Source organism: Mobula birostris, chromosome 3, assembly GCF_030028105.1.
Source record: "Mobula birostris isolate sMobBir1 chromosome 3, sMobBir1.hap1, whole genome shotgun sequence".
In the NCBI taxonomy this organism is placed as follows: Eukaryota; Metazoa; Chordata; class Chondrichthyes; order Myliobatiformes; family Myliobatidae; genus Mobula; species Mobula birostris.
In genome coordinates, this window is record NC_092372.1 from 197,168,442 (window position 1) to 197,297,456 (window position 129,015).

Sequence of the window (129,015 nt, forward strand, 5' to 3'; positions counted from 1 at the left end):
ATGCTAACATTACATTTGCCTTCCTCACCACCGACTCTACCTGCAAGTTAAACATAGAAACATAGAAAATAGGTGGAGTAGGCCATTCCGCCCTTCGAGCCTGTACCGCCATTTATTATGATCATGGCTGATCATCCAACTCAGAACCCTGCACCAGCCTTCCCTCCATACCCCCTGATCCCTTTAGCCACAAGGGCCATATCTAACTCCCTCTTAAATATAGCCAATGAACTGGCCTCAACTGTTTCCTGTGGCAGAGAATTCCACAGATTCAGCCCTCACTCTGTGAAGAAGTTTTTCCTAATCTCAGTCCTAAAAGGCTTCCCCCTTATCCTCAAACTGTGACCCCTCGTTCTGGACTTCCCCAACATCGGGAACAATCTTCCTGCATCTAGCCTGTCCAATCCCTTTAGGATTTTATACATTTCAATCAGATCCCCCCTCAATCTTCTAAATTCCAACGAGTCCAGTCTTTCTTCATATGAAAGTCCTGCCATCCCAGGAATCAATCTGGTGAACCTTCCTTGTACTCCCTCTATGGCAAGGATGTCTTTCCTCAGATTAGGGGACCAAAACTGCACACAATACTCCAGGTGTGGTCTCACCAAGGCCTTGTACAACTGCAGTAGTACCTCCCTGCTCCTGTACTCGAATCCTCTCGCTATAAATGCCAGCATACCATTCGCCTTTTTCACTACCTGCTGTACCTACATGCCCACTTTCAATGACTGGTGCATAATGACACCCAGGTCTCGTTGCACCTCCCCTTTTCCTAATCGGCCACCATTCAGATAATAATCTGTTTTCCTATTTTTGCCATCAAAGTGGATAACTTCACATTTATCCACATTAAATTGCATCTGCCATGAATTTGCCCACTCACCCAACCTATTCAAGTCACCCTGCATCCTCTTAGCATCCTCCTCACAGCTAACACTGCCATCCAGCTTCGTGTCATCCACAAACTTGGAGATGCTGCATTTAATTCCCTCATCCAAGTCATTAATATATATTGTAAACAACTGGGGTCCCAGCACTGAGCCTTGCGGTACCCCACTAGTCACTGCCTGCCATTCTGAAAAGGTCCCGTTTATTCCCACTCTTTGCTTCCTGTCTGCTAACTAATTCTCTATCCACATCAATACCTTACCCCCAATACCGTGTGCTTTAAGTTTGCACACTAATCTCCTGTGTGGGACCCTGTCAAAAGCCTTTTGAAAATCCAAATATACCACATCCACTGGTTCTCCCCTATCCACTCTACTAGTTACATCCTCAAAAAATTCTATGAGATTCGTCAGACATGATTTTCCTTTCACAAATCCATGCTGACTTTGTCCGATCATTTCACCGCTTTCCAAATGTGCTGTTATCACATCTTTGATAACTGACTCCAGCAGTTTCCCCACCACCGACGTTAGGCTAACCGGTCTATAATTCCCTGGCTTCTCTCTCCCTCCTTTTTTAAAAAGTTGGGTTACATTAGCCACCCTCCAATCCTCAGGAACCAGTCCAGAATCTAACGAGTTTTGAAAAATTATCACTAATGCATCCACTATTTCTTGGGCTACTTCCTTAAGCACTCTGGGATGCAGACCGTCTGGCCCTGGGGATTTATCTGCCTTTAATCCCTTCAATTTACCTAACACCACTTCCCTACTAACATGTATTTCGCTCAGTTCCTCCATCTCACTGGACCCTCTGTCCCCTACTATTTCTGGAAGATTATTTATGTCCTCCTTAGTGAAGACAGAACCAAAGTAATTATTCAATTGGTCTGCCATGTCCTTGCTCCCCATAATCAATTCACCTGCTTCTGTCTGTAGGGGACCTACATTTGTCTTTACCAGTCTTTTCCTTTTTACATATCTATAAAAGCTTTTACAGTCAGTTTTTATGTTCCCTGCCAGTTTTCTCTCATAATCTTTTTTCCCCTTCCTAATTAAGCCCTTTGTCCTCCTCTGCTGGACTCGGAATTTCTCCCAGTCCTCAGGTGAGCCACTTTTTCTGGCTAATTTGTATGCTTCTTCTTTGGAATTGATACTATCCCTAATTTCTCTTGTCAGCCACTGGTGCACTACCTTCTTTGATTTATTCTTTTGCCAAACTGGGATGAACAATTGTTGTAGTTCATCCATGCAATCTTTAAATGTTTGCCATTGCATATCCACCGTCAATCCTTTAAGTGTCATTTGCCAGTCTATCTTAGCTAATTCACTTCTCATACCTTCAAAGTTACCCTTCTTTAAGTTCAGAACCTTTGTTTCTGAATTAACTATGTCACTCTCCATCTTAATGAAGAATTCCACCATATTATGGTCACTCTTACCCAAGGGGCCTCTCACGACAAGATTGCAAATTAACCCTTCCTCATTGCGCAAAACCCAGTCTAGAGTAGCCTGCTCTCTAGTTGGTCCTTTAGGTTCTTCTGCACAAGGACTCCCAAGTCCCTTTGTATCTCAGATTCTTGGATTTTCCAGTCCTCTGGCACCATGCCAGAGTCCAGTGATTTTTGAAAGCTCATTACTAATGGCTCCACATTCTCTACCGCTAGCTCTCTCAAAACCCTAGGGTGTAGTTCATCTGGTCTGGCTGACTTATGTACTTTAGGTCTTTCAGCTTTTTGAGCACCTTTTCCCTTGTAATAGTAACTGCACTCACTTCTCTTCTCTCACACCCTTCAACATCTGGCACAATGTCAGAGTCTTCCACAGTGAAAACTGATGCAAAATAATTAGTTCATCTGCCATCCCTTTGGCCCCCATTATTTCTCCAGCCTCATTTTCTAATGGTCCAATCTTATCTCTTCTGTTTTTTTTACGTCTGAAAAACTTCTACTATCCACTTTGATATTGTTTGCTAGCTTGATTTCATGTTTCATCTTTTCTTTCCTGATGATTCTTTTAGTTGCTCTCCCAATCCTCTGTCTGCCCACTAGGTTTTGCTTTGTTGTCTGCCCTCTCATTTGCTTATACATTAGCTTTGACTTCCCTTGTCAGCCACAGTTGTCCTATTTTGCCTTTTCAGTATTTCTTCATTTTTGGATTACTTCTATCCTGCACCTTCTTCATTTTCCCCAGAAACTCACGCCTTTGCTGCTCTGCTGCCATCCCTGCCAGCATCTCATTGCAATTTACTTTGGTCAACTGCTCTTTCATACCACTGTAAGTTCCTTTACTCCACTGAAATACTGTTATGTCAGACTTTACTTTCTCCCTATCAAATTTCAAGTCGAACTCGGTCACATATTGTGATCACTACCTCCTCAGGTCCTTTCACTTTAAGCTCCCTAATCACCTTCGGTTCATTACATAGCACCCAATCCAGTATAGCTGATCCCCATTTAGGCTCAATGACAAACTGATCTAAAAAGCCATCTCGTAGGCATTCAACAAAATCAAGTCATTTCCAACCTAATTTTCTCAATCGACCTACACGTTGAAATCTCTCATGACTGTCAAAAGGGCAATGTTATGACATGCCTTTTCTATTTCCTGTTGCAATACTGTTGGGAGGCCTGTATATAACTGCCATCAGGATCCTTCTATCCTTGCAGTTTCTTAACACAACCCACAAGGATTCAACATCTTCTGATCTTATGTCACATCTCTACTGATTTGATGCCATTCTTTACCAGCTAAGCCACACCACCCCTTCTGCCTACCTTCTTATTCCTCCAATAGAAAGTATAACCTTGGACATTTAGCTCGCAACTACAACCATCCTTTAGCCACGATTCAGTGATGGCCACAATAACATACCTAACAATCTGTAATAGTACAACAAGATCACCCACCTTCTCTCTTATAAAGATATAACACTGAAAACTGTATTTGCTCCCCTTTTTGATTCTGCATCTCTCAGGCAGATACTCACCCTGCTTGCTGCAATTATGTCCTATCACCTGCCTGTTCTTCCTGACAGTCTGACTGTATGTTATCTTAGCTTTTTTACCATCCGTCCTATCCCAAGTCACTTCACTCTGGTTCCCACCTCCCTGCCAAATTAGTTTAAACCCTCCCCAACAGCTCTGCCCACAAAAATATTGGTTCCACTTGGGTTCAGGTGCAACCCATCACTTTTGAACAGGTCATACCTTCCCCAGAAGAGATCGCAATGATCCAAGAAACTGAAGCCCTGCCCACTGTACCAGCTTCTCAGCCACGCACAAATCTGCCAAATCATCCTGTATCTACGCTCACTAGTGTGTGGCACAGGCAGCAATCCAGAAATTACTACCTGCTTTTCAGCTTTCTACCCAACTATCTAAATTCTCTTTTCAGGACCTCTTTGCTTTTACTTCCTATGTCATTGGTGTCAATATGTACCAAGACATCTGGCTGCTCTCCCTCCCTCTCCAAAATGTTGTGGATGCGATCCGAGACGAGAAGTCCCTGACCCTGGCACCTGGAAGGCAACATATTATTCAGGGTGTCCCATTCACGTCCACAGCATCTCTTCTCTGTTCCCCTGACTACCGAGTCCCCTACCACTACCGCTCTCCTTTTCTCTCTCTTTCCCTTCTGCACCAAGGACCTATGCTCAGTGCCAATAACCCAATCTCCGTGGTATTCCCCTGGGAGGTCAACCCCACAACAGTATCCAAAACGGTATACTTATTATTGAGAGGAATGGCCACAAGGGTGCTCTTCAACTTCTTGCTGTAACGTTATCCATCTAAAGTTTTCTCTTACCATAATTGACTTGTCGGCTGGGCATTTCCAAGATTGCTTTAATTTGTGTTCCATACAATAGTTCTGTCCTGCATTTCACAGCTTCCACATACCATTTTGTTTTCTCCCTCTCAATTTCATTAACCTTCCAATCAATTGATTTAATAAGGTCATATCACCATAGTAATCCTAACCCATCTCTCCCTTTCACTGTGTACTAAAATTAAATTTTCCAGTTCCCAATAAAAGGTATTTGAATGAAATGTTAACTGTTTCCTTTTCCACAGATGCTGTCTCGACCTGCTGAATGTTTCCAGTATTTTCTGTTTCAGTGGTTGAATGGCTTCAGGTTGATTACCACTAAAAAATACACTATGATTCTTGATAAAGGAAAAGCAATGAAAAGAAAAATGAACCAACCAAAAATGTAAAATTTGTTGTTTCTGAAATTTCACATCAAATTGTCTGAATAATTACAGAGATGTTAATGAGGGTGACAACAGTTTCATAGAAACATAGAAAACCTACAGCACAATACAGGCCCTTCAGCCCACAAAGTTGTGCCAAACATGTCCCTACCTTAGAAATTACTAAGCTTACCCATAGCCCTCTATTTTTCTAAGCTCCATGTACCTATCCAGAAGTCTCATAAAAGACCCTATCATATCCGCCTCCACCACCGTTGACGGCAGCCCAATCCACACACTCACCACTCTCTAACGTAAAAAACTTATTCCTGGCATTTCCTCTATACCTACTCCCCAGCACCTTAAACCTGTGTCTTCTTGTGACAACCATTTCAGCCCTGGGAAAAAGCCTCTGACTATCCACATGATCAATGCCTCTCATCAAAGATGAATTTTCTGGGGGCTTCAGCATAATATATCTACAGTGCACCTTCTTTGTAGCTACACTGTATTAAACTACACTGAATAACTTCCAAGAAACAAAGACAAATAAAAAGCCATAAATATGCATTAGGAGCAACAGGAGCTCAAGAGATACCACTATGCTTTACTTAGCGCCATCAAGGTGGCAAAATGACAACTTAGGAACAAAATCCAGTCACAATTCTGTGACAATGACATACGCAGTGCATGGCAAGGACTGCACACCATCGCTGACTTCAAGAGGAAACACAGCAGTACAGCCAAAGTTGCCCATCTTGCTCCCGGATAAGCTGAATGTTTTTTACACTCCATCTGAGGCTGATACGACTGAACCCCTGAGGACAGCTACCTACGAGACCTGACGCTTGGTCACCTCCAAGCCTGAGGTTCATCGAACATTCCAACATGTCAAGAGCCGCAAAGCAGCTGGCATCCCAGAGCAGGTCCTCAAAGTGTGTGTGGAACAGCTGGCTGGTGCGTTCACGGACATTTTTAATCTCTCCCTCTCCCAGTGTGTAGTGCCCTCCTGTTTAAAATCATCTGTCATTGGTCCTGTATCTGAGAAAACCAAGGTAGCATGCCTGAACTATTGGCGCCTTGTCGCACTCATCTCAATTATAAACAAATGCTTTGAGGGGCTGGTTAAGGATTACATCTGCAGCTTGCTACCGTCCAAACTGGACCCCCTAAAATTCACCTACCAATGGAACCAGTCCAGCGATGACACCAGAGCCGCAGCACTACACTCACTCACTTGGGAGAAGAGGGATTCATACGTTAGAACGGTTTTCCTATAATTCAGCATTCAACACATAATTCCCTCCAGGCTTGACAGGAAGCTCAAAGACCACAGCCTGCACCCCACCTTGTGCAGCTGGATCCCAGATTTCCTACCGGATTGCTGACGATGGTAAGGATGGGCTCCCTCACCTCTCCCTCTCTGAACCTCAATACAGATGCCTCCCAGGGTTGTGTCCCGAGTCCCCTCCTCTACCCTCTTTATATCCACGATTGTGTTGCCACACATAGCTCCAATTTACTGATCAAATTCACAGATGACACGACATTGTCATCTTGCAGTGACGAGACAGCCTACAGAGGAGAGGTTAACACCCTGACACAGTACAGCCAAGATAACAACCTCTCCCTCAATGTCCAAAAAACAAAGGAGCTGATCATGGATTACAGGAAGAACAGAGACAGGTTTGCCCCAGTCAACATCAATATGACTGCAGTAGAGAGGGTGAGTAGTTTCATGTTCCTCAGTATACACATCACCAAAGATCTCACCTGGACTGTACACACCAGCTATGTGGCAAAAAAAAGCACAACCGCATCTCTTCCTCTCCAGGCGACCGAAGTAGTTTGGCATGAGCCCCCAAATCCTCAAGACCTTCTACAGAGGCACCATTGCGAGCATCCTGACTGTCTGTGTCAACACCTGGAGTGGGAACTGCACCAAACCTGGATTGCTGGGCATTGCAGAGAGTGGTACAGACAGCCCAGCACATTTGTGGACATGCACTTCCTTCCACTGAGGACACCTACAGCAGCAAGTGCATAAAAAAGGCCTGGAAGATCATCAGGGACACCAGTCACCCCCCCCCCCCCCCGCCAACCATAAACAGCATAAACTGCTTCAGCTGCTTCCGACTGACAAGCAGTACTGCAGCATTAAAGCCAGGACCAAAAGGCTACAGGACAACTTCTTTCTACAAGCCATTAGACTTATAAATTCACATGTCTGTACATTGCAACAGTCATAATGCAAAGATTTTTACTCCTTCACGTTGTGGGATGGGTGTAAGGTTTAAATAAATTCAATTTCAAATTCATGTCTGCTTGGTTGGATTGTAGCAACAGAGCCAGGGAGGTGATAGCGTTCCCATAGCATTGCTACACTTCATCATGTCCAATTAAGGCTGACAACTGATACTTCACTTGTGAGTCTGTTGGGGTCATCTATTGCATCTGGTGCTCCCGGTGCGGCCTCCTCTACATCGGTGAAACCCGATGCAGATTGGGGGACCGCTTCGTCGAGCACCTCCGCTCCGTCCGCCACAACAGACAGGATCTTCCGGTTACCACCCATTTCAACTCTGCTTCACATTCCCATTTGGATATGCCCATACATGGCCTCCTCTACTGCCATGATGAGGCTAAACTCAGGTTGGAGGAGCAACACCCCATATACCATCTAGGTAGTCTCCAGCCCCTTGGTATGAATATGGAATTCTCCAGCTTCCGGTAATTCCCTCCCCCTTCCTTCCCCTATCCTAGTTTCACTCTGCCCCCTCCCCCAGCTGCTTACTACCTCCCTCATGGTTCCACCTCCTTCTACTACCCATTATGTTTTCTCCTATTCCTTCACCTTTCCTGCCTATCCCCTCCCTGCTTCCCCTCCCCCACCCCTTTATCTTTCCCCTTACTGGTTTTTCACCTGGAACCTACCAGCCTTCTCCTTCCCACCCTCTCCCCACCTCCTTTATAGGGCCTTTGCCCCTTCCCTCTTCAGTCCTGACAAAGGGTTCTGGCCCGAAACGTTGACTGATCATTTCCACGGATGCTGCCCAACCTGCTGAGTTCCTCCAGCGTGTTGTGAGTGTTACACAGAACTGTTTCAAGTTACTTGAGTATTGCTGCAACAGCATCAATCCAAACCAATATTCAATACTTGTTGAAGGTCGAGTCACTCAATGATTAGATGGTGAGGCTCTCAATCTCCATCCTGCTCTCTCAGACACATTACATTTCATTGGGTTGTGTTCCGAATACAGCTGAACACTCAGGACACACCAATACTTCTTGCATGATTGCATTGAAGGTGAAAGGGTCAAGGAGAGAAGTTAGATCATTTAGAGAGGGGACCTGAACTTGCAATGACCAATTTTCAGCAACAAAAAAAGGCTTTTCTGAATTGAATACAACTCCAATTAGAGTTTTCACGTTCCATTCTTATTGGGTCCCTAAAGGATACTCTAAATCAAATCCTGCTTTCTCATTGAGAATGGGTATCCTTGCCCTCCTCCACCAGAAACTCTTATGTCCAGTTTTTGTTTAGGACTAAGTTGTACTGGTGTCATTCAAACTGAGCAACAGACAGCATACCACTTGAAGACATCCCCAGCCATCCTTCCACAATATTGTTTGTTACTCAGTCATCAAACTCACAAACTGCTAAACTTAAACTTCACTTCCAAATCCTTGGACTTGAATTCCTGAACAAAATTGCTTTTAAACCCCCTCTCAATTTTGGTGTTATAGTGAGAGGAACTAGTCCACAAAGCTAAAAGTTCCAAGTTTATTAATAACAAGTTTCCTGTGGCTAAGTACACATCCCAACAATGCTAGCTCAGGTATTGTTCCCAAGTCTGCTTTTAAAGTACTCATCCCTTGAGTGACATGTTTAAGGCAAATGCATAACCAACGAGACCCCTTCAGCTCCACCAGTTGCATTTTATGCAAATTCTTTTTCAAACACACAAGTTAACAAAGGGGTAACTTGTGTCCTCCAAGAAAAATAAGAGTCTTGCTAAGCCCATTCTTATGTCGGTCACTGCTTTAGCTGAAATTACATGCGAGTGGTTTATACATTTTGCCCTGGTGACAGGTGTATGGACCAATACTTCTGAACAATTCTTTGCCCTTGAACGATAATCTGTTTATCAGATAACTGTTAAAGTGATGCATTGCCTAGTTTATCATTAGTCAAAGTACTGAATACAAAACAAAGTAAACAGGATAGTGATTATAAAATCACAATCAAACAGAACAAGATTTCCCTAAAATACAAGTTGAGTACCCCTGATCCAAAATTCCAAAATTCAAAAACCGAAACTTCGAGCGCAGAAATGATGTTGCAAATGGAAAATTCTGCAAGGTGCTCAGAAGTTTCCCAAGAGATCTACAGGTGTCTGCACATGACAGACAGCTCTGATAAGTGACTTCACTTATGTAATGAACAGAAATTAATGACAAATAGTAAAACACTGCCTGGAGCAAAAAATGAAGACCTTGATCGTGTATTGAAAGAATGGATTCATCAACGGAGTGAACATATTCTACTTCACAGTATGCTGATCATGAAAGAAGCAAAGATCTATCACAACAAACTGAACATTGAAGGTCATTGTGAATATTCAGCAGGCACAGAATTAAATTTGTTAAACATTAAATTTTTAATGGCGGATACAATAAGGTCTTCTAAAAGACTCCTGGATAGGTACATTAAGTTTAGAAAAATAGAGGGCTATGGTTAACTCTGGGTAATTTTTAAAGTGAGTACATGCTCAGCACAACATTGTGGGCTGAAGGGCCTGTATTGTTTTTGTAGGTTTTCTATGTTTCTATGGTTTTAACGCGTCTGGTGATCAACACAGCAGAGAAACTTAGTGATGACAAACAAGAGAAAATCTGCAGATGCTGGAAATCCAAGCAACACACACAAAATGCTGAAGGAACTCAGCAGGCCAGGCAGCATCTATGGAAAAAAGTACAGTTGACGTTTCAGGCCAAAATTCTTCGGCAGGACTGGAGAAAAAAAGTTGAGGAGTAGATTTAAAAGGTGGGGGGAGGGGAGAGACAAACACACCAGGCGACAGGTGAAACTTGAAAGTGGAGGGATGAAGCAAAGACCGAGGAAGTTGTTTGGTGAAAGAGACAGCAGGCAATGGAAGAAAGAAGAAGTGGAGGGGTGGTGGAGGAGTACCAGCAATTGGCGATGGGCAGGCAAGGAGATAACATGAGAGAGGGACAAGGGGATGGGAAATGGTGAAGGGAGGGGGGTTGGAGGCATTACCGGAAGTTTGAGGAATCGATGTTCATGCCATCGGATTGGAGGCTCCCCAAACAGAATACAAGGTTCCTCCAACCTAAGTGCAGCCTTATCCCGACAGTGAAGGAGGTCATGGATGGGCGTCTCGAAATGGGAATGGGAAGTGGAATTAAAATGGGTGGCCACTGGGAGATCCCACTTGATCTGGCGGACAGAGCGTGGATGCTCGGCGAAGCGGTCTCCCAATCTATGTCAGGTCTCACCGATATACAAGAGGCCACACCAGGAGCAATGAACACAGCATATGACCCCCAGCAAACTCACAGGTAAAGTGTCACCTCACCTGGAAGGACTGTTTGGGGCCCTGAATGGCAGTGAGGGAGGTGGTGTAGGGGCAGGTGAAGCACTTGTTCCTCTTGCAACGATAAGTGCCAGGAGGGAGATCAGTGGGGAAGGACAAATGAACAAGGGAGTCGCACAGGGAGCGATCCCTGTGGAAAGCAGAAAGTGGGGGGGGGGGGAGGGAAAGAGGTGTTTGGTGGTAGGATCCAGTTGAGGGTAGCATAAGTTTCAGAGAATTATGTGCTGGACGTGGAGACTGGTGGGGTGGTAGGTGAGGACAAGAGGAACCCTATCCTTGGTAGTGTAGCCGGAGGATGGGGTAAGAGCAGACGTGCATGAAATGGAAGAGATGTGGTTGAGGGCAGCATTGACGGTGGACAAAGGGAAGCCCCTTTGAAAAAGGAGAACATCTCCTTTGTTCTAGAGTAAAAAGCCTCATCCTGACAGCAGATGCAGCAGAGATGGAGGAATTGAGAGAAGGGGATGGCGTTTTTACAACTAACAGGGTGGAACGAGGTCCAGATAGTTGTGAGAGTCTGTTGGTTTAGAATAGACATCGGTGGATAAGCTGTCTCCGCAGATAGAGACAGTGAGATCGAGGAAGGAAAGGGCCGGAAATGGGCCAGGTGAATTTGAGGGCTGGGTGGAAGTTGGAGGCAAAGTGGATGAAATCAGCGAGTTCAGCATGAGTGCAGGAATTTCACTGATGAGTTTGCGAAGATCGTCGCAGATGAAAATCTAACACCAGAACAAGTCTATAATTCCAATTGTTTTTATACCTTACATTAAACCTAAAAAAAAACCTAAAGTACTGAAGACTTTTAATCGAAACATGGCATCATAGATGGAGACTGAAAGCCTGCTATTGTCTGCTGTTCAACAACTGTTTCAGGTATTCTCCCAATGTTGTGCTCCTTTTGTTACCCTGCACATATTATTGTTTCATTATATTAATGGTATGTAATAATTTTTACTTTTTTTAATATAATTTTTATTGAATTTTCAAAAAGAATACATGAAAAGATAATTTTTACTTTATTGAACAAACACCGTTTACCAGTAGCACATAAATTCAGAGTCAGAATTTATGACGGTCTCAAGCTGTCTTATTACATATTCCAAAAATCCAAAATCCAAAACACTTCCAACCCAAAGTGTTTTGGACAAAGGGTATTCAACATTTACATCACACCACAAACAGGAGAAAATATCCAGATGTTGTAAATCCAAGCAACACACAGGAAACGCTGGAGGAACTCAGCAGGCCAGACAGCATTTATTGAATAAAGAACAGTCAACATCTCGACCTGTAACACTGACCGCACTTTTTTCCCATAGATGCTGTCTGGCATGCTGAGTTCCTCCAGCATTTGTGTTACTTATATATCAAACCAACTATGTTTCAGCTACCAGCTTGGCTTACAAAAAACTCAAAATATGATTTATTTTCAGAAATTTGGCACTGAAACATTACTTCCACAGAAAATAAAATTAATTAAAATTCTGCGTTATCCGATCAGACGACCTGAGGTCAGAAACTTTAAGTTCCTCGTTTTAGAGGAACTGTCCTGGACCCAGCACCTTAGTACAATTATGAAGAAAGCTCGGCAGTGCCTCTACTTCCTTCAGAGATTTGGCATGACATCTATAACAATAACTAACTTTTATAGTTGTGTGGTGGAGAGTGTATTGACTGATTGCATCACAGCCTGGTATGGAAACACAAAAGTCCCTTGAATGGAAAATCCTACAAAAAGCAGTGGATACAGCCCAGTCCATCACGGTTAACACGCTCCCCACCCCTGAACACTTCTACATGGAAAATTGTCACAGGAAAGCAGCACCCACCACCAGGGACCCTCACCACCCAAGTCATGCACTCTTCTCACTGCTGCCATCAGGATGATGGAACAGGAGCCTCTAGACTCACACCACCAAGTTCATGAATAGTTGTTACTCTCAGCCATCAAGCTCTTGAACCAAGGGGGATAACTTCACTCAAATTTACTTGACCCATCATTGAATTATTCCCACAACCTATGGCCTCACTTTCAAGAACTTTTCACGTCATATTCTTGACATTTATTGCTTATTTATTATTACTTCTTTCCTTTCTTTTTGTATTTGCACAGTTTGTTTTCTTCTGCACAATGCTTGTCTGCTGTGCTGGGTACAGTCTTCCATTGATATTATGGCTATTGGATTTATTGACTATCCCTGCAGAAAATGAATCTCGAGGTTGTACATGGTGATACATTTGTACCTTGATCATTTATTTTGAACTTTGAAAAATCTCAAATGAAAAGATTAAACAAAATTCTTCAAAGAATAACTCTGGAAAGTCAAGGTATCGGTTTACGAGCATTGCATTTTTGTCCCAACAAAGCCAAAGAATACGCCTCATCTCTTCAGTGATGGCCAGATGTATATTTTGCCAAGCCCATTTTGTTACTCGTCCTTCATTGTTACTCATGCTTAAAGGCCAATTTATACTTATGCGTCAAATGGACGCTGTAACCTACGCAAATGGCCTATGTGCATTGTGAGCATTTATACTTGTGCGTTAGTGTGTCTGCGTCACTCTGCAATTCCGGCACGTCGCGCATGCACACATACCTGCCCGTGCAAGGCTTCATGGTCATGGTAGTCTTTCTTGGGGTAAACAAGTTTAAAGCCAGCGTCGTTTTTCGTAAAAGCGAAATGTGTCCTCCATAATTTTGGAGGTCTGTAAAGGTTTATGGAAAGCATTGCGGCCAGAGTTCCTTCCCTGCCCTTCAGTCACCCACTGGGAAGCCTACGGCGTCGATTTGACGCAGAAGTACAAATCAACCTTAAGCAATCTAAAGTAATGGCCTTGAGTGAACTTCTAGCTACATGGGACAGCAAATGGGAGGGAAAGAGTTAAGTCTCTAAATGCAATCTTGCAGTACAACCTGGTCTTCATTAGCAACCAGCTCTATTTACACTGCTCAGGAGGTCTGCTCTCTCACAGAACTCCAACTGTATATACTGTACATACATGAATTGAAAGCATCTTCCTCATAAGTATTGTTTTCCTGCTCACACTGCGTGCCCTAAACACTGTTTATTGAAATGTTTTAACTCCTGCATAATGAACGGCTAATTTCTTTACGCAACAAATACAGTTGAATGAATGTACAAATTTAACCCACCAACAACATGGACACGAAGTGCCAAGTAGCCTCCCACTGTGCAGTACTTTTGATGATTATATAACCAGACATAGAATATGATTTGCAACAACCTCACCACAAAATGGCACTGAATAAGCTTTTTGGAATGACAGTCCTCAATGATCACTAAACTCTATATAGCCTGTGATAAAAAGCCAACAAGTGACTCACAGAAAGTGAAGATAAAAGATCTGAAGAGGAAATCAGTTTCCTTCCCTGTAGCAATCAACAATATACACGACCAAATCTTAAGTTATCTGAGAAAAAATAAGACAGTATACCACCGCAAAAGAATTTCCTCTCTTGCATGTAATTTTCCAATTAAGCTATATCTAATACAAGCCAATTTAATTCAACTAGTTATTTTTAACACATCATGCACTGTAATGGATCTGAGATCATGATTTGTGAAGATAAAAGCAACATTTTTTTTTAAACAGGCAAGATATTTGCCTTGTAGTTTCGGTATTAATCATTTTAAAATAATATATGAAAGAAATAGAAAAGCCACACCTCTTAAAATACATTGTCTGAAGAAATAAGACCTCAAAGATGAAAGGGGCACTAATTATGTAAAAAAGGAGGGACAAAAATTAGTTGACTCTCTTGAAGACCACCAGACTTCATTCTCCAATGCTACATCCCGATTTGAATCACTGTTCAAATCCACCATTAAAATGATTCAGAAATATGCTCAGTTTGGAACACTGTGCTTATTCAAAAGATTCTTGGTTACAGCTTAAATTGAAACTATATTGATTTTTAATTGGTAAATTGTATCGTTTCAGTAACACCATAATGACATACGAGAAGTAGACTATTCAGCCCATTGTTTGCTCCACCGTTCAATCATGGCTGGTTTATTTTCCCTCTCAATCCCAATCTCCTGCCTTCTCCCTGTAACTTTTGACATCATTACTAATAATAAATGTATCCATCTCTGCTTTAAATATACCCAATGACTTGGCGTTCACAGACATCTGTGGAAATGAATTCTACAATTCATCACTCTTTGGCTAAAATGTCCCCTTAGTTCTGTTCTAAGGGGATGTCCTCCTATTCTGGGCTATGCCCTCTGGTCCTCGGCACTCCTGGAAACATCCTTTCCATGTACAGTATCAAGGCCTTTCAAAATTTGATACATTTTAGTGAGATCCCACCTGAATCTTCTGAACTCCACTGAGTGCAGACTCAGCACCGTCAAATGCTCCTCACAGGTTGATCCTTTCATTCACAAGATCACTCTCGTAAACCTTCACTGAACCCTCTCCAATGCTGCACATCCTTACTTACAAATGGGGCCCAAAACTGTTCAGAATACAGTACTCCAAACGTAGTCTGACCAATGCCTTACAAGGTCTCAGCTTTACATTCTTGCTTTGTTATAAATTCTCTCTAAATGAATGCAAACATTGCATTCACCTTCCTTACTACTGACTCAACCTGCATGTTAATCTTTAGGGAAAGCTGAACTTCATTGTCCGCAAACCTATTAATTCTTCATCCAAATCACTGACGTATAACATGAAAGGAAATAGTCCCACACCAACCCCTGCAAAACACCACTGGTTACCAGCAACCAGCCAGAAGGCAGCCCCTTGATTCCCACTTTTTGCCCTTTGCCAGTCAGTCAATCTTGTGTAACACCACGGACCATTTTATTTGGCAGCCTCATGTGTGGCACCTTGAAAAGGCCTTCTGACAATCCAAGTATACAACATCCACTGACTCTCCTTTGTCTATCCTCAAAGAATTCCAACAGATTTGCCAGGCAACATTTCCCCTTAAGGAAACCATGCTGACTTTGGCCTATTTTGTTGCGTGCCTCCAAGTAGCCTGAAAATTCATCATTGATAATGGACTTCAATATCTTCTCAACCATTGAAATCAAGCTAACTGACCTACAATTTCCTGTCCTTTGCCTCCCTCCCACCTTAAACAGTGGAGTGACATTTGCAATTTTCCAGTCCTCCAGAACCATTCCAGAATCTCGTGATTCTTGAAAGATTACTGCTAGTGTCTGCACAACCTCTGCAGCTACCATGCTCAGAACCCTGAAGTGTAGTCCATCTTGGTAAGGTGACTCATCTAGCTTCAGGCTTTTTAGCTTCCCAACCACCTTCTCCTACTTCTACACCACTTCTGCTTCAACACTCTTGAATTCCTGGCATACAGTATTCCTAGTATTTTCCACAGCAAAGACTGATGTAAAATACTGAAGTATTTGTCCCCTCTTTCTTTGTTCCCCATTACTACTTCTCTGGCATAATTTTCTAGTGGTCAGATGTCCACTCTTGCCTCTTTCATTCGTTATACATCCAAAAAAAAATATTATTGGTTAGTTTACCTTCTTATTTCATCTTTTCTCTCCTTATTGTTCTTTTTGTCTTCTGTTGGTTTTTAAAAGCTTCCCAATCTTCCAGCTTCCCACTAATTTTTGCTATATTGTATGCAATCCTTTGCTTTTATACAATCTTTGACCTCACTTGTCAGCCACAGTTGCCTCATCCTCCCTTTAGAACACTACTTCTTCTTTGGGATGTCTTCTGAATTACTCCCAGAAACTCCAGCCATTGCTGCTCTATCACCTATAATAGTGTTCCATTACAATCAGATCTGTCCAGCTCCTCACTCAGGCCTCTGTAATTCCTTTGCTCAACTGTAATACCAATAATAATCCAATTTTAACTTCTCCATCTCAAATGCAGGGCGAATTCCATATTAGGATCACTGCCTCTTAAGGGGTCCTTTTCTTAAGTTCCTTAATCCAATGTAGTTCACTTCACAACACCCAAACCAGAATTGCCCTTCACCTAGTGGGTGCAACCAGAAACTCTTCTAAAAAGCCATCCTGTAGGCATTCTACAAATTCCTTACCTTGAGATCCATTATCAACCTGATTTCCCCAATCCACCAGCATATTGAAATGTTCCAAGACAATCATAACATTGCCTTTTTTATATGTCTTTTCTATCTTCTGTTGTAACTTGTATATCACATTCTGACTACAGTTCCGAAGCCTACAGATAACTCCATCAGGGTCTTCTTCCCTTGCAGTTTTTTTAAACTCCACTCAATTACTCGAGATCTTCTTATGCTACTTCACTTCTTTCTAAGGATTTAACACGCAAATCCTTCTGCAAGTCTATGGACTTACATTTTGATAGCATGAATGAAGAAATCAAGCATTTCGATTGTGTTGTGCAGTAGACGGATGGATGGGGTGAGTATCAAAATACATTACAGTTTAATGAGGCTTTCAGGACATTTAATCAGTATGGATAGACCACTGGATTGAAATTAAACATGTTTACTGGAAGCAATTGAACAGATGGTTTAACTAACTTTTGTTGTTCTATAATTATGTGCCTGAGAAATTCCATGCAACTGGAGCAAAATAAAGCGAAGTATCCATATTGTCAACAACCTGTTAACCTTTCAAACATTAAAAGGAAGTATTTTTCCACCAATCATTGTGATTTAAAACACGATTCTGGCTACTGCAATGTCAACTAGGTGAAAATGAGTACAAGAATTACCCAGTTAGCATGTTCTCCATCCAATCAAGATAATAGCTGTGGCAAAACAAGAGACAGAAACCAATTTTGGCATCAGTTTGTGCTAATCACTATGTTTTCACCCCCAAGGACCAAAAAGTGACCCCAATGAATGGAACTGCTCTATTTCATCCTATGCATCTACAATGACAGGGAATCAAATTAATATGCCCAGTTATTTTGCCTTATAGCTTTCCCTCTGGACTGGAATACAACTCCGAACAGTTGGTGTATTGTGTAAAGTGGACATTGATTATGTGTAATATGTATTGATGGATATTAGGAGACAAATATAACGTATGTGCGTTGGAACCAACTAATTGCTAACAAATTAACTTACCAGTAGAGAAATCAACTCGGAAGAAGACTACGTTTTGAAGGAACTAAAATATAATTCTGGGGCACAGATGTGTTAGAACAGTGGTCCATTCATTACAGGGTCAAATAATTTTTCAGGGGAAGTATACATGTAAAAAATCAACTGGTTTGAGGAAGCCAGGATACACTAAAGCACAAAGAAGACACAAACGAAGATAACCCTCCAAATGTTTCACATCCTAGAATTAAACGCAAAGTTACTAGTGACTGTAAAGTATGAAAATCTAGCAGGTGAAGACCGCAGTTTGAAATTGCCATGAATCAATATTGCAGAGCTGCAATTTCAAACATAATTAATATCAAAACAATGTACTAAGCAATATATTTTGAACAAGGGTTCAGGTATAATATAGTCATACATTGCAAGTAAACCTAATCTGTTAAGATGAATTATGTATTCTTTGCAGAGAAGCTGGGTTTCGAAGTTAAAATCATTTTGTAAAATCAAAGCTGAGCCTCAGATCCAAACGCTAATCATCAATTCCAAAAAAAATTACTGAAGATCTGCCTAACAAGTTAAAAATACCACTACAATGACAAGAACAGCTTGCTGTGTCTTTAGCCATTTAATCCAAAATAACAAACTGCTACACCCCAAATCACAAAAGATTGAAAATGTAAGTAGTGTGGTCATTTATGTGCTCATGCAAAAAAAAATGCGCTACTTTAACACAATATACACTTCATTATCTCCTTTGCTCCTTATCTAAATAACTTAGGCGACGTCCACACTAGACCGGATAATCCGTAACCGAAGCTTTTTCCTCTTTGTTTTGACCCTCCGTCCACACTGAAACGGTGTTTTCCTCCCCCGAAAACGGAGCTTTTCTAAAACGCCCTCCAGAATGTGTAAATTTGAAAACACCAATTGTACAGAGTATTGTGGACGGGGTAACCAGAGATTTCTAAACACGCTGTCAATACGAGCCGGAACAGATGGCGGCAGCGCAGCATTTCATTGTTTTCTTGAACGCAATCCTCCACACAACCTAACAATTTCAGAACAGACGGCAACGAGACTGAAGCCAGAATAGTTAGAAATGTACTCACCAAATACTTTGACCCATAGCTTACTGAATAAATAAGTATACTCACTTCACCCTGTTTTCTGTCCTTGCTTGTATGAAGGTGGTTTACCTATTTATACAAGTACTTCTCTGACAATAGATGTGTAACAGCCTAATGTAACATTGTATGGAAATACAAGATAACACTGATGCAGACATGTTTTATACATTTAACAAGGTGCTTTATTAATGCAACAGAGTTAGTTAGTTTTTCAATGTTCGTCATCAGCTGGGTCATACTGTCCGTGAACTCCCTGTTGGTTGCCTCCATACACTCCAGTATTTGTTTTTTTTAAATTGTAAATCCTCCTGCACGAGAGCCAACAGCTGCCCATCGTTTGGCAATTTCCTTTAAAGTTTTTCTAGTCTGTAACTGCACAAACGCACACTTTCACAGCAAGATTCGACACCAAACATGTCGCTTGTTTTCTGTAGATGTGTCCTGCACATGCCCAGTTGGAGGGGATTCGCCCAAATACCTGTTTTAATGTGGACGGAGGTATTTTCAAAAATGCTTGGTGTGGACACCTATCGTTTTTACATGAAACCAGCATTTTCAAAATTATCCGGTCTAGTGTGGACATAGCCTTAGTCTTAGGTTAATTTTCTTCTAAGCGTGTACTCGAGCAAGGCACTCCACCTTTGAGTAGTTTCTCTGAAAATGTTGGTACTGATAATGTTGGTAGATGAGGTGACATCTACCCAAGTGGGCCTTGGAAAATAATGGCCACACATGTACACATTGGATATCATATTGAGTGTTCAGTTTTTCAAATTTTTTAAACATTCATCTAACTTTCACTTAAGTGAGGACACTGAATTAATGTTAAAATTATTTTCTGGCAAGGCATTCAGCAGTTTAAACATCTTGAAGAGAATAGCAATGCGGTTAGATGGAATGTCAGAGGGGTGCAGCAACACTAGCACACAGTCAACCTGACAGGTCTTCTTTCAAAAGAATGCAGCAATGTAAAGTCATTCCAACCCCCATTACTAAGTACTATTTCATGCAAACCATTCACCAAAGAAAATTGGCTTTAACTATTTACACATCCAAACTATAAAATATTATACCCTCATGCAACCTTTTGTTCCATTGAAACAATTTCTAACAGTTTCTAACTTGAATGCATTCCAGTAAATCTAAGCAGAATTTGTTTCCTTGATCAAATTATTTCATTTCATATAGTAAGAAAGTACGCTCACTGTATTCAGCGCCCATCAGTTACTGAAAACTCAATCTTCCCTTTGGGACAGTTCTGGGTTGTCCTGGATAAGATTTCAAATCGGCATTATTAAATGTGATTTACTTTCAACAACATAGAAATCCATTTGGTCCAGCAGATCCATTCCACAACTTCCATTGTCCGTCTCCTTTCTGTGTGGCCCTGCAGCTTACTCACTCTCGCATGGTCACTTAGATACACTCAGCTGTAATTAACAATAGCTGTCATTTTCAGGTGGGAAAATCTGTATAAATGAAATCTCAATAATGAGGTCACCAATAGTGTCCAAAATGCTTCATCAACATCACCACCACAAAGTCTACACTTCACTATTTTGTGAGATTTTGTTGTGCACAAAACTGCCACCATTCCCAACTTGTCAAAGGTGGCTGTACTGCAAAAGTAATAATATTGGAAAAATGTTTTGGAGTCATCCCAGGAGACCTGTATTTATGTAGAGATTACATTTTAACAAGCTCCTTCCTTCCAAGCCAATATTAAGCACAATTTATCATCTTATTGCATTTATTTTCATTACCTTTACATATAAACCCTACCAATCAATTTGTCCATCAATTAAAAATCTAGATTTAAAACCTGTTTTCTACCTGAACAGCAATCAATAATTTTTCAATGTTCGTTGACCACATTAAACATAGCTTTTGTTATTTCACACCAAATCTTGAAGGATAATTAAAAAATCACAAATACAACGAGTTTCTGCAGATGCTGGAAATCTTGAACAACACACAGAATGCTGGAAGGACACAGCAAAATGCTCTGTTGCACGTTGCAAATAGGAATTGAGTTCTTTGATATTAAAATATAAGTTAGTTAACTACTCCATGAGGAAAATCTTAAATTCACAAAATAACTGAAGTAGTCATGTACTGCCAAATCATATTGGGTGACAAATTAAGGTGGTGTTGGTACATTTAAAAAACAATCGAAATAAACACTTTTTGGGCCAATTATTTTTAAAACTTTTGACATTTCTTGCACAGAGGAAATATTTTAAATGTCTAGTATAGTCTAGAATCGCTGCCTTCCTACACACAGTGACAAAATTAAGTACAATTTACATCCACGAATAATAACACATAATTGCTTGCTAATTAGCTTTTTTGACTGATAAACAGTGACAAAGATGTACATCAAACTGCAACTTTTATCTGATTATAGGCTGCTCTGGATCAGGGTTACTGATTAAGTCTTAGACCATTCAGAAAGCAATTTAATTCTTCCCATTAATAATTCAGCCAAACCCAAACCTCAACTTCCTCATCCAACAAAGAACTTGAGTGGTCAACATAAAAAATTCCTCCTCTCTCCATCTCATGCCACTCTCCCTCAAAAAAACACAAGATTGCTGCCAATGGTAAAGCAAAAGCATTGCCCCAATGAAAAAACATTATTTCATCAAATGATTCTTTTTAAATGCACATCATGGCAATATCAAATTACAACGTTTCAAAGTGTTTCAAAATAATCGAATGGGTCATGAAAATTGTGCAACCTTTGTCTCAGCTTTGCTTCAGCTCATCATACAGTCACAGTGACACCAAAATGAACAGATATTGATTATTACTATGGATAAAAGTGCATTTCATTTTTAAGAAATATCAACAACGTTTAAGTCTCGCAACTGCAACAAGAGTTACGGTCTGTTAATGGACCTGAAAATGATGTGTATACATGTTTATTCTCTTCATACTTTTTAATAACAAAGTGGACCCCGGCCTACAACGTTTGCAGCAGCACACATTCCGTGTTGCTAATCAACTAACTAATACGATGAATGTAAATTACCCATCGATACCAGTTAAAATTAAAACACGTTAAGGGCTTCATTTTGTTGCTAACCAAGTATAAACCTTCCGTTTTATTATTTTACTTAACTCTTGAAAATGTGGCCCTGGATTCCTAAGAAGCAAGGTTGGGAGGTCCAGCTAATCTAATCGTCTCAGTGACAAGCTTCCTTCGAAATGTGGGGGAAAAAGACATTCGTTCCTGTCGGTAACCACAATGGGCATCGCACAATTTGATTTAACTCACAATTACGATTGAACTATAGGATTAATAATTCGCCTGAAAATGTTCAAGCCAGAAACTCTTGTCAAAACACTTGGCAGGCACTTTCCGCGGCCTCCATTCCCAGGAAAGCCTCGGGCTGGAGTTGAGTCAGCCTCACTGCGATTCCCAATTCTCAAACCACACTGCTCACCTCTTAGCACTGTATACTTTAAAAAAAAGACTCGCAAAGGCAGAGTTGAAGGGGGCAAACGGAAAACCATTCGTGAGACAAAGTTACCCAAAACTTTACGTCTCAAACTTGGCTGGGAGAGGTGACGGGGGGGGGATGGGGAGGAAATTTGAAATCTCCAGTTTATACTTTTCCCCCCTCTAATTCTCCACTCGCCCTTAAACGGTGAAACCTTGTATCCAGCCTGACTATCAAGGAGCGCCATGTTGCTCCCGGCTGCTTCTTGGCTACATGAAGGAACCCGCCCGTGCGGCCGCTCGCTACATTGTGTCGAAGCCGGATCCGAGCCTCCCCGTCCGGCCGCACGGCCGCCTCTCTCCTCCCGCACTCACCTTGGCGATGGCTCGGCGATACCTGGTGACGGCTTGCTGAATGAGGCTGTGCACGGTGATGGCTCCATCTCCGCAAGGGACAACCACCCTGGTTCTCGCGAAGCAGACGGTCACTTTCATTCCCCCCTTTCCAGAGAAACGTATCTATAAATAATATCTATATCTGTAAGGTCGCTTCGGTCCGTAAATCCAAGTCCCCCAGAAAGATAAGCAACGAGAACGATCTTCCCTTGCTTTCGCGGGCGCACAGCCTGTGTTTAGTCCACTCTGGCCCTCCGCGTATGCAGTGAAGCGGGGTCCATGGTGAGTATGCAAGCAGGGCTGCGCTCGGCGCTTCTGCCTGCCCGTCTGCGGCCACCTGTTCCTATTTGTGGGAACCAAGCGCAGAGCTCCCACACAGGGCGAGCCTGAGCCCAGGGAGCGGACAGGGCGCCACCCAGTGTCTCCACACTCTGGCCGTTCCCTGTACTGCCACCCTCCCAAAGCCAAACAAATGAAAGCGATGCATTTATTGCCAGCCCCCAAATCTGTACGGAAGACAATCCGCACTCCGGAGACATATTCAACGAGGTTGCACTCTCGGGGGCAGATTTTACAAAATTAACTTGGCCAGATTTAATATTACGATATGCCTGAAGTACGTGCTGGATGGTTTCAGAAACAAGATGTTTCTTTTCAGTATCCTGGCCCAGTGGGAAATAAAATGAGCAGTTGATTGTTACTATCCGGTGACCAATGGAAAAGATATTCTGCGGTTTAGAGTCATACAGCGCGGCAACGTGCCTTTCGGCATCACCTTCACTAATATCCTATTCTACTTCCCGCATTTCCCTCAACTGACTCCAGATTCTGCCACTCGTCTTCACACTGGATTCAATATGTTACGTTGTCAACCGTAAAAAGCAATTCATGTTCCAAGAGTCCAAAATTTTAAGATATATCCAAGTTTCTAAACCAGTGTGGAGCAACCTGACAGAAGGACTAAGGAATAAGAATAGAAGGATACAATTTATGATTTAGTAAAGGAAACAAAAGTGAAAAATTGCAAAGGGGTAAGGCCAATTTTATTCAACTGAGAAGTTATGCAAAATATACTTATGTGTTGAGGCAGAGTATGAGGGCAGGGCTCATCATGAATATTTTGTCCACACAGGAGACTGCAGATGCTGGAATCTGGAACAACACACAAAAAGCTGAAGCAACTATTGAATCAGGCAGCATCTAAGGAGGGAATGGACAATCCATCGTATCTCAAAGCTGAATTTACTAAGTAGAAGAAAGTCAGAGACAGAAATGCCCAAGGCACAGAGCTCAGAGATGTATCTGAGAAGCACAACTGGAAGGGCTTCCGTGCAAGTGCTGCAAGGTGGGATTAGGTTCAGTTGTCCTTTTATGACTATCACACACATGACAGGCCAAATGGCTCCCTTTTATATCTTGACCATTAGATAATTCTTAGAATATCTGACTAACAACCCACCCATTTCTAGCTATCTTCTCAAGGGGGAAATGATTTCTTCCCCCTCAGTATTTTAAAATAACATCATTTTAAAACAAATAATTGTCATATGCTTTAGAGAGATCCTCAGTTGCTGACCTCTTCTGTTTCATTTTCAAACAATTATTTTTAATTGCCAAGTTACCCAAACAGCACATTCCACGTAAGCAAATGGATTTAAAGTTATTATCAGGCAATTTGATTGTTTTCTGTGTCTACTGTTAACTAAGCATCAACATTCTTCTCTTCGACGATGATTCAAACTTGAACAAGACAATTCCAATTTTGGAATATAAACAAGAGAAAACCTGCAGATGCTGGAAATCAAAGTAATACACACAAAATGCTTGAGGAACTCAGCAGGCCAGGCAGCATCTATGGAAATGAGTTGATGTCTTGGGCTGACATAAATAATCTTCCGGAAGTAGGGGACCGAGGGTCTAGTGAGATGGAGGAACTGAAGGAAATACATGTTAGTAGGGAAGTGCTGTTAGGTAAATTGAAGGGATTAAAGGCAGATAAATCCCCAGGGCCAGATGGTCTGCATCCCAGAGTGCTTAAGGAAGTAGCCCCAGAAATTGTGGATGCATTAGTGATAATTTTTCAAAACTCTTTAGATTCTGGATTAGTTCCTGAGGATTGGAGGGTGGCTAATGTAACCCCGCTTTTTAAAAAAGGATGGAGAGAGAAACCGGGGAATTATAGACCATTAGCCTGACATCAGTGGTAGGGAAAATGCTAGAGTCAGTTATCAAAAATGTGATAACAGCACATCTGGAAAGCGGTGAAATCATCGGACAAAGTCAGCATGGATTTGTGAAAGGAAAATCATGTCTGACAAATCTCACAGAATTTTTTGAGGATGTAACTAGTAGAGTGGATAGAGGAGAACCAGTGGATGTGGTATATTTGGATTTTCAAAAGGATTTTGACGAGGTCCCACAGAGGGACCTGTGCAAACTTAAAGCACATGGTATTGGGGGTATGGTACTGATGTGGATAGAGGATTGGTTGGCAGACAGGAAGCAAAGGGTGGGAATAAACGGGACCTTTTCAGAATGGCAGGCAGTGACTAGTGGGGTACCACAAGGCTCAGTGCTGGGACCCCAGTTGTTCACAATATATATTAATGACTTAGACAAGGGAATTAAATGCAGCATTTCCAAGTTTGCAGATGACATGAAGCAGGGCGGCAGTGTTAGCTGTGAGGAGGATGCTAAGAGGATGCAGGGTGACTTGGATAGATTAGGTGAGTGGGCAAATTCATGGCAGATGCAATTTAATGTGGATAAATGTGAGGTTATCCACTTTGGTGGCAAGAACAGGAAAACAGATTATTATCTGAATGGTGGCCGATTAGGTAAAGGGGAGGTGCAACGAGACCTGGGTGTCATTGTACACCAGTCATTGAAAATGGGCATGCAGGTACAGCAGGCAGTGAAAAAGGTGAATGGTATGCTGGCATTCATAGCAAGAGGATTCGAGTACAGGAGCAGGGAGGTACTACTGCAGTTGTACAAGGCCTTGGTGAGACAACACCTGGAGTATTGTGTGCAGTTTTGGTCCCCTAATCTGAGGAAAGACATTCTTGCCATAGAGGGAGTACAAAGAAGGTTCGCCAGATTAATTCCTGGGATGGCAGGACTTTCATATGATGAAAGATTGGATCAACTAGGCTTATACTCACTGGAATTTAGAAGATTGGGGGGGGGGATCTTATTGAAACATAAAAAATTCTAAAAGGATTGGACAGGCTAGATGCAGGAAGATTGTTCCCGATGTTCGGGAAGTCCAGAACGAGGGGTCACAGTTTGAGGATAAAGGGGAAGCCTTTTAGGACCGAGGTGAGGAAAAACTTCTTCACACAGAGAGTGGTGAATCTGTGGAATTCTCTGCCACAGGAAACAGTTGAGGCCAGTTCATTGGCTATATTTAAGAGGGAGTTAGATATGGCCCTTGTGGCTAAAGGGATCAGGGGGTATGGAGAGAAGGCAGGTACAGGGTTCTGAACTGGATCATCAGCCACGATCATACTGAATGGCAGTGCAGGCACGAAGGGCCGAATGGCCTACTCCTGCACCTATTTTCTATGTTTCTATGAGACACTTCATTGGGACCAGAAAAAATATATGAGAAGTCAGCGTAAGAAGGTGGGGGGAGGGGAGGGAGAAATACAAAGTAGCAGCTGATAAGCGAAACTGAGAGAGGGGGAAAGGTGAAGAACAGAGATGGGAAGTCAGTTGATGAAATGGATAAAGGATTGGAGGAAGGGGGACTCTCATCTGTCGTTGTGTTTGGTGCAGATATTGTGGACTAAAGGGTCTGTTCATGCGCTGTGAGAGAATGTAAGAGATCTTGGATGGAGTTGGTCTGAAGAAAATTTAAGGAATAGGAAAAGGTTCGGACAGGATTATTTTAAAATTTGAGAGAATATCCATCTTAGAGGAAATGTAAGTCAAGATGATGATGAAGAATGACTATGATAGTGTATGTGTGTTTATAATTTCGTGAGCTTGAGGAGGTTGTAAGGTGCGGGTCAGTAAATGGACAGAAATAGAGTTAGATTATAGAGGCAACAGGTGCTACATTGGCGCCAAAAGCATGAGTACACTTGTGGCTGCCCCCAGCACATTGAAAACGATGCATTTCACTGTATATATGACAGATAAAGCTCCTCCTTAATCTTCAAACTAAATTAAGTCTCTTCTGCCTGTATATGATCCACATTCTTGCATTCCCTGTTGGTCATGTATCCATCTAAGCCACTGCTATTACATCTCCTTCCATAACTACCCCTGGAAACTTCTTCCGGGCACCCACCACTCTCTGTGTGAAAACTTGCCTGACGCTTCTCCTTTTAAACTTTCCCCCCTCACCTTAAATGCATGCCCTCTCCTACATGGCTTTTCTACCCTGGGAAGAAGGCTTTTACTGTCTACCCTATCTATCCTCCTCATAATTTTATACACTCCTGCCAGGTCTTCCTCAACCTCTGATGCTCCAGAGAAAAGAAGCCAAAGGTTTTCTAACCTCTCCTTATTGCGCATACGCACTAATCCAATCAGTATCCTGGTAAATCCCTTCTAAGTCATTTCCAAAGACTTTATATCCTTTCTGTCATGAGGCAACTGGAATTGCACACAACACTCCAATTTCTTTTTGCAGCCAGATTCTGACTCTCCAACATTGCTGATCCAAATCCAGCTGCCCTCCCTCCCAAATCTCTCTTCCTCCCTAACTTCATTTTCTCCTTGAAGATATCTTGTAACATCTTCTTTGACCAAGGTTTTGGTACTCTTTCCCAATGTAGATGACTAAGAATGAAAACAGAGTTGCAGATATGGGTTAAAGGGACTTCAGTAAGGCCCTTGACAAGGTCCTGCATAGGAGGCTAGATGTTGTTGTTTCTTTTTTGCGCCTTGTGATGCATTGAGCAGCATTTTTGCCATTTCATTGGCATTTGTCTGTTTTTAATGAGGCCAAGTTGCTCATTCGAAGCTCAACTCAGCACAAATGGAAAGTGTGCAAGGGGCCAGCCAGATTCAAACCCATGACCATTCACCTCGAAGTCTGGTGCTGATGCCACTACACCACCAGCTGCCATGGTAGGCTGGTCCAGAATGTTAATGCACAAGGGATCTGAGGTGTGTTGACAAACTGGATCCAAAACGGGTTGGGTGATGAGAAGTAGAGGATAGAGATGGATGGGTGTTTTTGAGGAGATGTGGTATTTTACTCTCACAATTACAAATTTCTACAGGTGGACTGGTTGCATCAATGCCTGGTATGGGGCCTCCAGTGGACTGGATTACAAGAGGCTGCAGAGGGTTATACACTCAACTAACTTCATCACAAGCACAACCCTAACATCATTGAAGACATCTTCAAGAGACTGTGCTTCAAGAAGGAGGCATCCATCATTAAAGACCTTCACCATCTGGGATGTGCCCTCTTCTCACTACTACCATTGGGGAGAAATTACTAGAGCCTGAAGACCCATATTCAACAATATTCAACAGAGGGAGAAAAGGGAGAGAAAGAGAAAGAATGTGTGTATATAAATAAATAACGGATGAGGTACGAGGGGGAGGTGGGGCATTAGCGGAAGTTAGAGAAGTCAATGTTCATGCCATCAGGTTGGAGGCTACCCAGACGGAATATAAGGTGTTGTTCCTCCAACCTGAATGTGGCTTCATCTTTACAGTAGAGGAGGTCGTGGATAGAAATATCAGAATGGGAATGGGACGTGGAATTAAAATGTGTGGCCACTGGGAGATCCTGCTTTCTCTGTCGGACAGAGCGTAGGTCTGTCCCTACGGCCCTCTGTCCCTCTGACTATACCCCTTGCCCATCCTCTGGGTTTCCCCCCTCCCCCTTTTCCTTCTCCCTAGGCCTCCTGTCCCATGATCCTTTCATAACCCTTTTGCCAATCACCTGTCCAGCTCTTGGCTCCATCCCTCCCCCTCCTGTCTTCTCCTATCATTTTGGATCTCCCCCTCCCGCTCCCCCTCCCCCTTTCAAATCTCTTTCTATCTCTTCTTTCAGTTAGTCCTGACGAAGGGTCTCGGCCCAAAACGTTGACTGTACCTCTTCCTAGAGATGCTGCCTGGCCTGCTGTGTTCACCAGCAACTTTGATGTGTGTTGCTTGAATTTCCAGCATCTGCAGAATTCCTCGTGTTTGCGTTCAACAATTTAGAAATAGTTTCTTCCCCTCCACTATCAATTACTGAGCAGTCCATGAAACCATGAACACTGCCTCATTAATCCTTTTAATTTTTGCATAGTTTATCTATTTGAGTAGTGGATAGAGTATTACTGTCAAAAACATGTTTTCATTGTCCATCATATTACCACTCATCAATGCTTCTAATGCTCCAAACACAGATCCCAATCTTCACAACTCAAGCCCTCTGTTGCATCACTAGATACCCAACCATTTCCCTACCGCCACTAATCTGTGACAGCCAATCAGATCCAAATTATGTTTGCTGGGCCTCTCTGTTCTCTGGAATGGAATGAAAAGACTTATTTTATTGGCTGTGGTGTGCATACAGAATAAACAGCATCGCCAGCTCTGGTACCTTGGATGCTTTTGAAACTGTAGAAGGGTAGAGAACAGGTCCTGTGACCAAAATGATTGTTTGCATCTCAGACAACAAAAATATTCCAATCTTCTACAATGGTCCATCAAAATTCTCATCTATAGCTATGAAACACTTTGCAACAAAAAAAAACTTAATTGAAAGTTTACTGTGAACTTGTTTAATTGATACTTTCACCTGAAAACGGAAGATTATTTTTTTAAGCAACACGCATCAAAGTTGCTGGTGAACGCAGATTATTTTTTTACTGTTGCCCTGACATGTTATCCTTTCAGCTGGAGGCAACCTTACAGCCTGAACATGTATGTGAGCACACAGTATATCTGCACTGACCAATACGATACAGGCTCTGACAAACAAGGAGCAAAACTTCTGCTTTCTTATTTGCTGTTTAGAGATTTAAAGGGACACACTTGACCTCAGGAGACTAAGCGGGACACCCTCCAGCAAGGCTATAAGCTGCACATACAGTTTCTTAAGTTCAGAGAGAGCATTTTTTTTGTGCCGCTTAACAATCAGGATGCTTATTCCATGGATGCCTCATTCTTACCCTAGAAGGTGGTGTGGCTATTGGTGGTTACTCAGGTGTGTTGAGGAATTTGGGGCAGAAAGGAAAGAACTGTTCATTACTGAAGAGGTGACTCACAGAGCATCTTCAGATATATCTGGGCCTCTTTGATGAACAATATATTCACAGACTTGGGTTTTCCAAGACTATCATCACTGAAATATGTGACATTCTGTGAAAGACCTCTCAGCTATAGTCTCGTGCCTGGTATGCTCTTGCCACACATTTTTGAAAATTACTTGGTTACAAGTATAACAGTAAACTTAAGTGTATTTTCAAGCTAAACTTTCAATTACATTAACTTATATTTTAGAAGTGCATCAAATTGAAAAAGTGAGGAAAATGTCCCATTTTATACTTTCGTAAATTGAAGATACATAAATATTTAAACACTATTTACATAACTGCTAAGGGCTGAATATACAAATTAAATGCTAAACAGTTGCTTTGGAAATAAGTTGCCAAAAGTTGACTCAGAACATTTTCCAATAACAAGCCAACTCATTTCAGCCATTTCGTGGAAAAAGTTGGTTATGAGCAGCCAATTGTCAAGTTGCAAAGATTGTGGATTTTGTTAAACAGTCAAAGTCAAAGTCTATATTTTTTAAAGCAGTCCTCTGTTAACAAACACTCCAGAGTTGTAGTTCCTTTATCAGAAATGCTAAAATCTTTCCATAACTCAAACCAAAGGCAATTATTTGAGATTCGTTTTGACCTCATAACAACTCAAATAACATTTCTTGTTGCTTCCAACCCTGACTGGACATTACCACTGAGATTTCACACACAAGCACATACTGTCAAAGACCTTCTTCATAGTCCACCATTGATTACTCCATGTCTGTCTTAATGTTTGGTATGATCTGACTTCTAAATAAATAGCAATTTTCTTTTCCATAAACCAATTGGATGTTTCTTCGTACACAGTGCCTTCTTTTTAACCATATGTAATCTTCTTATAACTGAGGACAAATGTGAAAAAAAAACATTTTGTGACCTCTGTAATTGTTCACGGGTTATTTGCAGCAACAGTGAATCAATAACTTCTTGAGACCCCAAGCCATTTTTGGTGAATTTACAATGCAAATGATCCCAGACTCCAAACGAAACCGTCAGCCTTCACCACAATTTTGCGAAGAGATATAATGAACGCAGACAAAAGAGATTCTGCAAGTGCTGGGAATCTTGACTAACACACTCAAAATGAGGAACTCAGCAAGTCAGGCGGCATCTATAGAGGGGAATAAATAGTCAGCATTTTAGACCAATACCTTTCATCAGGACTGGAAAGAAAGGGGCAGAAGCCAGAATAAGAATGTGTGGGGTCAGCAGAGGGGCGAAGGAATAGAAGCTGATAGATGAGTCCAGGTGAGGGGCAAAGCAGAGGGAGGGTATGAAGTTAGAAGCTGGGAGGGGATGGGTGGAAGTGGTAAACGGCTAAAAAAGATGAAATCTAAATGGAAAGGACAGTGGCCATGGAAAAAATGGAAGAGAAGAGGAGCCAGAGGGAGGTAATGAGCAGGTGAGAAAAAGAGAAGGGAAACCAGAACACAGCACTGAGTTAATCCTGAATGGCACCTTTCTGATTTTTTTAACTTCCAAGATCATTACCTCAAAGATGTGAATCTTCTTTCTGTTCTTCTTCTCAGGCAGTCCTTGGGGAACAGGGTTGACTTGACTTGTTTAGGTTTTGTGGTTCTGAACTGACTGACGAAGCCAGTGTAGACACTGAAGACTCTGCCACAGGTGGGCCATGAGTGGGCTGACTGAGTGGACAGGATTGGGGGCAGTAGTTTATGAGGTGGTACTCTCCTTCCACCACTGACTCTGCTTCATACATCCACATCACAACAATGCATCGACCATAAGACACAGGAACAGAATTAGGCCATTCAGCCCCATCAAGTCTGCTTTACCATTCCACCATGGCTGATCCTGGATCCCACTCAACCCCATACACATGCCTTCTTGCCATATCCTTTGATGCCCTGACCGATCCAGAAACCATCAACTTCCGCCATAAATATACCCATGGACTTGGCCTCCACCACAGTCTGTGGCAGAGAATTCCACAGATTCACTACCCTCTGGCAAAAAATTTCCTCCTTACTTCTGTTCTAAAAGTTCTCAAGATTCTCATTACCATCTTGGCTTCTCCTTCTCCACTTTGCGTCATCGTGGGCCACAGATTCATAAGAATCAGTGATGTTGCTGTTACAAGACAATTGAGCAAAATAGCAGAGGTATAAATATGAAAAGAATGGACCTTTGACCTCATAATTGATCTTATTATGGCTTTGAGCCTTATTGATTTACTGTACTTCATCTGGAACTGTAACGCTTTATTCTGCATTCTGCTGTTGGTTTTCCCTCGTATTACCTCAATACACTGTTAGAACTTCAATCAAAGCAGTGGATTCAGCCCATTAAGATGCTAACATTCAATCATGTCTGATTTATCTTCCCTCTCAAACCCATTCTCTTGCCTTCTCTCCACATCCTTTGATGTCCTGACTTACCAAGAATTATCAATCTCTGTTTTAAATGCATCCACTGATTTGGCGGTCGTCATGAAATGATCTTCATGGGTAACATACAAAGGGAAAAAAGTAACTTTCCTTCAGTACATGAGAGAAATATAAATCAATTCAATTCAGTTCTTGCTGATGTCCGCCTTTCCTAAGAGGACTGCAGTTGGACTTAATCTGGATGATCTTGGTTCTAGAGTGTGGTAACTAACAGATGAAAAGTTTTCCATTGCTTCTGAACACTAACACCATTCTAATGGGAACTTTGTTTGTAGTTAGGTGCAACACTGCAATGAGAAAAATTGTGAAAAATTTCATGGCAATGACGCAGCTTAATTTGACAAGGATCTTCACCAGATGGCTCTGGGATAGATTGTGTTGCAAAGTAAAGAACAAGGCCACTCTACCAATAGATGGACAGAGTCCTTCAAAGTTCAAAGTAAAATTTATTATCAGAGTATATACATGTCACCACGTACAACCCTGAGATTGTTTTTCTGCCCTCCTTGTTCATTTCAGGGAGCAGCACTCCATCTACTCGGAGGAGGCAGTGTGGAACATACTGGATGAAGACATTCCTCGTTGCAGATGAGGGGGGGCTCAGTAGTTACCGCAACTGCATAATTAGAGTTGGACGCAATAATTATACCAGTGCCTAAGAAGAATAATGTGAGCTGCCTGAATGACTATCACCCAGTAGCACTCACATCGACAGTGATAAAATGCTTTGTGAGGTTGGTCATGACTAGACTGAATTTCTGCCTCAGCAAGGACCTGGACCCATTGCTATTTGCCTATCGCCACTGTTACGTGCCCACGGGTTTCTTTTACTGTGAGTGTCACTTTGAGACACCTGGATGAGGCGGGACTATGATATCAGTATAACAAGCTGCGACAGACCACTGAGATTTTCAGTGGTAAGGAGAGAGAGAGAGAAGAGGACTGTGGACTGCAAACTGCCAGTAGGAGCTTGCTGTAAAATTGGTAAAGTCTGATACTTTCCCATGCCCAAAAGATTGGATTGCTCAACAGGATACCATGCATTGGATGTGGGACTGTCACTTCGTATAATCCACACGTGGATGTCTGTTGGAATATCCTGTGGGACCACTATTGTTGACCCTTACCTGGATTCGTGGGTGTTATGTGGTAACCACTTGGAAGAAGGGATATTCCGTGACTGTCACCTGGTGATATTTCTATATGGATTTTGGAACGACTTGACGGCTAAGCTCTTCGGCGACTATTATTTCATTAACCCAGCGTGGAACCTTTGGAATTTCTTTGTAATTGCTTTCTCTCTGCATTTTAATGTGGATTTACAAATCTCCACGCTCACTCATTTGTTCCCTGGATTACTGGACCTTTTCTACTTTGCCATCTTAAGACTTTAAGAACTGTTCCTAAACTTGACTCTTTGGGAACCACACACACACACACACACACACACATGCATAACACTGTTAACTTCTGTTTATTTTGTTTAATTTTCTATATTTTGAGTAGACACAAACAAAAGTAGTGGCTTTAACATTAAAACCTGGCTCAATTTGTGATCTATTGCTGCTGGTACGTAACACCATAATAGGTCAACAACAGATGCAATCTCAATGGCTCTTCACATGGCCTTAGACCACCTGGACAACATAAACACCTATGTCAGGATGCTGTTCATCGACTATAGCTCAGTATTTAACACCATCATTCCCACAATCCTCATTGAGAAGTTACAGGACTTGGGCCTCTGTACCTCCCTCTGCAATTGGATACTCAACTTCCTAACCGGAAGACCTCAGTCTGTATGGATTAGTGATAACATATCCTCCTCACTGACGATCAACACTGGCACACCTCAGGGGTGTGTGCTTAGCCCACTTCTCTGCTCCCTCTACACTCATGACTGTGTGGCTAGACAGAGCTCAAATACTATCTATAAATTTTCTGATAATACAACCATTGTTGGTAGAATCTCAGTTGGAGACAAAAGGGCGTACAGGAGTGAGATATGCCAACTAGTGGAGTGGTGTTGCAGCAACAACCTGGCACTCAACGTTGGTAAGACAAAAGAGCTGATTGTGGACTTCAGGAAGGGTAAGATAAAGGAACACATGCCAATTCTCATAGCGGGATCAGAAGTGGAGAGAGTGAGCAGTTTCAAGTTCCTGGGTGTCAAGATCTCTGAGAACCTAATCTGGTCCCAACATTTTAATGCAGCTACAAAGAAAGCGAGGCAGCATCTATATTTCATTTGGAGTTTGAGGAGATTTGGTATGTCGACAAAAACACTCAAAAACTATAGAAGTACCATGGAGAGCATTCTGAGCAGTTTGAGGATAAGGGGGAAGCCTTTTAGGACTGAGATTAGGAAAAACTTCTTCACACAGAGAGTGGTGAATCTGTGGAATTCTCTGTCACAGGAAACAGTTGAGGCCAGTTCATTGGCTATATTTAAGAGGGAGTTAGATATGGCCCTTGTGGCTACGGGGATCAGGGGGTATGGAGGGAAGGCTGGTGCAGGGTTCTGAGTTGGATGATCAGCCATGATCATAATAAATGGCGGTGCAGGCTCGAAGGGCCGAATGGCCTACTCCTGCACCTATTTTCTATGTTTCTATGACAGGCTGCATCACTGTCTGGTATGGAGGGGCTACTGCACAGGACCGAAAGAAGCTGCAGAGGGTTGTAGGTATAGTTGACTCCATCTTGGGTACCAGCCTACAAGGTACCCAGGATATCTTCATGGAGCAGTGCCACTGAAAGGCAGTCTCCATTACTAAGGACCTCCAGCACCCAGGGCATGCTGTTTTTTCACTGTTACCATCAGGTAGGAGGTACAGAAACCTGAAGGCACACAGTCAGTGATTCAGGAACAGCTTCTTCCCCTCTGCCATCCGATTCCTAAATGGACATTAATCCAGTGAACACTACCTCACTTTTTAAGTAAATATTATTTCTGTTTTTGTATGAGTTTTACTCTATTCATTATATGTATACTGTAATTTATTTATGTATTCATTTTTATTATTTTTTTTCTTCGTCGACGGGGGTGGTGATTGATAAGTTCGTGGCCTAAGGTAGAAGGAGATGAGTTATTAACTTCAAACTTTCTGCATCATCACTTGAAGAGTTGAACTGCACGTGCATATAACGAGAATGTTTTGGACCTCCAGGTGGTCCACAGCAGGGGTGATTGATAAGTTTGTGACCTTAGGTAGAAGGCGATGAGTTGTACAGCTCTTGTTGCATGTGTGTGCAGTTCAACTCTTTGAGCGAAAATGCAGAAAGTTTGAAGTAAGTAACGCATCTCCTTCTACCTTAGGCCACGAACTTATCAATCACCCCTGCCGTGGACCACTTTCTGGAGGTCCAAGACGCCGACTTCTACAAAGAAGGGATCCATACGCTCCACGACCACTGGACTAAGTGTGTAAATGTAGGAAAAATAAATGTGCTAGGTTTTCTAAAATTGACTCCTTCTACCCTAGGGCACAAACTTATCAATCACCCCTTGTATATTATATATTGCATTGAACTGCTGCTGCTAAGTTAACAAATTTCACGAAACATGCCGGTGATAATAAACCTGATTTTCAGAGAGAGGGATATGCCATTTTTTCCAAAGTAAATATACAAAAAGATAGGTCTGGTGTGCAGGTTGAGATTCTAAATTGGAGAAAGGCCAATTTTTATGGCATCAGAAAGTATCTGGTAAGCGTAGATTGGGATAGGCTGTTTTCTGGCAAAAGTGTACTTGGTAAGTGGGAGGCCTTCAAAAAGTGAAATTTTGAGAGTACAAAGCTTGTATTTGCCTGTCAGAATAAAAGGTAAAGATAACAAATGTAGGAAACCTTGGTTTTCAAGAGATATAGAGGCCTTGGCTAAGAAAAAAAAGATGCATAGCAGGTATAGGCAGGTAGGAATAAATGGAGTGTAAGGAATGCTAGAGCACACTTAAGAAAGAAATCAAGATTGCTAAAAACAGGCACAAGGATGCCCTAGCAGAAAAGGTGAAAGAAAATCCTCAGGGATTCTACAGCTATGTTCAGAGCAAAGGAACTGCAAGGAACAAAATTGGTCCTTTGCAAGATCAGAGTAGTAATCCATATGTGAAGACAAAAGAGGTGGGCAAGACCTTAAATGAATTTTTAGCACCTGCATTTACTCAGGAAATGGACACAAGTCTACAGAAGTGAGGGAAAGCATCGACTTTCAGGATCCTATACAGATTACAGAGGAGGAGGTGTTTGCTGTCCTGAGGGAAATTAGGGTGGATAAATCCCTAGGGTGTGGTAAGGTGTTCCCTCAGACCCTGTGGGAGGCAACTGCAGAAATTGCAGCAGCCCGAGCTGAAATATTTAAATCGTCCTCAGTGACAGGTGAAGTACCAGAGGATTGGAGGATAGCCAGTGTTGTTCTGCTCTTTAAAAAAGGCTCTAAACGTGAACCAGGAAATTATAAGCCAGTGAGTCTGACATCAGGAGTGGGAAAGTTATTGGAAGGTATTCTAAGGGAATGGATATATAAATACCTGGATAGATATGGATTGATTCAGGATAGCCAACATGTGTGGTAGGTCGTGTTGAACCAATCTAATAGAGTTTTTTGAGGAAGTTACCAGGGAAGTAGATGAAGGCAGGCAGTGGATGTTGTCTACATAGACTGTAGCAAGGCATTTAATAAGATCCCGCATGGGAGGCTGCTCAGGAAGGTTCAGTCGTTTGGCAATCAATGTGAGGTAGTAAAATGGATTTGACATTGGCTTTGTGGGAGAAGCCAGAGAGAGGTAGTAGATGATTGCCTCTCTGAATGGTTGCCTGTGACTAATAGAGTGTTGCAGGGACCGGTGCTGGGTCCGCAGGGATCTATATCAATGATCTGGATGATAATGTTGTTAACATGATCTGCCAGTTTGTGGATGACACCAAGACTGGGGATGTAGTGGACAGCAATGAAGGCTATCATGGCTTGCAGTGGGATCTGGGTCAGCTAGAAAACTGGCAGATGGAATTTAACGCAGACAAGTGCAAAGTGCTGCACTTCGGTAGAACCAACCAAGGTAGGCCCTACACGGTGAACGGTAGGGCACTGAGGAGTGCAATAGAACAAAGAGATCTGGGAATACAGGTCCATAACTCATTGAAAGTGGTGACACAGATAGACAAGGTCGTAAAGAAAGCTTTTGGCACATTGGTCTTCATAAGTCGAAGTATTGAATACAGGAGATGGGTTGTTATATTGAAGTTGTATAAGATATTGGTGAGGCCTCATTTGGAGTACTGTGTACAGTTTTGGTCACCTACCTACAGGAATGATGTAAATAAAGTTGAAAGAATACAGAGAAAATTTACTTAGTCTGGAGGACCTAAGTTATAAGGAAAGATTGAATAGGTTAGGACTTTATTCCTTGGAACATAGAAGATTGAGAGGAGATTTGATAGAGGCATGCAAAATTGTGAGGGGTATAGATAGGGTAAATGCAAGCAGATTTTTCCCACAAAAGTTGGAACCAGAGGCCATGGGTTAAAACTGAAAGGTGAAAAATTTGAGGGAAACACAAGGGGAAAGTTCTTCACTCAGAGGGTTGTGAGAGTGTGGAGTGAGCTGCCCACATAAGTGGTGCATGCGAGCTTGATGTCACAGTTTAAGAGAAGTTTGGACAGGTAAATGTTTAGTAGGGGTATGGAGGGTTACGGTCCTGGCACAGGCCGATAGGAGTAGGCAGTTTAAATGGTTCGGCACAGTCTAGATATGCTGAAGGGCCTGTTTTTGTGCTGTACTTTTTCTATGTAGCCGAAATTGTGGGTTGTAATTTGTGCCATGTATACAGCTAGAGCAAAGCTGAAAATATTTGACAATTGTTCTGCCATATACATTTTTCAGGGTGCGACATGCCACAAAACAAAAAAAAAAGTTAAATGTTAAATTATTGATACGGGATAATGCGCATAAATACCTAAATACCAGCATGTATTTACAATGTAAACAGCATTATAAAAATGAGGAATTCTGGCAAATGCTGGAAATCCAAAGCAACACACATAAAATGCTGGAGGAGAACAACTGGTCAGGCAGCATCTATGGAACTGAATAAACAGTTGATGTTTCAGGCTGAAACTCTTCCTCAAGACCGGGAAGGAAGGGGGAGGTTGCCATAAAAAAAAGGTGGGGGAGGGGAAGGAGTATAGGAAGAAGGTGATATGTGAACACAAGTGGGTAGAAAAGGTAAAAGGCTGGAGAGGAAGTAATCTGACAGAAGAGAAGAGTGGAACATAGGAGAAAGAGAAGGACAAGAGAATCTGGGGGAGGTAATCAGCAGGTGAGAAGAGATAAGAGGCCAGTGTGGTGAATTACAGAACAGGGGAGGGAATTTTTTTTCCCCAGAAGGAGAAATCAACACTCATGCCATTAGGTTGGAGGCTACCTAGACAGAATGTAAGGTACTGCTCCTCCACCTTGAGTGTGGTGTCACCATGGCACAAGATGAGACCATGGATTGACATATCAGAACAGGAATAGGAATTGGAATTAAAATGTTGGACCACTGGGAATTTCCACTTTTGGTGGATGGAGCCAGGATGTTTGACAAAGTGGTCCCCCGACTTACAACAGGTCTCACCAATGCAGAGGAGGCCGCATTGGACACAATAGATGACCCCAGCAGATTTGCAGGTGAAGCTTTGCCTCGCCTGGAAGGACTTTGTGGGGCACTGAATGGAGGTGAGGGAGGAAGTCAATGGGCATCCGTGGCACTTTGGCCATTTGCTGGGATATGTGCCAGGAGGGAGATTAGTGGGGAGGGACGAATAGACAGGGGAACTATGGAGGGAGCAATCCCTGTGGAAAGCCAAGCGGGGTGGGGGGTGGGGAGGTAAAGATTTAGAGATGGCGGAAGTTGTGGAGAATGATGTTTTGGATGTGCAGGCAAGGACAAGAGGAACTCGTTCACTGTTAAGGCTACAGGAAGATGAGGTGAGTGCAGATGTACAGGAAATGGAAGAGATACAGATGAGATCAGCATCAGTGATGGAGGAAGGGAAAAAGTGGTCTGAAGTGTTTACGGTACAGTGCAGTGACAGGGGTAATAGAAAGAGTGAGAATGGAGGCTGCTAACTGGAATGGTTGATCAGGTTGACTAACTGGGAGAAGAAACTTTTAAGATGGTGTGAAGTTTTTCTTTTAATAGCCGTAAAGCGCTTTCCAATAGAGAGCTTTTGCAGAGTTGGTAATGTCTGCAATGACTTTCCCTTGCTATACAGTACATCACATCATACTTCTTCGTAACAACAGTGCCTATTACATCACTACATATTAAATTATTGTCCATCTTCAGCTTTAAAACAGGTAAGTAATCAAAACAAATTCAATTGGATATTTCTGAACTACCATTCATTGATGTATAGAAAACTGATGGTTACTTCTACAGAAAACTGAGCAGACGTAAAGTTAAATTCCTGGAATACTGAATAGAAAATAATAATTTAACTTCTTCAATCACTCAATGTCAGAAATTCTGGTAAATATATTGTGCATGATATCTTTACTCAGTGGAACAATCTCTCTGTTGACCTGATGTGAAAATCATAGATCTACTGGTGTATATAGTTTCATTTTGTATGAATCAAAATAAGCTCTTGAAAATATAACTAAAATGCTAGTCTTGAATACAATGTGCTACATTCTGTCCCAGTTGATAAATTTTAAATTCTATTTCTTTAATCTATGCATTAATCATTGGAGTGTTTAAAATTCGCAATTGTTTAGGATACCATTAAAGTAATGTAGTTTTTCCAACTGAGTGTATGCCGTTACCAGAATTAAGCTCTGAGTGTAATTGATATTTGAGATCCCTGCTCATCTGTCAAATTCACTTTCAACAGATGTACATGCTGAGCAGACTATTATTACAGTCACCTATTTCTTTGTTCAAAAATAGAGTCGAGCGATTGCTACTTTTTATTTCTGATGGCGGTAGAAACAGGTGGAAGGTTTTGGGTTTTCTGACAAAATCTGTCATCTTTTACACAGCCTGTTCACATTTCTTCTATAGAATCATTGTTCAGATTTACTGCTGCAGAAACAGTCATTTAGAACAGTAGTCAGTGGTTTTAGAACGTTCTGTCATTCTTTCTGCCACAGCCGTCCAAGCTTTTATGAATTACTTCCCATCTCAAAGACAGAGATTCTTATCAGATTTGGATTGCTAATCTCCAGAACGTTACTCAACTGATTTTGTTCTGTTCTCTCAATGCCCCATTTGCTCCTGGTCCCAGCACAAACTGATATCTGGTTCCAGTACTGGCACCTCAAGCTCGTTGGCATTCTTCTTGCATGAGCTCAATAGATGTTCAAGAGAAACAGTTTGTTTGCTCAACAGACATAATTTTTTGGTTATTCACGTATGGCGGCTTCTTTTGTGGTTATTGTAAATATTTGTTGACTACCTATTCTGACTGCATTTCCAATTTTTTACACCTGAGATGCTTACCTGTTAATTATTGTCTGAAAATGATTTTATAAATATCGTACATTATTTTTCTGCAATGTGTGCTTCATGAATTTTGTTTGTTGGTGCTATAAAATGATTTCCATCAGTCCGGCTCTGAGAAGATTGGAATTTACCACACCCCCATGCTGAGTTTCCATTAAATAACAAGACTTCTTAACTTCTTGGGACCTCATGTCAGCTTCTTCATTTGACCATGTACAATAAGGCCCTGAAGACCGTTCAACAATAAAGCAGTAAGTGTCCTGTTGGTTGATAAATAAAACTGCAAATACAAATGAAGCACTACTTGATTGCAAATATGAAAACTAAACAATACAAGGGAAAAAAAACTCTTGTTCAAATTTGAATAAACAAGAACTTTCAAGATTAGGTCAGATTAGTCTATTTTTCATGGTGGGGATGTCAAAAACTAGAAGGTACAGGTTTAAGCAACACACATCAAAGTTGCTGGTGAACGCAGCAGGCCAGGCAGCATCTCTAGGAAGAGGTACAGTCGACGTTTCAGGCTGAGACCCTTCGTCAGGACTAGCTTGAATATCCAGCATCTGCAGAATTCCTGTTGTTTGCGGTATAGGTTTAAGGTGAGAAGTGGAAGTTCAAAGGAGAATTGGAGTTTTATTAGGTTTATTATCACAGACGTATGTCCTGAAATTTGTTGTGGCAGCAGTTCAGTGCAATACATAAATTATATAGTAAATAATATCTGGATGCCACAGTAGTGTAGTGGTTAGCACAATGCTATTACAGCTCAAGGCATTCTGGTGTTCAGAGTTCAATTCCAGCCTCATTCTGTCAGGTATCGCCTTGGAATGGGTGGGATTTCCCAGGTGCTCTGGTTTCCTCCCAGAGTCCAAAGACGTACTGGGCAGGTTAATTGGTCATTGTAAATTGTCCCTTGATTAGGTTAGGGCTCATCGGGCTTGTGGGGCTGCTGGTGCGATGTGGCTCCAAGGCCAGGAAGGGCTTACTCTGCACTATCGCTAAGTAAATTAAAAATAATGATAATAATTAATTAAGTCATGCAAAAACAGTGAGGTAGTGTTCATTGTCTGTTCAGAAATCTGATGGCGGAGGGGAAGAAGCTGTTCCTGGAACGTTGTGTGGGTGTCTTAGGCTCCTGTACCTCCTCTCTGATGGTGGAGATCTGAGGAGTACATTTTTCATATGAGAGTTTTTGGAATGAGCTGGCAGAGACATGATGGAAGCAGGAACAGTAACATTTAAGAGGCATTGGACAAGCCTTTGAATGAGCCAGCCATAGAGAGATATGGAATTAATGCAGGCAAGTAAGATTGGTGTAGATAGGCATAATGGTTGGCATTAATGTGGTGGGACAAAGGGCCTGTTTCTATGCTGTATAACTGACTCCACTCTCAGCCTTTTCAGCTCCACCACTCCAGGAAAAAGACTCTATCCATGTCAATGAACACATGGGAAAGCAATTATTTTAGTTGCTCAAATTCATTGGTCTTAGAAGGTGACAGAAAACTTCTTGCTGATTTAGATATACTGTAATTCAATCATTTTACTACCAGCATGTACTCTTAAACTATTATAAAATTAGGGTCAGGAGATGGATAGGGTTGTATCAAGAAACATCATGAGTAGGAGGTGAACTGAGGCATATTGGTTTTAGGGACCAAAGGCTGTTGTTTTGCAGCAAATCAATGCCACAGAGCAGACCCTGAAGCAGCTGATGCAGGGCTGGAGGTCACAGGCCAACAGCAGCAGGATTCTGACAGCAACAACTGAAGCAGCTGCAATGGGCAACACGTCACCACCAACAAGGTAGTTGTAGGAAGAGCAAGCAAACAGGCAGGTACGACTTTGTTGTGCACTGGATGCTGAGTTTTATGGGAGGACGTGGGGGAAACTATTTTTAGAAGTAGAACATGGAACTGAATGGAATTGAACTGATTTTATTATTTACATATAGAAACATAGAAAACCTACAACACAATACAGGCCCTTTGGCCCACAGTGTTGTGCCAAATATGTACTTACTTTAGACATTACCTTGGGTTATCCATGGCCCCATATTTTTCTAAGCTCCATTTACCTATCCAAGAGTCTCTTAGAAGACCCTATCGTATCTACCTCCATCACCGTTGCTGGCAGCCTATTCCACGCACTCACCACTCTCTGCATAAAAAACTCACTCCTGACATCTCCTCTGTACCTACTTCCAAGCACCTTAACTGTGCTCTCTCGTGTTACATAAATATGAGGAGTAAAAATCCTTACGTTACGCCTCTGTCTAAATGTGCAATTATGGTAATTTATAATAAATATTATGTACATCAGAATAGTCAATAGAACATAGAAATACAGTTGTGTCAGCATGAATTAAGCAGTCTGATGGCCTGGTGGAACAAGCTGTCCCAGAGCCTGTTGGTCCTGGCTTTTATGCTGCGGTACCATTTCCCAGATGGTAGCAGCTAGAACAGTTTGCGGTTGGGGTGACTCCGGTTTCCAATGATCCTTCGGGCCCTTTACTGTACAGAACAGGTCCTGTCACCCATGATATTGTGAATATTAAGCTAAGGATATCTCATCCCTTCTGTCTGCACACGGTCCATATCCTTCCATTCTCTGCACATTTACATGCCTATCTAAGAGCCCCTGAAATACCTTTATCATATCTGTCTCCACTACCACCGCCAGCAGAACATTCAAAGCACCCACAACTCTGCGTAAAAAATACTTGCCCTAACATCTTTCAACTTTCCTCCTCTCATCATAAATGGATGCCTTCTAGTCGTAGATGTTTTAACCATGAGGGAGAAAATACTGGGGACTACTCTATCTCAATTCCTCGTAATATTGTAAACTTCCGTCAGGTCTCTCCTCAGCCTCCGGTGCTCCAGAGAAAAAAAAACCCACGCTTGTCCAACGATATCTCCCATTTTTCTGTCCTGGTCAGAAAGGTTGGACACCCTTTAAAGTTGTATCTGAGACTACAGACTCAGGTTAGTTTGTCGTTTACAGCAGACTGCAATGAACTTCCTGGCTTGCACGAAGCTCACAGAGTAGTTTGCACGGTCATGGTAAATATGTACAACGATAAGGACAGTGATGAGCACAAGCAGCATGGTGCAAAATAAGAGTAGTGTAAACTGAAGTAATGGCAAGAAGAAACACCAAGGAGGCAATAATGGAAGAGGTAGAATTCAGAGTTTGTGATGGTGGCAGCACAGGGTATGCGAAGAGGCGATTGGTTCAGTAACTTTTCAAAATGACCTTTGTTACTAATCAATAAAAATATCAAGAATCCAGTTGAGTCGCATGGTTATTCTAGGTTGTTATAAGGTTATATCAGCTGACAAAGCTGACAGCGCTGGCTTTTGGGAAAATGATGTTTGGGATTATGTATGTGCATCTTGTAACTACATTGACTATATATTTGCAAGTGCTCTTCATCCAGGTAGATAAATTGCTGATGTTAGAACTTAATCCTTGTAACACACTTCGTTATGTACGACCATACATCTCAGAGCACTTGAATCAACAGAAATAAAGTAATTAATTAGATGATGCTGTCACTGATGGCAATCCCCTTTAAACCGCTGGAGGCAGAAAAGACTGCAAATACTGGAATCTGGAGCATTATACAATCTACTAGAAGAACTCTGCATATCAAGAGACACTGATGAGAGGAAACAAAAATGTTAAAAGCTGAGTTCTCCCAGTCTATTGTTTGCTTGCTACAGTTGAACCTCTCCCTCTTGTGGCCATTGTCGATTCTGCAGCCCAAGGATGTTTGAAGACGGTTACAAATTCACTACATAATTGTACTACAGGAGAAATCTCACACGTATGTACTTGCTGGATTTGAAAACTAAAGTGATTTTAAATGCAATTTTACTTCGTTATATCCGCAGCCCCCCAACCCGTGTTGAAGCAAATCGGTTCATGAATGCCAGCCAGGTATATCACAGTATGCCTCAGCTTTGATACACAGAACCAAACATGGGAGAACAATGAATTTTGCATCAAGAGTCGGTTTGCAACTCCCACTGTTTGGCAATAAATGTACACAAATCAAAGACTTACTTTATCAGCTAAACTCAACCTGTTTATTAGGAAGGTCTGGGCCGTGATGAAGAAGAATATGCTTTGTAAATAAAATTAAACAAACTTGGAAATGCTACGTCTTTTCTTACACCAGAACACAATCTTTAATCTGGCCTGAATAATTTATTCTCATGCTATCCTGACTTTAAGCTGTATTTCTTTCTTGAGATACTGATGTTGCAAATATATTAGCACAATATGCTCATATAAAGTTGTGGATTAATAGTCAGGAGTAAAAATTCATGGTGTGGATTGGATATTATTTTATGTTCCCAATTCTAACAACGTGATAATTTGCTTCTGTGTGAACTCATATCCATTTTGTTAAAGCAAGCTGACAACAGAGAGGAACTGCTGTAAACTATCAGCAAACATTTAAATTGATTCCACGGTTTTGGATGATTTTGCTGCTCTTCAATTTTATTTATCTATATATAGATGTGGATAGATATCTATAAATATATTTATGAATATATTTTCATAATTCTATAAATTATATTCCTTAAAGAAGTCTGTTGCATTCTATAAGCTACCTTTATGAAAATATTTCTTTGGACGCACAGGGACAATATAAATAAGCACATTATTGGATATTAATTCTTGAGGCAATCTGTAACACACTATCAGGTTACAAACTTTTGCAAACTTGATCATCACTAGATAGGGCAGCATGATTTACTGCATAGTAGCTAAATGGCACTTCATAAGAATATCATTTATAATTCAATTTACTAGAATAGCCATAACAAAATAAAACAAACTTTAATTTGATTTTTATAATGTACATGCATTAACAAATGATACAATTTTACCATTTGTGGTTTGTTCCATCAGTTTTTGCCACCAATACCATAAAACTGTACCTTGCAAAAGACACGCTGATCAGTAATCACGATATGTGTCACTATGTTCCTCTTAGAGCTGTGCGCTCGCACAAGTTTATCATGGATAAACTACTGTCAAACAATGTAACAGCCAAGCTTTTGAGCTTTTAAAATGTTTTGAGGCATCCCAAAAATACATTGCATAATTAGATAATGCATATCAGGGACAGCTCAGGCTTTACTCCTGTGCTAAATTAGTTGATGTCATGTAAGGCAAATATTGGTATAAAAGAATTGCTTTGCATTTGGGCACTGCAGCTGCTTTTATGTTCTTGGTTTAGCATCAGATGAACAGATAAATCAGCTCAACTTCTGATTACCCTCAGACCAGCAAGCATTTAGCTGCAATATTTTTGGCAGGAACTGGCATAGCAAGGAGTTCAACAATACAATAAGTTGACTATCCTTGTTTTTTTCTCTCTCAGCAATGGAGATAAACCATTGTGATGAGGTACCAGAAGGCAGGTGTGTTGTTTGGGACTGTACCATAAAGGATGCTGGGATGTTGACAACAAATATTTGAAAAACATTCCTCTTCAAATAATGGAGACAGATTAAACTGCAGATTCTGCAATATGGAGCAAATACAATTTTTTAAAAAATTAGTGGCTTAGGCAGCATCTGTGGAGTGAAATGGTGAGTGGACTTTCTGGATCAAGACCCTTCATCTTAAACATCAATTTCCCACCTTCCTCCACAAATGTTACACGACCTGCTGAGTTCCTCCAGTACCTCATCTTTGCCTCGTCTTAAAGAATTTTGGATTCTAATGCTATATTAACTAATCCCTATAACGTTGGAGATTCAACAATGTCTTCATATTCATCATTTTCTGTATTAAAAAATACAGATGTTAGTACCATCAGTAAAAACAAAACAGAACCATTAAAAAGGGACTTTGTTCATATACTATACTTTTCACATAAGGATGTCTAAAATTGATTTAACACAAATAAAATACTTAAAATGTGGTCACCGACACAAAATAACAAATTATTACAGATGAATATGTAGGAACATTATAATCAAAGTAAAATATGAACTCACACTTGAGGAATCAGCTGAGGGCTTAACCTTTATACGTATTTGTATGCTTTGGGGTCAAGCACATCAGACAATGGGAGACAGTTAGACTACTTCTAGATTGAATAAATAGCAAGTAATTTTTTAAAAAATAAACTTCATTTCATTTTGCAAATATACATCACAAACATTGCAGTTCAGCTAACTGTAAAGTGTGATTCTTCTCATCTGTACCAGGGAATTGAGATTGTCTTTCCTATGCATTTCTGATTGTTGAGCATTGACCAATTCTTCCATTTATCTGGCTACGTATTGTTCGATTGATGTTAATAGCCTTCTTATTGTACACAACCAAGCCTATTTGTCATGTGTAGGTGAACTGTCAGGATATTCAACCGCAGACTTCAAAGCCAATTGGATCATGATTATCTACTCTTTTTTTTTCTAACGTGCATTTCCACAAGAAATGCTCAGAGAACCATATCCAGGACTACATCCTTTCAGATTGAAGGCAAACTTTTTATTGCCTTAGACTGCTGCTTCCGAGCTCCACCAATGAAAACAGTATCATGAACTCACCCAGAAGTATTCTGAGCTTTTTTGTGCATGGCAATGGTTTCCCTCACAATGTCAATCACATTATTAAAGTAAAGGAACTTTTCACCTCAAATTCTAAGTTTATTCAGCCGCAGTCATTTTTAAACTACTTCAATTCTGAAACATCTCAACCCAATGCATAATTTGGCATTGGATATCAAAATATCTCAGGAATATCCATGAATTCCCAGCCTGAACTTCATGTTGTTGTTCTTCAGCAAGATGAAAAACAGATAGCTCAAATAGCAAAACAGATTCCTTAAATGCTCAGATTATTGGTAGTATTATGAAATAAGACACCCTTCACTTGTGTGGAGATACCTCACACACCCTGAATGCAAGAAAAATTGTTGCTCAAGGATGGAAGAATGAAAATATATTTCACACCTCCATTAAAAATATCCAGTCATCAAAACATGTAAGGAACTGAATTAACTGGAAATGCAAGTATGTAGCTGCATTAATTATAAACATCAGTTTATATTGTCTATGAGTTTGCAATCTTTGATTGATGGTCCCAGCTTGCTGAGCTGAATCCAATTTGTCTCAATACAAAGGGATCCTTTGTTTTGAAAAGCAGTAGATTCATATCACCAGGTAGGCAAATTGAAGTAAACCACTAAAAGCTTTTGAATTAATGTAATTGAAAATTTAAAGAAACCCTTCCATTTACAGGTCTGAGGAATTACTTCATCATAATTTAAAAGCTGTATTAAAATATCCTGAGGATTTTGGTACCTTCAAATTAAGATGGGTTTCCAATTCTTCACTGCCTACAAAGACATTCATCTAAGACATGAGGGTTATGCCTTTGTTTAGTTTGAAAGCTAACAAAAAAAAGCATCTGCTCGGTGATTGAAATCTAACCAAATCCATAAAACTAAAGAAATAACAACCCATTTTGGAAATAAAGTTTATGTTACATAATTTTTCCAATCTTCACTATGACTGGATAACATTAAACAAAAGTCCAATCAGACAATGACATGCATGTCAAATGACAGCAACAAAAAAATTGTTTTACAAAAACAGTCTGTACAAAAATATCATCTGGCTCTGTAGCCACCAAACTCTATTCCTTTGAGATTTTTTGAAGAAACTGTAATGCAATGGATCATTTTTAATTGGGAGCTCAATTCGGACCAGGAGTGGTGGTTGGGGAAGCAGGGATACCTGGCACTTGGAGCCGTGTGCATTCTTTGCGTACAAGACAACAATTCCTCACCTGAAGCTGGCAGGAATCATCACTGAGCAAACATGAGGCTGGGGGAATGGAAAGGTCCTTGAATCTTCTGGAATGTCCCTGGTACAGAATTTGTCACTAGTTTTGAAGCTTGTTGACAGGCATTAACGGAAGTGAAGTTAATGGATTTCTTGCCTTGCTCCACTTCCAGGCTTCCAAGAGTGATTGTGCAGAGAGACTACATTTTGGAAAATCTATTGTGGCCTACTTTTGACTATTGCAAGAGGGATATTGCAATATAGTCAAAACACTGGACATTAAAAAAAATGTTTTAGAACATAATGTAGGCTCCTGCCTTCTGGTGGCTGACAACTCTTCTTTCCTTTATTACTGGTAATTTTATACAGTATTGGGACAAAGCCAATGGAGGGACGCAGGATAAACAGAGCAGTAGAATCCCGCACAGCACTGCCTTCCAGCATTTTAATACTTGAATGGGGAAGGAGGGGAGTGCTGGTAGGGGAAAATGGGACAGGACACTGAAAGTTGGCCTTTTATCTCAATGGGCTTTTTATTACTATGCGTACTTTGAAAGGCAAAATATTACATTCAGATTTTTAAAACTGTGATGGTAGTAAAAATATTTTACCAAAGGGCAAGAACAGCCAAAACTCAAACTGCAGTTTAACAGTTTTATTCCCCACTATTCCAGCTGCACTCGGCTACTGGTAATACAATGACACACCAAAGTGTTAAAAAATAAATAAGCTTTTAAAGATACCACTGGTAAGAATGGAGACAGCCAATCTTCTTAAAAACTTGCAATTGTGAACACCGTGAAGAGCTCAAAGTGTGCAAAAACTTCAAACTACTAGTTCATTAACAAACCAGCCATCTGATTTAATCAATTAACACATTAAAATAATTTTATGCAAGATCCTGATTTAAACATCTTGGGGTGCTAATAATAGATATCTATAATTTTATTAGATAAATTTACTGACAGAGATATTTTTTCCCAAAAATAAGTCTGGTGTTGCTAAATACAAATCAGATCAGAAAAGCTGTGACAGGATCATTCTTGGGGGCAGTTTGTATAATGGTTCAACAACTGTTACCAAATGGGGATTACCAGTGAAAAACAGATTTCCATGTTAATTGCTTCTTAGAAGTCATACCCAGTGAAGCAAGACACTGGGCAGGGTGTGTGGTTGTTTACAAGTATATTTTTTGTGGGGGATGAGAGCCTACCATGGTGGGTCAATAGCAGCAAAGGTCAACAGTTTTTCATTACTGCTCTGTGATGGAATTTGTTCTGTAAAAATCAATCAATTACCAAATAAACTTAAGTCAGATTTTCAAATGTCTTGGACTTTGACATTGTATCACGTTGGATAAAATTCAGGCAGAAAAAAAAAGAAAATATTATTAGAGACATGACCTTTTTGACAGGTTCACAAAACATTCCCTCCCTCCACAAAAAAAAAACACTGCAGCATCCAGGTTAAAGAATTAAGGCTTGGAGGATTTATGACAATCATCAATGCACACGAGAAACACTGAAAGAAATCAACCGGACAAAAATCCCTTTAATGGAAGTGCAAACCAGTTCAGACATTCCTCATGATGTTCCTGTAGTGACAGTTCAGGAAAATCTCAGTATTTATGAAGTACATAGATCTGCTCATCTGGGTGATATGCAGAGTACACTGGTGTAATGGTTTACTTCATTGAAACCTAGATAAACCCCAGGTAGAATACAGGCTTTATTTGTGAAGTAACAGTGCCATGTTTGCTATATGCAATATTGGATGCAAAATTTACAGTGTAAACACAATTATTTGTCATATTACAGTTTAATTTTAAATTATCTTTTAAAATATTTCAACTGAACCGGTGAGATTAACATGTCACCCAGAATATTCCCACTTTACTCTAATGTTGTGATGACATGAGTTGGGAGATCTATCGGCATTGACGCTTGCAATGTGGCACTGGTTAGACTGTAAACAGCAGAGAAAGGACTGCCAGGTGGTGGGCTGAAAAACCTGGTGGAGGCACAGCTCTGCTTCATTTCACAGGAACACATCAAACAGTGACACAGCAGGTCTTTGCACCATACTCAGACAAAGCCAAATGCCAACAGTTTGGATCAAGCTACATAACTGTACTCGTCTGCCGAGGCCTGGCTACGCTCAATATATTGTTTGTCAATGAGGACTTCAATGCATTTCTTGATCATGCTGATACTAGGATTGAATCTTGCTCTTGATTGGCTTATTACCTGTTGAAAAGTGAACAAACATTAAGAAGTCTTTAAAACAGATAATCGAGAAATATAATCTGAGGGCTGTGGAAAGGAGAATGAAAACAAACTGAATTTGATTAATGCTGGAACAAAAAAAATCTTAATTGTCGTTTCTGTTTTAAATATTAACTCACTGGCTACATACATTCAACATCTTTTCAGGCGTATATTTCCTTCATTAACAGATGTATATATACCAACCCATTGCATTCTGTCAAAAGAACAACTACATTCTATGAAGAGCCTTCCATGTATGCTTAATTCAGCCATGTTCTCAATGTGTGATTGAACAGGGTTCAGGAGTCAAGAGTCTACTTACACTAATTCCAATTTTCTATGAATCCTCATGATAATTCAAACAGCTTTCCAATGAAGTACTTTTTAAGTGTAGGCATGGTTATATACTGCAAAACTTGGCAAGAGATAACGTGCACAAGCTCTCATACCAACATTGATATGATGCCCACAATCTGTTTCAGTGATGTTTTTCCAGGAATAAATATGGGCTGAGATACTGGAAGTATGCCATTTTATTAATGATTATTAGCAATTTGTGCCATTGACCTAACTAGTCAGTAGTTATGCCCACTCACAGGGATATCTTAGGGTTCAGCTTAACATCTCATCCAAAAGATAGTGCTATGTACAATCATGAACTATGTACAAGATGAACTATCCATCTAAATTTTGTTTTAAGTTTTTCTGGACTGAAAATTTACATGAACAACCAGTTTTTCAAGTGCTGAGCCAAGGATGAAGTCAATCACTTTTTAGATTGTGTAAGAGTCAGCCCACATTGGCAAGGCATTTCTTACTCCAAGTCCTTTCTAAGTTGGGCATAAAGTGGCATAAAACCCCTATATTTCCTTGCATGAGCATAATGGCACTTGAATGAAGCACCTGTAATGACTCTTACATTGAAATTGCAAGTCTTCATTTCCCTTTGACTAGCTAACTAAACACCTCCTTGGAATGACACTGACAGTGAAGATCACACTAAACAACTGCTATTTGCTGGAGCAAAGGAGGCCGTGGGGTCACCTGATAAGAGTACACAAGATTATAAGAGATATGGATTGGGTAGATTGTCAAGATTGTTTTCCCACAGTAGGAGTATCGAATACAGGGTGGCATAGTTTTAAGGCAAGAAGCAGGATCCTTAAAGGGGATAACTTGGGAGCAAGGATTTTGCTTTTCACTGTGAGTGAATAGAATCTGGGATATCCACTGCCAGTGAAAGTGGTGAAACCAACTACAGTTTCTATATTTGACATTAACAGAGAGTACTAGTGAGGGCATACCTGGAATACTATGCACAATTTCACTCCCATTTTTATGAATAGATAATCTGGCATTAGCAGTCCAAAAAGTTATTCACCCAGGCTTATTGCTGAGTTGACAGGTATGTCCTGTTGGATCTGCATTCTTTGGAGTTCAGAGAATGAGGGGTTATCGCATTGAAACATGAGATCCCAAGGGAGCATCACAGGGTAAATAATAAGATGCTTCCATAAGTGGGAATGTCTCAATTGAGGAGACATGATTACATGAGAAGGGGACTGGCTATCATTTAAATCTGATGTCCACAGGATTCTGCACTTCTTCTGTAATTGTAACATTACATTCTGCATTCTGCCCTTGCTTTTCCCTTGTGCTATCTCGATATACTGATGAGATGCATGGATAGCATGCAAAAGAGCTTTTCACTGTACCTCATACACGTGACAAAAATGAACCAATTTACCAAGTGCTTCTTGGGCTTGTTTAGAAAATGATGAATGAGCATATTATTCCTTTTATCAAACAACGAATTATACATTTGAAGTTATTTTGTTGCGCACACACAGACTAAGCAGGAACTTAGGTGAGGCTGTTCAAAGTAATTTTACTTGAACTTGCTTGTGTAGACTAAAGGAGACTTTCATTTTCTCAACTATATTTAATTACAAGCCCTGGTCCTGAAATGAAAGGACTATGTTCTAGTCCACTGTAGTTGTTACATGAAATGTACTTCAAATCACCAAGAGCAAAAATTAATTTAGACATGAAAATACATAGGTGGGTTTTACTTACTCACTGGAAACCTACAAACAGTTAACCATTACCTCTTGAATAAGTGCATTGTGTCGGAGCACTTTACGTGCTTTCATGATGCGCACTATAGCAGCCTGCAGATACATTTTCCTGTCCTCATCGACCGCACTTCTAGTTTGTTCCATCTCCTTTAAGTAATGAAAAAATAAGAGAAACCCAATATAGCTGTTTCAACAGACTTCTGATGTGTGATTTATAATCTGTACAAAATTTAAACACAGGGATCCTAATTGTTCTGTACAGCTGTACTTAATAAATAATGAACTAAAATTTCAAAAACAAACCAGTATAAAGCTTAGTGCTGACAATCAACACTGGTGTACCTCAGGGGTCTGTGCTTAGCCCAGTGGTCTACTCTCTCTGCACCCATGACTGTGTGGCAAGACGCAGCTCAAATGCCACCTATAAATTTGCTGATGATACAACCATTGTTGGCAGAATCTCAGATGGTGACGAGAGGGCGTAAAGGAGTGAGGTATACCAGCTAATTGAGTGATGTTGCACCAACTACCTTGCACTCAATGTCAGTAAGATCAAAGTACTGATTGTGGAGTTCAGAAAGGGTAAGACGAGGAAACTCACAGTTCTCATAGAGGGATCAGAAATGGAAAGAGTGAGCAATTTCAAGTTCCTAGACGTCAATATCTTTGAGAACCTAACCTGAACCCAACATATCGATGCAATTATAAAGAAGACAAGACAGCATTTGGAGTGATTTGGTACGTCACCAAAAACACTTGTAAAATTTCTACAGATGTACTGCGGAGACCATTCTAACTGGCTGCATCACTGTCTGGGGGCGGTGGGGGGGGGGGAGGGAACTACTGCACAGGATTGAAGTAAGCTGCAGACAATTGTAAAATTAGTCAGCCCCATCATGGGTACAAGCCTTCAAAGTATTCAGGATATCTTCAAGGAGCAATGCCTCAAAAAGGCAGTCAGTAAGGACTCCCATCATCCAGGACATGCTCTCTTCTCATTGCTACCATGAGGAAGGAGGTACAGCAGCCTGAAGGCACACACTCAACGATTCAGGAACAGCTTCTTCCCCTCTGCCATCCAATTTCTGAATGGACATTAAACCCATGAACACTACCTCGCTACTTTTTATTTCTATTTTTTGCACTACCTATTTAACATATATACATTTACTGTAAATCAGCTTTTTTTATGTATTGCATTGTACTGCTGCAGATTTTCTCTTGTTTGTTAATCTCATCAGTTATTGTTTCACTTGTTGCAAATGAAGAAAAGATTCTCCTATCATTGTGGACTAGTCACCACACACTGCTACCGATTAACAACTTTCATTCGCCACGTTCAAGAACCATCCTTTGTAACTTTTAGGATTTCTGTTCCAATTCATTACGACAGTTTCATATTCACAATCCAGGAAATGATGTATGACAAGAACAGGTTACATTTGCAAACAATTGCAAAGTTGAGTTTCTCAAGTCACCCTTTATATCAGGGGTTCCCAACCTCTTTTTTATGCTGTGCTTACTATTAACCGAGGGGTCTGTGGACCCCAGGTTGGGAACCCCTGTTTTATATCTTTTCTAAAAAAGAAGAAAATATTTCCTCTCAGAACTAGAATATAACTTAGTCTGAAACATCACATCTATTCTAATTGTGGCTCATTCAACTCAAAATGCAATCATCCGCAACGATGACTCAATTAAAAATAGAACTGGACACCAAAAATTAAGTAAAGATTTAATTATAGTTCTTTGAAAACCAGCCACCTACAAGACATTAAGAGGCATATCGGACAAAAGCATTGCTCCTTTAATTAGACATGCAAAAAGAGAACAAAGTATCATGAACCAAGTCATAGCAGCTTTCAACAGATATCACACTTCTCACCAGAACACCCTTCCCCCTTAATCCCATGAAACTGGCAGTGCAGAAGATGATATTCAGCAATTATTTTACAACTGGAGAGAAATATACAGCTGTGTTCTCCAGAGATTAGACTGGCTCCCTGTTTGAGATATATTGATGGACAAAAATTCAGAGCAGGCGTTACGATTTCAAAACTTGACACCCAAGTTGGAACTGTAGTCGATTATGAGGTTATTAACAGACTTCCTGAAGCAGCAGAGTGGGAAAATATAATGGAAGTTGTCAAAATGATAAACTTTGGTAGGAAGAATGAAGTAGTGCTTTCAATTAAGAGTAGAAAACTGAGGTAAAATACCCAAAATATGACAATGAAAGAACAGATTCTTTGGCTTTATTGATAAAGAAATACGGTGCATAAAATAAAGAAGCTATGTGAAAACTTCTAAAACATTATTCAGTCTTAGGGACAGTACAAAAAACATTCTAAACATAAAGCAGAGGAACAATTACATCAAGAAAGTTAAGATTCAGAAATATAACACATGGAATCATAATAACAGTAAATGGACGAAGATCAGAGACAATTTTTTTTTACATAAGAGTTGCTGCTAACTGGAATGATGTGCTGGATATTAATCCAACAGTTTGGAAATGACACAACATTGGTGATGGTATTGATAGTGAGGAGTACAGTCGTAGTCTGCAGGATGCCACTGATCAATTGGTATGATGGTCAGAGTAATGACAAATGGAATTTAATACTGATGCATGTGAAGTGATTCATTACAAGTTGATAAATAGGGGTACTACATACACAGAGGTAGGACCCCAAGGATTATGAACAAACTGAGGGATCCTGATGTACAAATTCAAGGATTCCATAGGTAGAGAAATAACTGAAACAGACACAAGGGATACTTGTGTTCAATTATTTAGGATAGAAGATATAAAAGCTGGGACCTTATTGTAAAACTCTGGGGGAGAAAACACTGGACAGGACACAGCTAGATTTCTGTGTGTCACTATAGGATGTGATTAAAGTGGACAGCATGAAGTGAAGATTCACCAAGACACTGGTTGGAATGAAGCTTTTCAGTTCTGAAGGAGAATGGATAGACAGTGTTTGCTCTCCCTTGGTGGAGAAGACACTGAAGAAAGGGCACTGTTGAAGTAGCTAACAGGAAAAATACTCAGAAAAAAATACCTAAAACTAGTGGGCATTGAATTAATTTAAAGGGATGGAAGGGAGGGATCTGAGGAATTTTTTTCACCTAGAGGATGGATGCAATGTCAAAGCCATTATGACCATGCCTTGCCTGAGAAGTGGTGGAAGGAAATCCTCACACATTAAGTATCCAGATAAGCAGTTGAGTAACCAAGGCAGACAGGCAATGGGCCAAGTGGTGGTAAGTAGGATCAGTACTGATGGAGACCTGATGGCCTACTTCAACATAGTGCACAGGAGGGCCTGTTGCTATGACAATTGAAGCTGAAAAATAATGCTTCCACTTTTATGATTAGTCTCAAGCATATAATAACTCTATGAAAGATGCCCATTCAAGACAACAAAAATCTTACTTGGGGTGTATCTTTTTGCATGGAGGTTGTAATTTTAAACTTTGTCCTTTTACTGCTGAAAACCATGTTCAAAGAGAAAATTGAATCCAAGTCAATATCTTCCTGCAGAAAGAAAATACACTAACATGACTTTCTAAATTAAGAGGCTGCATGACTGCAAATAAAATTTCCCCTGAGCAGCATTTTCTCAAGATACCTGTTGAGACGAAGAAACCTAAAGATTTATCTAAACAACAGGAATTCTGCAGATGCTGGAAATTCAAGCAACACACATAAAAGTTGCTGGTGAACGCAGCAGGCCAGGCAGCATCTCTAGGAAGAGGTGCAGTCGACGTTTCAGACCGAGACCCTTCTCGGCCTGAAACGTTGACTGCACCTCTTCCTAGAGATGCTGCCTGGCCTGCTGCGTTCACCAGAAACTTTTATGTGTGTTGCTAAAGATTTGCCTTTCTGTTCTGAACCTACTTGGAAATCTGTGCTTACCCTTGCGGCTGATTTTGTCTATGCTTCATTAAACTTTACTTACAGAGCCTTTAATAGGTTACCGATTTCCCTTCTCTATGTGCAAGTACTGTTTCTGTCAACATTCACTGTAATTTGAATGACAGCAATGCTAACCTGTCATGAAGGAATAACACCGAAGCCTTTGATAACATGGCCCAACATTCACAAGCTTGTTACTGCCACCAGGGTCACAGAATGATTAGGACTCTGCATCTTGGATTACTTCCCTACCCAACCTCGGGAATCTGGGAACACTCAAAGCACTCCTCCTACAACTCAGCAGAATTCCAAACTCATACTTCCTGACTTGTGTGTTCATCCATGACCTGGGGCATTATACTTACTCCCTTTCCTGTTAAAACCTCATTCCAAAGTGTCTCTGGAATTGAACAACTAAATCGAAAATGAATTAATTTTTCCATTGCTTAATTTAGGTTTGATCATTCCCCTCAAGCCTCCCATATTGCACACACTTCAAAATATTCTCATCATTTTAAATGCATGGGGTGGGGGGGATTATACATTAACATGCACCAAACAATACGAAAATAAGAGCATCATTCTACATCAAGATTCTTAATCATATCACCAGTATTTCATTAACATACTTGCCTTGCTAGAGTCATGGTTGATCATTTTTACATCAAGCAAGGATTTAATGGTTTTGCTAAGTTCTTTGTCATTCATCTGTGTGCTGTCTTGGAGTTCCTTGTAGCTGACGATTTCACTGTTGTTAAATGCTAGCAACACCGCCATTTGGTATGTAGTGACCATAGCCACGTAAGGCTTTGATAAATAGTTCATTTTTACTTCACCTTTTCCACCCATTGAAAAAAAAAAGGAAAGAAAAATGAAATGTGCAATTACTGTGTTCATATTTTAATAACTGTTCAAATGCATTTCAATTTCATCCAATCACATAAATTAAAAATACAAACCCACAAAATTACCAGCACAATTACACTAAATGGCATGAGTAGGAAGCAACTGATTGGTACTTTTTTTTTACATAACAGCATGTATGCAATGGGACAGAAAACTGAAGTCAGTCTGAATTTGATATTTACTGCACATTACTCTTTCTCCAAAGCTTTCTATTTTTTTCTCTGCTAATCATCTCATAAGCTTCTTTTTGAAACACTATTCCACCATGTTCCTGAATAGCCAATTCCACATCTTACAAGATCACGGTGTTATCTACAAATGCCTGAGGCCATTTACCACTGGTGTTTTATACAGGGAAACATGTTTTGCAGTATTAAAAATGTATACAGCATCATAGCTGCAACAGATTGCATGAGAGGTGGTCAGTGCCTGAAGGAGATACAACAGCAATAATAAAGCAGCATTCAGACAAGCATATTAACAGGTTGGAAATGGAGATTAGTTTGGTCTGTGACTTTGAAGGATGCTAAGCAAATTAGCTAAAAACTTGTATTTCCATGACCAGTTTAGAAAATGATAAGGAATACACCACCCACTTTGAATATGATATTAAAATAAATTTGTCAGTTTTGACAAGTAATAAGCCTGGATGAACCAAAGGATAAAACACTTCTTTAGCAGGGTTTAAAATTAAAGAGAAAAATAGAGGATACTGTAAATGAATAAGTTTCGCCACCCAAAGGGTGGTGAATCCTTAAAGTTCACTATTCAAATGGAGCTTAGTTGCTAAATATATACAAAGCACAGACAGATAAACATTTAGATATTGACAGAAGCAGTGCTCAGATAAATGGCAAAGAAGGTGCCATTTTGCAAAAGTCAAAGGAGGTTCAGATTTTGCTTCAATTTCTACTTTTCTTCCGCAAAATTTACATCATAATTTCATGAGAATAAAATCTTCCCAAAGTTACACACTACACAAAAAAATGCCGTAAATCTGAACTGTCTTTTATTTAAATGACATGTGTTACGTAATTGTATATAAATAGTTTGGAGACACAAATGCATGTACTTAACTGAACTGACCAAGTTTTATTTCGGTCCTGAATTATGAAATTAGAATATATTTGACAAAGAGTAATCCAAATCTACCTCTGTCCAAATTTATTTTCCTTCTGGAAGTAGAAAAAGGAGGTTTTTCAAGAGGTTGGAATATGACTTGAAATATTCTTACCTGTACAAAGGTAGTGCAGCCAGGTAAGCTTCCGCCCACTGAAGTGTTGATTGTAAAACAATTCAAACTACAAGGAAAGAATTATACCACTGAGTACTTCAAAAATTGCCACCAATGACCTTTTTCCAGTGATGATAAAGCTTGGAGATGACTACATAACTGCAGTAAAGAATTGCCAGGGAAGTAAACTTCTGAGAGAGAATTATTCCACAACTTGGATCAGACTCTACAAAATTAAGTTCTGTATAGTAATAAAAGTTTGTTCTAGTCACCCTGGTGATGCACAATTTTTTGAAATATATCTCTACCTTCAGAAGAAGTTTGAGTCCACTGTTACAGAGTAACTTACACTGAAATTAAAAAATCCTAATATGATCTGCTCTTTTACGCAAAATGGAAAATGCCTTAAATATCTATTACCATAGATATCTATTAGCCACTTGCAACAGCACCATGCTCTCAAAACATTTAAATTTCTAAGTATAAAGAGTGCAGATGGATAAGTAGTCTTGGTATGGTATTGCTCCTGTCACAATAACATGCAATACTATTACTCTTGAAACATTTAATTCATCTTCTGCTTTAATTCTTCCCATTTGTAACAATCACTTTCTGTTTGTGTTTCTCATTCTTCTTCCTCTACTGGCTAGTTCCTCTCTGGGATTTCTAGTAGTTGTTCTATGAACAATTTTAGAATTCTTTGTGATGCTCATTAGAAAAGTTCAGTACTGTGCAAGTCTTTGGCGCATATATGGCTAGGGTGCCGAACACTTTTGCACAGTACTGTATTTGTCAACATGGAGCAGAGAGTGAGTTTGTAAATCTGTTGGGAGCAAAAGGTTTTGGGAATGGCGAGGATGGAGTACTGCAGGACAGAGTGTGGGACAGATAGCAGAGAAGGAGTGCCGGGGGGGGGTGGGGGGGTCGGGTGTGACATGGGTGCAAACACACCCAGCCCTGAGACACCAGGCAAGGTCATTTCCAAACAATTGGTTTATTGATCATTACAGAATGTCTCTCTGGTGCTTCCTGTTTCCTCCCCTCTCCCTTCCCCAACTATGATTCCCATCTCCCTGCCCCCTTTTCCACTCTCAGTCCACAATTGAAACCCAATTGAATCAGGTTTATCATCAATCACATCATGAAATTTAGTTTTGCAGCAGCAGTACAGTGCAATACATAAAATTACTTCAGTACTGTACAAAAATCTTGGGATAGATAGATATATCTAAGACTTTTGTACAGTACTGCAGTATGAAAAGAGACAATATAAACTGAAAGGTACCTTTCTCAGAGAGGGGTAGGAGGCAGTGGGGGAGGTAGTAAAGGAACAGCGAAATCTGTGTGAAGGCAGCAGGACAAGTTTATGAAGCTGTGAAAAAGGCGTATATAGTCTCTGATTTATATTGGCATAACCCACAAAAGGAGGAAATTACACGAAGCATTAATTTATTAGAGGTCTGACCTCAGCAGTAGTATGGTGGCAAATCTCTAGAAAGTACATCACAGGCATAGGAAAGACACAGAGGGACATATCAAAGGTGAAGGATGCTACTTATGATTGAAGAGTAGGGAAGCTGGGATTGTTCCTCTTAGAGAAAAAGTTAAGGGGGAAAATCATGAAGGGTTTTAATATATTGACAAAAGAAACAATTGGAGAATTAATATTCACCAGTAAGTCTCTGACCAGGGTCTCTCCTGATTTATTCTGTGCCTAATTCAGACCTGAACAAAATCACTGAACTTGAACTTGTGATCCATATGCCAGGCTATGTTATTACTCCATGTAAAACCTCATAACTGCCATTCATTCATGAATGCCTTGGGAGGTCGGGGTGATGGGGATAGGAGGGAGATGTTACTAGCAGTCATCAAAAACATTACTAAACCATCCAAATTAAGAGAAGCAAAGCAGAGTATGTGGGCTTCAATAAGCGACTTGCCTCCAAACATTTTCCTAAAACCAGCATGAAACACAAGGAAAACTAGCAGATGACAAGGTGTGTAATAGTTACTGCAAGAACAATACTCGAAACCACACAAAACAGGTCAACAAAATGTAAAGAAATGTTTAGTTTAGTGTCCCTTTCATTGGTTGAAGAAGTCCATCCCCACCATCTCAAGATGGTTTCCTTGTATCTGTTACTCTGTTCACTTCAATGGATTTCTGTTTTTCTCCTTTTTATTGCCAAGGTGCAGATTCTCACATTTCTGTCTCTTTCCTTGGCTTCAGACTGGGAAAAGAAATGTAGCTGTGGGAGTGTATACCCATGACAGGTACTACCAAGGAATTTGACACTTCTCAAATCAATTTCTTGCCATTCCACATTCAATGCTACATATCAACATATACTCTTGAACTCCTCCTTTCTAATGACAGGAAATCATGAACTCAAAGCTGGTCCACTTCCTTTGCTGTATTCAACATAGCAACAAAATACTTCCTTCTCTCTACCTCTCCCTCTTTTGAGTCCAAAAGCTTGTATGCTTTCCAACTTAACCAGTTCTGACAAAATGTTTTCAACTTTAATTCTCAATACTATTGCTTTCTCCATAGATGCTGTCTGACCCAATAAGTACCTCAAGTATTTTCTATATTAGATAAAATAAGATTATTTTCATAAATGCCAAGATGCAAAGAAATTCCTTGCTCCCATGAAGGACAGAGCAAATAGTATACATAGCAATAATAAACAGAACATGTTGTTTTAATTGTGGCACTAACATTAAACTCAATAACAACATCCCCCATATGGCCAATGTACACAATTCACTGCAGTGAACTCCTGAGTTCATTTCCTTTCTACTGCCTCACTTTTGTCCCAGTTACAACTTTCTTTAAAAGGACAAGCCAGCTTAGCAGATGGGCATAACAAACTTGTACATGAGCAATCATGCAAGAGATTTACTATTGCATAGAAAAAACAATTTGTTCATCAATTTAAATCCATTTTTATATTTCAAATGAAAAGCTATCTATTAACCTACCAAGTGTGCACTCTTTTCCAGTTCTTGAGGGATGGCAAATGTAGATGAGGGTGCTTGTGTCAGTGGCCATGCACCTGCCTAATATAATTCAAAATGTGTTTCAGTATCAAAAATTAAGAGGATGCAAAAAGTCTGTTAATATACAAGTCACATACAACTCACAAGTCTTTGTTATCATCTAATTTTCTAACAGATTTGCAAAATGCTAAAAAATGACCTTTTCTCACTACTTTTATTCTCTTTGATGCTCAGCAAAACAAATAGCCGACAAGGAATCCACAGTTCAATCCCTTATTTGTAATGAAATACATCAATAAGGTATTAAATGTTTTTCCTGTTGGAAAATATATGTGACAGTACAAACTTTACAAGTGGCTGTGAATTATTTCATAAAGGAGTTGGAAAGGCTTGTGTAGAAGATTAAGTTTATTGTACAGTCTAACCTACCTGTAGAACATAGATCTGAAAGCTGATTCCAAGATCTATTACAGTGTCCTGTTGTCTTAAAAAAGTGGCTGTAAATTTGTTATTGAGGTCAGCACTGACATTCATATCAGTGTACATCCTATGAAGTTTGCTGGTAAACTCATATCCACAGGCTTGCTGCACAAAATGAATAAAGGCTTTTGTTATAGCAGAAATAAATGCTCTTACATCAAATAACATGCAACGATATCTAGACTATATTTCCTGAGATGTCTTTCAAGGCGTTCAATTTCATCACAATTCTTTTAAAATACTGAAAATGTTTAACGCACTGCGACATAGAATACTTTCCTCTGTTAACAACCCAAATTAATGGTTAAAGTAATTTTCTAGGGGAAAATATTAACTTTGTAAAACATTCTTTTTGAAGATCAATTAATTTTTAAACCATCTTTAAATTATTCAAGAATTTAGAAGAAATGTTATAAATCTAATACAAATTTAATGACAACAGAAATCATAAGTACTTCAAGTTCAAAGTAAATCTATTATCGAAGCAGGCACATGTTACCATATACAACCTTGAGATTCATTTTCTTGCAGGCATTTACAGGTAAATACAATAGAATTTACAAAAAAAACTATACACAAAGACTAACAAACAACCAGTGTGCAAAAGACAAACTGTGCAAGTAAAAAATATCGAGAACATAAGCTGTAAAGAGTCCTTAAAAGTGAGTCTGTAGGTCACAGAATCAGTTCAGAGTAGTGGTGACTGAAGTTATCCATGCTTGTTCAGGAGTCTGATAGTTGTTGGGTAATAACTATTCCTAAACCTGGTGGTGTGGGACCTAAGGCTTCTGTACTCCCTGCCCTATGGCATTATTGAGAAGAGGCCATGGCCTGGATGGTGAGAGTCTTTGATGAAGGATGCTGCTTCCTTGTGGCAGTGCTCTATGTAAATATATTCAATGGTGAGGAGAGCTTTACCTGTGATAGACTGGGCTGTGACTACCACTTTATGTCAATGAAGAGCATCCTGACACATGCATCATCATTATCCACGTGTTCCAGTACTTAATTAGCTTTTAAGTTTTCAAGGGAAGGTACATATATTTTCCAGAATATCCAATTGAAAAATGGAAAAAGAAATTTTCTTTTGAAACATTTATAGTTTCATTTTAAATCATATTCATGGTTTAAAATAGTCAACAAATGATTCACAATTATGCACAAATGTTTGTATTTTTCTGTGCTCACATGAATACAATGATTTACAATATTTCAAAATAAATAGTATCAATTAGCTTAACAATTAAAGATTCTTAGAATTTACAGTTTCAGGTCTGAAAAGAAATAGAGTTGTAAAAGCAAAAGCAAAAAACAAATGGCTTGAGGAACACAGAGGGTCAGGCAGCATCTACAGAGGTAGAATGGTGGTCATTCTCCACAATCAGCACATCATCCTTTTGTATTTCTGCCAACTGCAAATGGATACCATCAACAATTATGATCCCACTTGCCTTTTTCTGCTATCCACAGGGACCTCTCCATGACTCCTTGGTTCACAACCACCCCACAACACTCTTTCCCTTCCCCAACAGATGTAGGAGGTGTGATATTTACCCTCATATCCTCCCTTAACTCTATCCAGAAACCTAAAAAGCCCTTTCATATCAGGTAAAGATTCATATTTACTTCCTCCAAAACAGCACTATTGTGGTTGGCCTATGGCTTCCTCCTTCTCTTGCCCCACTGAACATATCACTTCAGACCTCAACTTGATCCTGTCTCACCTTTGTTGAGACCCTTCCCACTTACATTCAGAACACTTTGCATGCCCATCACTTTGACACCTGGCAATTCCCTGGGTCCCACTGTCTCATCATCACAATGAGCATCCATCCTCATTCAGAATCTTCCCCTGCACAACTTCTCTTTAGATTCCTTTCATTCTGCTGCAGGTACTCAAATTGGCCTCAGTGATGCTTGCTTTCACACTGGATATGTGGAACAGTTCCAGTTGCAAACCTATTCTGACGCCACTTCCCAACAGCGTTTCCATTACATCGACTGTATTTGCATTATGGCTGCCATCTGCAGCTTTATCACCATTGCAGTTAACTTCCACTGTGCACTCAAATTTACTTGGATAGTTCTGACACCTTTCTTCCTTTGCTGGAGCATCCTGTATCCACTTCAAGAAACAAACTATATACTGACATCTACTGCATCTCCTACCACTCAGTTTTTTTTATACAAACACTATCCCTTTCTCAGTTTCTTTATATCCATCTTATCTGTTCCCAAGACTAAACTTTTCATTTCAACACATCTGAAATTCCTTTTTCATGAAACATGGCTTTCCCACCAGTGTGGCTGATAAAGCCGTCGGTCATATTTCCTCCATTTCCCATACTTGAACTCTCACCCCACCTTCCCACAGACAGGAGAGAAAAAGAGTTCCTTTGGTCCTCACCTTTCACCGACCAGGAGCACTTGCATTCAGCACATCACCCTTTGTCATTTCAGCCAGCTGTAATGGTTTCCCACCACCGATCACATCTTCTCCCACATCCTTTCTACTCTTGGCAGGGATCATTCTCGCCCTGATTCTCATGCACTTCTTCTAACCTGCCCAGGTGAGTTCCTCTAGCAGTTTGTGATTTGCTCAGATCATGGCACCTCCCCCAACGTGTCTCTAAATTCTAACAAGTCATATTTGTCCAATAAATCTAGACAGATATGTTACAAACCTTGAGTTTATTAATCATTGCTTCCTCTGAATCCATAGACATAGAGAGACCATGTATCAATCGCTTCGCCAACATTCTGGCATAGAACTGAGATTGGAGAATAAGTAAAATGAGCTCAAAGGTGGGAAATTGCAAGAAAGAAATAACATTAAGTTGTTTACAAGACCAATTTTCTTCTTATTTAGTGTGCTGATCAGCAAATCCCACATGAATCACTACGTACAAATTGTTCAGTACAAAAGTAAATTTCTCTAGTGTAGATTATGAATTCAGAAAAATCTCAAATCTTCCACGATTTATCAAAGATAACTACCACTTACCTTCTGAAAGACATCTTTGTCATCAATGTACTTGAAAACTGTAATGAAGCTAGTCAGTTTGTCCTCAACTTCATTTTCTGTCATTCCTTTCGCAGATTTCTTTAATAAGTTGTCACAGTATTTAGCTAGCTGTGAAGAAAGTTGAATGAAGATATTCATTATGTCTTCAATCAGTGTAAATTATAAACCCTGATTTACTATTTTTTATCCTTGTGTTAGTTTGATCCATTCTCACTATTTTGTCATTCAACCAAATGAGAAGGGAAGTAAATGTAGAATTAGTAGACAACACAGGGACAGGACCACAACATCTGTGTGAACACAATGTTCAATCAAACTAAATCTTTCCTGCAAACAAGAGAAAATCTGAAGCTGCTGGAAATCCAAGCAACACACACACAAAATGTCTCGGCCTGAAACTTCAACTGTACTTTATTCCATAGATGCTGCCTGGTCTGCTGAGTTCCTCCAGCATTTTGTATGCATTGCTTAAATCTCTTCTGCCTCCGCATAAACCATATCCTTCCATTCCCTGAATATTCACGTCTTTCGAAAAGCCTCTTAAGAACCACGAGCATATCTGCTTCCACCAGTATCAATGACACCTGTTCCACATACCTAGTATTTTGTGTGTAAAAAAAGATTTCAACTCCACCTTCTCCTGATCTGCTCTGAAAGTTGTATCTCATTTTCTATTTTAATACATGTCACTGCTAATTAGTTGCTAGATTCAAACGCAAGCTCACAAAATAAACCAGACAGTGAGAGTGGGAAGGGAGGGAAACATCACAACCATCACACATCAAAGCTGTTGGTGAACGCAGCAGGAAGAGGTACAGTCGACATTTCGGGCTGAGACCCTTCGTCAGGACTAACTGAAAGAAGAGATAGTAAGAGATTTGAAAGGGGGAGGGGGAGATCCAAAATGATAGGAGAAGACAGGAGGGGGAGGGATGGAGCCAAGAGCTGGACAGTTGATTGGCAAAAGGGATATGAGAGGATCATGGGACAGAAGTCCCAGGGAGAAAGAAAGGGGAGAGGGCGGGAAAACCCAGAGGATGGGTAAGGGGTATCGTGAGAGGAGGGAGATCGGTGGGGAGGGCGACTCCCTTGTCCATTTGTCCCACCCCCATCCCTCCCCACCAATCTCCCTCCTGACACTTATCCTTGTAAGCAGAACAAGTGCTATACATACCCTTACACTTCCTCCCTTACCACCATTCAGGGCCCCAGACAGTCCTTCCAGGTGAGGCGACACTCCACCTGTGAGTTGGCTGGGGTGATATACTGCGTCCGGTGCTCCCGATGTGGCCTTCTATATATTGGCGAGACCCGATGCAGGCTGGGAGATCGTTTCGCTGAACACCTACGCTCTGTCTGCCAGAGAAAGCAGGATCTCCCAGTGGCCACACATTTTAATTCCACGTCCCATTCCCATTCTGATATGTCTATCCCCGGCCTCCTCTACTGTAAAGATGAAGCCACACTCAGGATGGAGGAACTCCACTTTATATTCCGCCTGGGTAGCCTCCAACCTGATGGCATGAACATTGACTTCTCAAACTTCCGCTAATGCCCCACCTCCCCCTCGTACCCCATCCGTTATTTATTTATATACACATTCTTTCTCTCTCTCTCTCTCCTTTTTCTCCCTCTGTCCCTCTCACTATACCCCTTACCCATCTTGGCATTCACCAGCAACTTTGATGTGTGTTGCTTGAATTTCCACATCTGCAGAATTCCTCGTGTTTGCATCACAACCATCAGCAATTTCTGTAAACAGATGCTCCTAAAAAGTTATATAACCAGGAAACCTGTAAAATTAGATAGTCTCCCTTGCAGCTTTGGCTGAGAAAAGCTAACCAAGGGTCAAGTATAATTCATGGCTGCCACTAAAGACTGTTAGCTCCATTTTTAAATGACGAAATCATAAGGGAAGCAGAAGACAAAACACAACTCAAAGGCATCATGATCCTGCAGCAACAGGTAAATGTGATGCTGCAGCATTCTTGGAAGGGCAGTGAAAAAAATGGCTTTAAAGCAGGGGTTCCCAACCTGGGGTCCACAGACCCCTCAGTTATTGGCACAAAAAAGGTTAGAACCCCTGCTTAAAAGGAATATTGAATTTCAGTTGGTCATTCACTACAAATGTGCTTGATCTGCAGGCAATTCCCAGAACTCATTCATCAGAATTCCAGTATCTGCAACATTTTATTTTCTCCAGATCAGGAATTACTTTGAGGATACATAAGCCTTCCTGCAACTGTCAATGTTTGTTCAGAACATAAATGCAAAACGTGGAGACTTTTTTTTAAACATGTCTTCCAGATATTCAATCAAAGAGGTGACAGGTAAATGTAGTTTCTTATGCTCGTCATACTTACCAGTTCAGGAGCCTTGCAAGACGACTTGGGCTCCCTATAGTTGACTACTGATGTTAGAGCCTGCAAGACCAAATATAAATGCTTCAGAGAATATTTCCACAAGAACACAACACTATCATTTTCCTTCATTGTTACTTTTAAAAAATCAAGTTACAACTCAGTGAAATCCAAACCAACATACAGAAGGGATATGTGTAAATTTAGTTTTAAAAAAAGCTCTTTTGATCATGAAAGCAGATAATCAAACTTCTCCATCATCCTTAGAAGAATGCTACTGAAATCGTATTGAGAAAAGCATATTGTTTTCACATTAAGGGCCAAAAGCAAATCCAGTTCACACTCTCCAGCTCTGCCAGTGGAATCAGGCCATTTGAATTTTTTTAGGCAGCTGCTTGGTTATATAACTAGGTTTAAAGAATTCCTTGAAGAGGTATAAAGCAAGGTAGTTTTGGGTAAAAATCTCAGTATTTAGGGCTCCAGTAATATGAGTGCTCAGATAGAAAATGTGGTGCACTGCATAACTTTGTACAATTACCTAATAGCTAGCAAAACTGAAATATATAGCTCTTCTTTGATGAATACATAATGTCCATCAAGAAAACTTCAACTGATAATAAACCTTATTAAGATACACTGATATACACGCACAACTGAAATTTTGTTGTACGCTATGCAACTGTGAGTTAACAAACATTCGAGTAATGCATCAGACACATTCAAATTATGCTCCATTTCCAATAGGTTCTGTTGTGAAAATGTTTTAAAATTTAAACATACCAAGTGACTTTGCCAAAGAGCAGGGGTCCCCAACCTTTTTCGCACTGTGGACCGGTTTCACATTGACAACATTCTTGCGGACCAGCTGACCGGGGGTGACGGGGGAACGTAGGGTTGCCAACGAACAAGAGCAGCAGTCGAATACGTTGGGTTTACCCCGAGAAAGACTACAATGACCATGAAGCTTTGCGTGGGCACCAGTGCGCATGCGTGTATGTGCCGATTCTTTTCTACAAATCGTTTTTGGCGATTCTGTTCGGGGGTGGGGGGGGGGTTAATCACCACCAGAATATAGGTGATAAGTGGCTAGTACACTCAATTTCGTTTCTAAATGGGTTTATCTAACGAATTTAATATTAAACACACAGCGCATATTTTCCTCGCATGAATATAGCGATAAGTCAATTATCAGGGGAGCCTGAAGTAAGTGTTGAACGAACTTCCAGCAGAAGTGGTAGAGGCAGGTTCGATATTATCATTTAAAGAAAAATTGGATAGGTATATCGACAGGAAAGGAATGGAGGGTTATGGGCTGAGTGCAGGTCAGTGGGACTAGGTGAGGTAGCGTTCGGTACGGACTAGAAGGGCAGAGATCGCCTGTTTCCGTGCTGTAATTGTTATATGGTTATATAAGTCACTTATAAGTCAATAGCATCATAGCATTTCAAGTAACGTTTGGATATTAAACACACAGCACATATTTTCCCCGTATGAACATATAAAATCATTGCAACACACCAATATCGCTGAATCAGTGGGAGCCCTGGGCTTGTTTCCCTGCAACAAGACGGTCCTATCAAGGGGTGATGGGAGACAGCGATACTCAAAGGGGGTTCCTTATGTCCAGTCTATTCTGCAATATAGTTTTCATTGCATTCATTGCAGCGATATGTTGGAAATGGAAGCAACATTTTCAGTGCTTTCGTGGCTATCTCAAGATATTTAGCCTTGACTTTGATCCGGAATACCGGCAGAGATGTTATATCAAATATGCTTTTCAGCCCGCCGTCATTTGCAAGCTCGAGGAGTTGATCTCCTTCCCGCGCTGACATGGATGATGCGTGTGTAATGACCTTCTGCGCATTCAAGCTCAACAGTGGGCATGGCAGGGAATGAGGAAAGGTGCAGCTGACTCATATCGCCAAATCATATCATTTCCTCGCGGCCCGGAGCGCATGCTTTGCGGCCCGGTGGTTGGGGACCGCTGTCAAAGAGGATGAAAACACAAAAATCAACTGTTCATAATCTCTGACCAGGACCAATTGCAATTTATTTTAGCAAGCAGGATTTCATGACCAACACAAATCCAAGGAAAACAGTCTGGGATTCCACCACCAGAGGTCACTAAAACACCTTCCACAGAGAGAAGCCGAATTTTCTGTTTAAAATTTTACATCTTGCTAGAGTACAAAAGCAACCACACCATAGACCTGAGCAGATAATTTCAAATAACTGCTGGTTACAGTATCAGAACATCTCAAGACCCAAGGCAAAACATATTTTGAAGAGGTACTTTCTTAATTCCTGCTTTATATCTTTGGAGTTTCAGAATACCATTCAGAGCCAAAATGGGAGGAATTCCATGCAGTAATTTAAAGAAACTTGGTGCCATATGATTCTTCATTCAGTCCAAAACAGCATCAACAGAAGTAGTAGCTCAATGAATGGGTTCAAATCTGATTCCTGGGCTTCTTACTCATCTCAAGCAATACAGCAAGCCGATTATCAGCAAGCCAATTTTTATGAAATACTGGTGGTTCAGCATCTGGATCATCTGATTGCTTCCCATTGTTTCTTTACACTTATGGAATACCCATTCCCAGGCTCCTTTTAAACTCAAGAGTCCGGTTCCCGCACTCCTTTTGATTTCAATGGCTCATTAGAAAATTTACTATTGCATAACATCTGAACAAAGCATATTGGTGTATTAATGGAAATAACATCCATAAGCCTGTAAAATCTGCCAATCTGGCATCAAAGTCACTAGTGTGCTGGATTTTTGGAATTCTACCGTACTTGCAGCTACTGTATCACCAAAAAAAAACCAGCAGCTGGAAGGGAAAATAGCCGTAAGTCAGACAGAGATAAGGGTCAGATCTGGTCTCAGATGAAAGGTATCAACCCCAAAACAAAAACTATCCATTTCCCTCTCAGATGCGGCCTGACCCACTGAGTTCCTCCAGGTGTTTGTTTTGTGCTTTGATTTAGTTTGTCAGAGAAACATGATATTAAGGCAAACAACAGGAATTCTGCAGATGCTGGAAACTCAAGCAACACACATCAAAGTTGCTGGTGAACGCAGCAGGCCAGGCAGCATCTGTAGGAAGAGGTGCAGTCGACGTTTCAGGCCGAGACCCTTTCGTCAGGATATTAGGGCAGATGCTTGGCTATGGGGATAAGTTTGAATGATAATTTTAAAAGGTAGAGAAGCCAAGGAGTTTTGAATGGAAATTCTGGAGTTTACTGTGGAAATTCTCAGGTTTTGCACCCTGGAAATTAAATCCACAACTGTCAGCACTGGAGCAATTAAAATTGAGGAATCTTACTATTCCCATCACCCATCTTATGTTCCTTATTAAGCTCCTCTTCATCTTTTTTTTAAAATCAGATGCCATAATCGACAGCCCTTGGGTGCCTCTACCTCCCAGCCTCTATCACAAATTCTACCCTTCCCTCTCCCACCTGATTTCATCTGCCAATCAACCCCTTCACCAAGATCCACCCACTCTACTCCATCATGTTTTTATACTGGCCCTTTCCCCTCTACTCTTTCAGTCCAGATGCCAAATGCTCTTTTTCCTCTGCAGATGCTACCTGTCCTACTGAGTTCTTAAGTAGTTTGCTACCTGATCTAAATTCCTGCATCTGTAGTCACCTGTTCCCCATGATGGTGAGTTTAGAATTCACAGGTATGGTCTCAAGCTAAGAAGCTGGCTTCTACATTTTTTCATAGGTGACTGTGAATCTTTGGAAAGCTCCAATCCAGAAATCAACAAGTCAACAGAAAGGAGGTCAATGATCTGTCCAGTCTTATTGAGGGAAAAAAGTTCCCAATTTTTGTTAAACTGCTAAAAACAGGCAGTTTTAGCAATTGTATCAATACATATTTGGGATCTTATTCAGCCTGAAATACAGTAGATTCTGGTTAATTTGACCATTAGTTAATCAGGGAAGCCGCCTATTTGAGACAACTCTTACAGAGCAAAAACAAATCGAGAAAATTGCCAGGATTCCTTTCGCTTATTTGGGAGACTATGCTGCTGAACTGGGGCAGGAAACTGCTGCTGAACAGTTTTTAAATAGCATCAGTTGTGCGCACTTGTGTTCAAAAAGCAGAGGTTTTTGTCACTGATAGGTGGTGAGAAATGAGCAGAAAGATATTTCAGAACTATTTTGCTCACTGCACTTTGAGATGCCAGAAGCAGTTGATGGTATTCACAATCATCTTGAATGTTACACTGAAAATGAAGATTTGAAGGATGCACTGTATGAAGGCAATCCATCATCTACACTGGGTGTCTGCGCTGATTCTGTTCATTTACAGTCAACCAAAGGAATGCAGCAGCATACACTGGATGAATTCTTCCATCAATAACAATTTGGAACCAATACAGTTTTATGGTACTGTGGTAGTACTGATAGAAGCATTTAAATACATAATTTACTCAATTCACAGGGTAGTTTTGTCTATTTTTAAAAAATAACTTTTTAACTATTTCCATGAAACTTCGGCTAATCAGAGCAGCCGCTTAATTGGGCCAAAATGTACTGGTCCCGAAGTGTACTAATTAACCAGAAGTTTGCTTACATTCTAATTAAGTTCTAGAAAATTGCTCGGAGTGTCAGAATTGGAGTTTGTCAAACTGAGATTACAGAAGGGACCAGGGACAAGAGTACTGATGTTGGTTTATTATTGTCACAGTACAGTGAAAAGTTTGTCTTGCATACTGTTTATACAGATCAAATTATTACAAAGTGTATTGAGCTAGAAAAAGGTAAAGCAATAGCAGTACAAAATAAGGGTAAAAGCTACTGAAAAAGTGCAGTGCAGATAAACGATAAAGTGCAAGATCATAATAAGGTAGATCGTGAGGTCAACAGTGTATCTTCTTATTCGTTCAAAAGTCTGACAACAGTGGGATTGAAGCAGCAAATATGGTTGGAAAGAATTTCCGCTCAACTAGTACAAAATTTCAATCAACCAGCTTGACAATTTCAAGACGATGGAGGCAGTGAAATATAGCAGGATGTTGTTAGTGTAAATGTGGAACATGATGTTCTTCTGAATGTCCCCATACACTTGAGCAACAGGCATGGGGGAAAGTGGATTCTTTAGTGATTTAGCTCCTTGCTGAAGCTAACACTGATCTCAAGATTTTTAAATCAGACATGTTAATGATAATAATGCTCTAAGATAAAATCCTTACACAAATTATTCACTATTTTAAGCAACTTACTTTATCAAGTGCACTCATAAAATGCTGATCACCATTAAGGACTGAGCTGATAAGTTGAAGAAATTTACCGTGAACTTCAAGAACAGATTCCACAAACAGCGTAGGCATCTGATTTTAAAAAAAACAGAAGAATTAATACTATCAGATGGGAAAATCACATGAAAGTGTTAACAGTTGAGGGTTTTACATCAAATTGTGTCCCTCAGCACTGTCGACCACCCAAGGAAAAATCATACAAACATTTAATACTTTCAGTTCTCTCCACCATGGCATTGCCTGTGAGCAAAAGATTTTTAAAAACTTTATGTTTCTGACCTTCTTCCATGTACTCACTCTTTCTATATCTGCTTTCACTGTCTCTCTCTTCTCCATCAACTTTGTGATGTTCTCTCACATATAATTTCTGTATATATATTTGTCTAGTCTTACTCATTCTTGTTCTTTCCACTTTTACTGAGGTGGTCTCCAGACACAACTCACCATACCAAAACGAACCACAAAGCTGATTCCTATCACTCCATCACCTGATTAGTCTCCAGACAGTACTCATCGTACCCAATCCTAACCACAAAGCTGCTTCCTACCATCTCTATCATTTAATATTTGGTTAATACTGCCAAAATAGAAAATGCACAAGTTTAAGTTCTGATGCAACAAATAAATATTTAATAAACATCCATTTTTATTCCCTTCTGAAGGAAACACTCAGAGATGTTTTGGACAATAAGATGCCTGAACCACCAACTTTTTCTTTTAAGGTGTATTTTATGGAAACTTTCTTTTATGAATATATTTTGAATAAAATGTCATGAATATAAATTATTCTACATGATCATAACTAGTAATGATAAAAAGACTTTCACTACTATATTTCTTTATCAGTTCATTAATCCATATCAGCCACACAATTTAAAGTAATACACAGTGTGGTGTCATAGCAGAATTGTTGCAGGGGGCATTGGCTCAAAGGCTGGTTAGTGATCAAGGGCTTAATATTCACCAGCAAACATTTTGGACAGCAGAGTTGGGTGTGTGGTTTTGTCCTGTAAAGTTGACTTAATTACCAAGGGAATTGCAGTGAAGCTTCTTCATAGAAAATGTGGTAACATGGATACTAAAATGGAAAAAGTTGCTTCAGTACTGCAAAATATTTTGTAATTAATGTGATGCAACATCCTTATTCAATTGTTTATTCAATGCCACTAAGGGGGATTTTTCAGAGCATAAAAGCAAGTTCTATAATTTAAAAATACGCTCCAGCTGGGAGTGCTGTGGCCTGCCCCAGGGCTCTGTTTGGGAAACCAATAGTCTGCCCCAGGGCTTCAACTGGGAGAGCAGTGGCCTGCCTGGAGCTCCAGATAACCAAGTATGCAGGACACAATTGGAGTATTATGCTCAGTGCTGGCTGCCACACTTTAGAAAGATATAAAGCCAGGGAGTCTCCACTTGGCAGCTCATGGAGTAAGACATTTTTGTTGTAGCTCCATCTTTCACAACTTACTTTCCACTGCTAGATTTGTTTCAAGTTTGAAGATTTATTATTTTTGCTGAAGGATTTACAATTTAATTACGATGGCTGACATTCGATCTGGAACCGAAGTGGCAAAACTCTTCCTGAAGCTCAACAAACAAAGAAATCAGAGGAAGTTTCTACTTCAAAAAGAATACTCTCTTTAATAGAAGCTATTAATGCAAAGATCGGTACAGTGGATACCAAAATTGATAAATTGACTAACGCTAATGAAACGCTTGAAAAAACTATTCTCGCTGTTCAGGAATCTTAGAAGAATCTGGAAGATCGATATCTGACGCTTAAGCAGAGCACTCATAGAATTGAAAGAGAACAGGAGTTAATGAGTCAACTATTAAAGAGCAGGATTTGAAGATGTCTTTTATGGAAAAGAAAATTAATGAGACTACTTCGGAATTATCAAGAATTAAGAAGAAAACGATTGATCTGGAAAGCAGAAGTCGCAGGATGAATTTACGCATTCTGGGTTTGCCTGAAAATACAGAAACCGGTGAGCCATTGAAGTTTCTTTTTGGACATGTTATATTCACTCTTTAGTGACATTCTTGAAGCCTGTCCGGTATTGGAGAGAGCTCACCGAATTCGATGTCCTAAGCCTTCAGTTGAAATGAAACCACGTCCTGTAATTCTGCGAATGCATTACTTTACAACCTAAGAAGCTATTCTTCGGGATGCAAGGAAAAGGGATAAGCTAATTTACAACAAAGTTAAGATTCGTATAGTTGAAGATTTTACTCCAAAGATTTATGCTGAAAGAATTAAATATCGGGAAGTTATGGTGGAACTTTTTAAGATTAACTGTCGCCCTTCTCTGTGTTATCCGGCTCGTCTGATGATTACCTCACCCAATGCTTGTCTAAAATGGATTGACTCTTCAGAAGACAGTTGAAAATTTATAAAGGAGTTCAAGTCCACTTCATAAGCAATTTGAAAAGTTGATCCTTAGCTAGGAGTTGTTTGTAACGGCTTTGATGAAAGGCCGTTCCACGCTTTATGAGTGCCCAGACACGGACTTGATTGACTCACTTAGATCTGTTGTTATTTGCTTTAACAGTTAATATAGTTTTGGATTTAATATATATAGATTTACTTATTTTTTTCTTTGATTTGAGTTAATCTTTAGTTGGGAGTTGTTACTGTTTCGATGAAAGTTCGCTCCATGTTTTATGAGTGCTTAGACATGGATTTGGTTGACTTACTTAGATCTGTTGTTGTTTGCTTTAATAGTTAATGTAGTTTTGAATTTAACATGTATATATTTACTTATTTTTTCTTTGATTTATAAGTCTTTAATATTAGTTGGTTGGATTTATCCTTTTTTTTGAATACATTGTTGCGTATTTTAAATGGATTTAAGATGGCCATCATTAATTCGGTCTTAACTATTGTTAGACATAATATGAAAATATTTGGAATCTGTTTACTTCTTTATGTATTCTTTGTTATGTCTTTTTGGTGGTGGTAACGTATTACTTTGTAAGCAGGGGCTGTTATCTGGAGACGGGTTAAAAGTTATAAGAATAGCATGCCGTTCGCCTATTGGACGGTTTCTGGGGGAGGGGGGGATCTATTAGATTAGTTTTTTTTTGACTGGGTAATCTTGAGGGGTTTTTTTGTCAGTCACCTTGCCTTTCTTTCTGATCGAGTCATGCTTCACCCTTTCTTCGGATCTAGTTTGCGCCTGCACATGAGTTTACTTTATAAAATTTTTAAATTAAACTTTAAATATTTGTAGTAAGCACAAGGTTGTGATTGTGGGAGATTTTAATTTTCCACACATAGACTGGGAAGTCCATACTGTAAAAGGGCTGGATGGTTTGGAGTTTGTAAAATGTGTGCTGGATAGTTTTTTGCAGCAACACATAGAGGTACCAACCAGAGAAGGGCAGTGTTGGATCTCCTGCTAGGGAATGAGACAGGGCAGGTGACGGAGATATTTGCTGGGGAGCACTTCGGGTCCAGTGATCACAATACAATTAGTTTCAGTGTAATTATGGAGAAGGATAGGACTGGCCCTAGGATTGAGATTTTGGATTGAGATTTTTGATTGGAGAAAGGCTAACTTTGAGGAGATGCGAAAGGATTTAAAAGGAGTGGATTGGGACAATTTGTTTTATGGGAAGAATGTAATAGAGAAATGGAGGTCATTTAAAGGTGAAATTTCGAGAGTACAGAATCTTTATGTTCCTGTTAGGTTGAAAGGAAAGGTTAAAAGTTTGAGACAGCCATGGTTTTCAAGGGATATTGGAAACTTGGTTTGGGAAAAGAAAGATATCTACAATAAATATAAGCAGCATGGAGTAAATGAGGTGCTTGAGGAATATAAAGAATGTAAAAAGAATCCTAAGAAAGAAATTAGAAAAGCTAAAAGAAGATACGAGGTTGCTTTGGCAAGTAAGGTGAAAATAAATCCCAAGGGTTTCTACCGTTCTATTAATAGCAAAAGGATAGTGAGGGATAAAATTGGTCCCTTAGAGAATCAGAGTGGACAGCTATGTGTGGAGCCAAAAGAGATGGGGGAGATTCTGAACAATTTCTTTTCTTCAGTATTCACTAAGGAGAGAGATATTGAATTGTGTAAGACAAGGGAAACAGGTAGGGATGTTATGGAAACTATGATGATTAAAATATCAGGTTATAAAATAAATGTAAAGAAAACGCAGGTTATGTCCCTAAATTATACACCATCCAAAAAATTGCAGGATACATATGATCTTAAGTGGGAAGCTAAATCATTAAAATACTTAGGAATAACCCTGCCGAAGGATCTTTCAACGCTGTCACAGGTAAATTATGGCCCATTAATCTCAGAGATAAAAGCAGATATGCATAGATGGAATCTTATCCCCTTTTTAAGTTTAAATTCAAGGATAAATATTATAAAAATGAATATTCTTCCTCGGTTACTGTATCTTTTCCGTACTTTACCTGTGGAGGTGGATGATAATCAATTCAGGGAATGGGACAAATGGATTTCCCGCTTCATTTGGCAAGGAAAGAAACCTAGAATTCCATATAACACCTTACAGTTAGGGAAGGAAGGAGGAGGTATGGTTCTTCCTTGCCTGAGAAATTATTTTTATGCCTCACAGATAACCCCTCTGTTATATTGGTGTAATAGGGAATATAAGGCTAGATGGAAGGAAATAGAATTTGGATTGGTTGACAGTTTTCCTCTACAGGCCTCAATAGCTGACAAAGGATTGATGGCCCAATTGGAAAAATTTAAAAACAGTTGGATAAATCTTACATTAAAAGTATGGCAGAAGGTGGTTAATTCATGTGGAATTAATAACATGTTAAAACTCTTCAGATGGTGTGCATATGATACCGAATTCCTTCCCAACAGAGGAGATAAAAGATTTGAACTATGGATAAAGAAAGGTCTTACAACCTACCTCTCATTTATAAATAAAAGAGTTTTACAAAGTTTCCAAATCCTGCAGGACAAACATGGCCTAGAACACAATGACTTTTTTAGGTACCTTCAAGTACAAAATTATGTTAACCAGAGTTGTAGATATACAGACCTATCAACAGTAGAATTAGAATTTTTCAAGATTCTTAATTTGGCTTGCGGTTCAATACCTAGTAAATCAGTTTCTTGATTATATAATGCACTCTCCCATGCTAAAAATGTAAACACATTATATATTAAAGAGAAGTGGGAGAAAGAAACGGGGTTGGTACTTTCAGAGGAGGCTTGGGGGGAAATCTGCAGCTTTCAGTGGTCCTCGACTAATTCTTTGACTTGGAGAGAACATTGTTGGAAAAATATTATAAGATACTTCAAGACCCCATATCAGGAAAAATATAAAGATACAAACACGATGTGTTGGCGAAGGTGCGGCTCCAAGGAGGCAAATCATTTCCATATTTCCTGGGATTGTCCTAAATTAAGTCTATATTGGGAAGGTATTCATAGAACATTAGTTAAGGTACTTAGGACCCAGATACCTCTGAACTTTGAGACACTCTATTTGGGGCACGTATTGTTTCTTGAACAGAAGGAAGATATAAAGTTGCTGCAGGCCCTTTTAGCGGCAAGTAAGAAATCAATCACTAGAAAGTGGCTAAATCCAAAACCACCTACATTAGAAGATTGGCACGAAATTATCTTGGAAATATTTAAAATGGAAAAGTTGGCTTACTCCCTGAGAATTCAAAAAGAAAAATTTTATCAAATCTGAAATAAATGGATTGAATATATAACCCCAATGCGAGCAGACTTTAGATGACTCTCCTAATGATTTATACTGCTCTTCTCATCAACACAGTAATATTGCTAACGTAAGCACCCCTAGTCTAAATGTTCACTGTTTTTGTTATTTTTTGGAAAATAGAGAATTAATACAAGTAAAGGAAAAGATTTGGGTAAGGGATAAAAAATGATAAAATTAAGTAAATAAGTACATAGGGATTGGATAATTATGTTTGGGGGCAGGAGCAAATATGAACAAGTTAGGATATAAACACCTACAATGGTTGTTACATAGGCTTACATACAACATTTTGGACCAGAAGAAATGATCCAGAAGAGATATATGGAAACTATTACTAATCCACTATTATTACTATTTTTCTTAACAATTAATACCATTACTTAGCCTAATAGATTAGAATTTCCACTGTACATAATTATCTAAGTGTCTAATTTCTCAGTGTGTACTTAAGAATGTATAAATAATTATAGTTTTATACATATTAAAAAAATGGAAAAGGTTATACATGTGAAAAAAGTACATGATACTTGTGAATTCCTTATCCAAATAAAAATAAAATTTAAAAAACACAAAAAAAAAGGAAACTATGATGATTAAAGAAGAGGAAGTACTGGAGCTTTTAAGGAATATAAAAGTGGATAAGTCTCCGGGTCCTGACAGGATTTTCCCTAGGGCCTTGAGGGAAGTTAGTGTGGAAATAGCAGGGGTTCTGACAGAAATATTTCAAATGTCATTACAAATGGGGATGGTGCCGGAGGATTGGCGTATTGCTCATGTTGTTCCATTGTTTAAAAAGGGTTCGAAGAGTAAACCTAGCAAATATCCACCTGTGAGTTTGACGTCAGTGGTGGGTAAATTGATGGAAAGTATTCTTAGAAATGGTATATGTAACTATCTGGATAGACAGGGTCTGATTAGGAACAGTCAACATGGATTTGTGTGGGGAAGGTCATGTTTGACAAATCTTATTGAATTTTTTGAAGAAGTTACTAGGAACGTTGACGAGGGTAAAGCGGTGGATGTTGTCTATATGGACTTCAGTAAGGTCTTTGACAAGGTCCCACACGGAAGGTTCAATCGTTAGGTATTAATACTGAAGTAGTAAAATGGATTCAGCAGTGGCTGGATGGGTGACACCAGAGAGTAGTGGTGGATAACTGTTTGTCAGATTGGAGGCCGGTGACTAGCGGTGTGCCTCAGGGATCTGACCTGGGTCCAATGTTATTTGTCATATACATCAATGATCTGGATGATGGGCTGGTAAATTGGATGAGTAAGTATGCAGATGACACTAAGGAGTTGTGGATAATGAAGTAGGTTTTCAAAGCTTGCAGCCAGATTTAGGCCAGTTAGAAGAGTGGGCTGAAAGATGACAGATGGAGTTTAATGCTGAAAAATGTGAGGTGCTACATTTTGGTAAGACTAATCAAAATAGGACATACATGGTAAATGGTAGGGCATTGAAGAATGCAGTAGAATAGAGTGATCTAGGAATAATGGTGCATAGTTCCCTGAAGGTGGCATCTCATGTGGATAGGGTAGTGAAGAAAGCTTTTGGTATGCTGGCATTTATAAATCAAAGCATTGAGTATAGGAGTTGGGATATAATGTTGAAATTGTACAAGGTATTGGTGAGGCCAAATTTGGAGTATTGTGTACAGTTTTGGTCACCAAATTATAGGAGAAATGTCAACAAAATAGAGAGAGTACAGAAGAGATTTACTAGAATGTTACCTGGGTTTCATCTCCTAATTTACAGAGGAAGGTTGAAAAAGTTGGGTCTTTATTCTTTGGAGTCTAGAAGGTTGAGGGGGGACTTGATAGAGGTATTTAAAATTATGAGGGGGATAGATAGAGTTGACGTGGATAGGCTTTTTCCATTGAGAGTGGGGGACAAACAAGAGGACATGAGTTGAGAGTTAAAGGGCAAAAGTTTAGGGGCAACATGAGGGGGAACTTCACTCAGAGAGTGGTAGCTGTATGGAACAAGCTTCCAGCAGAAGTGGTTGAGGCAGGTTCGATGTTGTCGTTTAAAGTTAAATTGGACAGCTATATGGACAGGAAAGGAATGGAGGGTCATGGGCTGAGTGCAGGTCGGTGGGACTAGGTGAGAGTATGAGTTCGGCACAGACTAGAAGGGCTGAGATGGTCTGTTTCCGTGCTGAAATTGTTATATGGTTATATGAATCTTAATAAAATTAATATAATATCTTGGAATTTAAACTGTATGAATCAACCTATTAAGTGCAGGAAGGTTTTTAAGAAATTAAAAACACTTCATGCGGATATTACTTTTGCGCAGGAGACTCATGTCCGCAGGCAGGATGAAAATCTTTTTGTTTTCAATTTTGGAAGGGACCCTTATTTCATTCTTTATCAGTAAATAAAATAAGAGGGGTATCTAGTTTTATTAATTCTAAAATCCCTTTTGTTCATTTTAATACTGTTACTGATTTAATTGGAAGATATTTAATTGTCACTGGTCTGTTATGTGGTCAAAGGGTGGCTTTGGTTGTGTGTATATGCACCTAATACAGATACCCCTGAATTTTTTAAGAAGCTGTTTTCTGTATTGCCGAATTTAAATGAGTATAAGTTGATTATGGGCGGTGACTTTAACTGCTGTCTTAATCCGTCAATTGACAGATCGTCCACCAATCCATCGCTTCCTAATAAAGCTGCGACTTGTATTAATTCTTTTTTATTAGAATACGGTTTGGTAGATATTTGGAGATTTAAACACTCTAAAGAAAAAGATTTTTTTTCCCCCACATGTATAGCATAAATATTCAAGAATTGATCATTTTTTGCTGGACACGCGATTGGTGCCCTCTATTGCTGAGCGTGCGTATGATGTGACTGCGTTGTCGGATCATGCACCTATGAAACTAACTTTGAAGTTTTCTGATAATATTCAGCTATCTCAGTGGAGATTTAATGTTTCGTTGTTACAAGATGCAACCTTTGTAAATTTTACTAAAGAGCAAACTTCTCTATTTTTTTGAATTAAATACAACAGAGCGAATGTCAAATTTGGTTATTTGGGATTCTACGAAATCATTTCTTAGGGGACAGATAATTTCATACTTAAGCAACACACATCAAAGTTGCTGGTGAACGCAGCAGGCCAGGCAGCATCTCTAGGAAGAGGTACAGTCAACGTTTCAGGCCGAGACCCTTCGTCAGGACTAACTGAAGAAACAGCTAGTAAGAGATTTAAAAGTGGGAGGGGGGGGGGAGATCCAAAATGATAGGAAAAGACAGAAAGGGGAGGGATGGAGCCAAGAGCTGGACAGGTGATTGGCAAAAGGAGTATGAGAGGATCATGGGACAGGAGGCCCAGGGAGAAGGAAAAGGGGGAGGGGGGGAAAGCCCAGAGGATGGGCAACACCTTATATTCCATCTGGGTAGCCTCCAACCTGATGGCATGAACAGTGACTTCTCTAACTTCCTCTAATGCCCCACCTCCCCCTTGTACCCAATCCATTATTTATATACACACACACACACTCTCTCTCTCTCTCCTTTTTTCTCCCTCTGTCCCTCTGACTATACCCCTTGCCCATCCTCTGGGCTTCCCCCCCTCCCCTTTTCTTTCTCCCTGGGCCTCCTGTCCCATGATCCTCTCATACTCCTTTTGCCAATCACCTGTCCAGCTCTTGGCTCCATCCCTCCCCCTCCTGTCTTCTCCTATCATTTTGGATCTCCCCCTCCCCCTCCCACTTTTAAATCTTTTACTAGTTCTTTCTTCAGTTAGTCCTGACGAAGCATCTCGGCCTGAAACGTCGACTGTACCTCTTCCTAGAGATGCAGCCTGGCCTGCTGCGTTCACCAGCAACTTTGATGTGTGTTGCTTGAATCTCCAGCATCTGCAGAATTCCTTGTGTTTAAATTTCATACTCAGTAGGTTTAAGAAGGAAAACTAAGGCAGAACTTTTACTGAGTACTAATAGGATTAAAGAAATAGATAAAGAGTGCACACGGCTGCTCCGAAATGATATTGTATTGTATCTGTAAGTAGGTACCGTGCACAATCCTGATTTGATGGGGACAGACGTAAGAAGCACGGAGGAACATCTGGAGAAACTTCTGAAATGCCTGCGTCGCTGCCGTTGCTACTGTGCAGTCGAGAATCTCCGGAGGGGAAGACCCCAAATCCTTGGCTTTGCCTATTGCCAGGGCCGAAGCACTCGGCAGAGATGGTGCTCGGTGTCGTAGGGCTGGTCGGAGGCTCGAAGTTTTCGGACGGACTCAAGAGTCGGCTGTGGTTGGGTGCTTCCAGGGTGCTGCATCGGCAAGTTTGCGATGCTGGACGTTCATGGCAGGAACAGAGTTTTTCTTCCTTCTACAGTCTGCGTGAGATGATGGGACTTCAAGATTTTTTTTTTTACCGTGCCCGTTCTTATCAAATTACAGTATTGCTTTGGACTGTTGTAGCTGTAAGTTATAATTATGTGATTTTTGTCAGTTTTTTTAAGTCTTGGTTTGCCTTGTGTTTCTGTGATATCATTCTGGAGGAACATTGTATCATTTCTTAATGGATACATTACTAATTGACAATAAAAGAGGACTGCATGTCCTCATAATTTAATCTAAGTTTATTCAGTAATGCCTCGTGAAGGTCTCTTTAAGGAAAGGGTGGAACTCCAAACACAGCATGATTTGCTTTTGACTTTTTCCCATTGAACAGCAACTTCTTAAATCCAAAACCAATTTTATGTACATGGAGACAAGTCAGGCAAATTATTTGCTGGTCAGTTAAAAGTAAATATGGCTAGAAGACAGATCCTGAAAATACGAAGACCTGATAGAACTGAAACGGTAGATCCTTATGAAATTAATAAGATATTTATGGATTTCTACTCTAATCTTTATAAATCTGAATTTTCAGACAATATTACTTTTATGAGTAGATTTTTGCAAAAATTGAATATACCTAAAATTTCTATTCAAGATATGAATACATTAGATGCACCTATTAAACAAGAGGAAATAGCAAGGGCTATATCCTCTTTCCAATGAGCTAAGGCTCTGGGACCGGATGGATATACAGTGGAATTTTATAAGTTTTTCACTGATACACTTACACCTCATTTATGTCAAATTTTCACTGATTCTACATCCTCTGGGACTCTCCCGAAAACTTTTTAAGAAGTTTCAATCTCTTATCCTAAAAAAGATAAAGATTTATCTGAATGCGCTTCCTATAGACCAATCTCTCTATTGAATGTGGATTTTAAAATTCTTTCTAAGATCTTGGCTAATAACCTACTGTTATTTCCAATGACCAAACTGGATTTATTAAAAATAGATATTCACATTTTAACATTCAAAGACTATTAAACATTATTCACTCTTCTCCATCTAAAGAATCTGAATGTGTTGTTTCTCTTGATGCAGAGAAAGCCTTTGATAGGGTGGAGTGGTCTTACTTATTTGAGGTTTTGGAAAGATTTAATTTTGGCCCAGGATTTATTTCCTGGATCAAGTTGATCTATCATGCCCCTATGGCTGCAGTTATAACTAATAATCAAAAATCTCCGTATTTTAGATTATATTGGGGTACTCGGCAGGGATGTCCTCTTAGCCCTCTATTATTTAACTTGGCTTTAGAACCCCTTGCTATTGCTCTTAGCAATTCTAATACTGTTCAGGGTATTAAGAGGGGTGACAAAATACATAAGGTTTCGCTATGTGCCAATGACCTGTTAGTTTATATTTCAGATCCTAGAAGATCTATTCCTTTTATGTTATTTATATTTCTGAATTCAGTAGTTTTTCTGGGTATAAATTAAATTTACATAAAAGTGAATTATTTCCTATTAATAATTACTTGGATCCAAATCATCAAGTACCTTGTAGTATTGCTAAAGATCACTTTACCTATCTTGGTATTAAAATTACCAAAAATTTTAAGGACCTCTATAAATATAATTTTTTTCCCATTAATTGAATACACCAAACAAATGCTTTCTAAATGGTCGCCCATGATATTATCATTAATAGATCAAATTAATGCTATTAAAATGATAGTTTTACTAAATTCTTATATATATTTCAGGCAGTTCCTTCCTTTGTTCCGAAAACGTTTTTTGACAGAATAGATCCTATAATCTTATCTTATATTTGGAACAATAAAAATCCCAGATTGAGTACACCCTTACCGCAGAAATTAAAAAAGAATGGTGGTACGGCTTTGCCAAATTTTAAAATGTATTACTGGGCAATTAATATTCGATACATTACTTTATGGATTCACTATTCAGATATACATGAATGTCCTTCATGGTTGGATTTGGAGGAAAACTCAGTGAAGGGGTTCTCTTTGGCCTCTTTACTGGGAGCTCCTCTTCCCTTTTTATTTTCTAAGATTAGTGGACAAGATTTTAATCCCATTGTTAAACATACATTAAGAATTTGGTTTCAGTTTCATAGATCTTTTGAGTTAAATAATTTTATTCTTTCTAGTAATATCCATCTCAATTATTTTTTTAAACCATCAATTTTGGATAAGGCCTTTTTAATTTCGAAAACCAAGGGAATAATAACTTTTTCAGGTTTGTTTTTAGGGGATTGTTTAATGTCTTTTTCTCAGTTAGAGGATAAATATGACTTATCTAATGTACACTTTTTAAGATATTTACAAATTAGGAATTTTTTACATGGTCTGTTGCCAAATTACCCTTCTGTTTAGCCACTTAATATGACAGATGCTCTTTTTCAGCATAAACCACTTCAAAAAGGGCTGATAGCTATAATTTATACACGGATATTGAATTTACGAATGACATCTAACAATAAAATTAAATGTGCCTGGGAATTGGAAGTTCAAGAGTCATTTTCAGATAATCAATGGAGTAAAATTTTTCATTTGGTTAATAGCTCATCTATTTGTGCCCGTCATTCCTTGATACAGTTCAAGGTAGTGCATAGGGCCCATATGTCAAAGGATAAACTAGCACGTATTTTTTCCAATATTAATCCTGTTTGTGACAGATGTAATATTGAGGTGGCCACTTTAACTCATATGTTTTGGTCTTGTATAAAGCTAGGTAACTTTTGGAGAGGTGTTTTTAAAATGCTAGCAAAAGTCTTGGATCTGGATTTACAACCTAATTTACTTACGGCAATTTTTGGGATTATCCCATCGGAAGCTGGAAATATTCTTGTTTCCGCTCAATGTATGATAGCCTTTTCGACTTCATTGGCAAGGAGAGCCATTTTATTGAAGTGGAAGGATTCTAATCCACCTACAGTCTTTTATTGGCTTTCCTCCATTATGTCCTGTTTACGTTTAGAGAAAATAAGAAGTCGGACATTTGATACACCCTTTACATTTGAGCAAATATGGCGACCTTTTATTTTATATTTTCATTTGATTTGATTTATTACTCTTCCAGTTATTTTATTTTTTTTCGAAGTTTTAGATTTGATCAGAAAGTCTTTCCTTTTTTCTTGGCTGTATCCTCCAAATGGACCGCCCCTTTTTTTTAGTGCAGTAGGGGTTTTTTTCCTTTCATTTTGAATTTAAAGCTTTTTTCCCCTCTCCTTATGAATTGATAAGAGGAGAATTAGTTGTCCTTTTTTATTATATATTGCATATTTGCTTATTACTATGATTATGATAGTATCAATTTCATCTTTTGTTTATATTGTTGCTGATATATATATTGAAGATAATTCTCCCTTTGTCTGTATATATGTTTTCTCTAAATCAATAAAAAGATTAATAAAGAAAGAAAGATATAAAGCCTTACGGAAGGCGCAAAATGATTTCAGTGTTGAGGGACTCATTAGGTGGCTAAACTAAAGAAGCAGTGGTTGTTGTTCTTGGAACAGAGAGAGGTAGAGAGAAACTGTCTCCATTGATGGAAGGATCAAGGACCAAGAGGTACAGAATGAAGATCATTGGTAAAGTAACCCAAGGTGATGAGGACACAGCATGGAGGGCCTGGAATGTACAAGCAGGGGTCATCGTGGAGGCAGATTCAATTCTAACCTTAAAGATTCAATTCTTAAACTACAATGAACATTGGACAAAATTTTAAACCCAATGAATCAATGGTGAGACTATTTTCAGCCCTCTTTATTGTAGATATATTCTTGCTTAAATGAAGAGGCTAAACTGCATGCAGTAAAATAAATCTGTTAAAGGAAAACTGTTAAGACTTACAATTGTTGGGACAGTTTCAGATTTTACTGTAGCTGTCCACATTATTCCCTGAAAGTCTATCTAACTTCTGTGAAAGTTTTGACACTTATCTACATACATATTGATAAAATCTTCTATTAACTAAGACATTCTGAAAACACACAACTTCCACAGGACAGCTGGCTATATATTTATTGATAATTGAGACACCCATTTTGCATAGAGCAATATTTTGTAACCATCAGGAGAGATGTGTGACTTGCTTTGGTTGAATGATTGTAGGCAAACACATTGTGCCAATTCAGAAATAAAACCCAATGGAATTTCATGTCATAATTGGGAAGAGGTTTGAATATAGCTCAGTGTTGCCCTTTAGAGTCAAGTGAATGTTCAATCTCTAGTCCTTAACTGAGATTGGATACAGAACCTTGGGTGTGAACTAAATGATTTTACAAGGTGTTATTCCAAATTACTTAGATCCTCTTTGTTTAAGACAATGAAAACTTCCCAAAAATCAATGAATTTAAAAGAGGTAATATTTGGAAGGATTATGGGTGCTTCATTTTTGACTGAATAATCAAAGAGTCACTGAAATACAAAATAGTGAATATGACAACTGCAGATAAGTGTATGGTATTATTTTTCAAGCTGATTTGCTTTCTTTTAAAGAGTAACTTGTTAATGGAAAAGAAGGCCATTACACCACAGGAAGAGAAACAATCTCATTCATAACTACTGTAATCATATGCATAAGCTACAAACAATCTGATGAATGAGACTGCAAATTGTACACATCACAGCATTGTCTCCAAACCGTAAACAAGTAAAGCTCAATATGCTTTAATGATAAGGACAAGGAATCCTCAAGAAATACTTACATTTTCCTGAGAGAGGTTACTGATGGATCTAAGGCCCTCATCATGAATATGATTCTGAAGCTCTTGGATCATGTGAGGTAAACCATTTGAAACTGCGCGAAGTAAAATATAGATGTTTGCCATATCTGCTTGAATATGGAAGTGGAGATGGAGTGGGGAAAAAGCATAAGTTGTTACTGGTCAACAAGAGAGAAAATGACTTCTAATATGAGTAGCAAAAAGAACCAGTTTACTATAGAGTCCAAAACATCAAAATGTGGTCGCCTCTCTGGTAATTGTTAGAATTAATAATTCAAAGTATATTAACCTCAAATGTTCACAGGGTCATTTTTAATTTCTAAAAATATACTGATAAAAGATGGCACAAAATTCCAGCTGGACAGCGTCCTTGCGGCTAACTGGCCTCTCCAGCCACTTATACAGTAGTTTGTCAATGAGAAGTAGATAATAAATGTCAAGCTTTATCAAATGAGTGAAAACTGCAGACGCCGACAATCTGAAATAAAAAGAAGTTATACGTGGAATACACATTTGAGGATAGTAACCGCTGAGCTCTAGTAGTTAAAGTCAAGCTCCTACAGAAGTGAGGGCAGAAGAACTTTGAAAAATTATTGTTGATGTTGAAGCTTGGAGGTTCCAACTGGAATGCACAGAAGAAATAAACACTGATCAATGAGTAATGGCAGAAACAGGCAATGTTATGAAAACATGGGATCTTCATGATAAGCAGCACATACACTTTCAACCTTAGTGTAAAATAAAACTTCGTAGCAACATGCCACACACCTCATGATCTCACGTTCCTCCTGCAGGCACTTTTGGTCACTTGATCCAAAATATGTGTATGCATCTCCATACAATTGCATATTTTGGAACATTAACAACACAGTATAAAAACATGATAGTTGTAGTTCAACTTGAGAAAACAATTGAGCAAGGCAATGAAAAAGCAGATGAAGTTATGTGATGCCAGATGAATAAACTGGATCCGTCTCAAATTTTTGCTGGGCAAAATTCCAGTTCACTGGCAGCCCGATTATCAGACATGTGGACAGAGTTGCAGAATTTAAGGACTGAAAGTTATTAGCATCAATCCCATGCATATGGAAGGAGTTTTAAATAATTTCAGGTGAGTGGGCCAAGTTTACAAGTTGGAAAAATCTTGAAATTAGCTCCTAATGATATAATAGTAGAGGTAAGGTTAAGTTAGAATAAAATGAGAGGCGAATGAAGCTTGCAACAAGGAAGTAATGTCACTGACATAATTACTTGTGCAATCACTTTGATGAGGAAGAAATTAATTGCAAAGAAATGGACCTAGTGAGCTAACTGGTGGGGAAGTAAGAAAAAAAAAAATCCTAATCCTATTTTGTACAGACCAATGACAAAACAAAAACCTTTTGACAGTCAAGTAACTATAAACTGATGACATTACTCACCTTCTCGTCTTTCTTGCTTAATGATATTCTGGCACTCTCCATGTAGAAAATGCAGATGGTCTGCTACCATTCGTTGCTGGCATTCGTGAATCACTTTGGCATACGAGCTAGGATGCAAGTACTTTCGGCATCGAACTTCTTCATCTTTCAATCTTGCTAAAACCTGCAGTAACATTAGTGCACTGAACATTCTCATCTTTGAGTTAAGGTCCAACTGATATTTATTAAAAGCAGCTGAAAATAATCATGAGCTTATTGCATACCTTTTCCATATACTGTGAACAGTTTGCCTCTTGAAGGAAATTTGAAGCTTCTTGTTTGTAATACTCTCCCGTTTCCTGCAAAAATGGACCTTCGAAGAGATCCTGATAAAACTGATATTGGAAGGACAATTGCTAAGTAACAGAATTATAGTTATCTGTATAAAAATGTCAAACAAATGAAGCCATATAATTGTTCTATCAAAATCAGTATTGTGCAAGACATAAACAAATCATTACAATATAAATAAACAATAAAAAAGGGATTAGCGAGGTAGTGTTGGTTGGTTCATAGATTGTTCAGAACTATGATGGCTGAGGGGAAGAAGCTGTTCCTAAAATTTTGAGTGTGGCACTACATACTCTAGTACTTCCTCCCTGATGATGGTAATGAGGAAGTGAATCACATCAGCAAATGAATCATCATAGCCATTTATGCTGTTAGGTTTCACCTTACCAGAAACAATGGCATGCAAACACTCCTTCAACTATCACGCCCTTAACTACATATAAAATTGCCTTTTTGCTCTCATGATTGCCTCCCGTAGGTCATATCTGTTCTTTTTTGACAACTGTTATATTATTTTTTAAAAACAGATGTATTGAAATATAGGAAACAATGCACTTAAAACATTTTATCATCAACATACTGGATTGCAATTACTTGTGTTTTGCTCGTAGTTCCATGTAGTAAGTGCATGCAAGCTTTCAGAATCCTGCAGAAACTATAATGTGATAAACTTTCTGGCCCAGCTCCACTGCTAAATGCACATCGTAGAGCAGTGGTTACTTAGATTAACTGCTGAAAATAATGCTCTCAGACTGTCTGCAAACCAAATATTGAATCAGGATTGTTGAGCTGTAGAGATTATGGGCAAGAACAAAATATGTTTTGTCTAATGTTTCAGATTATATGGCAGTGTTCTTAAGTTTTTTGTTTGATATTTTAAAATTGATTCTTTAAACATTAATTTGCTTTCTGTAAGTTTCTGAATGTTACAGATATTGAGAACACTTGACTGCTTTGACAGATGGAGGCAAGGCTTTGTCACCTATGCCAGGGCTTGTTCCGACCAAATCATGACTCAGTTCTTGTACTATCTTGGCCAACAAGATTAGTTTTCCAGATTTAGAACTCAGTCAGCAGGCGGTAAGTGAATGTGGGTGGCAATTGCAGGCAGTGGGCTAGTAGTTCACATCTCTACCAGTTAAATAATTGATTACATTCTAATAGTGATTATGTCTGACAAAATGGAATTTTGTCTCACATAGGCAAGGGACCATATTTTAATTATCACAAGTTTCCAAGGGGCAATAAAAAGTTATAACATTTAATTTTATTGGAGGTCTTAACAAGACACGAATATAACATCAAAAAGTACAAATATAACATCAAAAAGTTAAAATCAAAGAGTTGGAGGATGCAGAAAAAAATTAGCAGAATATTATTTGACTGTAGATTCCATTTCAAATATATTTTAAAACCATATATCAGAACTACAACTGACACTGCGAATTAATAGATACATCAGTTTCCATTTTGAAGAGGTGGCCTGGAAATATGTGAGATTCAAAGCTGCATTTAGCTTCTACTTCTATCAACGTTAATGCTTTGTGAATCAAAGTACTACACACTATCTCACTGCCAAGACAATCTTCTGATTTCTACAGATAAAATTATGTATGCACTCCAAATTGCAGGAAGGCATTGAGTACCAATCAAGGAACAATCAAGGTTCCATTGAGGCACCTGGAGGAATTTAAATTAATTAAATAGACCTGGATAAAAATATCACCAGTGATGACTCTGAAACCACTGGACTGTCAATAAACAATCTCCAGTTCCCAAATATCCTTCAGAGAAGGAATATGCCAATTTAATCTTGCCCATATGTGATTACCTACACACAACATAACTAACTCTTAAATGACAACTGAATAACAATTGCAGATGGTGCGTGAATGAAGGAATTACAAAAAAAGTTATGTCTATTTTAGTATATATAAAAATCAGTTTTCCTCCATTTCTGAAAACTGTGTACTTCACTGGCATACCCTCATTAACCCAGAAAATTCATCCATTACAATGTTTCCTAGAATTACAATCGATAATTTTGAAATTTGCTTACCTTAAGGGGAAACTTTTTCTTGTACTGTTCAACATGAACAAAGGAGTTAATAACCCCATGGATTACTTTTTGATTTAGATTTTCTCCACAACGATCACTGTCACAAAATGTTGAAAGTAAAATGTAACAAAACGTCTTTTCATATTTGTTTGGTTTCAATCCTCTACTTTAAGCACAATAGTAGTTAATCTTTAATGATAGGAGCAAATAACCATTGTGTCATACAGAGCTAGATATTGTGCTCTTCCCTTCTCTCTTCCGATACTTATACTTCAGCAGACAACTTAAGATAACACTTCACTGAGATTAAAAAGTACCACATGTGAAAACCGCCCATCTTTTTGGACAAAACATTAAGCAAAGGATTAATCTGTATCGTAAAATGTATGTTAAAAATGATTTTTGAAAGTAAAAGATGTGATTATTGATACTTCTTCCTCCATTAACATTATTACCTCACAGAATGATTACATCAAAGGAAGTGGCCAACTGACCCACTAAGCCCATTTTGACTTTACATCCCATTAGGCTCCTCAATCAAAGGGGATAACTTCACTCAACTACACTTTCCCTATTACTGAAATGCTCCAACAAACTATGGATTCACTTTCAAGAACTCTATCTCATGTTCACAATACTTTTTGCTTATCTATTTATTATTTTTTTTCTTTTTCTCTTTGCAGTTTGCTGTCTTTTACATACCAGATGAACTCCCAAGTTGGTGCGATCTTTCATTGATTTTATTATAGATTTATTAAATATTCCAAGAAAGTGAATCTGTGTTGTATATGTTGACAAAGCTGTACTTTGATAATAAACTTATTTAGAACTTATTTAAATATAGTACAGTTAATTCCTCTGTAAATAACTCATTTCAATCCATCTCCTTCCTTAGCCCCCTTTAGAATAGAGAAATTGAATCTGCCTCCACTACTAATTTATTTGTGCCTTCATCACCATAACAACTGGCAGTGTGAACATGACACTTATAGTTCTTTTGCAATCACTTTCTAAGTCCTTCCACAACTGGGAAAGCTTCCTTCTATCTACTTCACCAGTACTCTTCACGATGTTGAATAACTCTTCCAGATTCCCTTCTCGATATTCATCCAATAAAGCCCAATGCAAGCTTAAGGAATAGCACCTTACAGACTTTCCATTTTCTGGATTCAATATCAAACTTAATCATTTCAGTTAACATTTTCTCTTATCTATCCACCTGTAATATTACTTGATTTTTTTTCCTTTTTTCTCTCTCTCCCCCACTCTGCCTGATCTGTCAACTGGATGGCCTCACCAATCGCCATAGCAATACTCACCCCACTTTATCTCACAGGTCCTACTCAAGCATCCCCTCCCTCTGACAAAGTTTAATCAACTTGGATTCTCACTTTACTAGCTCTGATGAAGGGTCTTGATTTGAAATGTTAACTTTCTTTCTTTTTCCTAAGTTGTGTTCTAGCATTTGTTTTTAATTAATATTTCTAGCATCTACATTTAGAAAAAATTCATCCTTCTCTTCGCAGAGTATCAACACCCTGTCACAAACAAGAGAAAATCTGCAGATGCAGGAAATCCAAGAAACACATACAAAATGCTGGAGGAACTCAGCAGGTCAGGCAACATCTATGGAAAAGAGTAAACAGTCAACATTTCCGGCTGAGACCCTTCATAAGAATAGTTCTCGGCCCTAAATATCGACTGTTCATCCTTTTCTATAGATGCTGCCTGGCCTGCTGAGTTCCTATCAACACCCTATTCCAGGTCTATTACAATTCTCTTCACAGTTCAGTATGCTTTCATATTTTAGTATCATAGAGCTTATACACAGGCCCTATGGCCCAACTGGTACATGCCAACCAAGATACATTTCCCATGTTTGGCCCATAGCCCACTGACCTGTCCACTCCATGTACCTGTCCAAATGTCTTTTAAATGTTTTTAACATACCTGCTTCAACCACTTCCACATATGGAACGCATGGAAAAATGTCCCCCTCAGGTTCCAAATAAATGTCTTTCCTCCCACTTTAAACCTAAGTCTTCTAGTTCTTGTTTCCTAAACCCTAGGAAAAGACTCAGTGCATTCACCCTACCTATGACCCTCATGATTTTAGGCACCTCCAGAAGATTACCCCTCATTTTCCTGTGTTCTAATGTCCCAGTCTGCACAACCTCTCTCTCTACCTTAGTAACACAAAACATCTTCAGAAATCTAAGTGTATTATCTGAAGAAAAGGGACAAGTTATTCATTTCATTTTATGTTCAAAATATTCTGCTGTGTTAAATTAGAAAAATCAACTGCATTTCCTTGTAATTTATTTTATGCTAAGTGCTTCAAGATGTTTCTTGAATATGATAAAAGTTTAAATCATCGATCGGTTACTCCAATGAGCCTTTTTTGAAACATTCCTAAGGATAGGAAGACTTCTCAGCACCACTTCTTCATTTTAGATTTCAGGCCCCCATCCTTTCCCACTTCTCCAGCCACAACATTCTATCTCTATCCAGTTCATCTTTCAATTTCTGAATGAAATGGCCCCTGACTCATATTGGTATTATTCCTCCGCAGAAATTCCAAATAGTTGTTCTATAAACTGAGATCATATACACACAGCAAAACCAAAATAATAAATTACTGGATAATTCAACAAAACTCTCCTCGCAGTCAAATCCTACACTGATTCCAGCATATTCTGGAACACAGAGATCACTCCACAGTACTCTCCACAATGACAAAGTGCACGAGAATGTGCACAAGGCATATTTTCATTTTCATGTTCCTCAAGCCAAACTATGCAAATAAGATTGTCAGCTTTGAGTTTTGTTCCACCACAACTGAAACCCAGATCATTTCAAGATTCAAAGAGTTTTTTATGATGCAGGAAATGAACATTTAGCCATATTTGCTCAGACAGCTTACAAACCAATGATGTTGCTTATTATCTTTTTTATTTCAGGTAACCCACACACCCTGGTATCCTCCTCCCACAAACACACAATCATACATGCTCTCGCATGACAACCTATTTTTCTTTTCACTTTATTCAACTTTCTCTTCCCATAATGGAATTGGCTTCATCAGCCCATCATTCCCTCCCAATCTGGTTTCACCTGCTACCTACCAGCCCCTGTCCACCTCTTGCTCCCACCCAGGCTCCATCTGACTGCTATGCACTTCCCCCTCTTGTTCCACCTATTATCCAGCAGCCTCAATCCCACCACCCAACCATTCATCCATTATATACTACCAACCTTTCCTCTTCCCTCAATCCTGCTGTACGACTTCCATTTGCCTTCACAGATAATACCTGACACAATGAGTTTTTCTAGCATTATTTGTTCCATATTCCAGCATCTGCTATCTCCCACATCTTCATTTTGGCCGTAGAATTACGCCTGTGCAACAATACTATCAATCTCATTCATCCACTGTTATAGTCCTACAAACTGTTCTCCATCAGTTTCCAATCCAATCCCCTTTCGGAGCTAATGGTTGATTCTGTTTCCACCCATCTTCTAGGCAGGGAAGTCAAGATTTTAACCAAATTTAAAAAAGCTTTCTGTATTCCACATTTAATCTCTTTGCCTAAAATCTGTGTCACTTGCCCTTGAACCATTAGCTAATGGATATAGCTTGCCGTTATTTTCTCCGGCTATACTAGACACAATCTTCTTCATTCTCAGACTAAATTTCCTTCAAATCCAAATACTATCACCTCTTAATTAGTTTATCCTAACTTGGCCACATATATCATATTTCATGCAAAATAATATACAATGATCATTTATGGTCTTATTTACTCCAGCTCGTGCATTCTTCTCCATTGCTTCTTGACATCAATCTCTAGACATTCCCAATATGATTCCACTACCATTTAACCCACCTGTACCCAAAAAATAAAACAGCTCCAAGATTGGTTTCGCTTCTCATCCTAACAATGTGCCTAAATTTTATCATTGTATCCTCACAGAGTAAACTTCCATATTTCTGGAACAATACCAAGTTTCAAAGCTGCTGCACTACCATTGCCTTCTGTTGGACTCAAAGTCAATACTAGGGTGTGGATAACTTTTTCCAACTCAAAAATCACAATCTCCAGACTTTGGTTCTTAATTCCATCTCCTTCTTAATTTCGCATTCAATCCAAACCTGTGTCCAGTTTCTGTCCAGATCTTCAGATTCATTGTTCTAACCATCATCAACTCACTTCAACATGCTTCCATGAAGCATGCATCAAAAATAGTGCTTCCTATCAAATCTTACCCAGTACTCCCCTTGCCAGACTGAACTACTGTCAAACCTGTTCAAAGTTCTCCTGCCATGCCTCAACTTGCATTAAATCCATCATCCATCACAGTCACTGAGCAACCTCAAAAAAAGTTGTCCAAATAACCATGCTCAGGTACACTTCATTGCACACTGATATTCCCCACAATTTCTGCCATTTCATCTCCCAACTCATACCAGCCTACTCTTGTTGAGTCTGGAGTTATCTATTGAACTCCTTTTGCCTGGCAAATTGTAGTCCATTCACTAATGGCCCCCTCAAAATTTTCAACTTACTATTCTAGCTCACTCACTTCTATGCTGCATTTTCTACTAGAAAATGCTACAGTTCTCTCAAATACTGCCGAACATTTTTCTCTCAGCCAACATCATTGAAACAGGTTGTTGTTAATTGTTTTCTCATTGTTGTTTTCAGAGACTTATCCTGTACAATCTAAGTACCACAAAACCCGACAGTGGAACAAAGAACGCACTGTCATCAGAAAGCCCCTTATGAGCTGTTTGGTACTTCTGGACATAATGAGTCAAAAAAAGATACAAGCAGTTGGTGAGTGAGACTTAGTTTAAATCCTTGGGGACTTCTTTCTATACTAATGTGAAACATTACACCAACCAGACAATTTTATATCTGATCATGCAGCATTGAAAAGTAAGAATGACACTGCGCCAACTATCTCTTATAATATTGTTCCTTCTCCAGAGAATAATGCAAGCTTTGTCACACCTAACTGTCAAACATTCAGGCAATGACAGGGAAATATAGAAAAAGATTCTGAAGCATGGGATTTATCAAATCTTGAAAGGCAGGGTTTAACCAAAGATAGGAACATAGAGAACCTTCAGCACAATACAGGACCTTCGGCCCACAAAGCTGTGCCGAACATGTCCTTACCTGAGAAATTACTTAGTTTACCCAATGCCCTCTATTTTTCTGAGCTCCATATACCTGTCCAGGAGTCTCTTAAAAGAACCTATCGTATCTGCCTCCACCACCGTTGTTGGCAGCCTATTCCATGCACTCACCACACTCTACGTAAAAAACTTACCCCAGATATCTCCTCTGTACCTATTTCCAAGCACCTTAAAATTGTGCCCTCTCATGCGAGCCATTTCAGTCCTGGGAAAAAGCTTCTGACTATCCACATGATAAATGCCTCTCGTCATCTTATATACCTCTATCAGGTCACCTCTCATCCTCCGTTGCTCCAAGGAAAAAAGGTCGAGTTCACTCAACCTTTTCTCATAAGGCATGTTCCCCAATCTAGGCAACATCCTTGTGAATCTCCTCTGCACCCTTCTATGGTTTCCACATCCTTCCTATAGTGAGGCGACCAGAACTGAGCACAGTACTCCAAGTGGGGTCTGACCAGGGTCCGAAATAGCTGCAACATTACCTCTCGGCTCCTACACTCAATCCCACAATTGATGAAGGCCAATGCACCTTACGCTTTCTTAATCACAGAGTCCACCTGCACGGCAGCCTTGAGTGTCCTATGGACTCATCCCCAAGATCCCTCTGATCCTCCACACTGCCAAGAGTCTTACCATTAATACTATATTCTGTCATCATATTTGACCTATCAAGATATTCAGCATAGTTTTCTCAGGAAAAAATCCTGACTGACCAATTTGACTGAATCTTTCAAACAGGTCCTCCAAGAGGACCCCAACCTTGGTTTGGAAGCTTGCGTGCCTCAATGGCTCGGACAGCTTTGTTGGATGGAGTCAGGGCCTTATACTTTGGTTTTTGGCTGAGCCACGCATGCCAAATAGATCAAAGGGTAGCGGTCAGACTAAGAGTGGTCCACAGGATTTGGGGTTCAGCTCAGGGCTAATAATCCTGACTGGTCAAATAAATTGTTACAGAAATAGCCAACAGGTCCTTCTGTATCTGTGTACAACGGCATATACAGAGATAGAGGTTATTCATTGCTGCCCTAAATGCCAGCCGCATAACGGGCAGTAAGTAATTACAAACAGTTAACAAAGTGTATCAAATGAAGCAGTATGGTTGATGTAGTCTCAATGGACTTCAGTGAGGTCCTTGACAAGGTGTCTTCTGACTGGCAGATCGAAAAAGTTAGGCCCCATGGGACCCAAGCTAAATTGGTAAATTAAAATAAAAGTTGGATAGGTAGTGATGTGGTCGATGGAACCTAACTAAAGAATGTAAAGCTAAAAGGGAAATAAATAGGAAATATTGCAAGAAGCCTTCCCATAGAATTTGGGATTTAAAACCAAAAAGCATAGAGGTTCGTGGTTTAAAGTGAATTTGAGTAGGTATATAAACAAGAGAAAATTTGTAGATGCTGGAAATCCGAGCAACGCACACAAAATGCTGGAGGAACTCAGCAGGCCAGGCAGCATCTATGGAAAAAAGTACAGATGATGTGTGCTCTGGACCTGAGTCCTGCCAAAGGGTTTCCGCTTGAAACATCGACTGCACTTTTTTCCGGAGACGCTGCATGGCCTGCCGAGTTCCTCCAGCATTTTGTGTGTGTGTTGCTTTCAGAAAGAATATTTTCCTTACAGAGGCTGAATGGAATCTGGGGCATACTTGCTGAAAGGAGTGGGAGAAGCAATGACTTTCACAACATTATTGAATCTAGATGAGTACTTGAATCACCAAGGCATTGAAGGCAATGGGCCAATTGTTGAAAATTAGAATTAACGATGATGGGTACTCAATAGATGATATGGACATGATTTCTTAGCTAAATGACTCAATGATTACTGTTCCACAATTCTCCATAATTGCACTGAAGTGTAATATAAATTTGTTATTAAATAGCTGGTATAACCAATCCCAGACAATAATTTCATGTAAATAAAAACTCACTTTTTTATTTCACGAAGAAGCATTCGGATAAGGATGGTCTGTAATGGCTCAATCATCAGCTTCTTCCACATATCAAGAGCTAGCTGGAAATTAACAAGTATTGGAACAAAGCTGAAACATATCCTGTGCCCAAACATGCAGTGAACAAGAAACAAAAAGTAAGAAAATGGAGGGACCAGGAGCTATCACACTCAAAGCCAAAAGTCAACATGTAACAGACCAAATTGATCCACGAGCAAAACATTCCTAATTTTTAAAGTTTCAATATCTGATAATCTCCTTGAAAATACCGTTCCCTTGTGCTTAGAAATTCTTGAAGAAAAACAATACAAACTGAACGACTGAGAAGGGTATGACATGCAGACATAAGTGAAATTGCATCCACCATGAAGTGTGGATCATCTACCTAGCCAAAAAGGAACCATGGTTTGAACTAAATTCATTGAACGGCATTATCAAAATAAGCACCTGGTGCATGAACACCAATTTTCCAACCCTGGTCTTACAGCTATATCTGATGATGAGGTTGGTCAAAGAGGAGAAGATGGAGCAGAGACTGTCACAGGGAATGGGTGAGACTTGCATCATGAATAGCTTGACAGGTTGCTCAAGCCTCCGAAATAATTCTTGCAGCTTGGTTCTCAGAGGCATAGGACTAATGTAATGAAATTAACAAACTAGGTTTAAAATAAGCAATGAACACCGGTTCCCCATTTCAAGGGATGAATCAATTTAATATTAATGCAAATAGTCTGAGTACATTCATATTAGTTGCAATTGCCTTAGGTCCATAAATGGGCATTATAATGTTAAATCCAGACACAAAGAATGTGGCGAGTTTGTGTTAAGAAGTAACACAATGTCAACAAATATCTCAGCTGACAATGCCTCACCCACAATTAATTGTTCAAATGATCTTCAAAGCTAATTATTGTTCTATTATCAATAGATTTTTAATATTATATGCAAAAGACTATTCATAAGTCATAATATCAACAAATACATTTAAAAAATTATAGATAATAAAGTCAATAATGCTTTAGGACTACAATACATAGGAGACTGCAGCCAGCAACTCTACTAAATTTTTGTAACAGGAAGCTCTTTCATTTTAAGTTATTCTGACTAGAATAAGTTGTAGTCAAAGATCGAGACACTCTAAATCATGAGGATGGAAAAGAAATTTCTATATAGTTTTATTTAGAACACAGTCAGATATCTAAGGAAAGTACAGGCTCACGGTGGCGTGATTGTCAAAGAGCTAAGTGACTCCAAACCAAAAGGTCCCACATATATGGGTCCCATTTAGAAGGTTATGCTAAAACAAAAAGAACGGGAGAGAATGAAAATACCATTGTTCAGATGGCTTCCCAAGGAATATTAGGATGGAGTGACCGAAAGGTGGATGTAGTGCATGATGAGAAACGACACAGAAGCAGCAGAGCAAGGGGATTGTGTAGTTCGAGAGACAATGCCCTCTACAGCCCTGAATTGGAATCAAGAAGGGTGTGCTCTAGGCATGGGATATCGCAAACCACGTGGCAATTATTTTGAAGTAGTTGAGTTAATGGTAAATCCAACTATCAAGATTAATGCTGGAACAAATTATATAAAAAGACACATGAATCAAATGCTGGAACCTAAATTAAAAGGACCCGAAGCATATATTCTAGATCAGGGGTTTCCAACCTTTTTTTTAATGCCAATGAGATTTACCATTAACTGAGGGGATCCCAAGGTTGGGAATCCTTGCTCTAGATTATTAGTTGGGCATTAGACTAACCAGATACTGTGATGAAAAAACATTCAAGAAAGTAAAAAAAAAAGGTTCAAAGATCCAATTTAATGTCAGAGAAATGTATACAATATACATCCTGAGATGCTTTTTCTTCGCAAACATTCACGAAAACAGAGAAGTGCCCCAAAGAATGAACAACAGTTAAATGTGAGAACCCCAAAGTCTTCCCCCCAGCTTCCCCCTCCCACGCGTAAGTGGCCACGAGCAACAATCCCCCTTCCCCCCCACTGGCAAAAAACTAGTACAAAACCTTTTTCTGGGATAAGAGTGCTGCTGAAGCTGTACTAATAAGATGGGCTCTAAGCTGAACCAGAGTGGGATTTGTGTACTGACAGATAGGGTAAGCAGAGAGCTCAGACCAGCTAAAAACTGGCAAAACAAAAATATACAGGAAAAGTGTATACTTGAAGGAATGAAATTAACTTACATATACCATGAGGTAGGAACACAATTAGGGACATAAACTTTCAAGGAATAAATGGAGCTGGAGTATTGAAGGAGAACTACAATAAGATTTCCATAAAAAAAAACAATGTGCAAACAACAGCAAGATCCCGAGACGTCATAAAGAATGAGATGCAGTAGGGATTCCTAACAAGTATCAGCAAGGAAAAAGACTAATTTTACATATCACATGATGCAATCTATTTAATGGAAACCAATAAAATGCTTTAGTTGTTATTCTTCATGATGATAGCATAATGCAGTGAAAAGTACAGCACTTCCAGGGTTTTCTCACTTGACAAATAAATAAACAATGACATGACAAATAAACAAGAGAAAAATCAAAAACAAGAAGATATTTTGCTCCCTTATTCGACATCTTGAATGCATTCCCAACAATTAGATTGTCAATGGGCCAGTGATAAAAGGGGTCAATGTGATATACAGAAATGTTGCTGATAGTGTTGTGCCAGAAACTGACATAAACAGGAAGCTAGCCTTTAGCAACTAAGGTGCTGGGAACCCAGTGTGAACTTCTACTCAACCTCCTGATTGTACACAGGTGTGTCTTTCTTTTTGGCTGTGTTGTTCTGCCCACATTAGAGATATCTGTGTGGTAACAAGCTCAATAGCATTGAGTTCTTTACACAACACAAAGCACGAGGTTTGGGAGAGTTAGGGAAACAGTAAGATCCATCACATTCAGCAGGCAGAAAAGCTCGAGACTAAAAGAGACTGTAGTGTCTTCCCCTTTCCTTCTTAGTCCTGAAGAAGGTTCTCGGCCTGAAGCAAGTGTTTCTTCATTTCCATAGATGCTGCCTGGTCTGCTGAGTTCCTCCAGCATTTTGTATGTTGCCATAGAATTGGAGCAGTTTGTCAATAGCACAGAATAAGTGCTGCCTGAAGCTGCAAAAAGGATCATGGTTGGCGTGTTGCCTCCCAGATGCAAGAGTCAGAGATGTCTCCAAGTGGCAGCAGGGCACTCTGGAAGAGGAGGGTGAACAGCCAGTTGTCATGCTGCCTGTTGGTAGCAACGATATAGGGAAAAAGCAGGAGGCGACCCTACAAGCCAAATTTAGGGAGCTAGGACATATGTCAAAAAGGAGTACCTCATAGGTAATAATCTCAGGATCAATACCTCTGCCACATGCTCGTCAAAATAGAACTACACCATACTTAGGATGAATATGTGGCTTCAGCAGTGGTGCAGCTTCAGATTCTTGAAGCATTGGAAATGGCTCTGGGGGAGTTGAAGCCAGGACAAACCAGATGGTCTACACCTGGAGAGGTCTGCAATCAATATCCTAGGGGCAACACACACAAAATGCTGGAGGAAATCAGCAGGGCAGGCAGCTCCTATGGAAAAGAATGCAGTTCACATTTCAGGCCAAGACTCTTCAGCAGGACATGTCAACTTGGCCTGAAACTTAGACTGTACAGGTGAGGTGTCCCCCGCTTTTCGAACATCCGCTTTACGAAACCTCGCTGTTATGAAATACCTATATTAGTTCCCTGTTTTCGCTAACAGAAGGTGTTTTCACTGTTACGAAAAAAAGCAGCACGCGAGAAAAGCAGCGTGCGATAAACGGCAGCACGCGCCCCGAGCAGCCGCTCTCCCCAGGATTCGGAAAGGCATGCTCGCCGGCATTGTTCAAATACGTGCCTGTGAGCAGCCGTTAGCAAGATGAGTTCTAAGGAGTTGGAAAAGCGTAAGGGTGTTACACTTAGCGTAAAACTAGTCATAATTAAGCATTTCGATCGTGGTGAACTAAGTAAGGACAAAGTGAGGAAGCTGATGAAGTAAGGACAAAGTGAGCTTGTGGAAGCTGACGAAGACGATGCTGAAGAGGTTTTGGCATCCCATGACCAAGAACTGATAGATGAAGAGCTGATGCAATTGGAAGAGGAAGGGATAACAATCGGAACCGAATGCAGTAGCGAAAGTGAAGCAACTACGTGAGATTTTTGCTGCAATGATAAAGTACGACTTTAATTTTGAAAGGGTACGTAGGTTTAGGGGATATTTGCAGGATGGTTTGAGTGCTTACAACGAACTGTATGGTAGAAAAATGCGCGAGGCTCAGCAGTCAAGCAAGCCTTCCACATCAGCCACAGCAGACGACGAACCTCGACCTTCGACATCAAGGCGGGCAATCATAGGAGAAGGTGAGCTGCCTGCCCTAATGGAAACAGATGACACCCCAGTGTCCCACCACCCCAGCCCTCAGGCTGCGGACAGATACCAATTCACGGAGAATGCAGCGGTAGCCAGGAGGCACACAGCACATCTTTAAGAAAAAAGCCCAAATAAACATGCTAATTAATTAGGTGCCGCCCGACACGTAATTGTCGGCCCAGATCAGAGGCGATGCAATCGGCAATCGCCTCTGATCTGGGCTGACATTTACGTGTCGGGCGGCACCTAATTAATTAGCATGTTTATTTCGGCTTTTTTCTTAAAGATGTGCTGGATGCCTCCCGGCTACTGCTGTACCCCTGCATTCTTCACGGCAATGTATCGGTCGGCGGCCCGGAGGATGGGGGCCACTGCACCACCCCAACCTGCGACGACTGAGTCTGACACACCATCATAAGTGTGCTCGCTGTCTTCCTGATTCCCGTAAGTGATTCTACTTTATATAGGCTGTGTATTTTTATGTGTTATTTGGTATGATTTGGCAGCTTCATAGTTTAAGGGTTACTGGAGAGCGTGTTTTTGCCAACAGTGCCTGCGTGAGATTTTCTGCCCAGAGCGCTTGTGTGAGATTTTCGCTACAGAGATCTGTGTAGGCAATCGTTGCAGAGAAGTATTTCTACTTTATATAGGCTGTGTATTTAACATACCATTCCTGCTTTTACTATATGTTACTTTTATTTTAGGTTTTATGTGTTATTTGGCATGATTTGGTGGGTTATTTTTGGGTCTGCGAATCCTCACAAAATTTTCCCATATAAATAAATGGTAATTGCTTCTTCGCTTTACGACATTCCTGTTTACGAACTGTTTCATAGGAGTGCTCTACCTTCGGATGGCGGGGGAAACCTGTACTCTTTTCTATAGGTGCTGTGTTCCTCCAGCATTTTGTGTGTGTTGCTTGGGTTTCCAGCATCTGCAGCTTTTCTCTTGTTTGTCATATGCTCGGGGAATTGTTTGCTAATGCTGTTGGGGAGGGAGTATGGCAGGGGGACTAGAATCCAGGCAGAACAACACAGGGAAGCAATGCAAAGAGTAAAGTTAAGAGTCGAGTACAGAAAAGTCAAATCCAAAGGACACAAGTTTATTATAGTCCGTGAGCCAGGGCCCCAAATTTGGGCCACCAGTACCATCTGGGGGGAATAAGTCTGATAGTGATTTTTGGCAAGGTACACACCTCTAGTGCTAGAAAATATGTGATAGCATTGCAGTGGTGGTAGCTTTCTGTGCTCTGTGCGGGATGATCAAATCATTCTTAGACCATGTGTGGACAGATCGTGTCTAACAAGCCTGATAGAGTTCTTTGAGGAGGTGAGCAGGCATATAGATGAGGGTAGTGCAGTGGACGTGATTTATATGGATTTTAGTAAAGCATTTGACAAGGTTCCACACCGTAGGCTTATTCAGAAAGTCAGAAGGCATGGGATCCAGGGAAGTTTGGCCAGGTGGATTCAGAATTGGCTTGCCTGCAGAAGGCAGAGGGTTGTGGTGGAGGGAGTACATTCAGATTGGAGGATTATGACTAGTGGTATCCCACAAGGATCTGTTCTGGGACCTCTACTTTTCGTGATTTTTATTAACGACCTGGATGTGAGGGTAGAAGGGTGGCTTGGCAAGTTTGCAGACGACACAAAGGTTGGTGGTGTTGTAGGTAGTGTAGGGGATTGTCAAAGATTGCAGAGAGACATTGATAGGATGCAGAAGTGGGCTGAGAAGTGGCAGATGGAGTTCAACCCGGAGAAGTGTGAGGTGGTACACTTTGGAAGGACAAACTCCAAGGCAGAGTACAAAGTAAATGGCAGGATACTTGGTAGTGTGGAGGAGCAGAGGGATCTGGGGGTACATGTCCACAGATCCCTGAAAGTTGCCTCACAGGTGGATAGGGTAGTTAAGAAAGCTTATGGGGTGTTAGCTTTCATAAGTCGAGGGCTAGAGTTTAAGAGTCGCGAGGTAATGATGCAGCTCTATAAAAACCTGGGTAGGCCACACTTGGAGTACTGCGTCCAGTTCTGGTCGCCTCACTATAGGAAGGATGTGGAAGCATTGGAAAGGGTACAGAGGAGATCTACCAGGATGCTGCCTGGTTTAGAGAGTATGCATTATGATCAGTGATTAAGGGAGCTAGGGCTTTACTCTTTGGAGAGGAGGAGGATGAGAGGAGACATGATAGAGGTAGACATGATAAGAGGAATAGATAGAGTGGATAGCCAGCGCCTCTTCCCCAGGGCACCACTGCTCAATACAAGAGACATGGCTTTAAGGTAAGGGGTGGGAAGTTCAAGGGGGATATTAGAGGAAGGTTTTTTACTCAGAGAGTGGTTGGTGCGTGGAATGCACTGACTGAGTCAGTGGTGGAGGCAGATACACTAGTGAAGTTTAAGAGACTACTAGACAGGTATATGGAGGAATTTAAGATGGGGGCTTATATGGGAGGCAGGGTTTGAGGGTCGGCACAACACTGTGGGCCAAAGAGCCTGTACTGTGCTGCACTATTCTATGTTTTATGTTCTATGTGAACGACATGGCCAGTGACTTGAACCAACAGAAGTTGAACAATCTGCTGCAAAGTCCACTCTTAGCCGAGCTGATAACCCTGTGGACAGACTTTCTGGAACACCTCGGTCACAACAATAGAGAGCTATCCACATTCTGGATATCATACATTGACATGGTAGAGAACGTAGTACTTGGGCTTCTGCGCATCTCTTGTGAGGGGGACTGGGAGTTGCACCTCCATGCTATAAGAACCATGATCCCATGGTGCTTTGCCTATGATAAGATGAATTATGCCAGGTACCTGTCCCCTTACTTTGCTCACATGATGAACCCTTCTGTGTATGAGGCCTTCAAGACAGGCCAATTCTCAGTGCAGCTGTCAAGTAACAACCCCTTCGGGCAGATCTCTATGGACCAGGCTATTGAAGCCACAGTGAACAAAGGCACACAGACTCCTGGAGGCACATCATGGCTCAGCCTGAATGCTGGAGCTATCAAGCGTTACTACATAACTGCTGAGCACCGCAGTGCATTCCTGGGACAGTTAAGGGAGATGGTGCAGGGCAACAAATCAGAGCTTTGTCATGCAGAGCTTCAGTGGCCAAGAATCCAGAAAGATGAGGAAGCAGTTTCAGCAGTGGTTAGCCTCACACATGAATGGGTCAACCCATTTGCAGAGAAAAAGGACCTCATTAGCATCTCTACGGCAAAGACAGCCACCAAAGACATTGCCTCCAACCTGATGAAGGCATATGAGATCGGTGAACAATGCTATGCAACCTTCAAGGATGAGGGACTAGAGAAAGACCCACCAGCAAAGAAATTCTATGACCCAATGAAAACCAACAAGCTGAAAATATTCAGTGATATGTGTAAGAAGAGAGAAATGAAATTAAATGGGAGGGTGATCATCTTGAAAGCAGACAGGTCTTTGTTTGGACGCATCATAGTGATGGCACAAGGGCACAGTCTACGTATGGAGGATATCCTTTCTCATCCCCTTGGACCATTGCCCTGCGCCCTGTCCACATCAGAAGGATTGCTGAGAAAGACAAGTAAAGCTACATTAGCCACAACCTTGCAGAAAAGTGTAGCAGTAGAAGAGCAACTCCCAGGAAACTCTGCTACAGTGGTTGATGGAATGAACTTGGACCAAAGAGAGAAAGGTGATCAAGCTACTTTCAGAGATGTTGCCACAACAAGTCTGGGTATGGCTCTGAGGGAAGGCAGTCAGAGTAGCAGAACAGATGTCGTGTTCAACACATACAAGGAGAACTCTATTAAGAATAGGGGACCGTGCACAATTCTAATTTGATGGAGACAGACGTGAGTGCATAGCGGAACATCTGGAAAACTTCTGAAATGTCTGCTTTGCTACCGCTGCTACTGTGTGGTAACCAGAATCTCTGCAGCTGAAGGCCTCGAAATCCTCAGCTTTGCGTGTTTCAACGGCCGGGGAGAGGTTGAAGGCGCTCGGCAGAGGATGGCGCTCGGGAGGCTGTATCGGAGAGGCTGCTCGGAAGCTCGGAGTTTTCGGATGGATGGACTCAGTGTTGGCTGCGGTCGGCTGCTTCCAAGGTATCGGCAAGCTGACGGTGCCTGGAGGTTTATGGCAGGGAGTTTCTCCCTTTTGCCGCCGCTATCGGGGACTCGGGAGTCGATCGACTCGGGGACTTTGAGACTATTTTTTTTTACTGTGCCCATGGACTGTTCTTCATCAAATTATGGTATTGCTTTGCACTGCTGCAACTATATGTTATAATTATGTGGTTTTGTCAGTGTTAGTCTTTGGTCTGTCTTGTTTTCTGTGATATCACGCCAGAGAAACATTGTATCATTTCTTAATGCATGTATGCATTTCTGAATGACAATAAAAGAGGACTGAGTGTTCTCATAATCTAATCTAATAGTGAAAGATCTCTACGGGGTGAAGAGACTAGTCATGAGTTGCAAGGTATCACAGGCACACAGATGGTGAGGTAGTGGAGGAGCTTCCTGACCAAATTCAGTTACAAAAATAGTCTCATTGGCTTCATAGTCCATGAATGGAGGAAGGCGGAGTACAGAGCAAAGCTACAGGAGAAGATTCTGTATACAACTGTGATTGACAAATGTTACAGAATCACATCTCAAGACAGCGAGGTGTCAGCTCTTCAGTGTCAACAAGAAACAGATGGCCGCCTACTTCTCCATGCTGCCCATGCCACAAGAGAGGGATACCAATCTGTAGTGATCTGCTCAGAAGACACAGATGTCTTTATCATGTCTTTAGCATTTCGTGACAAGATTGAGGCCCCATTGTTCCGGAAATGTGGCACTAGAACCCATACAAGGCTTGTAGACATCAGGAAGGTTGCTGCCACTGTTGGCATAGAGGTTTGTAGGGCTCTCATTGGGTTGCACGCATATACAGGATGTGACACTGTAAGCGCTTTTGAAGGCAAAGGGAAGACAAGTGCCCGAAAACTTCTGACCAACAACAGGGAAACTCAGGACACATTCTTAAGAGTTATGGAAGTATGGAAAGCAGCCTTTGATTAAATATATACATTTTACAACCAAATGGGGCCTAAGTTATATGGCCGTGTGGAACCCCACATTTGAATTATTGTACTGTAATTCTATATGCTATGACAAAAGCTTAAGATTGCTTTGATTTGATACAATACGGAAAATATCATGACATTGATAAAACTCCAGAAATCTCTCCAAATGAGGCTTTTTTACCTTTTTGGGGAGGGGGGAACATTTTCTGCTATACTGATGTTAATACAGAATATATACAAAAAGTGATAACTTATTTGAAGTAATAAAGCGACCACTGGTGCAATGCTATCCCATATTTTCTAACTCTAGAGATGTATATCTTGCCAAAAATCACTATGAGCATTGTTCCCCTCAGATGGTACCGATCAACCCTACCGGCTCACGGACTATTAGATTCTAAAAGGATAATGAGAGTAAGGGCACTTAATCTGAATACCCGTAAGTGTTCAAAATAAGGTCAGTGAACTTGTATCCTAAATTCAAAATCACACAAATCAGTGCAAAGGGGTATGATTTAGTGGCCATTACAGAACATAGTACTGTAATGGTTGTGTTCTTAATTAAGGACGAGACCAGGGCGATTCATGAGAGATGATACAAGATCTAAGGAAAAAAATGTCAAGTCCATGTAGGTAGGGATTAGGAATAATAAAAGGAAAAAGCAAAGTTGTCTATAGGTCACTGAATCATAACATTGCAGTGACACAAGCAACAAACCAAGAAATATCTGCTGTATGTAAGAATGGAACAGCAGTTGTCATGGGAGACTTTAATTTGCACACAAATTGGGTGAACAAGTCAGTTGAGGCACTCTTCAGGTGGACTTCATAAAATGCATCGATGATAGCTTTCTTGATGAGCATGCTAGTGAACTTGCAAGGGAAAATGCTAACATAGATCTGGCCCTGTGCAATGGGATAGGTAAAATTAAGGATCTTCTACTTAAGGATTCTTATGGAAAGAGTGATCACAGTATAAACGGATTTCTTACACAAATGACGGGTGCAATAGCTGGATCAAAAATCAGTGTGTTACATCTGACTAACGGAGACCACAACAGGATGAAGGCTGGTAAACATAACACAGGCTATATGATGAGACAGTTGAACAACAGTGTTAGACTTTTAAAGAGAGTTTTCACAGGGCCCAACAAGTGTACATTCCAGTTAAAAGCAAAGGTAGTAATGGTAGTGAGAGCCAGCCAGCCTTGGATAACAATGGAAATAAAAGGAGGCATCAAGCTAAAAGCTTATGCATACAAAGTCATCAATAATGGGAAACTAGAAGATTGGGAAAACCTTTAAAAGCAACAAAAAAAAACACAAATCAAACAATAAGGAAAGAGAAGACACAATAAAAGTGAACTTACATTAAATATAAGAACTTAGGGCAGAAGCTGTTATAAATTAAATGAGGCAGAAAAGAGTGGCTAAGGTGAAAGTAGGTCCCTTGGAAGATGAGAAGGGGATATTAATATTGAGTACTGTGGAAACAGTCAAAGCTTCAAACGACTATCTTGCATCAATCTTCATGTTGGAGGTTGTCTAACATGCAAAGAGATATGTTAAGGATGTGATGGGAGGTGAGGATCTCAATACAACCAATATCACTGAAGAGGCAGTGATGAGCAAACTAATGGACCTAAAGGCAGACATGTCCCCGGTCCAAATGGGATGTATCCCAGGATACTGAAAGAAATGGAAGTTATAGCAGATGCATTTGTGATAGTTTACCAAAATTCTCTGGACCGTGGACAGGGCCCACCAGATCGGAAGGCAGCGAATGTTATATCACTGTTTAAAGAAGCAGGTAGGTATAAAGTGGGTAACTATAGATCAGTTAGCTTAACATCTGTACTTGTGAAAATGCTGGAAGATATAATACTTTTCCCAGAGCAATGAATCCAGAGAATTTCCTGGCCAGGGAAGCAGAGAGGCCATCTCATTAAATGTATTTAAGAAACAGTTTGATAGATTTTTGCATTGAAGGAAAATAAGGGTTAATGGGAAAAGGCAGGAGTCCACAGCCAAATCAGCCTTGATTTGATTGAATGACAGAGAAGATTCAATGGGCTAGATGGCCTACTCCTGCTTCTATTTCTTATGTTAGTTCCATATCCAGTAGAAACCATTGCTCTTCCTCTATCATTTACTTCTGAATCTAAATTAATGATTTGGGTACAAATATAAAAGGGTATGATAAGTAAATTTGCAGAAGACATGAAAATTAGTGTTGCTTTGATAGCAAGGAGGATAACTGTAGACTGTGGGAAGATGGTGATCACTTGGTAAGATGGGTACAGCAATAGTGGGTGGAATTGAAGTTTAAGGTGATGCACTTTGGGAGGCCAAACAAGGATAAGATCTACACAATGAATGGCGAAGCCTTTTCGAGATTCAGAAGTTATTAATTAGTTGTTATTATTAAGGCATTAATTCCAACAAAAACAATCCTTCAGTCAAACATGTTCTAATGCACATTGCGAGCAGTAATCAGTTTTGAAATTGAAAGGACAGTTCTACAGAGCAATGGTCCACAGTTGGATACTGGCTGCTGAAGAGATATGGTTTGTAAACTGACCTGACCATGGAACGTTCTCGTATGCATCAGCCACACGCAAGACAAAGGGATACGTTAACTGGCCTACATCCAACTAGGATCAGATGTCTGCAGTTAAGCAACTTTGAGATCAAAAAACTTCCAGAACTTCCAGAAATGTGGTCATAGGCAAATTTGCTCATCTAATATTTGGGTTATCTATATATTCATTGGGTCAGCTTTCAGAACACAAATTTTTCATGTGTGGATTCAGTCTATGAAGCTTTCAGACAATCTATATGAATTACTTTGTCCCACAAAAGGTATTTGAACATTTAGAAGTGTTTTCCAAGTTACAGTACGCTCCCATTATAAATATCTAATTCAATCAAACTGTTTGTCACAACAAAATATCAAAGTATTGTGGCCTATTGCTATTACAATTGTGCTGGATCATCTCCTTTTATCTTTTTTCTGAGAAACTTTTATGTACACATTCCACTGAAGGGGTAACTGTGGATGATGAAGGCTGGTGTCTAATAACATTTAAGAAATAGAGCATGAAGGGATGCAGGGAGAAGGTAGGAGATTGGGGCCGAGAAGAAAATTGGATCAGCCATGATGGAATGGCAGAGCAGACTCAATGGGCCAAATGGCCTAAATCTATTCCCATATCTTACGGTCTTTAGACGAAACAATCTGCAGATGCTGGAAATCCGAGCAACACACACAAAATGCTAGAAGAACTCAGCAGGCCAGTCAGCATTTACAGGAAAAAAAAGTTCACATTTCATGCTGAGACTCTTCATCAGGACTGGAAAAATAAGATCATAAGTTAGAGCAAGAAGGTTGGGGAGGGGAGGAAGAAGTACAAGGTGGTAGGTGACAGGTGAAACTGGGGGGGGGGAGGGGTGAAGTAGAGAGCTGGGAAGCTGATCGGTGAAAGAGATAAAGGGCTGGAGAAGAAAGAACATGATTGGAGAAAGTAAAAGACCATGTAAGGGAAAGGGAAAGGGGAGGAGCACCCAAGGGAGGTGTTGGGCAGATAAGGAGATGAGATGAGATGAGAGAGGGAAATGGAAACGGGATTTTAAGAAACACCTAAGAATAAGTACTTGAATTACCAAGACATAGAAGCTATGGACCATGTACTGGCAACAGTACACTTGGGTAATCAATTGCTAGTCTGGACATGAAGGCCCCATTTCTGTGCTGTATTTTGCTCTGCCTTGTTGGTTTCATTCAATATTCAAACAAAACAGCCCTTAACATAACTCTTCCATGCCCAGGCTGCAAAAGGAGGAGGATTGGGCATGGGACTAGCAACTCCAACCGATTAAAAATCCAGAGATACAGAAACTTCAAAGACCTCATCCCTGGGACAGGAAGGACCTTTGCCTAGAAGACATATGAAGTCATATGGTGAAAGTGGAAGGCAATCAACCTTCTATCAACCCAGGACAGAGACCTCTTAGTGAGCTGCTGTTGGCAGCCTATACCACAGTAAGCATGATGGACTTAAGAAGAAGCTGTCTTGTTGATCAAAAGAATATTTTATTTAGAAGAGCTTACCTCGCCTATCTCCATCAACGGCTCAATAATGTCCACTCCACCATATCCATACTGAAGATCAGCTTCTGTCAATTTGTTCTTCTTGATGAACTGTGTGTTGAGATATCTGTGGTAACAGAACAATTTTTTAAAAACGTCAGGGATTCAGCAAGGCAAGAAGACCTATCAGCAGCATTTCAAGTTAACTGCCATTTGATACCCACACCTAAAAATAAACGCATGCAAGTTTACAAATGTAATCAAGATTTCAACTCCAATTTTAAGTGTTTTTACAGCGTTCTAGTTTTTCACGACCAACGCAGATATTAAGCTGCAAAGTAAATCACAAGGATGTACGCAAGTTTGAACATTTGTTAATTCACTCTTCAAACGTCAACCAGCGAATATAGGGATTAACAAAATATATTTTAAGAACTACAATGTCAAAAACAATATAAACCATTTCCCAAGCTACTGAGTGCTCAGATTTCCACCATGTTGATAAGAATCACAATATTTATATTTTATCATCTAATGAACAATTGTCCAAAACAAATATAAGCCTTAAAATAATACAAATATATTTTAAAGAACAAATATATTTACCTATATAAACAGTCCATATAATCTGCACCTTTACTGTACTCTTCCCAATATTTATGGTACATTATCAAAATCTTTTCTTCAGAATCCAAAACTTTCTGCAAATAACAGTATATCAACAGTATCACTTCGAAGACAAAAGTACTTTGAAAGTAATGCTAGCTGAACAACCTTAATGATCTTAAAGGCATAAATCGATATTCAAATCTATGACAACTTAAATTGGAAATTAAGGATTGATGTGGAGATTTATTTATTGAGCCAAGAATTTACACACAATTGGAAGCAAGCCACATTGCGATGAAATGATACTCATAAGTGTGGAACTTTAAAGTTGCAAAAAAAAAAAGATTTTGTTTAGACTCACAAACAGGACAAAATCTGCAGATGCTGGAAATCCAAGCACACACAAAATGCTGGAGGAACTCAGTAGGCCAGGCAACATCTACGAAAAATAGTAAGCAGTCGATGTTTTGGGCCAAGACCCTTCAGCAGGACTGGAGAAAAAAAGATGATGAGTCAGAGCTTGAAGATGGGGGAAGCGGAGGGAGAATACAATGTGATAGGTGAAACTGTGAAAGGAGGTGGGGTGAGGTAAAGAGCTGAGAAGTTGATTGATGAAAGAGATACAAGGGCTAGAGAAGGGTGAATCCAATAGGAGAGGATAGAAAGCCATAGAAGAAAGAAAAAGGGGGAGGAGCCCCAAAGGGCAGTGATGGGCAGGCAAGGAGATGAAGTGAGAGAGGAAATAGAGGATGGGAAATAGATAAGGGGCAGACCATTATCGAAAGTTCAAGGAATTGATGTTCATGCCATCAGGTTGGAGTCTACCCTTACGGAATATAAGGTGTTGCTCCTCTAACCTGAGTGTGGCAGAACAAGTGCTACACCTGCCCCTACACCTCCTCTCTCACTACCATTCAGGGCCCCAAACACTCCTTCCAGGTGATACGATACTTCACCTGTGAGTCTGTTAAGGTCATCTAATATATCCGGTGCTCCCAGTGTGGCCTCTTGTATATCGGTGAGACCCGATGTAGATGGAGTGACAGCTTCACCGAGCACCTACCCTCCATCCACCAGAAAAAGTGGGATCTCTCAGTGGCCACCCATTTTAATTCCACTTTCCATTAAGACATGTCCATCCATTGCCTCCTCTACTGTCGCAATGAGGCCACACTCACGTTGAACGAGCAACACTTTATGTCCTGTCTGGTGTAGCCTCCAACTTGATGGTACGAACAATGATTTCTCGAACTTCTGATAATAACCCCCCACCTTCTCTATTCCACATCCCCCTTTTCCCTCTGCCCTCTCACCTTAACTCCTTGCCTCCCACCTTCACCTAGCACCTTGTGTTTCTTCCTCCACTCCCCCCACCTTCTAACTCTGACTCATCTTGTTTTCCTCCAGCCCTGATGAAGGATCTCAACCCAAAATGGTCCACTGCACTTTTTTCTACAGATGCTGAGTTCCTCCTGCGCTTTGTGTGTGTTGCTTTTCTTTAGATCTGTCATTTTCTGAGATATTTATTCCCAAAGTTAGCTTGAGATTTGGACTAATTATCCAAATTTAACGTTTTCCAAAAGTTAAGGTGAAAAGTAATTGTTTTTAACAGAAGCAAAATTTTCAGCAATGGATCCATCAAAAAAATTGGTACTTGTGGATGCACAGAGGGCACTGAAAGTACACAAAGTTCAAAGTTAAAACTGCTTAAGAGTAATGGTTCAATGTTTTACACTAAATAACAGTGAGTGTAATTTCATCTAAAAACTTTGCCTCATTGGGTATTTTCCATGAAAGCTCTCTACCAATATGAACCTGGACCAGCAATGATAGTCAATTTTCATCCTTCGTCACAAAAGAATGGGTCAAGTGAAGGAAATCATACCAAATACTCCACATTCTGATTAAATCAACTACTTCAACATAATATGAGGGCTAATCTGTATGATTTGGGATGAAATGGGGCACAATAATAATAAAATTGAGGAAATGTGAGATGATCCTAAAATTACTATCACTCGTAAGATATTCCAAACGTTAAAACCAATTTAACAGGGAAATTTGTTGGAAGCACGCTGTTGAACAGGTCTGCATGAATTGTGGTTTAAGTGCCGACACGTAGTTGAATACCTTGATCAAAATCTTATAATGTATTTGTCTGTGCAACACATTCAATAAGGTTGAATAATTTATGCTGCCACTTTTACCATCTTAACAGTTTTCCCTTCACTATCTTTCACAACTATTCACGATTATTGATCACCTGTAAAGATTAAATAATATGCAGAGAATTTCAATTCCTTTCTGGATCTGCATTTCAGTTGCTGACTGCAGCATGTAAAAGTCTACATTAAATGGCTTGGAAGTAAAAGGTATACCTTGTATAGAAGTTGGACGTGATTTTCCAGAAAGATTTTTGTTTCTGTGTAGAGTCGCTCTCCCAGAGGTTCTGGGTAGGCCACACACAAAGCATATATGTCTCTGAGCAGAATATTAAGGGCCTTTATGAAATCAACGATGATGGGATATATTAAAAAGGATAAAAATAAAACTTTTAGAAGTCTCAAAGTGTTCAACATTAAGTGGTGAATAACTTCTAAATGCTGTTTTCAGAATAGTGTTGAACTGTCCATTTTTTCAGTTTTGGTAATGATATGCCCATGATCATTTGGAAGTATCAGATGACAGAATTTGATGAAAAATCAGAATTATAGCCTATCTGAAAATTATCATGCAATACATATATTAAATTGGCACAGATTAAAACAATATTTATGAATTATTATGCTCTTCGATCAAAACCATTTTTTGTAAAATTATCAATTAACAAAAGGATAAACAAGTAGCTGCAATAATTTCCCATGACAAGGACACGTGTACTATAACAAACATATTCATAGGATTGTTGATGAAATCAAATGAATCCAAAAATTCTTCACAATAGAATACATTGCAAATTTAATGAAAACCCCTCCTCGAGGGAATGCTATTTTGCTTTTAAGGTTTCGAAACGCATTTGAGTTTGCATCATTTTTCAATAATATAGCAGACTAAAACCACAATTCTTTCATTTGATCATCAAGGATACGAAAAGCGGTCATTCCAAGTCGCTCTCTCAACGTAATCCAGCATGACAACAGCTTTGATTGTTGTCAGGAGCTTGTTCCATGTTTCATCGAAATCCACCACACGTGGTTTCAGGGACATTGTAGGGCACTTAAAAGGCAAAGACAAAACTTTGATTTTTTTTTGTTATTATGATTTTCAATATGCCAGTTGTTGAAACAAAATAGACAACTCTGTATTGCTTCAACATCAAACTGTGGATCCCAAAGCATTTTCTAAAATAAATATTTTCTATTGTGCATTAGGAGCAAAAATAAGTATTTCCCAAACATTCAAGAAAGATGCTTTCAATGATTTACCCATGAATATAGGGAGGAATAATTTCTAACAGTAGATAAACTGCAGACATCCAATAAACAGTTTCAGTAAAAAAATATTTTTTCTATGAATTTAGCTAAAAACATAATCTTAATGTCTTAATATAGTTTATTAATTTATTCATCTCAACTGTTTTTTCCTCAATAACTATGGAAATTCACTACTAGCTAAACCACTAATCAGAGATATATTTAGCTAAAATTTGAATTATTCACTGTTAACAAGGAATTGTTAAAAAATGCTATATTATGAAAATAACTTCATGTTCTCTACATAGCTTTTCAATTACAAAAAATTACTTAAATTTTATTTGATTTCAAAGAAATGTATCAATGAATACAAGGCACACAGATGCAGAATTTTTAAGTTTGTGATGTTACTTCTATATAACCCAACAACCATTCATTTAAAGAAATATTTTTGTAACATTTGGATAAACTGGGATACACTGATTTATACCTACATGAAACCTGTAACCTGATAGCCTAATTGTAAGACAATTGGCATGCAACACAGATCCTAACATGAATATTTTCCTTTAAAGCTAAAATTGAACAAAGTACCGGAGGATTAATAAACATCAGTCAGTCATTGCAAGGTTGAACCATCTAATTAAATATTAGGAACATGTGGAAAACACAAAAATACAATGGATTCCAGTTAATTGGGACACATCAGGACCTATATTTTGGCCCAATTTAGTGGCTGCCCAATATGCCACTTTCATGGAAATAGTTAAAAGGTGTAAAAAAAAACTAACTGGGTAACAAATTATAAATACAAAATATTCTGCAGATGCTGGAGTCAAAGCAACACTCACAACACGCTGGAGGAACTTAGCAGGTCGGGCAGCATCCGTGGAAATGATCAGTCAACGTTTTGGGCTGGAACCCTTCGTCAGGACTCACTTTTTTTTTCCAAAAATACTTTATTCAGAAATATTACAAAATAAAAATAATTACATACAAGAAAAGAAAACCATTCGTTGACTGTGAGTCCTTATTCAATACAAGTTATTAACAATAAAATTTTTGCGTTGACTCTCTGTTCATTTACAAACGAAAGATGTTTACAGTAAATCATGCGTTTACTCTCAACCCTTGGTCAAGAGTTAAGACTTATTAACAATCAAAATTTTCAACAATAAAGGCAGGCAATGGCTCTAATACTTTCCCAAATTAACAATTCCACCCACTCCTTGGGCACCATGTTGATTATCTGTCCACACCGCTGATGAGGGTAGGTCTCCCCCTCCTACGGGTGATGAACGTTAAACTGTGGTCCTTCCCCACCGGGCCTTCGCGGTGGCCGCACCAAGTTTGAGTGCATCCCTCAGAACGTACTCCTGCAGACGAGAGTGTGCCAGTCGGCAGCATTCAGTCACGGACATCTCCGTCTGCTGGCAGACCATCAAGTTTCGGGCCGACCAAAGAGCGTCTTTCACCGAATTGATGATCTGCCAGCAGCACCGGATGTTTGTCTCCGTGTGCGTCCCCGGGAACAGCCCGTAGATCACAGAGTCCTCGGTAACGCAGCTGCTGGGCATGAATCTTAGTACTGTCCCCTCCATTCTCTTCCACACCTTCTTTGCGAACCCACAGTGTGCAAAGAGGTAAGCCACCGACTCCACCCCACTTCAGTCCTGACGAAGGGTTCCGGCCCGAAACCTTGACTGATCGTTTCCACGGATGCTGCCTGACCTGCTGAGTTCCTCCAGTGTGTTGTAAGTGTTGGGTAACAAATTATGTATTTAAATTAAATAGAGAATAAATTAGGACACTATCAAAACTACTACAGTGCTAGAAAACTGTATTTGTTCCGAATGGTTATCGATGGAGGAATTCATTCAAGTGTATGCTAATGTTCTTTTGATTGACTGTAAATGAACAAAATCAGTCCAGGCACTTAGTGCAGATAGAGGACTGACTTCAATCAGCATTTTAGACAATTACATCCTCCAAATTTTCATTTTTAATTGTAACATTCCTTTGTAGTTCCTTTCTTGAAGTAGTGAAATCGTTTCACACTCCCAGCCATTTCTGGCATCTCTAAACCTGAACGCTTGAAACCTCAGTGGGCAAAACAGTTTTGAATTGCCTTACCGTTTATTACTCAACTATCGGTGACAAAAATCACTGCCTTTTGAACACAAACACGCAAGTGACTGTTGGTAGTTAGAAATGTTCAGCAACAGTTGCCTGCCCCAACTAAACAGTATCATGTCCCAAATAAACGAAGGGGCTCCCAGCTACTTTCTCAATTTTTTTTGTTCTTTAAGAGATAAGCGGCTACCCTGATTAACCGATGGCCTAATTAACTAGAATCCACTGTACTTGCAGTTTTAAACAGAATTCATGGTCCTATCTGAAAAGGATCACATCTCATCCTTGTAAATGTAAGAACCCTGCATCGTGGCACCAGGCAGACAGCGGTGTCCTAATGACAAGTCTCGGCCTGAAATATCAACTGTTTATTTCCCTCCATAGATGCTACCTGACTTGCTGAGTTCCTCCAGCATTTTGTGTGAGTGACTCAGAATTTCAAATAGCAGCAGAATCTTTTCTGTCTATGCTTGGGTAATCACAATTTATACCACGTGATTTAGCCCTAATACTCAATTGCAGAAAAATTAAAAGGGTAACTGGTGTGGGGATTAAATTTAACTACTTGTTAATTTTTTTGTTCTCAATCTGGGTTAATGGAGCAGAATGACTGGGTTCTGGGTATGCTCTGCCACTATGCAGTTATTCCATGATGGAGCATTAATGAAAGTAATGTTTAAAGTGGACCAATTCATCCTTTCATTTTATGAGCTCCGCCAGCAGTTTAAAGAGGCTAAGAAAAAACATATTTTAATTGTGACATACAAAATTATTTCCTATTTCCAAACCCACTGAGACAATTTGCATTCAACATAAATTCTAACAAGAATATTCTTGGAAGTTCCACAGGTAACACGCAATAGCATATCTGCCAAGTCGAATGCTGTAAGTCACATAAAGGGAAATGAACCAACATTGAATGGAAGAGTAGAGGTCATACTGATGCCATATTAAATACCAGGTAAGCCACAGGTTAAGAATTTTGGTCAACATATTATAAACAGGTGCTTGCAAGGGGTCAGAAGAGATTTACAAAAAAAAAATTGGTAAAGATGGAAAAATACAGGGAAGTTTGAATAGTCATTGGAGAGTGCAGAATATTAAGTACATAAAATTGTCGTTGGCCAAGGGGTGAGGAACAGGTGGTGCTAAAGGTTGGGTGGCAACAGGAGGATACAATAGGGGCAGGGAATGCAAGGTATCATAGTGCCACAAGCGTGGTGCGATGTAAAGGCAGCAGGGAAGAGGTGGGGGTTAGGGTCAAGGGTAGAGAATGGAAAAAGGGAGGAACCAGAAAGAAGGGACGGAGAGAGGGAGAGGGGGACAGGAGAGTAGGTGAGTAGGCGAGCCAGAAGATGGGTGGGGTGGGGTGAGGGGGCAGAGGACAAGTGGAGGGAGAAGGTGGCAGGAAGAGGGGCGAGCGGAAAAGGAAGAATTTGAGAATTGTAGGGAGGGGAAAGTAGGTAAAGGGTTAGATAGGGTGCCGGAAAGCGATAAATTGGGAAGGGGATAAGGTACAGAATGGGTTAATACGGGTTAAGAAACAACCTGGGTGAGGAAGGTAAAGTGGGGAAACCGTGCCCAAGGAAGGCGCTGAAGAAGTGACCCGCAGTTTAAGGGGTGAAATCACTTCCCAACGGCATGTCGGGTGTGGCCTCTCTTCATCTTCCCTCAGGCCCCGCTTCGGCCCGGGCCCTCCTGAATCGGCCGAGGTCACAGGCGACGAGAGTCAGCGCCGGGCCCCCACCCCACTCTCCGCCACCCTGAGTCACCGTTTGAGCGGCGCCGGCAGGCCGCGTCCTCCCTGCCGCCCACTCCGAGCCGACAGCAGACAGACAGAGGCCGGCTGAGAAAGTCAAGCCCGCCCACGGCCTCGGCCTTACCCTCGGATCGGCCTCCGCTGTAGCGCTCGAGCTAGAGCAGGATCCCCGGCGCCGTAGCGGCCGTGTCACTTCGCCTCTCCTCCCTGTCCGCCGCTCTCTCTGGGCTGGGCAGTGCTTGAGCGGCGTGTGTACGGCGGCTGCGGTGCTCCAAGTGCGAGCGAGAGAGAGCGACCCCTGCCCGCCTGCGGATCCGGATCACTCTCCGCCGCCGGCGCACTCACTCCGGATCACTCACTCACTCACGCCGACTTTACTCATACACATTAACTCCAGAACCACTTTCCAAACCGGTTTCTCGTTCACATTGATTCCGGATCGCCCACTCACTCAGTTGTATTACTTGTCATTGGCACTTATCAGATCATCAACCCATCCACACTGACTCTCTCAATCGACTGTTCACTCGCGTTAACTCAATATTCTATATCAACCTTGATTTCCACATAATGCCTCCAGATCATCCATTCATACCTCCACGGTCCTTCCAGGAAGCAACTTGCAAAATCTTGGTCTATTTCATTTCACCAGTCATGAACTTAACTGTTTTTCAGTGCACAGGCACAATACCACAACTACAAGTTTTTCTCCAAGTGCGACAGAATTCTAATTTTTAAAATATATTAGATATCCCTGGTAGTATCTGACGGAAAATCTTTAAACTCGCTGTCCCATTACATCTTGGTGATGGACAATGGAAGCTGACTTTCCCAGAAATACAAACATCCCTCAAATGGGTTTGAATTTTTTAAGTTTAAATATTGTATGGGTGACAAAGTTCCCAGCTACGTTATTTCTAACAGTAGACGTTTGCGGCAAAATAAAACACTCAAGAGTTCCATGGTTGCAAGTTGTTGAATAGTAGGAGGAAAGAACTGTATTTTTAAAATTTCTAGATGTATCACTGCCAAGACAAGCATTTGTTACCCTATTTCAATGGCCTTTAAGAAGAAGGCAATTTTACACATATACTGTACAGTCCTTCTGTTGAAGATGCCACCATAATGCCATTGGCTTGTGAATTCGAAGAGACAAAGGAGTAATTACATATTTCTAATTCAGAATACTGTGTGATTTGGAGACAAACCTACTGGTGGTGCTCTTTTGCACCCAGTGCTTTTGTCCTTCTACAGGGTAGAGTTCATGGATCTGTGTTTTAAAGTACTTGTGAGTGTAAAGTACCCTGGAAATTCTGTGCAAGTATGCTATCAAATATATGAAGTTTACATTTTGAAAATTCTGAGGTGTACATACAGTCCTTGTATCTTAGAAGGGATGTTCTTACATAGAGCCTGTCTGGCCCTGGTAGACCAAATGATCTCCTTCCATGATTATCTAATTTTCCATGCTCATCAGTACATTAATCCTAAGTGTACCAGTAGCAATAAGATCACTCCCACGATGGGAACCAATAACTTGTGCCTGTTGACGTTGGAATACCAAAGCGTGGGAAGAACCAAAAAGAGAAAGGTCTGTAATTTTTTTTGAAAACTTCCACTATCAATAAAATCCACAATTTAAATCATAATTCATGTCCTGTGAATTCAGCTGTCTTTGATTTCTGTGGAACCAAGAAAGGCCCTGAATGAGCAATAAATGCTATTGTGCCTATTGAAGCATCGGGCTTAAGTTCTGCAATCATCTTATCCAAGCCTCTGCCTGTTGTCACTGGAAGTAACTCAGACGAGTTTCTTCCATTCCTTCCACTGAAATTCAAAACAGAATAAAAATCAGGGATGAAGTACAAAGATTTAGACCTCACTCAAGTTACTGTCCAACCGAAGGAATTCTCACTTAGAAAAGTTTTGAGTTAAACAAAGATTATCAGATTGACTTCTTCCACTTTTACATGATTTTCACAGCTGAGCTTAAAATTCAAGCAGTTCCATAAAATGAAACATCCCATTCCTTTTGTTTTATGTACATTTAAAATACTTCCTTTATTTTGACAGTGAATGTCAACAGACATAAATAGGTGCATTGGAAAAGGAATTCAGGCCAAGAATGGCAGGGAGCTGCTTTAATATGCACAGTTAGGAACATGAAAAAGCATAAATTTAGAATAACAGCATATCATTATTCCATCATATTTATTTTCCTCAGCGGCTAAGGACATGAACCTTAAATTTTGGCATAGTTCCAACTTGTTCTTGAAACCCCAGAGTGTAATACTGCAGTTGCAATAAAACTGAACTAAAAAATTAAAATGTTGAAATACTCAGTATCGATGGAGAGGTTAAAAAAGAGGCTAATTTTTCAAGCTGATGAGCTTTCATCAAAATTGAGAAAACTCAAAGACAAAACAAGTTTCATTTTGTGGAGAATGTGGGCAGGGTACTGAGAGCCAAAGAAAATGAAAGATGGTCAAAACTAAGTTCCTGTTTTGGTCAAAGTCAAGTAAAAGATTTGTACAAATACTTATTTTGCTTGTCAGCATTTCAAATTCCTTCAACTTTCTTTAGTCAAAAAAGAAAACAAGTGTGAATTTCCTTTTATTAGTCATTTATGGTGGAGATAAAGACCCATAGGAACTTGAGGAGTTCTCCATCCTGGAGAGTTGTCAAGGTCAATTCATTGCACATATTGAGTGCTGCGAAAGACAGGTTTCTTGGACTCCAGATGAGGTAAAGGGTTAGGGAAGTCCCAACCTTCCTGAAGAGATAAGTTTGCCTTCTCCTGCTCCAAGTAGCTTAGGTTCTTATACATTGAAAATTCACCTTCTCGGAAATTATGCTGAAGAAAAATAGACAAAAAAATAGTCAATATCATTTGCTGACCATGTGACAGTATGGTGTTCCCAGCTGTTAACATCTGCAAGGCAAAAACAATTGTTTTTTCAAGCAGGATTTTTCTTCAGAACAAGTATGAATGTCAAAACGTGAATTGATAAGCAAGTACGCTGCAACTAAAAATGTGATTCTGAAATAAAAAAAAACAAATAATGCTGGGGATATTCAGCACGTTGTCTTTTCAGAGATGCTACTAAGAGTTAATGTCCCTGATCAATAACTGTTCATCAGAACTAATGAATTTCAATTAAATTACATACTACTGAACATCCAGAGTATAAAGATGAAGCCCAATTCAGGTGATCCTGAAACAAGGGCATTTGGTCAGAAGGCGAAGACAGATGTGTACCTCCAACGTATAGTGTAGATCTCAATTTCCAGTCAGTGACAAACTTACCTTACTCACATCCTACAGATGGAACTTTATGCAAGAAGTCAACTAAACTATCTGCTCTATGACCCAAATCATTAAAATAAAACTACTATTGATAAAACTAAGGAGGATTATGATTACAGAAACTAAAACAGAAACATGAATTATGACAGGATAGGCCCAGGAATAAAAAAATTTTCACTTTGACATTTTCAAGAGAGAATTAGAATCAGTATTGGGTTTATTATCATTACCTTATATGTTGTGAAATTTGTTCTTTTGCAGTAGCAGTATAGTGCAAAGACAGAGAAATTGCTGTAAATTACAAAATAAATAAATAGTGCAATAAAAGGAATAACCAGGTAGTGTTCATAGACTGTTCAGAACATGATGGTAGAACAAGATTTTATTGAAGCCTTGCATGTATGGGCGTCTTAATGCTTTGTATTGAAACAAAATCTATGGAGGCAATATGTACTCTGAAATTTGAGGGAAAATGACAAAATTCTTGTGCATCATAAAGTGCATAAGAGCATAGAAGAAAAAATGCATTTGCTTGCAGTTGGTCAAGAGAGATAATAAAGTTAGCAATAATACTAAATAAATACAACACTCCTGAAACAGACTAGCATAAAGGTAATGTATGTGGTTGAAGTGAGAAATTACTTTTTAAATGTTCCTCACCTTGTTAAAGTACGTTTGTAGTTCCAGGCAGAAGTGTTCACAAAAACTCAGTAATCAGCAGTGTGAAATCTTCAAATATGATATGGAGAAAGTGTAACATAAACACATTTTTATGATATAAAATATGTGGTGTTAAAGAAAATAAATCCATTGAATAGAAACTGAAACTCATATTTAAAACAACTGCCAATATATCCAAGGAATTTCCTACTGAAGATTATGAAGTTGCTTCCATGACCTATTAGGTAGTGATCTCAGTCACTTTTGAAAAAGCAATCTGTACTTGCTCTCTTCTTGATGGTCATCTCACCTTCCACCACCACAAACAGTTGTCCTTTCAAAGTCTCCCAAAACAACCATTGGTTTTCTTATCTCTCCACAAATTTTAGGTCCATGCTCTAGGTAAAATGAAAAGGAGACAGGAAGCACTCAAAGGGGATGCAAAAAAAAAATTTTGTTTTGTATCAACTTCATTTAAGACCTTATAAAGCAGGCCCTCAGAAGATTTTTCTGGCTCACCTTGTTAATTTGCTTTTTTTTCCTCTCATGAAGACCTTTTTAAAATATTTCCTTGCTCCTCATAACTCCCAGAATATTGGTGGGATTTATATTTATATTTTTTACCATGAAGATCAATCTAAAATAATAATTTAATATCTCTTGTCTCGTTATTTGTTCCACATTCTAAGGCAGCTATATTTATTTGAGCTTCTCTCTTCCTTTTTCATACCTATAGAAGGTGTTTATATAATTTTAAGTATATTATTTCCTGTTATTGACTTCAGTAGAAGGAAACCAGAGTTCCATAAACCAGTGGTCATCAGAGGATCGGAGGTGGAGAGGGCCAGCAACTTTAAATTTCTTGGAGGACCTGCCCTAGGACCTGCACATTAAGTGCAATTCCGAAGAAAGCACTGCAGCATCTGTACTTCTTAAGGTGTTTGCAAAGATTTGTAATGCTATCTAAATCTTTGACAAACTTCTGTAGGTGTGTTGTGGTGACTACTGACTGGCTGCATCACAGCCTAGTGTGGCAACACTAGTGCCCTTGAATGGAAAATCCTACAAGTAGTGGATACCCCTAATCCATCGCGGGTAAAGCTCTCTCCACCACTGAGCACATCTACATGAAATATTGTCGCAAGAAAGCAGCATCCATCATCAGGGACCCCCACCATCCAGGCCATACTCTCTTCTCGCTGCTGCCATAAGGAAGATGGTACAGGAGTCTCAGGACTCATACCACCAGGTTCAGGAACAGTTATTACCCGGGCCCTTGAAGCAAACAGGGACTCAACCTCACTTTCTCCTTCATTGAGATGTTCCCACAACCTATGGACTCATTGTTAAGGACTCTTCATCTCATGTTCCTGATATTCATTGTTTATTTATTTATTTCCTTTTTGTATTTACACAGTTTGTTGTCTTTTGTACTCTGGTTGAACACCCAATTTGGTGTGGTCTTTCATTGATTCTATTATGGTTATTATTTTATTATGGATTTATTAAATATGCCTGTAAGAGAATGAATCTCAGGGTTACATGAGGAAATCTGCAGATGCTGGAATTTCAAGCAACACACATCAAAGTTGCTGGTGAACTCAGCAGGCCAGGCAGCATCTCTACGAAGAGGTACAGTCGACGTTTTGGGCCGAGACCCTTCGTCAGGACGAACTGAAAGAAGAGCTAGTAACAGATTTGAAAGTGGGAGGGGGAGGGGGAGATCCAAAATGATAGGAGAAGACAGGAGGGGGAGGGATGGAGCCAAGAGCTGGACAGTTAATTGGCAAAAGGGATTTGAGAGGATCGTGGGACAGGAGGCCCAGGGAGAAAGAAAAGGGGGAGGGGGGAAAGCCCAGAAGATGGGCAAGGGGTATACTGAGAGGGACAGAGGGAGAAAAAGGAGAGAGAGAGAGAAAGAATTTGTGTATATAAATAAATAATGGATGGGGTACGAGGGGGAGGTGGGGCATTAGCGGAAGTTTGAGAAGTCAATGTTCATGCCTGTTCATGAATTTGATTTCTTCTCCCAATATGCTTTCATCCAACATCTTTGCAATTGCCTTTATTTAATTAGGGGACCAGTTACATATGCAAATTTTCCACTCTCAAACTGAATCTGTATCTACCATGCTATGTAAGTTATAATTCTACCTCCAGCCTATCTTTTGTACCTAATGTCTGTGAATATAACATTACCTTGGCAAGAAAGTGAACTATGTCCTCCATCCTATCAGTCCTATTGTGAATGTATTATTGCCAGAAAGAAAGCAAGACCCGGTTCTAAGCTCTAGGCAGCATTAATTCCAAGAATCTGACCATTACTCATTTATTATTATTCTTTGAAATATAGGGCATACAAAAGGTGTATGTTATCCGATGGGCTGAGAAGTGGCAGACGGAGTTCAACCCGGAGAAGTGTGAGGTGGTACACTTTGGAAGGACAAACTCCAAGGCAGAGTACAAAGTAAATGGCAAGATACTTGGTAGTGTGGAGGAGCAGAGGGATCTGGGGGTACATGTCCACAGATCCCTGAAAGTTGCCTCACAAGTGGATAGGGTAGTTAAGAAAACTTATGGGGTGTTAGCTTTCATAAGTCGAGGGATAGAGTTTAAGAGTCGCGATGTAATGATGCAGCTCTATAAAACTCTGGTTAGGCCACACTTGGAGTACTGTGTCCAGTTCTGGTCGCCTCACTATAGGAAGGATGTGGAAGCATTGGAAAGGGTACAGAGGAGATTTACCAGGATGCTGCCTGGTTTAGAGAGTATGCATTATGATCAGAGATTAAGGGAGCTAGGACTTTACTCTTTGCAGAGAAGGAGGATGAGAGGAGACATGATAGAGGTGTACAAGATAATAAGAGGAATAGATAGAGTGGATAGCCAGCGCCTCTTCCCCAGAGCACCACTGCTCAATACAAGAGTACATGGCTTTAAGATAAGGGGTGGGAAGTTCAAGGGGGATATTAGAGGAGGTTTTTTACTCAGAGAGCGGTTGGTGCATGGAATGCACTGCCTGAGTCAGTGGTGGAGGCAGATACACTAGTGAAGTCTAAGAGACTACTAGACAGGTATATGGAGGAATTTAAGGTGGGGGCTTATATGGGAGGCAGGGTTTGAGGGTCGGCACAACATTGTGGGTTGAAGGGCCTGTACTGTGCTGTACTATTCTATGTTCTATGTAATAATTACCCAAACAATTCATGCACATTGTTTCATAACTCCCTGTACTTGCCTTTTCGACTTTGTTTCAAAGCCGATCATGGCAAGTAAATGATAACACATTTATCTTGAGTTGAGGCACACCCTGAACACCATTACTCTCTGAGAATTATTACTCCTGAATCTTCTTCAAATAAGCACATTTCAAATGTGGGGCAGTCAGTACATTTGTTCAAAAAAATAAACTTTAGACCAACTCATCTCACATAAACATTCTGAAGAAGTGAACAATGATGAGAAACATTCATACAATATCTGGGAAAATGCCTCATAATTCTGTTAAAATGTAGGTGTATGGAAGTGTGGTTTTGAAGCCGGTTGAAAATGGACATCACGGGGCATAGGCAGGAAGTTAAATTTTGTCATGTTTTGGAGAGGCGCAAACATGCATCATAAATTACTGATTAAATTTTGCACACTAATATAATCCCACAAGAAATATATATTTTGGATATTTATTGGGTGATGTGCAATACACCTAAATGCCCTCCACCTTATGTATATCCCTAGATATCTTGGAATTCAGATAAATGGCATCAATGTAGCCCAGACTCTAGCACTGGATCCTCCATTCTTTCTATCAATAACATACTCCCAATGAGATTGATACTATCATTCAATACATTATAGTTGATCTATGTCTCAACTATACATCGTAGCCTGCTCCCCTCATTATTGGGTTACTCTAATCTTTAAATATATTTCACAACAACCTTGTATGTACTCAGAGAATACTTCAGATACATTGGGGGCAGGGGTGGCGGAGGACCTTCCAGGGAGAAGCCACAGTAAGTATATTTCTGCTAGAGTCCAGTTCTGTGGCTTAGAAGGGAAGGGGGAGAAGAGAAGTGCAATGGTGATAAGGGGATTCCATAATTAGGACAGCAGACAAGAGGTTCTGTGGGTATGAAAAAGATGCCCAGATGGTATTTTACCTCTCAGGTGCCCAGGTCAGGATGTCTTGGATTGGCTCCACAACATTCTGAAGGGGAAAGGTGAACACCCAGAAGTCGTGGTACAGAAGGCAGGAGAATGGGGTTGAGAGGGATAATAATTCAGACTTAATGGAATGGTGGAGCAGACCTGATGGGCCGAATTACCTAGTCTTATGTCTTATGGTCTTAACACCAATGGGGTAGAGCAAAGCATAGAACAGTACAACACAGAAACAAATTAAACTAGTATTTAAATGCCTAATTGAACACGTCTATAAAATGAACATATCCCTCTATTCTCTTCACATTCATGTTCTGATCGAAGAGCTTCTTAAATGCCTCTGTTACTACCATCCCTGGCAACACATTCCAGGCATCTGCCACCCTCTGTGTAAAAAATTTATTCCACACACCTCCTTTGAACTTACCTATTCACACCTTAAGTGCA

At 39.9% G+C, this 129,015-nt stretch overlaps 2 protein-coding genes across 8 annotated transcripts in view; both read right to left on the reverse strand.

The window, feature by feature from the left end:
- Window positions 1-23,131, reverse strand: part of pard3aa (par-3 family cell polarity regulator alpha, a) — an 881,596-nt gene extending 858,465 nt beyond the window's left edge. For 4 of the 7 annotated variants that reach the window (XM_072253985.1, XM_072253984.1, XM_072253981.1 and 1 more), the window contains exon 1: window positions 22,697-23,130. In XM_072253985.1, coding sequence (XP_072110086.1) covers window positions 22,697-22,816 — 120 coding nt within the window. In that variant the 5' untranslated portion in view covers window positions 22,817-23,130. Of the gene's footprint in view, window positions 1-22,696 lie in introns of all 7 variants that reach the window. The other 3 variants (XM_072253986.1, XM_072253983.1, XM_072253982.1) reach the window with 1 other exon arrangement.
- Window positions 23,132-45,716: 22,585 nt separating this feature from the next.
- Window positions 45,717-120,971, reverse strand: cul2 (cullin 2). The gene is made up of 21 exons (XM_072253988.1): window positions 120,565-120,971; window positions 116,224-116,351; window positions 115,514-115,616; window positions 113,133-113,227; window positions 112,548-112,653; window positions 98,959-99,041; window positions 91,829-91,925; window positions 89,703-89,813; window positions 89,440-89,602; window positions 88,001-88,125; window positions 73,217-73,324; window positions 67,983-68,042; window positions 65,599-65,727; window positions 65,279-65,365; window positions 62,544-62,699; window positions 62,097-62,174; window positions 59,109-59,175; window positions 57,602-57,804; window positions 56,486-56,587; window positions 53,074-53,190; window positions 45,717-50,944 (listed from the first exon to the last, which is right to left on the reverse strand). Exons 2-21 carry the CDS (start codon window positions 116,340-116,342, stop codon window positions 50,813-50,815), a joined length of 2,241 nt encoding a protein of 746 aa, XP_072110089.1. The 5' UTR covers window positions 116,343-116,351; window positions 120,565-120,971; the 3' UTR covers window positions 45,717-50,812.
- Window positions 120,972-129,015: the final 8,044 nt, after the last annotated feature.

What these genes read in the sequence shown, in the direction of transcription:
- cul2 (XM_072253988.1), bottom strand. Translation starts at nt 116,342, where the DNA reads ATGTCCCTGAAACCACGTGTGGTGGATTTCGATGAAACATGGAACAAG. An exon ending in TCAACCATGACTCTAGCAAG is followed by an intron (nt 56,588 to 57,601) that starts GCAAGTATGTTA and finishes TTCTTTCTGCAG; the next exon opens with GAAGATATTGACTTGGATTC. An exon ending in ACAATGCACTTATTCAAGAG is followed by an intron (nt 50,945 to 53,073) that starts GTAATGGTTAAC and finishes ACTTTTCAACAG; the next exon opens with GTAATAAGCCAATCAAGAGC.